The 144,179-nt window shown below is 43.3% G+C and overlaps 1 protein-coding gene across 1 annotated transcript; it reads left to right on the top strand.

Moving 5' to 3' along the window:
• The first annotated feature begins 26,429 nt into the window (after nt 1-26,429).
• ZNF516 (zinc finger protein 516) lies at nt 26,430-131,076 on the top strand. Its single transcript, XM_049830380.1, has 6 exons — nt 26,430-26,590; nt 70,479-72,509; nt 116,130-117,608; nt 122,590-122,694; nt 123,602-123,669; nt 130,910-131,076. Exons 2-6 carry the CDS (start codon nt 70,604-70,606, stop codon nt 130,967-130,969), a joined length of 3,618 nt encoding a protein of 1,205 aa, XP_049686337.1. The 5' UTR covers nt 26,430-26,590; nt 70,479-70,603; the 3' UTR covers nt 130,970-131,076.
• Nucleotides 131,077-144,179: the final 13,103 nt, after the last annotated feature.

The raw sequence follows: 144,179 nt of genomic DNA, 5'->3' as shown, positions 1-144,179 counted from the left end.
TCCAAAATGAGTGCAAAAAGGTGGGTCAGTGATTCTGTGCCTGGATATGGGCCTGACCCACCCTCTCTGCTGGTTCCTGTGAGCATCACGCTTCTTTGAGCTTTTCTACTGATTCTGTGTAGTTAATCTTAGCCCATCGTGCTTAATTCTCAGCAAGGACTTGTGGGTGCGGATCAAGTTGTTTGGTGGTAAAACTTGTAGAAAGGGACCGCCAACAAAAGAAATCTCCCCAGCAGTTCTTCCCTTTTTTACATAAATGGTCACGCAAACTTTAACCATCCTGGGGACCCGGAGGGAATACGGTCGGTGTTCTCCGTGACCCCAGTCACCCTTGCACACTGTAGTTTCAATGAAAAATCAACTTACACCAAGACGGCTGTTCCCAGGGTGAACTCCCGGGAGTGCAGACCGGAGTCCCGGAGGTATCGGCCCTTGAGTCATTTCTCCTGCCTGTCGTGCCAGGTGGATCCAGGGGGGTTCTGAGTTATCCCGGGAGGGTGGGCGGCTGGCCAGGGGAGCCTGACTGACAGAGGAGGGTGGAAAAGCCTACAGCATCCTTTCAGGTCAGGATCTGCTGCTACTCTCTGACCCTTTCCTGGAAATTGCATTAATATGTGAACACAATTAGACCTTCGTCTAGAGGTTTTGTATACGTGGCAGCCAGAAAAGGGTTGGGTGTCGGGTTTGAGTTTGATTTGAGGGAGGAGTGGGATCTGAAAGCTATAGATGCTGTTCTAAAGCTTTTCTCCAATAATGATGATAATGAATGACGTAAGCCATTCCTTAAGATTGATGATTAATCCTAATGAATATGTTGCATACATATGTTTCACAGCTGTCATTAAGGTTCCATTTTAACCGCTCTTCCCTTTCCCCACTCCCACCCATGCCTGCAATCTGCAAACTCTTATTCCCTGTAGGTATTTTGATAGAGAAACAGACAGGTAACGATCCCGATGTCAGACTCTAAGCCATGCAACTGTCAGTTCATATTGTGTCTGACAGTCATTGACAGCTTGCTTCTTCAATTTTACCAAGATTAATATTCTTCACATGTTTTATTTATATTTACTGATCCCGCTGCAGTGAATTTTTAAAGAGGCATTTTCATGTTAAAATTCCCTGTTAAAAATCAAATCTGCGTTTTCTTCAAAATTTAGATTTACATTTCATCAATATTGCTTGTGGAATTTTTGCACGTCGCTAACAGCCTGATCACATGCACGATGCTTTATTCATACAGTGATCAATAAGGCTTATGCTGATAAACCCCCGGGATCATCATCCTGGGAACCTCCTCATCCCTGGAAACCCATCCGCACATAGTTAACTTGACACAAGGCAGTAGTTTCACAGAAGAAGACTACTCAGATGCATACAATGATTCACGTGTGCAAGCGTTTGAAAGATTCAATTTCTGTAAGAGTGACATTGTCACCAGAGTAATGCTATTGAGCTTAAAAGTATTCACATGAGTAAATGATTGCAAGATTAGACTTTGAACTCTCTGGTGAAACTCTTGTACTGTTCTGTCCATTCGGGCTGGCTCACCATCTCTCCAGGTGCTCAAATTGAAATAATAACACATTGGGTTGTTGGAATTGTAAATCCAATGGGGGAAATTATACTTAAGCCAAAAGAATTTTAAACAGAAATGATAGAAATAGTTGGAAATTAAAAAAAAAAAAAAAAAAAATCTAATTTTATGACCATTTTTATATAAATAACAATAGGCTATTTAACTAATTTATATGAAAGCAATGTTTGAAAAATGTGAAATTATATATCTACGTGCATTTTTTTTTTTTTTTTACGTTGTTTAAATACAAAGACAAAAGCTGAATCTTAATTTCTATGCTATGTCTGCTTTAAAAAGTGCTAGCCAAATCCCCCACTCCTTAGTCAAGGATTTTTATTGGGTGTCCTATCTGAGTTCAGGCTGACTTATTTAACCCAATTTGGGGAAATCCAGATCCTCATGTTGAACATCTTTGTATGTTTATGAATTGGAAATTTTCCACTTCAGGACTCCTTTTAACCTCTCTGATCTTTCAAACTGCATGTCTCTCAACTTCACAGATAAATTAGCCAATTCTGACCTCATCTAGCCTTGAGATGACAGTGGTGTTTTATCTCTTTCCCTTCCTTTCTCCCCAAAATCTGCATCATCATGTTTTTCTTATTGCCATGGCAATACAGCTAAGTACAGAGTGGAGTGCAACAAGCCAATTGCATGTAAAAAGTTTGCACAAAGGCAGAATTCCTATCTAAACAAGGGACATTGCTGATACATGGCTCCTGCAGGGATACTGGGGGGGGGGGGGGGGGGATGTGTGTGCCTCTTTTTATCTTGTCTCCTTACCAAGCGATTACAGGTGAAAACGCCAACAGGGAGATGAAAACCGACACATCAGGATTTCTAAAACAGTTATAGAAGGGGAAATCGGCACTAAGTAAGACTGCAGCAACATGGAAGTGTGACGTTTCATTCAGTTCATATGGAGCTCTGGCAGCCTTTAATGAAAATATGGGTTATTTAGTACTTCTTTGTTGAAAATAACCCTGCCCTGGACCTCAGAGAGGGGGCGTATTGTTAATGAAGAAACGGTGGCACAAACAATCAAGGGCACAGAAAAACGAATGAATCGGTGAAAAGCCCCTCCATTTAGCCTAAGAATACTCTCCATATTCTTAGGTGTGAAATGAATAATAATTTGCCCTTCAGTGACACTTCAAGACAGCTTCTTTTTTTCCCCCAAATAATAGTAATAAAGTAGTTAAAACAGAGATCCCTTTGATTTTTCGTGAAGTAAGAGGAAACAGCAGATGAATGAGCTGTAGCTTTTTACTTTTCTGGCTTGGTTTCATTTACATTTAGTTCGTTAATTATTTTTTAGGGAGAAAAGATTTGTCTTATTTTCAGTGAAGGGAATGCCGATTGTTCTCCTAGAGATATTATAAGAACGTCAAAGAAAGCCATAAATATTTTATAAAGACTGATAATAGAGTTTTCTGTGCTAAGGAAAAGTCAATGATTTTTGAAAAGGGATACATAATGATTTTCTGACTAACTGCAAAAATGAGATGGCAGTCATTTTAATAATAGTTAATAAATATTGACATTAGTATTTCAATGAGTGTAATCAGGCTTTGGTTGGATATTGGAAAGTCATGATTTGTTCAGCAGTATTATTATAAAAGCTTGACTGTTTCCACTGAAGCTGTTAAACTATCTTTTCAGGAAACCTCAGTAACTTCTCAGAATAAATCCAGTAAGACTATGCAAGAATTAACACGTGCTCTGTGCATCCTATTGTGAGCTCATCTGTTTTTCTGTCGGACTTAAAAACAACATTGCGCAATAGGTTACGTGCTTATGGCATCCTCATACAAAATCAGCCTTTATGCAAAACGTGTTTGTTAAAATGACAGCATCAGGCATATAGGCAATCTGATGTCTTCAGCATACTTGACTTTGTTGTATCTTATAGTTATTCAGAAACTTACCGGTTAGGGAAAAAAAAAAGAGTTAGAAAATACCCAGGGGTCACCCAGAGTCTGAAATGTCAGCTGTTATTCATGGTGGTAGCCTTTTATTGCACAGATAGTCAGAAAGGCATTATTCCACGATGACTTTTGAGTTTGCAAAAGCTTTTACTCCCAAAGTTACCACCTTCCCACCAAAGCCAAAATCCAAAATTGGTTTCAGAACTGCTACATTTCTGGTGAGGGATACCCCTGGGATACCTGGTATTTGATGAATTAAAAATGACATCATTCTTGTTGGCTTTAGGGTTGATAATTACTGTCTGCTGAGAATACACAGCGGTGGGAGAGGAAATGGAGCGAGCTGAAACCCAGCTCTTTGGTTAGAAGCTCATTAACAGACATGTCTGCGACAAACAGGCCAATTTTAAAATTGACCTTTTTTTTTTTCAATACAGACCATTTGCAACAGAAAATTCCCAAGCAGTGATACCGGTTCCTCACAAAACAGCCCTGATTTCCAAGCAGTGTATTTTTCAGGGGGCAGCGCATCCCTGTCCCTGGTTGCCCATTCTTGCTTCTGCTCTTCAAAAGCCTCTGCTACGCTGGCACGGACGCCCAGTGAGCTGGACTGGGGAGCAGATATGGCTGAAAAATAGCCTCTTTTGGATAATCTTTAGCTGGATTAATTTCCTGATCCAGGTGAAAATGTTTGAAATAAATCGTGAGAGCAGGAGAAACTGAAGCTGGAGGTGTAAGAGACGTTGCTCGCTGATGGGGAGCGACGACCACGTCTCGGTGAGTGCTACCGCGCCACCCTCACCTTGGACTTGGTGACGTATTCCCAGACCCTGCCCTTTTGCTGGCCCTGGTGCTCCCCTGACCTCTCTGTGACTCAATTTAAAGTCTCAAACCAGCTGAACAGTAACCCAGGGAAAAAAAAAAAAAAAAAAAAACCAACAAAAAAAACCAAACCAAAAAACCCCAGCTATTTGTTTAAATTGGCTCAATAAGGGGTCAGATAAGCAGCGGTGCTAATGCACTTCTGTGTATCAGCAACATGTGGCATGGCCCAGGGAAGAGGGAGGACCCTCACTAGCTCGATCAGTTTAAACTGCCTTGAAACTGCTCCTTGGATGGCTTGCCAGGGGCTGCGTAATAGCAAGAGGAGCAGTTCCTGCATTGCAATGCTTAGTCCTGGCTAGTTTTAAAATGTAATGTAAAAGGGCTTCCTTTCTTTAAAAAATGGGATCTGTAACCCTTTCTTTTATAAGTACACATGCACGCACACAGTATAAATTCATCTGGAAAATGTGTTGCTTTATAAAGTAGGGGGAGCACAGGGGAGAGGAGAAGTAAACAATGTCTTTTAATCTTGGTAATATCAAGAATGCCAAGCCTGGTTTTCCCCTGCTTGGGGATGAGGAGGTTGGAGGCTTTTGAGGGAGGGACTGGGATTTTATTATGAGCTTTTTTCACAGTTTAGATTAACTGAAAGGGATACTAGAATTTTTAAAAAGGTGTTTTCTTTCTCCTATATGATTTTGCATGCTGAAGTTTAACAGCTGTTGCAAGCAAGAAGAAAACATATTTTTCCCACTACATCTCTTGCTTCCACCAGAAGAACCGAGTTTCTTTGGCATTACTTCTTTTTAAGGAAATTCAGAAAACTTTAGGCAGTTAAATTTAACCCAGGTATAATTCTGCTGATTTAAAATTACATTAAAGCAAAGGTCGGATTTGGCCAAACCTTTTAATTGCTCATGACCCTATTATTTTCTGTCCCCCCTTCCCCCCACCCCTTAACTAGTTGTCCCATTGTTTCACTCGGGATTGAAGTTAGATTTACTGGCTGGCAATTACAAGGATTGCTCTTTTGCCCCTTTGCCCCTTTCCCTATTTAAAAAATAACAAGAGAGGGGATGGGGGGAGAGGGAAGCCTCAGAGGGGTTTGTTTGTTTGTTTTTTTCCCAGTCTCGCTGTAGGTTGCTGGTGCTATACCACGACTTTTTAGGAAAAGTGAGAATACAAACCAATCGATTCCCTTCAGCTCCACAGGACCGCACTTTCCTGGGACAACACAAACATCGAACTGCCCTGAGAACCGTCCCATCTGATTTTATTAGATTTGTTCCCCCCCCGTGCTATTGTTTATCATCATTTTCATACATATTCGCCCTTACGTTATATTTTTGCTGTCGGCTAGACCAACAAATAGGCTTTTATTAGCGTGCTAGCCACATGCAGGCGTGGGCAGCGCCTGGCACAGTCTCCCCTCCTGCTTCACCACCAGCCCCCCCACGCCACAGTGGGATTCACTCCCTAAAGAGATAAAGCTCCCACCGGGTCCTCCTCCCCCTTCGGACTTTCCACTGGCGTGAGTGCAGGCATTTGCTTTAGTTTATGACCGTTACCAGAGTCTGCGGGGGACGTGCTGGGTCAGCACGTCCTGTAACTCCTCCGGCCGGCAGAACCCGCGTCGGGGGCTGCTGCCATCCCCAGGAGGTTCCCCTCCGCCACAGAGGGGTTACGGTTGGGTTTGGTCGGGGCAAATTCCTCTACCAAGAGACTTCCCACCTGAGGAGTCCCCTTTGGGGGTTTATATCATCACGAGGTAGCACCGACTGGGATTGAATCTGACCCCCTATTTATAGCCAAACAGCACATAAACCAGCGGTAAAACTGCAGACAAACGTAAATAACACATGCTTGCACATACGCTGCTGCGTTGTGATTCTTGTAACGCTGAAACTGGTGTCTGAGCGCTTCGAACCCTGGTTTTTGAGGATTTGAATGCATCTATTAAATTGCAGCCTTTGCTGAACCTGTCAAGAAGGGCTTCTGCCCCAAATGGAGGCTGTCCAAAAAATTATGCACGGCCATTTTAAAGTTATGCAAGGTCAGAAAATACAAACAAACCAAAACAAACCAAAACAAAAAAAAGGCTGGGTGATTGAATGGCCTCAGGACAAAACTGTGAGCTAGGAGAGACCTTTCCTTCAATCATGCGCACTGAGCCACGTGAAATGAGGGCAGCCGTGAGTTGCACAGGGCTGAGGTGGGGGCCATCCTCCCACCGCACCACAGAAGTTTAGATCCCAGTTTTCTAAGCGTTTTCCGTCCTGACTTCATTTTAGGTTAATAGCTGGGGTTAAAAAAAAAATGCTTCATTGAACAGGGTGGGTATGCGAAACTGTCTTTTTTTTTTTTTCCCTGCTACAGCAAGAGCAAGCTCTGGGGAAAAGGAGGGGACAGGTAGGGTTTCCAACCCATGGCTGGTTGGGATTCAGCGCTCCCATTAATCCATCCTTCTGCCTGTGTTAGCAGCCAGGTGTCCCAATATCAAAGGCCCATCCCTTTTTTGCCCCCAAACGGTAGTCACAATAACCGCGTTGAGGGCGAAGTGAAATATTAAGCGCCCTTTGCTTCATCGGTGCTTTTTCAGAGTTTGGTGCACTGATGAATTATGGAGGTGGCTGGGAGATGGTCGTGATTCCTAGTTTCGTTGGATCTGTTTTCTGGGATACTTCAAATGGATGACTCTCCAGAGCCATCAGCAGCTCCTCTTTCCTTGGAGCTGCCCTTTCCCCACCCCAGTCCCCAAACTGGCCCTCTAACTTATATTGCAGTTCCTGGTTTTCAGTGATTTTCCCCTTCGTTAGTTGAATTCTAAGCTCAGTTAATCTCTGCTCACTGAATTAGTAAAAACTTCTTTGTCTTGTTGCGAGCTGCACTTTTTGTGATCTGTATTTTTAAATTCCCAACAAGCAAGTCGCAGAGGAAATACTAAGGTTTACTGGCTATGACTGTGAAATCAAATCAACCACGAGTGACTTAAAGTTTTATCGATGAAACCTGATAAATGCAAGGTCTAATTTTTCATTTAATATTTTCATTTAAGTGAATTCTGAAAGGTTTTTGCAGAATATATAAAAAAACCCCATCTCTCTATCTAAAAACGTATCTCTAGAGAAAATTCTCTCAAAACACAGAAAACAGTCAAATAATTTAGAACCTGTGGGTTTATCTTCCACTGAGCATGACAACCATTTTGCAAGCTGAAGGCGTTTTGAAGCCAGTGTAAACCAAAACCACCGGGATGTTGAAAATTAAAACTCCAAGCCTGAGTACAAACTGCCTCTCTGTGTATGCATTGCAGCACAAACAATACCTCGTGTTGGGAAAACATCGCTCCCTCTCTGTCCAGGGAAGCCTAGAAGACATAACGGCAACAAGACAAGAAAAGGGTGGAGCTGGAGCCGTAGCTCTGTCGTTACCTCCCTGCCTCTCATGGAAGGCAGGGCCCTGGCCAGGATTTACAATATTCCAGTTTCTCCTGGTGTAATTTGATGAACAGCTTTTCAGGAAGGCTGCCAGCAACCTCCTCTCCCGCTTCCTCTGCCACTGCTTCATGTTGGGCTTGGCCTTGTACTGGTTTGCCCCACCATGCGGTGAAATGGGTGAGGGAGCTGAGTCCCTGGGAAAAATCACTATTTATTCTTATATTTCCTATTTATTTGTCTATTTCATCTTTTCTGGGTGGGTTTTTTTTTTTTCCAGGGGATCGGGTCCACCATCCAGCCCACTACACAAACAGGACGATACTGCAGGAGGGGCACAGGAGGAACAAGTTGCTGGCAAGGGCCAGAAATTGCACAGGGCAGCTAAAGCATCCTCTGGCCCATCGAGTGCCAGATCACAGCTTTAATCCATTTGGTGACCCGCTGCCTGCTATGGTTATATTTATCAGCATGTCTGCAACTACCGATTCTCTGCTGAACGGTCCCTAATTTACACCAAAGCAATGTGAATGCAGCATGTCTGCAGAACGCTTCTGCCTGACTGCTGTTTTGACTTGCTTTGCACAGCTATGAATACAAGGTAGTAGGCAGTGGAAAATCAGGAACAGAATAGCTAAGGATGTTATAAACAATGTCTGTGAGGTTAATTTAAATTTAGTTTATATTTCTCAAGAGCCATTAACGATACATCACTTTGCATTCTCAGAAACTGGGGCTGTCCAAGTAAATTGACACTTATCAAAACAACAAAAGAAATCCCTGGAGGCTGTTTAGAAGCTGTTTGAACCAGGTTTCCCAAATAATGTTAATTGTGTTCTTCCCTATTAGTGCGTTAAAGCATGTATGCAAGGATATAAGCGATAATCAGAGAAGACACAAAGTCGCGTGTATGTGATATGATGTGCTGTGTATTCTTCTTCCTCTTCTTCCTCTTCCTTCACCACTAAGGGTACTTATATCTCCCTGCCACACTGATGTTACTCCTTTCAAAGGAATAATTGCAGACAACAGACTTCGCTCTTTGGTTTATTGGCAGCTTAAGGCACTCAAGCACTGCAAGGATTAAGTCTTGTATCTTGAGGGACACCTTTCTGTTTCATATTCTTGGGAAAGCTAGTGGTTATTAGAGATGTATGGGCAGGTGTGTGACTGGCTTAAATATGAAAGATTTTTCTGAATGAGTCAGTGTTTATTTTATTTTTATATGTTTTGACTTTCTTTTAACTTACCCTCAAATCCTTTTTCATAGAATCACAGAATGGTTTGGGTGGAAGGGACCTTACAGATCATCTCGTTCCAATCCCCCTGCCATGGGCAGGGACACCTTCCACTAGACCAGGTTGCTCCAAGCCCCATCCAACCTGGCCTTGAACACTGCCAGGGATGGGCAGCCACAACGTCTCTGGGCAACCTCTCCCAGTGCCTCACCACCCTCCCAGTGAAGGATTTCTTCCTTCCGTCTAATCTAAATCTACCCTCTTTCAGTTTAAAGCCATCACCCCTTGTCCTATCACTACATGCCCTTGTAAGAAGTCCCTCTCCCGCTTTCCTGTAGGCCCCTTTTAGGTACTGGCAGGCTCCTATAAGGTCTCCCCGGAGCCTTCTCTTCTCCAGGCTGAACAACCCCAACTCCCTCAGCCTGTCTTCATAGGAGAGGTGCTCCAGCCCTCTGATCATCTTCGTGGGCCTCCCCTGGACTCACTCCAACAGGTCCGTGTCCTTCTTATGTTGGGGACCCGAGAGCTGAACACAGTACTCCAGGTGGGGTCTCAGCAGAGTGGAGTAGAGGGGGAGAATCCCCTCCCTCAACCTGCTGGTCACACCTCTTTTGATGCAGCCCAGGATTTGGTTGGCTTTCTGGACTGCGAGCGCACATTGTCAGGTCATGTTGAGCTTCTTGTCAACCAACACCCCCAAGTCCTTCTCTTCAGGGCTGCTCTCAATCCACTCATTGCCCAGTCTGTATTTGTGCTTGGGATTGCTCTGACCCATGGGCAGGACCTTGCACTTGGCCTTGTTGAACTTAACGAGTTGTGCACGGTCCCACCTCTCAAGCCTGTCAGGGTCCCTCTGAATGGCATCCCTGCCCTCCAGCATGTTGACCGCACCACACAGCTTGGTGTTGTCGGCAAACTTGCTGAGGGTGCGCTCAATCCCACTGTCAGTGTTGCTGACAAAGATGCTAAACAGCTCTGGTCCCAGTACTGACCCCTGAGGAGTGCCACTCGACACTGGTTCCCACTCAGACATCGAGCCGTTGACTCTTTGAGTGCGACCATCCAGCCAATTCCTTATCCAATTCAGAGACAAGGATGTCATGTGAGATAGTGTCAAACATTTTGCACAAGTCCAGGTAGGTGATGTCCGTTGCTCTTCCCTTATTCACCAACACTGTAACCCTGTCATAAAAGGCCACCAGACTTGTCGGGCTCAATTTGCCCTTAATGAAGCCATGTTGGCTGTTTCCAACCACCTCCTTATTTTCCATTTGCCTTAGCATAGTTTCCAGGAGGGTTCACTCCATGATCTTCCTGGGCACAGAGGTGAGACTGACTGTCCTGTGGTTCCCCGGGTCCTCCTTTTTTCCCTTTTTAAATCTGGGGGTTATGTTTCCCCTTTTCCAGTCAGTGGGAATTTCCCTGGACTGCCACGACTTCTCAAATATGATGGATAGTGGCTTAGCCACTTCATCTGCCAGATCCTTCAGGACCCGTGGATGCATCTCATCGGGTCCCATGGACTTGTGCACCTTCAGGTTCCTTAGATGGTCTCAAACCTGATCTTCTCCTTCAGTGGGTGGTTCTTCATTCTCCCAGTCCTTGCCTTTGCCTTCTGTGACTTGGGCGGTGTGGCTGGAACACTTGCTGGTGAAGACTGAGGCAAAAGTTGTTGAGTACCTCAGTCTTCTGCAGGTTTCGGGTAACCAGGTCTCCTGTTTCCTTCCAGAGAGGGCCCACATTTTTGCTGGTCTTCCTTTTATCACTGATGTACCTATAGAAGCATTTCTAGTTGCCTTTGACGTCCCCGGCAGGGCTTTGGCTCTCCTAACTGATCCCTGGCTGCTCAGACAGTTTCCCTGTATTCCTCCCAGGCTACCTGTCCTTGCTTCCACCCTCCGTAGGCTCCCTTTCTGTGTTTGAGTTTGTCCAGGAGCTCCTTGTTCATCCACGCAGATCTCCTGGTGGTTTTGCCTGGCTTCCTCTTTGCTGGGGTGCATCGCTCCTGAGCTTGGAGGAGGTGACCCTTGAACATTAACCGGCTTTCTTGGGCCCTTCTTCCCTCCAGGGCTGTATCCCATGGTACTCTACCAAGCAGAACCCTGAAGAGGCCAAAGTCTGCTCTCCTGAAGTCCAGGGTAGCGAGCTTGCTGTACACCTTCCTCCCTGCCCTAAGGATCTTGAACTCCACCATTTCATGGTCACTGCAGCCAAGGCTGCCCTTGAGCTTCACATTCCCCACCAGCCCCTCCTTGTTGGTGAGAACAAGGTCCAGCATAGGACCTCTCCTCGTTGGCTCCTCCATCACTTGGAGAAGGAAGTTATCCTCAACACATTCCAGGAACCTCCTGGGTTGCTTATGCCCTGCTGTTTTGTCCCTCTTCCAGATACTCTAAGAAAAGTGCAAGGTTCTCTAAATGTCACCCTAATCCTACGTCTCCTCCCCGTGCTCCATTCCTGGGACAGAGCTCTGCCTATCACTGCAGAACATAAAGGACAAATGCTTCTTATTATACCATCGTTTAAAATGTGATTTCCAATTACACAGGTATAGAACATTTTCTAAACAAATAGCCTACTTTTGTATATGTAGGCAGCTTTTTAATAGGGTGCCGCAATCGAAAATTACCATACAATTCTTAAGGCCCAGCATCGCAAACGTGTTATTAATCTCCTAATGAAAATGTGAACTGCTCCATGCTTCACTGTAGAAATCCCTTTCTTTTTTCTTTTTCACTTTTTACAAAGTGCAGGTAGCAGATTGTTTTGGCCTATTGGAAACAATTAAATCAAAGTCCATGGGGCTTTCTACAGCTGTATTTAATAGAGAAGGGCAGACTCCTTCCCGCTGGTTAAATTGGTTGCCGCGATGCACAGCTATTTTTATTTTTGTGTGAAAGTGAGGTTTTGAAACCTTAAAAATAAATGATGGACTTGGCAGAGGCAAAAATACTTTGTTATAAATCAGCAACTATGTAGTGCCCTGTATTTACTTTGTGGTGTGCATCTAAATTTCTATTTTGATTCAGGAATTTACCCTGATAGATTAATCTATGTTTAGTGAGAGAAGCAACTCATGCTACCTGTTTCAACAGTGAATTTGCATTAAATAAGATGGGTAAGAAGAAAGCTGAATACCCCATTTGCACATTAAAAGCTGATCATTAATCCTATATTTTAACTCTACAACTGTCAGGAGCTATTATTTCCCAGAGAGCCTGACAGTTCAAGGGATAAACTGGAGTGGGTCCCATTATAAAGGTCTATGAATAGACGTCAGAATAGTTTGCGCATCAAACCCCAAAGGCTATTAAATGTGATACTTTAAGAATCAATTTGTAGCTAAATTAAAGTGAAGGGATGTGAATCCTAGGACAGATTTTAATAAAGCAGAAAATGTAACATATAGAGAGACATTTTAAATACAATTAGACAGATGTAAAGATTTTAAAAAAATATCTATTATTAAGCATAAAAAAGCCCCCATTGATTTGCAGCTTAGTGCTTGGAAAACTGTGCCACTGTTCACCACAGCAAAGAAATCAAACAAGGAGAGGTGCTGAAATACTGCTTTCAAAATTATGTTTTCAAGTGACTCTAGAGCAGATCAATAAGAGAGCTGATAGCTTACGAGCCTCTGAGACAAGTCAACAAACGCAATGCAAGAAAAGAGGACCAAAGAGCTGTCTTTGTACAAAAAAATTAGTTTCTAACAGGACATCCTGCTGAGTTTTATCTGAGTTCATTAGGCTTGAAGACTGAGATCTGCTAATTCCACATGAAAAGTTCCAGACATTTGCAGAACCAAATCAAATGTGATGCTCTACTTAAGCTTGTTAAGAAGTTGAAGTTAACACTAAAACCTGCTTAAATGGGCTATCAGGAAAGAACGCTGCACAAGCGGTACCGTACTCACCCTTTCAGCAAGCCCAAATAAAACATGTAAGCTCTGTGCAGTTCTTGTGAGGCTTTTAAGCACCACACTAGTCTGGCCCTCCAAAAAATAAATGCTGGGAAAAGAACATGATTCTCCAGTATGTTACTTCTGTTTTCCCCCAAGGGGTCTCAAATGAAGTCAGGGAATCAGGCCCAACATACGTAATTACAAGGGCAGGAGTGCAGAAAGACTGACAACCTCACTGTACCGGGAACAATTTTGTTACCTCTCATTTATTTCTACAATTTCTTTCTCTTAAGTAGTTTATATCCCGGAGTCCTCGAAACAGGATGTGCCTTAAAAATTATACGTCTTCCTCTGTGCGCTGAAAGTTAATAGTTGTTTATTATTCAAAGTAGGCTACTGAAATAAGATCTCATAAAAATGAAATCACGGTTCATTTCCATAGCTGAAAATGGAGCTCCTCGCTTACTGCAGCTGGAAGAGGTGAAGACAAAGAGAAGTTTATTGTAGACAGTTCCCCCTGGTTGTTCTGTTTAGAGCTAGATGAGACATGAATGGCAACTCCAGAAAGCCCCTCACTGTGTACTTCACTGGTTATCATGGATTTTAATATTCCGGGGAGGATAGCTGAAAGCTCTGTGCTGTGGGTTGACCATAATGTCTAGTAAAACATTGTCTCTGATAACTTCAGATTAGCTATTCCTGCCTTTTTTATATTGTTAAATGCAATTAGCTATTAACCATTGCATGGTCCACCAATATTTGATTATTTTGAACTGGAGGCAAGCCATCGATAGGCATGTGCATATATGCGTGTATAAACACACATTAAAGGAACTAGGTTCTTTACTATGTTCTGAAGTCATGTAGAGAAAATAATATAGAAAGTGCCAATTCTGAGGACGTCTGTTTACTCAGTCCCTTATATGTGTGCTTTATGGTATCGTCTTTAATCGCACAGCCACATACTCATTTTATTGCAAAGCATCATTTAAGTTTCAGGAGTTAGCAGCAATTCCATATTTTGTTACCTTCAAAGCAGTTTGTTATCCCATGCCCTATTTACCGTATGCTATTCAAAGGCTTCTCTCAAAAAGGAATAATGAAATTCCTCATGAGATTTTCTGTGGTGACCAGCTCTGCAATATTTGAACGCTTCATGAACATGAATTAATTTACCTCCCTCTTAGCAGTTGCTGTTGGAACTCATCCCGACCTTACTGTTCTGAGTTCTTCGTATAGTGAAATTTTGGCTTTGCCCCTGTAGTCTATCCTGGAATAATATATTTGAGCACGGAATAGCGAGGACACTAGTCTATAACTGAGGACATGGCATATGTGGTTCAGTCAGCGCTACCAGCTGTGAGAAACCTGAGCATCCTCAGTTACAGCAGAATCTTCTTAGAATTTAGCGACTCCAATTGAAGAGGTAGTGACGGAGCATGTGCAAACTGTGATTTTTCACAGACTTATAACACAGCCAAATGTATAACGAGAATAGCAAAAGGCAAAGCCCTAGCACAGGGAGCCTCCTCAGATTTTTCAGACTCTGGCTTCAAATTATGGAGGTGCAAGAACAATTCCCAGAGAATATCCAGAATGTTTAATATTGGGCAAAACAACCTGGTTTCTGCTACCCTCACTCTCGGAGGCAGCTAAATAGCTTTGGCTGAAATTTTCAGTCGAATTTGAGCCTGAATCAGACACTGCATGCAAATGACAGCAGACATGACTAAACTCTGATAAAATTTAGCTGTCTGTGAAGACAGGCTTCTAAAGGTAAAGTGTCAGGCAATTTTTCCTTTTCACACTGTGCATATACACAAATGTAATAACCTCATTACACGTAATGGCGCGCATGTGATACAGACGTGTATGTGGCACGTGGGTGCAAATGTGCTTGTGCAAATACACCTGAAGACCAAACATTTTGTCATGTTCAAGATTATCACCTATAGATAGTCACCGTGGGTCATTCCGGATCAGGTCTGCAAGCATGCAAGCCTACTGCTCGTGAGCCACTCACCAGCAACGCTGCCTCTGACTTCAGTGAGAACAGGACAGTCAGGATTATATCTTATTAAAGGAGAATAGATTCAGAAATCATGTCCTACTTCTGTTAAATGCAGCACTGGTAGGTTACACGGATTGCTTATGGTTTGAAATGCTAGTTATGTATCTGGCTTGCAAAAAAAATGATTTGATTCGTTTGAGAAATTCTAAAGATTACCATTAACAGAACTTTCTTCCTTAGGCCCATAAATCCAGGTATATATAAAAAAAAGCTCGTGTTTATCACCTGTAAAGAAGTTCTTGTTGTCTTTTATTGCAGAGAGCCAAGTGTAATCGCCACGAGAGGAAACGATCCAGTTCAGCAGCAGCCTCAGCAGGAAAGCTGACTGCCAGGTGCACGAAGTGTAAGGATATCTGTGCTAGCTATGTACGCACCAAGGGTTTGATTTGCATTAAAACAGTGCTGAGTTGGAAGGAGAAGAATGAAAGAGAGGATAGGTAGGCACCTACCCCACCACCACGTCTCTGCCTGCTGAAAAGGTTTGGGTTTCACAGCAGAAACACAAATACAGTGTGAAGCTAAATAATTAAAGCCTGGCATTACAGGCCAAAGTAATTTCTTGTTATCGGGAGAGTATTTTTTTGTGCATAACAGACAAAGCTTATTTTGAAAGATTTTAAATGCGTACCTAAGAAAAAACATAATCTCTGCTAGCATTTGCAAAACTTATATTACCCCGGGAAAAAAAAAATACCCGACACCACCGAGCACATGGGCTTATCTGCAACCTAATACTGTTATTGTAAGGGTTTGTATAGCTCACTTCCTGCCTTTAGGCTTACACAACAGGATATTTAAATTACAAAGACAATGAAGAAATGAGGCAAAATGCTCTTGATATTAAAAATATCCTAGTCTCTTTACTGCTCTAATTCCCCATGAAGTGACTCGCAGAATTAATGAGTAAACACAAGGTCACTCCTAGAGTCACGCTGCCTAAACAAACTACAGGCAAATTAAAGGCAGCCAGCAGGCAGGTTCAGGGTTTATCAGCTGTCCCACTATGCCATGAAAAACGTATAACTTACTATTATAATGGCAGCCACTACCCCTGACTAACGTTAACAGTCTGTCACTGTTTCCATTGTTAACTGGGTCTTCGGGGTTTAATATCTCACCTGTATCAAATTGCATCAGATCGAAACTTGGCACACAGGTGTGTCTGGATGGTACTCTTCTTTTCTTTAAACAACAAAATTAAATCGTATCAATCAGGGCTGAGGAATATCTTTTTTTTTCTTCTTCTTTACTTTCAGGTGCTGTTTATTCACTTCCCAAATCTGGACAGAAACAAAAGTTTAACTTTTCACTGAAAGAGCCCCAAAGTATAATTCAATCGGTCCATTGAGTCTTTTGGTTCCTATTCGGTTTGTACTGACAGGGCTATTTTTATCCTAGAGGTCTTTATCTGAGTGGGCACTTCTCAGCTTACGCTTTCTACACCTACCACCTTGGAGTACTGAGACAAACCGAATTAACCCATACTGGATTGCCATTAGACCCTGTTTTTTTCTCTGGCTTGTCTTTGGGACAGACTTTCCATTCTATTCAAAGTCTATTTATTCTCTTTTAGCTGTGTGACAGCCTCTCTCTGATTGCACAGCCAACTCAAGGAAGGTGCAAAACCGCTTCAGCAGAGATTGCTGAATAGATATAACCCTCGCTACGCACTGTTTTAGGTAAAAATGCCAAAACACGATTCCAAGCACACGTACCGTGCAGAACTTGTGCCACGGTTTGCTCTGCCGGGGTCAGAAAAGGTCTCCGAGTATTTCATTACAGCAGCAGCGAGCGCAGCTCTCTGAAAGCACTGACCCATTTTGCAGCTACAAAAAATGAGGCTCTGAGAGAAAAACTGGCTTATGCAGCGAGCGAGTGAAGCGTCCCCCCCCCAAACCCACTATATACGGCTGCAACAGGGGGTCGGACCCAGCACAGCACCTTGCGAGCCGGGGAGAGATGCGCTATTCCTGCATCCCACGCTGCGGCAGGCGATGGATGCAGGGGCGAGAGGGGAACGTGGGGTATATTCGGTACCACTGCAGCCAGGCAGTAATCGCCTGGGATCTAGATCAGCCATGTCAACTCCTCTGGGAGGTTTAAGGTCTTTCCTCTCTCCTCGTTCATCTGCTCGGCAGCGGGGTCTTCAACCGGACCTGCCCCCGTGCTGGGACCCAAACTATGTGAGGCGAAAAGAGGTCAAGTCTTACAAACCCTCAGTAAAGACTTGAGTATCTACTCGTGAAGAGCTTGTGTGAAATGCAACTTGGATTAGTACTTGGAGTTCTAAACCCATTTTGCACTACTGATGAAAAAAATGTGCAAGTATGTGGATGAATGTAACTCATTCATGGGTTTATGGGCCCAAAGGTCAGGGAGCGGAGGACTCTACAATAGCTTTGATGGTTACATTCTTCTATTCATATCTCTGATTAAGTTTAAGTGTAAAACTCACGGAATTTCCCATTAACTGTACATCTAAGGAAGCTGATGAATGCACTTATGCGAGTCCAGATAAGCAGAAACTTTAGGTTATATAAACTAGTCACACATCCCCTTGCTTTTGAGCAGAAGGGCAGTAGGATTGTATGTGTGCTAAATAAACAGCATTAGATGAAGTAATGCCTTTTTTGGATATTTTCCACTTTGCATTTGGAAGTCAGGAGGATCTGGAAAACCACAATTTTTTGAAATATGGTGGAAAATGATTAAACAAGAAAGTTGCTGTCAGTCTCTCGCGTGCAAATCTTACAGGGTCCAGAAATCACCAGCGAACTTTGGGTAGAATTTTACCCTTAATACGGACTAAACTCATTTGGTAGTCAAAGAGAAAACACTTGGCTACCAACCAAGCAAATACTTCCTTTTAAAAACGTTCTAGTGAGCAAGTGAAAAGCGAGGTCATTCGTGCCAATATCCCATTCACCGGCACTTTTTTTATAACCAGATTATGGCTACTACGCCTGCCCTACAGCAGAGCGGTGTGGACTCGGAGTAGAAAACTCTTGAAAGTAAAGCTAATGTAGCTATCTACTCCTTGCAGAAGCACTTGTGAATGAAATGAGGAGCGTGCTGAGGTACTGCTCACGCTCTGCCAACGTTACCTCCTCCAAGAGGCAGAGGTGGGAACCCAGCAGGCTTCAGGAGCAGATGTTGAGCCAGGCGGTGGGCAGGGGTCTGCAAATCCAGCCAGCTTTGTCCCGGGTCCTGCGGCAGAGCAACTCCCCACCTCCCGGCCGAGATCTCCCCAGCCACCCATCTCTGGTTCTTACAGCTGCAGGCAGCGGAGGGGACCAGGGGTGCACGTTCAGCTGTTCAACACCAGCTTCCAGTCGCTGACCTCGCACGGACTCGGCACTGGGACCACCGTAACGGTGGTTGGGCTTACATGGCGAGAGAGAGCTGCCAGAAGGCTGACAGCCTCCCCTCACAGTCCCTTGTCCCCTTCTTCCCATTTATGCCTTACGCTGTCTTACGGACTGCAAGAAGTACGGACGCACGTGTTAGGTCAGTTCTACCTAGCGGAGCCTTCGGGGAGTTAAGCACCAAATGGTGAACGCCACTCCCTTTAATTCTGTAAAACAAGCAAACAAACAAACAGAAACTGTAGCTTCAGTGACTACGCAGGCACACCAAATGGAGTTGCCAGCACGCAGTCGTATGCATCCTTCTTTTCTGGAGAGACAAAACACTGGCTTGGACAGTACCGACATTCTGCGGGCGTTTTTGGCAGCGTTGTCACCACGCTTATGTTGCCGTGTCTTATTTTTATTACCCCAAGTTCCACCAAAATAAATAGGATCCTGGAGTCCTTAGTTGATGGAGGGACTTGGCATGAAATGTTCTGATGTCTTAGGGAAAATACACGGGATATTACACGGCAACATACTTCCTAGCAATAAAGGTATGACTAGTGGTACATCTTGTATTACGCGAACATTGTCGTACTAGTGATGTGAAGAGCAGATATACCGCATTTGACTTTATTAAGCGTAGCCCTTTTATTATATAAAGCCCCTAGGAGCGAACAGGATGCTTGCACCATTGATATTAATGGGATCCTTTGCAATAAAAACAGTACTTGGGAATCTCTGGCAGAGCAGAAGGAATCTAAGAGTTGCTGGCGTATGTGATAACTGCTTTATTGAGTGAGTACATCTCTGCTTTTGTCAGAGAAGCAAATGAAAATGTAAATAGAAGGGAAAAAAACAAATGAGGTACTGCTCCACAAGAACATTCAAAACGAAGAAATATCTCCCCAATAGCCCGTTCGTCTCTATAGCAAGCGAGGCAAGTGGTTTAGAACAGGAGTGCTGCTTATTCCTGAACAAGGCACCCACGTAGGGAGCTGCTTTAGTTTGGTTATTCCGCAAACAATCCCGATAGCAAAAGCTGTGCCAGGCGGCTTCCTCGGCGAGCAGGGGGGAGGAGGTCTTCACTACGTTAGGAGCCTTTTGTTGGTCTGATATGGCTATATTCCCCGCCACACGGGTGTTCAGCAGGGTTTCCGGGATAAAATGGAAATCCAAATACCCCCTTTCTGTCTGCTTGAAAGTTTGTTCTGATTTGAACAGAATTTGTGTAACTTACCAGACAATTGAATAGTGTAGTTTAACACTCGGCCTTTTCTGTGCTCGTTTTAAAACACAGGGGGGGGAAAGCAAAGGGGATTATACTGTAGGAAACAGAGAAGCAAAAGCGCACGTTCAAAGTACACTGCATATGACTAAAATATCTTCAAATCCTCGCCACAGAAGTTTCTCAAAACCTCGCCGTCTCTAAGTAAGGCCTTTGTTGACATGAGTGCCTCACTTGTTACTGAATGCTCCGGGTTTATTAGCTTTGGAGTTTAACAGGGGAAAAAGGCAAATGCCTTGCAAAGTCTGTAGCGGACCGATTTCCCTAACTCACTTCTGTCTTTCAAACCCAATGGCAGCAACAAACCAGCAGCCGCCTGCAATTTTTTGTCAAAAGTTAGGATCATTTTCTGCCGATAATTTAATGCTAATGATCCTGGGTGTTTGTTTCAGCCTTTTTCTCTCAGCAGAACGAGTTCACTCAGTTGATTTGTGGATCCAAATGTGGAAAAAGGAGTCACGAATTTTGTGTGATTTATGGGGAAATTAGAAAAGTAGCCAATCTGGCATAAAATTGTGCAGGGAAGAAAAACGGGCTATCAGCAATGAAAGAAATAGTGGGAAGGTTTTGGAAGAGTTCCCATTCTCAAAATAATTTCCCCCCAAATTTTACATCCTTGTTATGACTTACACTGTTGCAAACTACTGCATCCTCAGACGTAATCATTGTACTTATTTACTCATTTCTAATTTATGCTAGTTGAGAAATACAGGCTGGAATGCACAGTTTTAGGAGTAGCAGATACACAGCAACATCTTAGCTACCCACCCTAATCTAGTATTTCATGATTTGACCTTAAGAGGTGCGCAGTAGTATGCTAAAAATAGGCTAATGCCACACATTTCTGATTCGAACGGGATCCAGAAGGTGGAAAAAAGGCTTGGGAGCTTCTGAATCCTGAGTTTTTGTCTGGCTCACTGAAAGCTTAGAAAGCACTGGCAAACTTTTTCTCCAGCCGGTGAATGGATCTGTGTGGATGGACCTCAGTATAGGTCGCAGCATCCCCTGCAGTGAGGTAATAAAATCTGGATTTTAGACCGGAAAGTATCTCTATTTCTTATTTTCAAGTTCTCATGTGCTTTCAGCAAAATAAATATCTGACGCTGTTTCTTCTGCTGCTCATCATTGCAGATCCGCATCCTAGTGCTTACAGCAGATTATGTTACAGCCAACCAACTAACTTCCTCTTAAACATGTTACTTCTACTCTGTTGCTCGTGATATTGATGGCTATTTTGACCTTTGCAGTTCTCTAATTAGTGAAGCCTTAAAATAGTACACATCAGGTAAAATATTCTCTTTTTGAAGTTCCTTTTTCCTCGCATGCCTGAGCTGAAAGACCATATAAACCAAGATTATTCAAACACTTAGACCACTGCACAGAACGTCAAGGGAAATTTTGTTAGCGAGAACAAGTGACTGTTTTGTTCCACTTTTACTTTTGAGGCATTTTTTACTCAGCAGAAGATAGTAAGTACATCGATGTATTTGCCATGCCGTTACAGAAATCATCTAAAGCCTCGCCCTTACTACACTCCAGAAATTAACATTTGTGAAACTCTTTTTTTCTGTATTCCTTTATTTCAGGTTTGTGAAACATCACCGAATAACACGTTGTTTTACAGCTAGCAACCAGTTTCCCCAGTTTTATCAAGCGGCGCATTCGCTGTATCATCGGAGGTCATTTTTAGCCATTGTACCTCTTTGTCTGGTCCAGTTAGAAAAGCGCACAAGCACTCCAGTACTATCAGTTATGCTTGGAGGAACATAAGAAGGGCGAGGGGGAGGGGAAGGGAGGCGACACAAACTCAGAAATAGCCCGTTTCTTTGCTTTGAGAGAGCGCAGCCCACTAACAGCCCGGTCCAGCCTGCCAGAAAATCGGTGTACTGCAGTATTACGATCGGTAGGCAGCATAAAAAAAAAAAGCCAGGCCAGAGAAATACGCCCTCCCGAAGATCTCTTAAAAAAACCCCGCAAAACTCTTAAAAGTGCCATCCTTATTGAATTTGTCTTCCTTGAAATTAATTCTACGTTGTGGCCTAGTTCTTTTTTTATTTCTGAACCTATTATGGGCCACATCTGTGGAAGTCTGTATCAGCTATTCTGAAACCAGCTGCTGCTGAGACTCTTTCAGTTAAGCTGAAATTAAGAACAGGTTTGTGGGCTCCCTACCTGCTGTGAAGCCGTGATGTAGTTTATAAAATTACATATGGGTGAGAAAATGTGACTGCCAGGGCTGGAAAAGTTGGTACTATATACAGCATTTAGCATGAACCTAAAATAACCGTGTACACTGAGGCTGTACTTACTTTGCAGTATTAACTTTTCCTGCTCTCTTCTTCAGTGTCACTGTAAAAGCGATGTTGAATAACTCGATGTAAAAAAAATGTGGGTTTGAGAGGATCAAAGCACAAAAATCAAAATCAGGCTATATCCTAGCAACTGCGTTGATGGTAGGGGCAAGTATGAAAGAAATTAGAGTTAAAAATGTTGATTCTTCAAGAAAGGTCTCCGCATTATTTCTGCCACGAGGAAAAGCTCATTACATGTCATAAATGAGATCATGGAGACAAACACCGATCATCTTTTATCATTAAAGCAATTCCTTTAATAGCAAGGGGACAACTTGTATGAGTAGAAGCTAAAGAGGATATGACCACATCCTGACACCCCGTACAATTTGTCATCAGATATGCCCAAGTCGCTTATTGTGGTTACACGTTAATAGATTCTTCAGATCCCGAAATACGTGCGGCTCTCCGAATGGAAAATTATTTTCAAATCCGTTCGCTAGATTTATGCCTGACTAAATTAATGGGGAGCAAGAGCTTGACCTCAATCCGTGCAGACCCGAAGTACACCGGCGTGCAAAGCTTTGCTGGGTCGCGGTGCGTTTTCGTAGTACAAACTTTGGAAGCAGCCCGACACCGCGCAGCCACTGAGGCACGATGAAAGAAGAGAGAAGGATTTTTGTGGCGCACGTGGGAAGTCGATGTATTTTATCCAAGAGTGTACGCTTGTTATTGATTGAAACCATTTTGTTTTTCGAGTGAAGTTTGTGCCACCCACATAAACTCTGAAAGCACAGCAGTGTTAGAATGGCCCATTTTAATTGGAGTCAGAAATGTTAGTTTCTTGTTAAAAAGCATCACTGGGAATGTTTCTGTGCAGCGATCTGCAGATGTACATGGGTATTAGAGCCGCCTGTGCCTTCCGGTCTGTAACTTCTGCACATGCTCTTTGTATTTCCAAATACACCAAGAAAAAGCCTGGGTTAGAATGTAAGGACTAACACAAGATTATCTGTCGTCAGACTTCGCGCGCCCTTTTTTTCTGACCCAAGCGCACTTTGAAAGCGAAATCTCTGGTTTAGATTAAAATAGATTATTTATTGTTTTATCGGCAGAACAGAACTAACTATAAAGCTAATCGTTGAGAGACAGATGTGACGGGAGACCCCAAGGAAAATGCTAGTCAGAGTCTTAAGCTGGAGAGACAGATTTCTTAAGAAAATCAAGAGCCTTAAACCAGCATGGATCAGCATTATTTAGATACGTTCTCTAAATTTCAGATACATTTGTAACAATGGAAAATATTCATGGGCACAAAAGCTGAGCGAGCAAGCACACAGCGAAAGCTACGGCAACCGACCCCTCTAGATTACACTTCACTCCACGTATCTGCGCATGTGACGTATGCACGCACACACGTATACGTAAAACGTAATCCAAACTTGACTTGTTCGCCCGCCTTGAAGTATTTATATATGCTTTCAGCTTTGCTTTTAGAGAGACGGCCTTTTTTTCTCTGCTGTTCCACCACGGTGTTTCTCGGGAACCTTTTCTTATCTAAACTTCCACCAATCATTCCTAAGGCTAAGTTATGCAGACAAGTCATCGCACAGATTTTCATCAAACTGCCATTTTCCTTAACTTGAGTAAGCCTGGTCCCAAATGCTGAACGAATAATTTATTAGACCACAGCAAAAGTAAATAAATGTTTTCCTGCTCCAAGTATTTCATTAGCCAGAATTATTATACATGCGAGTCTATAAATAGCAAAACACGTATTGAGCCATTAATATCGGTGACATTCTCATACGAAATACTGTAATTTAAAGAATTTGAAACGGGAGGACATCTCCTGGAAGATTTCTGGCAAAGATAAAACGGGTAAACAGTGTCCGCAAACAGATTAATCACCCATGTAATGGTATGTTACCAATGATTTGAAAATTAAGAATATCTCCTCCACCTGAAATTTCTTAACGACATCGACGATATTATGTAAATACATTTTGCATATCTTTCAAGCCTGTACGTCCTTACACTCTTCCAATTTTGTTTTTAAAACCCAGAAGCGCTGGACTCAGCAGAAGAAATGTGAGAAAAAAATCTCCTATTTAAAATTACATGGACAGAGGAACTCTGCTAGTGACTTTCCGTGAAATTAATATACCGCTTGATTTTTTTTAAAGTCTCTGCAACTTCTGAATTTTTAATTGCCTTTCCATTAAAGCGGAATACCCCTCACTTACTAAGCTTGAGATGGGTTCGCCAGTCCTTTCGCCCCCGTAGCCTCAGTATCCTATTTTTTATGGGAACAAGGAGCGCAGGACTGGGGCCTGTGGAAGCAAATATAGAAAACATTAAGCATTTTAAGCATTACTCTATCAAGTAACAGAGCGAGCGCCGTGTTGTGTATTCTCATGTTTTACTCTCTGAGGAAAAGAATCTATACAGACTGAGAGAGAAAAGGAGTCGGTTGTAAAAAAAAAAAAAAAATCACATTTTTAGGTAGAGGAGTTGGGAAGTCTCATGCACCTTTCATTGCTCTGACTTGTCAATTTTCACCATATGGAAATTATTAGCTTAATACTGTAGTTCTAAATACTGCCCAGGAATGCTGATTTACAATGGATTTCTTACTCTTTGTGTAAAGAAATGCTAAACTACGATATCAACTGCGATTAGAGAATCTCCACTCTTGTGTTACAGGCGTGTGCCTGGGGTGAATTCTTCAAGCTCAGAGAGGTGACATCGGCTCCGGTCCGCACGCAGGTAAATCCGGCGGCATCGGTGAACTTGGAATTCCCACAAAACGCTGCGAGTCCGGAGTAACGGGGAACACAGTTTGGCCTGCGATTGATAAAGTGTGCAGGAAAGATGCTGATGCATAAGGAACAAAATCCAGACATTCCAGATACATTATTTACTATTGAGGCATTTAAAAACCTACTAAGGTAACGAAGCTGCCTTTGAAGGACAGGCAAAGTGCATTTTTTTAAAGCGCGTCCTCTCGCTATTCTGACCAGCTGCTCCACACGTCCGATAATTTATTTTTTTTTTTTTTCTGTGAATCGGAATCAAATTTGATTGTCCCAAATACATCCCACTCAGGCATTCATGCTGAAAGCAGCAACAATTGTCAATGACCTTTAACACGCCTGCTATTCAAATTAGTGCAGATCATTAATCACACATAGCTTACATTTTATGATTCGTGTATCCTTCATTACCAACTTTCCCTCTCGCTCGCTGCCCCCCACCCCCGCCCCTTTCCTTTATTCCGAGGGTTCTTGTAATCAGCACTGGGAAGGGCAGGATTTAAAGCCGACCCCCCCCCCCCCCCAAAAAAAAAAAAAAAAAAAAAAAGACCCTCCCGGTCCCAATTTTGTTTTCTTCTCTTTGCCGAAGTGCAAAGACGGAGCCGGAGGGAGGCAGGCGCGGGGGGGGGGGGGGGCACCGGCACCGGGACCGGCACCGGGACCGGGGGGGGGGGGTGGTGGTGTAGGGGGGTGCTCGGAGCAGGGGTGCCCCGGGGGGGGGGGGGGGGGGGTGTGTCTGCCGGCCCGGGGCGTCGAGATAACACCGACCCTTCGTCAAAAGTCCTCCGTGTCAATTCTACGTCATCGCACGTTACGAGACAAAGAAAGAAAGGGGGGGGGGGGGGGAAAAAAAAAAAAAGAGAAAAAAAAAAAAACAACCCTTCCACACCCTTGATGTCTAGTACGGAGCTTTAGCAGATTAAATTAGGCTTTCCAGCCATAGACTAAACATACTCCCCTCGCCTATGGCACACATATTTGGCGTGATTAAACCGAGCTTCGCAAACACGCAGGAAAACAAGAATTGGAACTTTTCAGACATCGGAGCGGTGGTGCTTTTTGGTCGGTTGTGTGTGTGGTTGTTTTTTTTTTTTTTTTTTTTCCCCCTAAAAAAGCCATATGGCAGATTGATTTGTTCGGAGGTCTTTCAACTTCCCCAGCGTGGCTGTTGAACAGTATTCCTCTTTGATCTTGATTGAGGACTTTAATGTTGTTGTTTCTGCGCATTTCAATAGATCCATAAATATTTTACCAGTGGAATTCGGCCCCCCCCCACACACCCCACCCCCCCAAAAAAAAAAAAAAAAAAAAAAAAGTTTCTAATAGAAATGCATCTGGGGCAACTCCAGCCCGCACCTTTCGCGGCCGGAGGTACGTGGGAACCGGGGGCGGCGGGCACAAGCGCGACTCCGCGCCCTCACAACGCGGTGCCCGGCACCCCCCCCCCCACACACACACAGCGCCCCAACTTTCCACCGCGGAGACAATAGTCGGTACCGGCCAGACCATTACGGCCGCCGGGGGGACTCGCGGCGGCGGTGGCGGTGGCGGCAGCGGTGGCGGCAGCGGTGGCGGGCGGGGCGGCGGCGGCGGCGGCGGCGGGCGCGGGCGCGGCGCGCGGGCGCGGCGGGGCGGGGGCGGCGCGCGGGCGCGGGGCGCGGCGGGGGCCGGCGGGCCGCCCCCGCCCGCGCCAAGTGGAGCCGCTCGGCGGATCATGTGCAGCTCGCCGCCGCCGCCGCCGCTGCTGCTGCTGCCGCCGTTGCCGCTGCTGCCGCTCGCATGCGGCGCGCGCGGTTTCACCTTCAGGGCGGCGGGCGGCTCGGCGCGCCCTTCCACAAACGTTGCCGCCGCCGGCCAGCGGAGGAGGTGAGGGGCGGCGCGGGCGGGGGGGGGGGGGGGGGTGGGGTGGGTGGGTGTCCTCGGGGCTGCGCCCCTGAGGGGAAAAAAAACCCCAAAACCCCAAACAACCCCAAAAAACACAACAACTTCGCGCGCACCCCCTCCTCCTTTTCTCCCTACCGGGAACTGTCCCCCCGGTCATCGGAGCGGCTCCAAAATGGTAACTTTGCGCTGTTTCGTGAGGAGAACGAGGAGGAGGGGGGGGTCGGTTTTACTGCAGCGGTGGTGCCGGGGGTTGGGGGGGTGGGGGGGGGGGGTCTTGCGGGCTCTTGGGAGCCTTTTGGCTTTGTACGCTCCGTCACGGGCGGGGGGGGAGGGAGGGAGGGAGGGGGGGGCGGACTGCGATATTAATCCATTAAGAAACAAAGAACAAATTACCTCACTTTAAAGTAAAATGCTCCGGCTAATGAAGGTGGGTGATGGGTCTTGGAGCCCCGCGTCGCCACTTAAATTATTAAGTGGTTCTTTTTATTTATTTATTTATTTATTTCTCCTTACCCCCCCCCCCCCCCCCCCCCCCCGCCCGATCGCATTGATTCACCAAGCGTGTGCGTGAAATGCCCGGTGTGCGGTTGTGTGTGTCCCCGTGTCCCGTTCCCCCCCCCAGTCCCGTTCTCTCCCTCCCCCCCCCCCGTGTTTTTTTGGCCACTCTCCGCTGCGAGTGGGTATCTGCGTGATCTCCGTTACAGAAGTACACAGTTTATCAAAGGAAGTTGGGGGTGGGCGGGCGGAGAAAACAATTCTTCACATATAGACAGCGAGGAGGGCTCGAAGGACAATGTCTCCGTAGCGATTACTTCCAGAAGAGGAAAACAGCCCGTTGGATGCGGGTGGGGTGGGGAGAGAGGCACGGAGTTTAATGTATATGTTATAAAAAGGAAAGGGGGGGGGGGACGGGGACGACACGACGACCGACGGGAGAGAGGGAAGGGAGAGAGAGAAAGAAAAGAAGAATAGAAATAATGCAGTTCCAGACATTTTGTGCTATAAAAGCTTTCCTCCTCCTCGTCCCTCCCTCCCCCCCCCCCCCCCCGCTACTATCTTCGGTGATAATTAGCATAGCGCCTAGTCGCGATCCTAATGCGAATTAAGTACTTGGGCAAGTTGAGGAAAGTTTGGCTGGGTAAACTTTGCTATAAGGGAACAAGGTGGGGTGTTAAAAGAGGCAGTACGTGTGGGGAGGCGTGCGGAGCATGACAGCCGGCCGTTGTTTTTCCCCTCAAACCTGCTAACCTCTGCAATTAACTGCTGGAGACAAACCCTGTGTTTTAAGCCGAAAAGTGTCGGTTTGGAGTCAGCACCATTTATTAGGAGCGTTAATAAGCTCCCAGCAGCAGACGGGGATCTTCTGGGGAATGCGCATTGTGTGTGCCCACAGCTTATCCTTTACATTACCCCTATAGATACGGAGGCGCTCGGGCACTGGGCGTGCAAATATAGTTTTGCTCGGACTGCTTCTTAAACATTAATTCTGGTCTTTATTTAATCCAGATGCAGGGTTCCCCTCCCCCCCCTTCCCCCCCCCCCCCATTTGCTGCCTTATTGTTGGTTTACATTTTCTGAAAAGGCGACTGGTGTAACCTGTGGAATTTGAAATGCAAATAAAAGCCTGTGGGAGTTGAGGCAGAACAAATCAGCATTTATAAAGTGAAAAAGATTTAATGTCTTTGAAACCATTGCGAGAATTTTATTTTTTTTTTTTTAATAAGGACTGAATCGTGACGTCAGGTCGTTTGGGAAAGATTTTTTTTTTTTTTTTTAATGTCTGAAACGCGGGTATGCGAAGTGCTTACAGGAAAAACAGATTACAAGATTAACATCTGTTAACATGATCGTTTATCTCCAGCCAAAAATAGGTCAGTCCTTTCTTAAGGAAACACGATTGCTGGGCGCATGATTAAATAATGAAATTAGGCTGATGAGTTCATAAATTAGACGCTGTGCCGACGTGCGTTAGGACCCGACCTGTGACAAAAATAGGTAATTCGGGGGTCCGCCCGAGAGTGGTGCGGGGTCAAAGTCCCTTTTTGGGGAGAGGCTCAACTCTCGCCACCTCCTCCTCCTCCTCCTCTTCTCCCCCCCCCCGCCCCCCCCCCCCCCGCCGTCGCCGTCGCACCCAGGCCGCCGGCAGCGTCTCCCCGGCCGGAGAGCCGAACTCTTTCCCTGCCAGCGGAGAAGTTTCCTCGGCGGCGGAGGGGGGGCTAGTGGGGTGGTGGGTGGGCCGGCCGACCGACCGACCGACCGGACGGACGGACGCGCCGCGGAGCCCACGCCCGCGTTCCCCGCCCCGCCGGGGCGGCCCCAGCCCACGGACCCGCCTCCCGCCACCGCCCGGCCCCGCTTGGCTCCGCTCGGCCCCGGGGGTGTCGGGGCGCGGCGCGGTGGGACGGGGACCGCGACCCCCGGCCCCGGCGCTGCGCGCCTCCTCCGCCCGGCCGCCTTGCTTCTGCCCCCCTCGCAGTTCCCCTCGCAGCGGTGGGGTTGGATGCGGTGGGCTGGGTGGGTGGTTTTGTTTTTGGAAGTGGATGCAAAAGTGCCCTTATGAAAAAATCTCCTCGGGCCTGGCGATGCCATCGGTACGCCTTCTTTTTTTTTTTTTTTTTTTTTTTTTAAATTTTATTCTTTTTTTGTCTTGGAGGCGGATTCACTGATTTCTAGAGGAAAATCGCAGCTCTTCTAAATTGTGAGCTGGCTGGCTCCTCGGCGGTCGGGGAGAGGTCCCAGAAGCCTGCCCGGCAGAGGGCCGCTGCGCTTTGGCCCGGTGCCATGGACTTTATTTCATGCTTGCTGCACTAAATGAGTTAACAGCCAAAGGGTTTTTCATTAACTCGACTTGGCAACCGTGTATTTGGTTGGCTTCCCCCCCTCCCTTCCCCCCCCGCCCCCCCCCCCCAAAAAAAAGAGCATAATTTTAAGCAGAAGCTGAATGGCATAACACGGGTTGATTGGGGGGGGGGGGTCTGTTTTACAAGCTCTTCTGCCAGATTTCCCTTGTGCCCCCCCTCCTTGTGCGTGGCGTGTGGGTGAGTTGATAGCTGAGAGTTTTATTTCGTGGGGTGTGCATGTCTTGATTTTTGACCATGGCTTTCCTACAGTGCATTAAGGCCCTGCTTGTCCTGGAGGGGACCGAGCGAGAGGATGCTGACCCTGAGGGAGGGCAGCGACCTGCAGCTGCTTCCCCTTCATCTCCCCCTCAACCCCACTGGGGGTGTGTGGATGGGACCGGGGGGGGGGTGTGTGTGTGTGTGTGTGTACGTGTTGGGGGGCCATGCGATTGCATGCAGGGCAGGTACACGTGGGGCCGGGAGGGGTGTTGTTGCGAGTGGGACGGGGGTATGTGTGTGCACGCACACATGCAGGGCCGGGATGAGGTATGTGGCATCGCTGCACATGGGCCAGATGCATGTGCCCGCAGGTCCATGTGTGCACACCAGGGTGGGAATCGCATGGGTGCAGCTGTGTGTGTGCACGCATGCAGTGGTGGTGGTGGGGTGCTGCACTGAGGCAGGTGCATGTGTGCACTCGTGCATGGGTGCATGTGGTGCTGGGGATGTGCCCCACGGGTGGGTGTGGGTGGCAGTGGGTGCCGGCAGCACCCTCCAGGAGGGCTCCCTACTCTCGCCCCTCAGGCTGGCTGCTGCTCACGGGCCAAAAATAACTGCGTTGCAAGAGGTGTTGGGTGTTTTGGGGGGAGAGCAACGCCAGGGAGGAGTAGTGGTGATAAGAGCAAAGGTCTTACCAAGGCGGGGAGTATCTGGGGGAGTTTTGCTCCCGTAGTGTTGTCTATGGCCATGGGATGAGTCGCCTCTCAGTGAGCGCCGCTGCTTTGTTTTCGGCCAGCGTGTCCTTCAGCTCTGTCACAGCAGACCCACGGCTGCCTGGCCTGGTCATGCACTGCTCTGCACGCCCCATCTTGTCCCGCCGGGCGGTGAGGAGGGGTGGGCTGCGGTGGTTTTCGGAGCCTTTCCCCTGGTAAAACTGGAAGCTGAAGTTGTGTAGGAGCACCTGTGGTGTAATTAGTATTACAGCGCAGTTATTCCAGGAGACATCTTTAGTTTCACAAGAGTAGCTGTCATAGCCATCTTGGATGAGCTCTGTACAATAAAGTGATTTGTGTGGAGCTTTGTGTTACTGGCATGGTGCGCAGCACCTTTACTAGCTCCTGGTGTAAAATAGTTTTTAGGTATCTCTAAAAATTCTGGCCTGGGATTTGTTTTCAAGCCTTTAGTTCCTATAAAACTGAGTGATGTTGAAGAGACATCTAGTTAGTGGTAAGTACTATGTGGTCTGTGTGAACAATAGGGCATTATAACACCACTCTAAACTGTTAGTTTAATATGCAAAGATAATGCTTACAAAAGAAAAAAAGAGAAGAATATCAGTGAGAATAACATTGTCTTAAGGAATGACCCAAAACACATTTAGAGAGAGGAGTGGTATTTGTTAGCACAGCTCCTATGTAAGCTCAGCGTGACCTTCTGCATTGCTGTATGTGACTGAAATATGCATCGAGAACTGCATACAGTCCCTCTGTGGATGTGAACGACTACCTCTCTGTGCATCATAGAAAACAGTTTACATCACTAAGGCAAAGGCTACCTGTTGTTATTTGCAAGTGACCTCGATAACAGTATAGCTGGCTGGAATGGAGCAACAGCAGTGACATTCAGCTTTTGTAGATTAAAGTTTTCCTGTGACAGTGACTAATGTCTTTGCTTTAAAAATCGGGTTCATTGTATGTTTTTATAGTTGGTCATAGTATCACGCTGTCACCAAGATTTAATAATAGCAATTATGAGTACAGAAGTACTCATTGAAGGGGTGAAAGCGATTGTGCCATCATTCCGAATCTCTGCCTGTTGAACTGCCCGTAAGCGCAGCCATCCCTCATTTTGGCTAAGGAAGATGTTTATGTCTTAACACTTGACAGATCTGCTTCAGAAGCAGGGACGTTGGCTTCAATTGACTGAAAAATGAGTAGCCTTTAAAATGCAGCTTGCCGTGAATGCTTGTGTAGCTGGTACCAGGGAGGGCAGCCTGGAAGAGTATCATCAGAAGAGTGATGTAGTTACTAACTCTTGCGAACTTTGGGCAGTCTTTTTGTTTGGATTTTTTTTAAGGTCTTCGTGTGCAGGTGACTTCAACAGAGTTATCTATAGTTATCTGTGGTCTTAACTGGTGAGTTGTAGGCTGAAGTCCTGTCTGATGGAGGGCATCTATATTTAGAATGATCCAAAACCTGTCAACTTTGAAAGATCTCACTTCTGTGAAGATTTAAATTCATGCCAAATACTTCCAGGGTTTCTCTGGGATTACATACAGTATGCAAAATGAGCCAATGCAGAAGCTTTTGTGAGACCAGTGATGAAGTCTGCATATGTGTACTCAAGCTGGGTTTGACTGTATTGTTTCTTAAAGTCATCAAAATAGAAAGCTGAAATACAAAGTTGATTGCGTTTTGCAGGAAGCAACTTGTCCGAGCTTGCAGATTTTGCAAGTAAAATGTGCCTGTTTAAGTTTTTGAGACACAAGTATGAATTTGTAGATACGTACCTTTTAAGCCTGAATGGGCATTAAATTTCTGCGCAGGATGGGGAAATGGACTACTACTGTTTTTCACAGCTGTGTGATGTTCCTCAGTTGGGTAAAAGTGTGTACAACTGTCGTGTAAATTGACTTGTTGCTTGTGAGCCCAGCGCTGTCCCCTAATAAGTATGCTTGCCACTGCCATTGACTACTAGGAGTTGCGTGAGGGTGTCTCTGGGTGGAATTGCAGTTTCTGTATGTGCGTCTGAAATCCTTAACAATATCAGCAATTAATCAGCTAAAACTTACTACAGTGATTTTTTCTTTCTCTCTTTTTTTTTTCATGTATCCATACACTTAATCCAGATAATTAATCACCACATGGCAAAAAAACAGAAAAAAAAAAAGACACATTTATTTGATTAGATATCTGCAATATAAATATTTGAACCTTGGAGCAACATTGCTTTTTCAAAGCAGACATCTTACATGCTGCAAATGTTTATACACTTCAGTGCTAGGATAAAGCTGTTCTGACTCAGTCACTGAAGGCGAAATTCTGTTTTTCAGTTACCCAGCGTAACTGCACGGTAACTCTCTGGGACTCATCAGTACAATACTTGGGAGTTACAAAGACTTAACAAATAGCAATATTTCTTGATTGTCACTTCTATGTTAAAAGTAAATGAGACTTTCTGTCCTTTTCCAGCAGGAGCGATTCTAGTAAATATTATGTTAGTGAGCCCGCATTAAAACATGCTAGTGGATTATGGTCCAGGTAGTTAACATTGCCGTGGCTTTCATTAGGATGATGACTTCATTCCAAATGTTTACGTTCATTACCTAACTGTTAGTCAGCAAATGTTCAGTCTCTTGATCTGCTGAACCTGCTTTGCTATTTGAAGCCAATGAGCTCTGTTTTTTTGATGCGATGATTACTCAATGTCGGTTGTTCGTTTTTTGATGTTGTTTACATCTTGGTTATCTGCAGAGGCCCATCAGCGTTGTTAACACACTTCATGTTAGCAGTTTCTCCTTGCGTTCCTGAAACTGTTATTACGGCAACAGCTCTTATGCAAACGGACTCCAGGCATTAAGCATATGCTCTGAGATTAAATTAGTGCGCGGATGGACAATACTTGCATCTCTTAAGTTGCTGCCAAACTATTTATTGCCTAATAAGTTCTAGCAGGTATTTTATAGCAGTAGCACTGGGCTGCTGTAAGATAATTTGTTTGTTTGCCGCTCCCGAGTTGTGAGCTAACACTGCAAATAGTGCCTGTTGCAGGGACACTGGGACAGTGGCTGTTTACATGGTGACAGAGTCAGGTGTTAGCGAAGACACTGGTCTAAACTGTTTTAAGTCATATGTCGCAGAGGAACAGAGGGTTTTTACTCGGGATTCAAACCCACTTATGTTCTGATGGCCACTTAAAATCCATTTTTGCTAACCTTTCATTAAAATGATTGCTTATGGAAAAGAATTTAGTTCGTATCAGCAGGATATTGCGTAGCTTAACACTTGTTCAATGAAACCCACGTTTCATTACGGGCTGTTACAGAAGCCAAAGGCCAGGTGTTGCTGTTGTACAGTTGTCGTAAACCCACGGTAACTTTAGTAGAGTGACTCTGAATTTACAGGGCTGTGTGTGGGGATGAATTTAGCACACAGCACTTAGCTCCTAATTAAAGCTTATAGTATTACATCCGTAATCAGGGCACTCTTAGAATCTCTAAGAAATTACTTTTTTCTTTGTCTACTCTTCTCCCTTTTCTTTCTCGCCATCTTGCTGCATGGCGTTGGGAGCTTGCTTCTCCCTGTTGGGGCCGTCATATTTATGTCCCAAAGGAAATGTTTTCCAGCAGTGTACTCCAAATTGCAAAGTAGAATAATTTTGTGGCTCCCCAAATCTTTAAGGCCAGTTTCTAAAACGATCTAGCTTTTAATCTCATTTTCAAAGTAAAACAGAAACTACAAAGCATATATAATTACAATTTGTAGCTATTTTTAGACTTCTGACATGTTTCACTTATAGTATAATGATAAAAACAAATAGTCGGCACAGAGGCTAGACAGACAATTTTCAAACCAACACCATCCACTCCAGCTACCCTGTGTGTATTTCATACATGTTTGCTTTGGTCCTTTTTTTTTTTTTTTCTTTTTGGTTGGGAGCGTACCAAAACTGTGTTTCAGTACATGACTAGGGGGGGTGCAGAGAAAACGAGAGCTCAGTCTATCGGGCAGGTCCTGTTGGGAGTGTTTGCTGAAAATCGGATCGTATGTCAGTTAGTTTTAACGTATTGCACACACACGGATGCATGCTTGGCTTTTGTGGCAGGTAAAATGAAGGAAGAACGGTGAGTTGGCTTGTCACTATTTTTTCACTGCATGGAAATGCTCATGTTGTCTTATTGCAGGGATAAAGCTGACTTTAATAGTAATTTTTCCCTGTCTTTCTTAAAAAGATGGTGAGCAGTGAAGTGGCATTAGTTCTCAGTAAAGAGAGTGTGGTGGAAATTGAGGTGTGTAAGTCACAATTGGAGCCTTGTTTTAAAATAATCATGTTTGTTTATTTAAAAATAGATTTGGGAAAGAAATTAGCCATGTTCTTTGTTTTTAAAAGGGTAACGTGTGTGCACTCACCATATGGTAGCATTTAACCCATATTGTATGAGCTGACAACAAGTCACATTTATGCTCTGATTTATTTTAGTGTTTCAGAATGTTCTTTTTCTGAAATCTAGTACAATAAATGATGTATTTAGGATTGTGCAATGTAACTGTGTCTTTAGCTGTTTTGCCTCATTGTTATAATGATACCAGGTTCATGAGTAAGCAATTCCCCCCCCCCCCCATCCCCCTCCCCCCCGCTTCTGAAATAATTTCCGTAAGAAATAGCCGGGCTCTGAATGTTGAAATGATTTGCAGGAAGAGTTATGAACAATAGCCAGTGACACAGTGTGTTGTAAAAGGATCGCGGGGCGAGGTGTTACGGTCTCTGCTGGCTGAAACTAGAGCTGCTCCTTTGATGGTTGAGGATGTGCTTGGAAAGAGTTTCTCGCCCCCCCCCCATGCTCCAGTCGTTGCACAGAGGTTGCTTAGTTGTCTGTTTTAATGGATGCATTCTGGCTTCCCGTGTGGTAGACTGAGGCACCTATATTGGTGAGCTGGTACCAGTATTGGCAGCCAAGTATGATAAAACCATGAATAGGGTGGCTTAAGGATTGACTTAAACTATGCAATTAGGGAAATAAGGTCTCTTATTTTCCCTTTGGATTTGGAGCCCCTGGGAGTTGTATTTTTAGGCTTGCTTTCCCCTGTGCCCTCCTAGCTATCCATATCTGCAGGGTTTCAGGGTACAGGGCTCTACTTGGAAGTCCCAAGGTGTGCAGTAAATAGGAGTTAGCCCCATACCGTGCGTCGGGTGAGAACTTCCAAAAGTCAGTGGCATTCCTTGGTGAGGTACCAGTTGCTCGCCATCTGTCTCTTAAAGTCATTTCTTTTAACCTTGGAATAAAAAAATATTTCAACAAGGTTATTCACGTGTTTGTGTGAAGTGCCTATGAGCGTACTGAAAAACTGCTAAGCTTCTAATTTCAACGTGGTGTTTGAATACTAATGTATACCAATTAGGAATGGCTGACACTGTAATTTATAGAAGTTGAAAGGAGCATTAAACATCACCCTTCCAATACTAAATACAGCTTTTCCTCCTGTGTGTAGCTGCTTACATGAAACCAAGGGTCTACTTTGCAGATTGTTGTGCTAGCACATTGATACATCCTTGGATAAACTACCAGTCTTGTGGGTTATCATGTCAGCCCCTTTGCAACATACTGTGTATAACTATACCTTTAGCTGATTAACACAATACTTTCTTGGTATTTGTTTTTAATGACTCCGTGAATGCTTATTTTTAGAGAAGTGTTTTCATCACGGGTGAGAAAAGCTGTACGAAATCTATAAATACTTACTTTAATTAGATTTGCTCTGTTTGTCTCTGTCTTTTTTTCTTTCCCACCAGATAAATTTTACCTCTGTAATGAATGCTGTGATCTTCAATGCATAATTTATATTGACATTAATAATGATACTTGGAGAATGTTTTAGTGCCAGTTTGAGAAAATGTGACAATTTATGTTGATAACCCCAATCCCATTAAATTTGGACAGATTTTAGTAGAGAGAGCTGTGTCTATCCGTCGTATGATGAAATAACCCACTTCTTCTGGTTGTGGCAAGCATATTGGAGAGTTCATCTTATCATGAATGGTACTTACCAGGTGTCAAGTGACATGCCAGACACACAGCTTTGCTTCTGAATGACTCCTTCCAATTAGAAAGTAATGGCTTTAACGGGATCAACTGAGTAATCGGAGTCTCTCAGTTCTCCAGTGCCAGGAGGTATATATTTGCAAATGTTATTTATTTATCTGCTCTTTAATGAGTTGTGAATTTGTTGGTAACTTTGGGTGAATTTAGGGACGGGGGAATAGTATGTGGAAATTGTGGGATTAATGGTTTAGCAGTTGGGATTAAAAATAGTCACAGCAAATTACCCTGTTGATACTGAAGCCAGAATCTGTTAATGGGGTTAAAAGAAGATTGGTTTATCAGTCATTTATTTTCTAGGTTGATTAGGGATTATAGGTTGCTATGTATTTGTGTTACAAAAGTAAGCAGTGCAAAAGGCGAGGATTGCTAATATTTCACTTTAAAGTTTCATGCAATTAAAAGGAGGGTGTCTGGAGCTCAAAAGTATCTTCTGGACTGTGGGCAGCCTTTCCCCCCAGATTTTGATGCTTTGAAGTGGATGTCTAAGGAGCCTGGGTATTGTAAAGGGTGGCTTGGCCTGTTAAGAGTCCGAAAAGCAGAGCAAAAGCTGTAAGGTAATCTGTGAAATTTGTGCAGGCCACTAAGCACGGAATTTTAAATGCCTGTTACTGAATTGTCTGCTGTTACGTCTCCTACTGTTTCAGTGCAGAACCTGGGGCAGTTCTAGTCACGATGATGTATATGATGTTCAGTCTGTGCAATAGACGGATGACTTCTGTGTGTCCTGATCTAACTTGCAAACCAACCGTCTTCGTGTGTACCCCTGCATAACAAAGTCTGTTAACTGCCACCTGTATATTGCAGGCCACGCGTTCGTCTCTGAGCTAGGCACAGAATTGCAAACAAGGGCATCCCCTCTGAGTCTTCATAAAAAGGTGAGAGCCACGATGGAGTCGTTCAGATATTACTCTTATCTTCTGCTATCTAGCTCAGGAGACGCTGTGGCTTTCACAGTCTTCGCTACCTTGTTCTGGTGCACAGCTTGAGATAACCTAGTGACATTTATTGGCTTTTCAGTACTTGCCAAGTGAAATGCAATGAAATGGTAGGTGAAGATTTCTGCAACGTTTTAGCTAGATTTGAAGCACTGGAGAAGATTGGTGGAGAGACTTGTAACTGTTTTCCCTTCCTTGGCTCTGACAGAAAATAAGGGGGAGAACTTGAAGTTTAAGAAGAGAAATGCTGACCTGGTTTGAAGGAGAAATGGAAGATACTAGCTAAAGAGGAATCTGCTGGGGACTGGCCAGTCTGGCAGGCTGAGGAAATGGAAGGAAATGGGGTCCTTGAAGTGTAAGGAATCAGGCTAATTCCTTACCCTTCTAAACCTTAAGTCCTCTTCTCCCCTTGCAAAAAGCTTGTCCAAACCTCCTGCAGGCTCTGGGACTGGTGTCCAGGGGTCAAGGCTTGTATCACCAGGCTGGAGAGGAAGACAGATGGTTATCCCCTTAACATGGCTCATCTGTGCGTGAGTTTTGTGCTCCCAGAAGATGAGAGAGAGAGTGTAATGGACATAGTGAAGGATGAGCAGCCCCGGGCAGTGGCAGGATCAAGAAGTTTGAAGTTTGGTTCGACTCCTTTCTCTTGCAAGTCGTTGTGCAGACCAGCGCAGGTTACTCTGCAGCGTGTAGGGACCCTTCAGTGGTCCTGCTGGCTCAGCAGGGTCGGGAACACTGCCCTCCGAGTTGGTGCTTCCTCTGCACAGGAAAAAAAATAACCCCAAACCATCACTCAGGAGTCTCTGTCCTCTGTTGTCCTGATGGAATGGGACGCACTCTCTCTTAAACTAAACTCTCTTCAACATTTAAGAAAAAGGACAAGATGTTCAGAAGTGTGAGTCTGACAGCTAAGAAGATGCTAGACTTGAAACAGATTTTTGTTGTTCTTACAAACCCAGTTTATTCTGCTTTGTTCAGTGTATTTTACACTTTGGAGAAAAGAACAGTATTTGAAGAGCTGAAATCTCAGTTTCTAATTCTAATATGTAAAATGAAGTTTTCAATTTGAATTATCTCAGTAATCTTTCAAAAAGAAAATACCAAAGTAGGTATAGGGGTATGTGAATAGGGAAAAAATACATGAAAAATAATTTTGTAGAGGAGCAATAAAAATGCTCTTCACACAATCATCCCAACTTTACTTCCGTGCTGTTAGGGTCCAGTGGATTTTGACTAGCGTAACTGGTGAGTTTTCTTGTGGAGTCTTACAGCAGCTCTGCGAAGTTTATTGAAGACCAGATACCCAGAAGGTGTAATTCCACCCACAGGGTTACACCTTGCACTTGGGATAGCGGACCTGTGCCAAGATGAGCTGGTTGACTTGTAAAGATCTCTCAGCCGTTTCACGGCTGGCATCAGCATTGGTCTCTGCAGAGGCAGTGAAGAGCTGGTGCGAGGAGCAGCTGCGGCAAAAGCTGGAGGAGAGGAAAACGCAGGGCGTGAGGAACAGCCTTAAAGGAAAGGAAAATCTAACAAGACCATACAGAACTAAGGGCGGGAGAAAACGTGTGTTTGGAGGAGCCATAGTTTCCCCTGTACCTAGGGACACTGGTTTTCTGTAGGTGGGTTTTTTTTCTTTGTTTCGTTGGAAATAACCGTGGCAGGAATCTGCGGTTATCTGTGTTAAGGTAGTAAAAGGATCATTGCCCCTTGGTGATGCTTTTTGTCATGAGCGGCGAGGCTGAGGTGGCAGCTGGAGCTCCCCCGGTCATCGTGTCCCGGTACAGAGTCCCTGGATATTGCTGTCTGGGATGGGTTAATGCAGTCTAACTGAGATCTTGTTTGATTTCTTGTGGCACCGGCCTGCCGGGTGGTCTCTGCCATCCTTCAGCAGCACAAGGAGGAGACAGGGAGTGTGCAGAGCTCTGTAAGAGCAGGATATGGAGATACCTGGTGTTTGAGTGCCTAGCGTGTGTGGTCCTGATCCATCACGAGGGGTCCTGGGAAAAATTACAGTGCGAATAATGGTAGTTGGGGGGGGTTACGGAGAGGCAATGCTAAGCAGAAGGAGAAGAGGAGGTTGGCCAAGCACATGTGTTTGCACGTGTGTGAAGTAACTGAATTTTTCTTCTGTGTAGTTACTTTAAGGGACTTAAGACTTGGTTCCCACTGCACAAATCACTGTTTATCTTAGACCCTTTTCCTGCCTCGTCCCCCAGATCTGCTTTGCTCTGCCATCCCGTTTCCCGGCTGCTGTGCACTTCTGAACTTGAGCTGGTGTCAGCATTCCAAACTTAAGAGTGGTGGAGACTGGGGATGAGCGGGTGGATGTGGCATGTTGAGCGTGAGAGTTTTTGGAGGAGGAATACGAAGTGGAGCAGTTTCCCGTTCATGATGAAAATGGGAGCAATCTGAGTGTTGCAAGGGGCCTGCGAGAAGGATGAGGCTATGCTGAGAAACAGGGCTGTTGGCACATGAGGGCTCAGAGGATGGCAGGTGGGATGCTGGCAGCCACCTAAGGCTGATTAATTTTTAGCACTGGCAGCAAACTTCCTTAAAAATGGAAACAAAGAAATTGCTGCGAATGAATAGAATTTGTTAGGACTAGCTAGGTTTGTGAAAGATGCATGTCAGCAAAACCAGCCATTAAAAAAAAAGCACTTGGGAAGTCTGTTGTTCATCCCCCGTCTTTTCTGTGAATACTCATGAATCTGTCCTGAAAGCACATTTTCTAGGCGTGACTTTTACTGCTACGACCTTAAGTCTGATTACTTTTACAAAGAATATGCTGGGTATAATGTTTCTGGTCTCTTAAAAAGAAGTAATAACTTAATGTTTCAAGCATTATAAGGGAGATAAAATGAGGACATGCAGCAGTTCCTTTTTCCAAGCTTCTGTAGTTCTGAGCTGTTCCTTTTGCTAACAGTCATCCTCTAAATCAAACCACAATGTGATGATCAGGTAAAGGTGTGTGGGAACACGGCAGGCATCTGTTTTTACCTGACACAAAGTCAGTGGTTTAGGCTTACAGAAGATTATGATTTATCAGGACAGTATAATTATAGCTGTTGTCATACGGTGGCACCCAGTAGCAATGATGATCTGTTGCTGCTGTTCTGGGATGTGTACAAACACATAGTAAGAATCAGTCCCAGGACTTGATTGTATCTTCTCTGTGTACATGTGGTTGTATGGATCCATTAATGGGTCATTAAAATTCTTCAAAGCATATCAGCTGTCAAATTAAATGCTAATAAATGTCTGTTAATTATCACAGCCCTCTTCACAATAAGAAGTTACTAGAATTGAATTTACTGTGCATTTTACTAGAGCAGGGGGGAAGCCAACTTCAGTGTTTGATCCTCAGCTGGCATTTGAATGTGTATCCACAATATGAAATTTGGCAAGAGTCTTCCTGGTACTGAAGGCTGCTTCTAAGTGCTTTCTGCTCTCCTCCAAACTTGGGTGATTTCTGTGCGGGGACCAGTCCTGCCTCAGGCTTGCAGGAGAGTAGCACCGTGGGGCTCCAGTTCCGCATCGCTCTGGGCGTTCCTAGAAATGTGGTCAATGCCAACGTACCCAGGTCATCCCAGAAATTAACCTGCCAGCTGCCTGGAAGAATGAGGGTGGTTCATCTGTATGTTAGCCCTCTTTGTATCTTTTACAGAGAGGTAGTAGTGAAAAGGTGACAGTGAAAAGTCACAGAATAGATGAGAGCAACCAAGGAGGAGAAAGTTTGGCATGCCATGTAGCATGGGTGTATTCATATGAGTACAGTGCTCGCCCGTGGGGTAAAGTATTGTTTATGCAGTTTTCCTTCACTGCAAAGATATTCTGCTTCTGCAAACAGCAGTAGCAACTTTTTGGTAATTCAGCTTGTTAGTCAGAGCTGTGTGGCACAGTAAATATGCACAGATACAAAGCTCACTTTTATGTATTTTCTGAGCAGTGCAGCTGGGAGTAAAGTGGTGCTGTATCCCACGGACATGTAAATGGCTTTGTAATTTCTTCTAGACACTGGTCAGAAAATGATACAAATTCCATCGCTTTAGGACCTTGTATCAACTTCACCCCAGAGACTAAGCCTTGCTCAGTTACTCTGCATTTCATTGGTGTTTCTCCACTGACTTCAGTCATGTTAATTTAAATTTACATCAGCGTACATGAGACTAGAGGTAAGCATTCGGTGTGCCAAATATGCACTGTGGCATAGAAAGCGTAGCAGGATGGCAGGGGACTGAGCCCACAGAAGGAGAGATGCTAATGGCATATACCTTGTGCCTCTGCTTGCATTACTTCAGCCCTGTACTCCGAGTCATGTCTAGTCCTGGTCTAGGTAGGTACAGCCTATGCTGAGGTTATTCCTGCCTCGAGGTCATGGCACAGGGTCATTTATCTCACTTCCTGACTGCTTTTCTCTGTAACCCATACTGCCTTGTGAGTTGATATGAATTCATGGCTTTTAGGTAGTCGTGTCTGCTCCTGTGTGTGTGCGCGCGCGCACACACACACTACTACAAAATAAAACCTTCAAAGCCCTCACTGAATAATCTTTACTGACATCAGTGAGCACTTCTTACTCATCTGAGGAGTCTCGCTGACTTCAGAGGCGCTTTCTTGTGAGTAAGAGTCTGCCAGTGTTAGCAATGGTTACCCAGCCTGGCCCCACAGGGTGGTGTTATGACTCAGTCATCCTAAGCTTGGCATTGCCTGGGCGCACACACACACACGCAGAAAGTCTTGCTATTATCAGGCCAGGACATGAAAAATGTGAAATGGTTGGTTTCACTTCTGTTATTGATGCTGGCCATCTGTTTAAAACCACACAAACAGAATACCTGCAGCCGTGTAGGTAAAAGTGCCTCCTTGGCCACTCATGATGATGTAGAACACTTTGTGTTCGTGACAGCGCGCCGTGATGCGCTTCTGTCCCCTTGCCTCCTCTTTGGCACCACGGGCTGGATTCTTCTTGACTCTGTGCCATCACTGTGCTGAATGTGGAGATTCTAGGGGTGCAGGTCAGGCCAAGTTGGTCCTCTGTATGCAGGACATACACCTGCACACTCTGTGAATATATCTGTTTAAAGTACAGATCAGTTGGTAAGAGAAAACGGTACGTGACTTGTTAGGTAATGGGAAAACAAAGGCAATACTGTCATGATGACGACTTTAGAAACAGATTGTTTTCTGTAGTTCCTCTAATACAACAGAAGACGCCTCGCTAAGTATTGTTAAAAAACATACTTGTTCACTAGAATAGCAGTAAGTGTATGATAAAGTTAATGCCAAAGGTAAGAATGCTATTCGAGTGACTTCAGAATCCTGTAGTCATTCAGTATTTCTGCTTCTCTTACCTTAAAGAGCAAGATTTCCTTTTTTTTTCTTTTGTTTTTTTTTTCCTTCCCCTACTTCCAGTTTTGCAGAAGTAGGTTATCTGTAGTCCTCTATAGTTTTGAGGTTATACATTAGCAAGCATCGAGTTATTAACCCGTGCAAGTCAGTGTTAATTTTTTCATAATGTAAGCATAGTATATGCCTATACATGTGGAAACAAAAGTACAGATTTATTTTAAAGCTATAAAGGTGGATATGTGGTGTTGGCAAGAACCAGAGTTTACCCTAAGGCATCCTTACATTGCCAGTTGGGATTTGAGCTTTTATACAAGGAAATTTTATTGTCTAGGTTAAAAGCCAAATTCATTGAACCAAATTAATCTCTGGTTCATTTCCAGTGTTGGCAGAGTTTAACCAGGGATGAATGTAGCTGTTTGGTTAAACATTAAAGAAAGTTATTGATTTGATACTTTTAAACTAATATTAGAATGAGCTCAAAATTAAATAGGTTTTGAAGTTTTTGAATGGGGTTGCCATGCTGCCAATAATAAAATGGATCTATATTTATTTATTTATTTAATCAACACGCTTCCCATGAGTACAAAGCTTGTAATGTAACACTCGTCCTTGGTCTGGCAAGCTGATCCTGTAGGCAGATGTAGTGGCCACTTGGAAACTCATTGAACTGGCAGGAAAGATTTGCTCATGTGGGTCAGTCTGTACAACCAGGGGTTTAGTTTCAGAGGCAATTAACGATTCACTGTTGCCTCATTTTAGAGCTCAAATAATTGCTTTGCTTATTCAAGAGAAGAAACAGTGCTTCTCTTGGAAACCTTCCTAACTAGGGTGTAAAAACAGGCAATTTATGTTAAATGTCAGGGAAGTTAGTTTGCCTACTGCATGAAACCCCTGTGTTTATGTATCAGCGTAATCCATCCGTTAGTTTATGGATTCAGAGTCCTCCTGGAAGTGTCACAAATCCGCAGTGCCCCCGAGCGCTAGAGTTAGCACTTGATGCTCAGATGTAGTTTTCAGCTCTGTGAAGTGTCTGGATCTTTACAACTCCCCACTGGCTGTGTTTTTCAAGATGTTCAGGCACTCAGTACCCTTCCCAAATCAGCTGTAATTTATGCTCAGCCAGAGGGGTCTCAGGCAGCCCAAACGATAGCATTGCAGTTGTCCTACGGGATGCCGTCATCATCTTCAAGGTGACTTGAAGGCATAGTTAGGTGTATATAATGCAGTAGCAGCGTGCAGGGTAGATCTGCTGCTGCTGCTGCTGCAGGTCAGGGGCTGGGGTCCCGGCTGACTCTTCCACCCAAATCTCTGCAGGACGGCAGAGGGCATCTGCTGCAGGTGCCCAGCCGGGAACTGAAGGAGCAGGCAGGAGTGCTTGTTGCAATGGATTTTTCTAAAAGCAATGAGGAAAAGGTGAAAAAAGGTTTAGGAAAGCTAAAATGCCGACTTGGGTAAATTAAACACTTTAATAAATGCACTGCTGATGTAGCGTAGGTGAGATCTTCTTGCCCCATTGCTCCGCATGCCCCATGGTGACAGCAGGAGCGGTTCAGCAGGGAAGCGCGTCACCGATCCCCTCCCTGAGTTTTTGTGCTTCAACCCCTATACGGGTGTCTTTTGGCCAAAAATTTCTCTCTGGCATCTCTTTAGGAAGCGTGTTTTGACACTGCCTGTTTGCATATGTGCTTAGAAGGAGTCACTGCAGGTGTCACTGCAAAAAAGACTCTTCTCTGGTATGCGGTTGGAAGACTCCAGGGCAAAGAAGTCAATGAGAATTACTTGTTCTTCTTAAAAAAGTAACTAACTCATTCTCCTGAAAACAGCATAAATGTTAGAAAATGATGTATCAACATGGGGTTTATCAGGGGAGAGGCAATTTGTTTTAATATGACAGGTTTGTTTTAGGAAGTTCCAGGTGAAGGACATCATATTAGCAAGTTTAAAAAGTTTAGGCTAATCCAAAATGGCATCTTAATATTTTTAAGGAAGTGCTTGCTGCACTGTCAGGTACACCTGTTTTACTTAAGACTCGCTGCTTTTTCATAGGTGAGCGGTTCTACTTAGTTGTGTGGTCTCAGTAGGAACGTGCAGGTATTAAGCTTGTAAGCAAGATGATGTATTCACTAGATCCTGTTGGCATTATCTGGAGACACATATGGACATGGAATCTTCCCTGTTGTGTGAAAGGAGGAAAAACTTTCAGGCTTTGAAAGCAAAGTTCAAAATTCAAGGTCATCTTCAGAGAGCGAAAAATAGACCCTCTTGCCCAGCCAAAAGTAGAGGTGTGGGGTTTTTTTTGTTCTTTGTTTAAGCACAACAGTGTATGCACTGGAGCATGAGGATGACACTGTGACTCTGTGACAACTGTGACTGTTGGTGGAGAGGTGACCTTAACAGAGGTCCTGAGTCGGTTCCTCAGCCTGCTGTACCCCTTCTTTCAGTAAAGGGTTGCTATGAAATGGCTGAGTTGATATTGAGAGAGGCGTGGGGTTTTGTTCGTTTGCTTCTTTTTGTGTGGTGTTTTTTGTTTTTTTTTTTTAATCCATGCTCATTGTTTCTTTTGTGGTTGTGACACTGATACCTGTTAAGACCAGGTCTTCTGAGAGACATCATTAACAACCTCCATGTCCTATGCAACTTTGCAAGGGTGAGGAGGAAGGGATTTGGTTAGGATGTAGCAATTGGCAAGTATGCTCAAATGTCGTAAGGCCAAGTTGATGCTATCACCAGGGTGCAGTCAGATCTGGTTGTCCTGTGCTTAGTTACTCTTCCTGTGGTTGCTGGCAGGTGAGCCATCCTGTAGCGTAGCAGGCGTCTGCATGTTTGAGCTAGGTCATACAGTACCTGATCTTACTGATTTAATAATCTGGAGAGGTTTTACAGCATAACAAAAAGAGTTTGCATACTTCTTCAGATTAATGAGATCTGTCTCTTAAAGCAGGGGATTAAGATATAATTATTCTTGTATTTATATAACAGTCACTTGTAGTGGTGTACGTTAGGTAGCTTATGTAAACTTTTCTTTAGGATTGTTTCTTGCTACTTCATTTTTAAAAATTATTAGGTGGCTGAGAAGTTGGTCTTATTTTTTTTAAAATAAAGCTTGGAAGATACGATCAAGCTTTTTTTTTTTTTTTTTCCCTCTGTGCATAGGATGTGACCATTGCAGTGGTGCACACTGAAATGAAAGCATATGAAAGCTGATGCAACAACATGGAAGTTGTGTCTGTTGCTGGAGTGCCTCGTGCCGTGTGGGTCTCTTACCCATCCTTTCAAGCCCAACGGGCTAGGCGTCTTGAGCAACCTAATCCCTTTAAAAATGAGCCCCTGTCCCTCGTGGCGTGGTGTCTTCGCTTGTCGCAGCGGTCGTGCAGTGGAAGGCAGAGCCCAGGTGGAGAGACAGAGGAGGGAGAGGTGAAGATGTCATTACTGTGAGGAGGTGGGGAGGGCAAGAACGTGGCATGGAGGTGGTGGCTTACCTCTGCTGGAAGTCTTGAGACGTTTTTGTTTGAGTTGGGGAGTGCTTTGAAGTCCTCTGGTGGAAAGACTGCCTCCTTGCCCTCGCCCCCATCTTCAATTTCAGGTGGGTAGATTTTCCTACCTACACTTTACCAGAAATGTAGGTTTAGCTGCCGTGCTTTACCAAAAGAAAATGTTTCCTGTGGCAAACAGAAGTTGCATACAGAAACCCGTGTTGATTTCTCAATTCTGAGTCTCTCTCTTTTTTCAGAAGAAGAGGTTTGATGCACTTCGTTTTGTTCCACTTGTTAAGTTTTAAAGGAAAAGATTCAAATTGTACTATTGAAGACCATCTAATATACTTAACTAATTATCTTGGCCAGCATAGAAGACCTGAGGGAGTTGGGAGGTGGAAAGGAAGAGGAGACAAAGATGCCTGTCCAGTTAAAAATAGTGGTGCAGTGAACTTAAGGACCCTTTAACATTTTTATGCCAAAACTTAGATAGCAATTTCTTTTCAACTGTTGATTGACACGATCATTGCCCCTGTTGCAGCACCTGACTAACTGTGAGGAAATACATGAGTATCTCCTGATCGCTGACGACATCTTGGTGACCTTGTGCAGTGATGTACCTGTTTTCTTCCACTGGGGCCCAAATGCCTGCAGCTGCCTCTGCTTACCTCCATCCACGGGTGGAGAGGAGCAAGTGCCAGGCTTAATTTCTGTGCTGATGCCCATCCTCGAGTAAAACTGTTATTGCCCCCTCTCAGTGGATGGAAGTACATCTCTGGACATCAAACACTAGCATCTTAGTCTTCAGTTAGAAGCGTAGGCAGCCCTACCTACCTCAGGCTTGTAAAAATCGCTCCCCCAGTGGGTTTTATTGGGTTTCCATCTTCTGTTTCTGTTCATTCTTCAGCACTTGAAACTTGCTGCTATTTGAATTTTGAGCGTGAAATTTTAGTTGCTAAATAAAACTTCAGTTATTCATATAAATTATGAGGGAAGCACTAACAGCTTCGTGTTTCTTACTGTTCTGGTTATGCCTGCTAGGAAACTTTAAGGAAATATATGGAGCTGTCAAGGATGTAAAAGCAAGAGAGTCTTGTTCTTGAAGAGAAGAGACTTGGATAGCTGATGAAATCGCAGCCTTTGGGTGCTGTGGAGAAGTAAATTGAAGTCATTATGACATTATGGCAGAGAGCGCCTGATCTGCCAAACTGTCAGTGTTTGATGGACATGGTATCTACTGACATGATGTTGCACTACCGCCAAACAGTTTTTCTTTCTGTCAGTGCAGTGTTGATACTGCCAAGTGCTTGTTATTCCCTTGAACTATTGCACGTGTTTAAAAAAAAAAAAAAAAAAAAAGCTGCTGATCAATACTACAAATGGGCAATTTAAGTTTGGTGATTATCAAATGTGTATTGATCTGTCTTTCAGTTGTGGGTGTGTTATGTTAGGAAATCAGTGATTGAGAGGATTGAAGTATTGATAAGAGGTAATTTTTCTGAATTAAAACATAAACATTTGCAACACTTAATAGCTTGCAAGATATAAATAGTTTCCTGACAGCTTTCCAGTATCAGTTTCATTTAGGAGCTGACTCACTAACACCCTAAAATTGAGGAGAAGAAAAATCAATGGAAGTATCAGGAAGTGAGGTTTTTTTTTTTTAAATGTTTGGTGTGCTTTTCTTGTTTGTTTGTTTAACATAGCACAAAGTGAGCATACCAAGGAAGTGATTTTACCACCCTGCTATGACTAAATGCCTCCAAAATGAGTCTGGAAGCAGGTTCTGAAAGTGGAGATGCAGCAGAAACAAAGGCAAAAGTTGAAAGAGCGAACGCCGACGTTATGCAAGATAGCAGATGAGAAATGATTCAATAATGGTTACAAGCACTCATACAAGGGGGAAAAAAAACCAACCCAGATTCCCACTTAACAGTATTGATTCTACATTTGAAAGATGAACTACAGCTTATTGCATCCAAGTTGTAGAGAATGCTATCCACAGATCCAGGGAGAGGTACGACAGGGAGGTTTTTTGCTATGTGCTTAGACAACAAAGTAATACAGGAAGGATTAAAGGACTTCTCAGGTGAAGTCATCCTCTGTTTAATGCTTGTTGAGAAAGCCCTGGCATCTTGTAGTGTTGGCTGAATATATTTTGGAGGGTTAAGGATATTTCTGCCACTGTATGAGTGATTGTTAAAAAGAAGGTCAAAGCTCCAGTCTTCTGTTGGCATCCTCTCATACAGTTCTTTGAAAGGGAGTGTGCTTTTCCTTTTACTGCGTCATAATTTCTTGAGTTTTGGGTAAGGTTGTTTTTTTGTACGTGTGATAGTTTATCAGCTCTAGAACAATGCACAAGTCAGTTATTCAAACAAAAATTGTAAAATCTGGATGACCTAATTATAGATTTCTAAATTTGCACTCCTGTGTCCTGGTATTAAGTATTCCCTTACTCAGAAGAACTGAGTACTTAGAAATCCCATTGCAGTCAATGGGAATTGCAGTAATAAGCACTTCGAAAAGCAAGCTCTCCTTGTTAAGCACTTAAACGTGATGGTTTACAGAGATACCTGAGACTTGAGAAGTGTTTGCCTAAATTAGTAACCTAGTTAATATCTCCAGAGCCAATTAACTCTTTGAAAAATATTTGCCCATCATTTAGGAAATTTCTGGTTTAATTTTACATAATTTTAAATATTGTGGGTTTTTTTTCTTAGAGCAGATGAGTAGACTTCCATCAAGTGTTTTAAATACCACCTTTTTGGAAGAAATTTTGAAATTTCACACTGAAATCTCTGATTTCACTTTTTGTTAAATCTACTGTGACGTGATTCTGTTCACACTTGATAGGTATGAGTAGCTTAGAAAAATTTGAGTAGCCCCACTGGACTTAATCAGATTATTTATGTGTGTGAAGTTACTCGGTTGCGTAAGTGTTTGCGGAATTGGGGCTTGTGTAAAGTTTCAGTTAATGACTTAAGTTTCTTTTTGTTCTGTTCTTAATAACTTTTTTTTTTTTTAAGATGTCTGAAAAGCCTGTATTTGCAGCACAGCCCACCCTGTGCATTTGGTTTTAGAATGGAAATTCATTTTAGGTCAACTTTTGTTCCTATAGAAGGAAAAAAAGTAATGTGGATAGATTTTGGCTTTATGCATGTTTTGTCAGTGATACAATGGATTAATTCATAAACCTTTAGTAAGATGTATTTTGATTTTTTTTTTTTTCTCTCATTGTAAAGCGTAGGTGCAAGTATTCCTGGAGAATAACAACACAAAAGCCTTAATTTAGAGTTATAATTATGAAATGCTGACTTCACCATTTGGAGCAGTTTAATGGTTTTATGTGGAATGAGGAGATGGATGAGGCTTTCTCTAATGCAGGCTACTTTAGGACACTAATTTATGCGCATCAGATATTTTTATTCAGGCAGTATACAACAAAACATGGAAATGCTAAGACTACATATTTTAGGAAAGTATATTTATAAAATAGCAGTTTTAAATACATCTTCTAATACTGCCATACAGTTTGGACAAGCTGTGAGGCCCAGAACATCATAGATTTCCTCAGACAATATAAAATACTTCTTGTTATTAAATTTTAAAACAGGACTCACTATGTGTCCTTTTAAATAGCCATTCTGGGTAATACCTGGAAGTTTAATGCTTTCAGACACTTTTTGGCTTGCTCTGCAGATAAAATAGGGCATTTTCAAAGTAGCAATTAAAGCATAATGAACACCCATGTACTAAAGGGTAGACCAAAAAGTACTTCCTTCAAAAACTCACTCTGTAACCTCTCTCCCTCACTCCCTCTCTCCTTCCTTTTTTTTTCCCTTTCCTCTTCTGTGCAAGAGGGGTTTTTTTGTTTTGTTTTTTTCTCCTTTCTGGGTATGCATTCTTGAGTACTTACCACTGATTTATCTGATTAACCCTTCTACAAAAAAGCAAATGAGGAGATTTGCAAAAAGCATAGCTGAAGTTTTCAAAGGAACCTCCAAAATAACATGCCTAAGTCTCTTTGGCTACTTTGAAAATCTCAATTTACCCCTCTTTCTTTGTCTGTCTGTCTGACTGCTGTGCGTCTGTGCGCATGCAAGTATGTAAAATTTACTGTACTGTAAAACTGTCTTAACATCTCTTTCAAGATAAATGTAGGCATTGAAGAAAGGTTGCTTTAGGCTCAGGTTATTTTACCAATACTCTACACTGAACTTACATTCAAAACCAATACTGGGTGTAACAGTTTGTGGAGTTGGAGCGATGCTTGAGTAAGAAGAGATGCCTTCATGTGGCTGGGTGCAAGAGTAAGCTGACCTCTCAAAGACATTTCATCTGTGGAACTCACTATACCAAGGCACCAGAGTAAAACTTTGCAGCTCAGGCTAACTAATGGAGAAGTTATGACATACGGCTTACGGCATAAGAGAGCTGCTCAAAGCATGAAGTCAAGAAGACACCTTTTTGAACAAGGATGCTGTTGCCTGCTTCAGAATTACTTTGCACCTTCTAAAGTTGGGGATATTTGGTCTCATCTTTTATGGCTGTTCTTATGATGAACTGATGGTGCTTGTTTTAGAAAAAGTCTCTTCCTATGAATCACTGCTACAGTACCTCAGATTTTAAGGAAATGTTCTTGTGGTTGTGCATGCTCTGTTATCTTAGTACCAAATATGAACAGTATACATCATAAAATGACTTTTTACTCCATTAAAATGTATTTTTAAAACCTAGTGCAGCAGTTAAGCTCTAGGTCAGCCAAAGTAAAGCCAGAGTGCTTGCAACGTCACTGAAACTACACTAGCTTACATGACAATAGGTGGTGACCTGGAGGCACTTGCACTTGATTATCTTCAGAAATTTTTTTGTACAAGAGACTCCAGTTCATATTGGAAACTAACACTGTAGTATTAAGAAAGCAACACACTGCTTTGCAGTTTACATCTCATGTGCTTCATTGAAGAACAGCTTTATTAAACCAGCCACTGCTTGCAGATCTCCAGCAAGACCAAATATGAGGCTTTTTTTAAAAAGTGGTTGTTTTTTTTTCTCCCCGCCCCCCCCCCCCAATAATGAAACAAGCAGAAGCAGGCAGACTCGCTGCATGTTGCTTCTCCATTCATGGAAAAAGATGAATTCAGAACTATCAAGCCAGTTTCCTGTTTAAATTGCTGGGGCTTTTTGTTGCCCAGAACTGGAATTCAGATGAAGCAAGAACCAACTGTTTCTCTCTGACCTTGACACGTGTTTGCTTTTCTTGGCCAGCTGAAAAATGTTAGAACAAACTTCATGGCAAGACACTACGAATAATTAAAACCTTGCATGTAGTTTTTCAGGTGTTGGTTGCATTTCTTTAGATAAGTGATACAAATAATTATAAATAAAAATAATTGTTACAGTCCCAGGAAATCTTCCAGCGGGTGCTAGAATTGAGGGGTGAAGAACTGTGATTTTGTGCACGTTTGATGATTGATATTTGATCATTGTGGAGACTCTCCCTGGAAAGATTTCATTGTGCTGAATGAATGAGACCAACTTTTGGCTGCAGCCTTTGTTCTGTAAGGTACTTTAAATGAGGAGCGCCTTCAGTGCTTGCCAGCTGCATTTCTTCCTTTAGGGCTTTCACCAGTGGAGAACAAGAACAATAACGTGGAGATAACTTAATTATAAAATGCATAGAAGTTGTTTCACTTATTTGCTCAATAGGCCAGAGACATGGGAATATGAACCAGTGAAGCAATAAGCATTCTTCTAATAAAGAAGCGTTTACAAATGAAACTGCTTTTAAATTTGGTATTTCTGCACTGTGCTGAAGATATGTTGTGGTTTTATGCCTTGGAGTTTAGTATGTTTATGTCAAAGGGCTATCGGAGTAGTTTAAATATTTTTGGGTTGCAAATCCCTTATAAGGAAATGTAAGGTGATACAAGCTGTTCGTTCAGTTGTGCTTTCCAGTTACTTAATGTATACGGAAACATCGTTCACTTCAGCTTTGTGAAAAATATCAATCTAATAATATCAGTATGAAATGTGAGTCTTTTCTCAAAGCCCCACACTGTGCAGTTAAAACTAAGCTGGACTATAAATCGCCGTTTTTGCAGTACAAGTAGCTATAATGTAGTATCTCACAGCCTAGCAACAGCTCTGTATCGGCATAGCTCACTGCCTTAATTAGCTGCTACCGCACAGGCGTGGCAGCAAAGGGTACAAACTATTGCAAGCAAATCCCCGAATTTGCATGCGTTGTTTTCATTTACAATGTTAATGTAGATGACAAACATTATTAACGTAGGGTAATTAAAGTGCGCATCTATAACTTTCTGACATCTCTGCAGTTTGTTTTATTTTAGATTGCAAGAAGCATTACGAACTCTGAAAAAGCTGTAAAGAGAGGTTAATAAGAGTTACTGAAAACAATTTCAGATTTAAATGGGAAAGCCTTTAAAATTGTTGCTCTTCTCCTTAATCAGATATTTACATATATTTCATGGTTTCTAAAGTACTTCTTTGAGGGTTTATATAGGTTCTGGGTTAGGAGAAATACTTTAAAATGGCTGTTGGGATGAATGTTGATGATGGATGGGTTTGACTCTTTTTAGTGATTTGAAGTTGTTATTCAGTTAAATTAGACCTTGCTGCACTGATACACATCTGGTCATTGCTTTCTTTTGGCAGGATTTCCCTAACAGTTTGCCTTCATTAACAGCTACCAAGTGACTCTTAGAAAATAATTAAAATTTCATTTGACGGTATTTGTAATACGATGGTTGTGTTGTTGCTGGAAAGTGAAATCAAATGCTTGTTAGCCACAAAAACTCTACAGATGAGTTTCACTTTTTCAAACAGAGAAACTATTAGTTGTACAGTGAAAGCTGTGAAGGCTGGGGTGTGTGCGCGCAAATACACTGATAATGTCCTCTCTTTCTTCATGGTAGCATGCCATTCACTGAAGAAATCTAATGGCGTTTGGGTACTGAAGGCACTTTAAATCTTACAACATCTTTTTAAATGACATTGCTTAAGAAAACAAAATCCTTACGATTAATTATGTATGGTTTTTTTCCTTAATTTCTGCTCCTTCCCTTCGGGTGCAAGGCACTTGGCTTGAGTTGGCCTCTCGAGTCCATTCGATGGATGCACAAGGAGGATGTCTCTGAAGCTCCTTGTAGGCAGTTGTGGTCATGTCTGGTTTGCAGTAAGGCAGGTGTCCGTGTTCCTGACAGCCTGCACGGTGGGAAGCTGTGACACAGAACAGAGCAGGTAGCAGAGTGGGAGGAGATGTGTGTGTTTTTAGAGCTTTTTCTTTTTTTCTTTTTTTCTTTTTTTTTTTTTTTTTTTTTAAATGTCCTGGGGAACCAGCACTATTTGCCTTCCCAGCTTGAAAGTTGTGTTGTCAGCTTTTCTCGATGCTGTTGACCTCTCGCATATGTTCATAAAAAGGCAGGGAAGGGAGTCAGCTTTACCTTGGCGAGGCGTGTTCCCACCGTTCTGCCGGCGATGCTGGCTGCGTGCTGGGCGGTTGCAGCGCCGGCTGTTTTGCAGCTCGCCATGAAAGATAAGGCTTGCCCTGAAATTCTGCGGTCACATAAAAGTGACTCCCCACCCTTCAACTAGAGGTGGCTGGGCTGTAAGATCTGAACGTGGGGAGGTCCTTTGGCCTTTTCTTGTAGAGCAGCAGATGGCTTGAGATTTGTTATTAATAGTCATGGGAACATAAGAGGGTCTGAACTGGGTCAGGCTGAAGGTTCGTGTGCTCCGGTATCCTCCCTCTGACAGCGCTTGGTGACAGCTGTTTGGAGAAGGAGCATGAGAAGTGGGACCAGCCTTTGGTGGTAACTCCTCCTGGGGTACTCTCTGACTAGTTTGCAGCTCAATGACTTACTAAGCTAGCGGTCATGTCTGTGTCTTTTTGGTTTCTTAGCCCTGGATGGGCTTTTCTTTCATGAGTCTGTCCATTTGCAAATGTTGAGCCTCATTTGAATCAGGTAGGTAGTGGTGAGGCACTAGGCAAATTGGGAGCTTCCTTATAATTTTGGGTGCCTTGGTTTCCAGCAGGTCTGTACCTCATAGGCTCGGGCAGGTTTTAAAAAGAAGTCTGGTGCAAAAGGAAATACTTCCAAATGTATAAGGAAGATAAACCTCAGCCTTGCAGTTAAAAATGAAAACTGAAGGGCTGGTGTCTCCCTTCTCATGTAGGTATAAGCGTGCAGTCGCTCTGCTCAAGTCACTGTGGTAAGTTGGGATGGACACCTGTCTGACTCAGGTTAGAATTTGACTCACAGTTTGTAATCAAAAAAGCCTTGAGTGTGCCTAAACCTCCTGTGAGCCGGCGATCTCTCTGCTAGCCCCGAGATGAGAGATCCTTGTGGAATAAGAGAGCTATATAAATCTTCTGTGATGGGGTTCCCAAAGAGCAGTTGCCTTGTGCAAGAGGTAACATGTTGCACAATGGTGGGGTCCCGTGGTGGCCAAACACTGCTGCAGAGGCTGGACCAGCCTTGGTTGGTCCAGCCATCCTGAAGGCAGCATGGGGAAACATCTCGGTAGCAGCATGAGACCACCCTTTGTACCTTTGGTTTATAGACTGCAGCATATATAAGAACATTGTCCTCACGTGTTTGAGGGTGATAATGTGCTAGTGAGTAAGATGGTGAAACAGGTGCCAATTTGGACCTTTAGTTTCCAGCACTATTGGTGTGTCCCAGAGGGTTGGCCTGTTGACTTCTCTTTTACAGGATACCTGACAATTTAGGTCAAAACAACCCAATCCTTTCCTCTTACTCCTTTCAGTGCTAGCAGCTGCTGCAGCTGCCTTTAGTTGTACCCAAGACAGACCCAATTTTGCAAACAAACCCAGTGAGGCACAGTGGGGTTTGTCTGCTCCCTCAGAGCTGTCTTGGCTCACAATAGGATTATCACCATCTATCCTACTTATATTCAGAGTTATGGGTTACTAGAAACATTCTGGCAGAAGATCAAGGTATTTTTATTACCATTCAAGGTTTTGCATTGTTTGTGCCACATTTGCACCACAAGGCACCTGGCAGATACAATAAAGGACTTGTGTCCTGCAGGAGAAGTAGCTGGGGCCAAGGAGTATATGGCACTGGAAATCTGTCAGCGGGTACCTTGATTTTTTTTATTTTTTTTTTTTTTTATGGTTGTACAGGCTCATCAAAATTAAGATGATTTTTAACACTGTATTTTAGCATTCTTAGTTTTCTTAAGTCTGGTCGAAAGCATTAAGGAAAATATTTTTGAATCTGGATCTCAAATGTTATGTACCCAAATCAAGTTGTTTTTTTTTTCTAAATGCAATAAAACAGCTTGTTTTCTTTTGCCTAATTTTTTTCGTTACATTGGAATCCCATGGAGTAAGTGGAGGCTATGTATGCTCTGTACATCTGACTGTCCACTGAATGAGTATGTGGAGGGATTATTCTGTCCGCCAGCATTAGATGTTTATAGGTAAGCTGCTGTAGCCTTCTGAGGAGTGTTTTATAGGTGAAGCAGAGGAGGAAAGGAATACCACATGTGTTTGCTTTAGTTATGGTGTTCCCACTTAAGATTTTGTCAGTGGAGAAGATAGGGTTCATTTCCCAAAGCCCCTTTTTCTGCAGTCCGGTGTTTGCAAAGCAGAAGATGTCAGCCTCTGAAAACAGAAAGTTCCTCGGCTTCGCTGTTGTTGGAAGAACCTTGAGACATGACTGAGTGTGCTGTAAAAGCTCAGAAGGTAAATAAGAGAATCCACAGCTAAGTTATGTTCAAAACCTCCTTAGTCTTTGGATGTATCCATGATATTTGAGTGCTTGACCCATGAGGTTTAGTGCTCTGAGTTGGCAGTACTATAATCATCATTTTTCTTGTGCTTCCTGTGCAAGTTTTGACCATACCTGGTTTTGGATAGTGTTCTTAAGTAACACCTTGACTTTATGTGTTAATTGAATTAATCACACGTAGGAAGTTCAGGAGGTACTTGAAAGCCTGTCAGTAGAGAAGTGCGATAGAATGAAAAATGACAACTTAGCATTTAGTAGTAAAGCTGTGTTTTAAGAGTTGTGATGTTGAAAGGAGTTGTCCTACTTGCTTACAAGCCTGATATGTGGGTTTTATGAAAAAAAGTTTCCTTATGTTTAGAAAACATATGATTATAGATAAGGTGCTGTACTTGTGACCCCATATACAGTAGTAATAATGCTATGTGTGTTTTTCTTTCAAGAGTGTGTGTTTTACTGTTAGTCAAGTTGTGAGGCTGGGATTTTTTTTTAAATTTTTTTTTTTTGTATGGCAAGTTTTTTCTTCTGAGGAAATATTCTCTTCAGATTATAAACAGTGACTTTGACAAATGTACCCATTGCCTAAGGAAGTAAATACGGGTGTGCATATCTAAACCTTTTTTAAAAAAACCCAAAATCCTCTAAAGTATCAGCAAACATTGTAGCTGACTATTGTAAACCTGCCAAAATTAGATTACATCTGCCTGAAAATGTGTTTTTGGTTGTGCATTTTCGATGAGTCTTGCTTGATATTTTTACTGAAATAAAAACCTCCTCAGCGTAGATTGCTGCTTTTTTTTTTGGTATGCTCTGAGTTTAGTGCTGCAGGTGGAGTAGCCATGGAGTACTAAAGATAATATATAGTTATAAATGGTTTGTTTTGATAGTAAGAAGTGTCAAGTAACTGTAGTGCAAGCAGTTGTTTATATACAGAACAAGTATAATACTGTGCTGTTACATCACGATTATTTAGCACTCTACGGTGTAAAAGTATATTAAATAGGGAGTAGGTGAATAATAAATGGGTGAGATGCAGAAAAGTGAAAGTGATAAAGATGTGTAACGAAAAATAGGAAACTGGTCTTTCTGTATGTGCGTAAGACAAACGGTGTTTGTGTGTTAGGAATAGCATCACAAAACATCCCATAATGAACCAGCCACGCCGTAATCCATGCTTATTTGTTGTGTAACAGGTTTAAGGACTTAGCAGTGTGGCTCAAATTCTGCTCTCGGAGTTAAAGAGTCACAGTTATGTTGTGCTTCTCTGGTGGAAAATCTACTTGCTTCAGCATCGCCCTGGAGAGTGAAGGAGTGTATTTGTATTTGCAGAACAGTAAAATGTGTGATATAAAGCAGCGTGCATGTGCTGGAGGAAAGTGAGTTTGGAAAGATTTTTAAATCAGACATATAGTCCCAGGTGTAGAAAGAGACTAACTCCTGTAAGAAGAATACCTCGCTTAAGTGAGACTCGCCAATAGGGATCTTATACTTAGATGTGATGTTCCGCATAGCCCACTTTTTTCTAGTGGCTTGTGAATTGAAGAAATGGAGAGAGAGAAGTGTTTCCTTTGGTGGCATGTGGCACTAGAAATTTATTTGTTGTTATGCTTCTTGCTTGTTGTTCTTAATATCCTGTAAATGGATAAAATTGGCTGGAAACCTGTTTTTCAGAAGGGCAAAGAGACAAGAAGTTGGTGACGTGATTTGTGCTTTGTTCCTTTCTTTACTGTCTGATGGTCCTTTTGGTTCACTAAGAGATGAACTCTGGGTAGGCAGAAGAGGGGATTAGTTTACTTTTGGGACTCATGGGAAAGAATCTTGGTTTCTCAACTTCTGGCTGTGCCTCTGATGAAAAGAAGGACTTTGACTCTTTGAAAAGGTGAAGCTTGACTTTATAATGATAATTTGCTCTTAGAAATTATTTGAAGTCAGAGCATTTGGCACTATATAAAAGTATATAAAAGAGCACGTATAAAAGATCTCAAGTCCCTGCCTTGAGGAATATACATACCAATTAGAACATAGCAATAATATGTACTACACATATTATGCATTAGGGGGAAAAAACCCAACAAAACCGAGTGATGGATTTCATTTTGGAAAATAGTTTTGAGTCATTTGTGGAAAATATGCTTTTAAGAATGAATAAAAAAATAATGGAAAACCAGTTCTAAATGCAGTGTCGAAACGCAAGGTTGCAAGTGGGAAACTGATACAAAAGATGCATTAGGGAGTGTGAATCACTGCCCGCACAAAAGCGAGTAGGGTGGAACTGTGGAGGTCCTTGAAGAAGAAGAATGGCACTTGAACCTAACGCGAGGCATTTGACCTGGGTGTTGACATCCTTTGATTTTTTGGGAGAGCACTATGCTGTTAGCAGCAGTTACTTCAATAGACCAGAGGGGAACAAATTATGAGCTTGGTGTCTGGAGATGACTCTGTAGGAGCCGAAGATAGAAAAGACTGAAGAATGGGCATCTTCTAGGGAAGAGGACAGGAGGGGCAAGGAGGAAGGCACTTGAGCTCCTGCTGAAACGTCCAGGAAAATGAGCCAGTGAGCGAGGACTGAAGCCGTGCAAGCGAGGGAGAGCCCAAATGGAAGAATTAGTCACGAAGGGCCCAAACAGGTTTGAGAGAGAGAGAAGGAGGCGAACGTGCTTCTGGGAAGAAGCAGAAGCGTTGGGGAGCGCTGAGAAGGCAGGGCTGAAGAGCGAGCAGACGGAAAGGGAGGCGTGGGGAAAAGAAGTGGCCTTTAAACTGCGACCGCGGGGTGGTGATGGCCAGGGAAAGGGACCCAGCGCCTGGCAGCTGCCTGCAGGTGATCCAGAAGGGACCTGACAGGCCGGCGGTGTGCACGGATAGCTGGGGCTCGGAGGCATGGCGGTGACGGAGGCGGGTGGGAGAGTGGAAGTAAGGAGGTCAGTGCCGCGGGAGCGGGGCGGCCGGGCAGGGACGTGCGCTGCGGACGAAGGTGGAGTGACGTGGATGTAGCAGCGACGGCGTGTCGAGCGCTCTGTCGCATGTCGAGCGCTCTATCGCGAGGAGCGTGTGAGAGGGGAGGGTGTTGGTGGCTATAGGGTACGTAGCCGCATCCCTCTGAAGGGAGAAGTGAAGTTTACCTGCTGTAGTATTTGGTGATGCAAACAGGTGCACGTTCTTGGTCTGTGTAATTCGCATTTGTCTTACCGGTTGATAGATCTGTTTTGCAAGTTGTAGCGTATGGAAAACAAACAAACCGGCAATAGCCCTGCAGCAGAGTTTTCTTCCTTGCAGGCTTGTTTGCTTGCTATCCTGTGAGTGATGATTTCAGAGAGCTTGTTTTTGTTTTGTTTTGAAGTAGTTGCTCAGCGTTTGTGTGCTGATGCTGTAGACGAGTTTCTAAGCAGGGGGTGGGTTTTGTTCCTTTGCTGTTTTTCCACATTTAGCTCTACCTTCCTTTTCCCAAGGCCAGCAATGAGCTCAGGCATGGTTCTGGGGATGGATGTCCGTCCAGGCTCTTCTTTTTCATGGTGGGTGTAACACAGAATAATCTTCTGCACTGGGGTGAACTTCTGTCTTTGGATTTCTGGGGAAACAACTTGTACGCTGTAGGTGAGGGACTGGCCCAAAGACTTAAAGTCTTTGGTTAAATGGCAAGGGCAGGGGTTGCACATGTATGTACATTCCCTATTTATATAAGGGGGGTATTTCTGAACAGAGTTGTCAGTGTTTATCATGTGATACCCACAATGTCCTGACCTGCCAAAATCTGAAGCATGCATTGTGCAGTAAGGAGAGCAAAGTTAACAGTGTTGGTAAAATGTGCCTTGAAATCATATTTATAAGCAGTGGATGGAATCTGTTTGTCTCTGTGGATGATACATTGCAGTGATGTTCCACAGAGATAGTTCAGCACTTCATACCAAAATAAGGTGGACCAACTCTGACAGCTGAAAAATTTGATTTTGGGTTTAGTATCTCTTCTCTTGGCTAGGAGCTTTGAAATCCAGAAAAAGACATCTTGTGCTTTGTATTCATTCAGTACACAGGACTATTGTTTAAAAAGTGTTCAAAAAAGTAAATAAATAAAAAGAGGAAAAAGTAGTTACCCTACTATGTAGGTCAACTCATGCTTTATGGTGACGTCACTTTTGTTGTACTGGCTGTATCTGTTTGCTTTTCTGTGCTGACAGTGATGGGGCAGTGCAAGATTGAGTACATTTCACAGTTGGATTTGTCACATACGTAGTGGAAGTAGCTTTTAATGATGAGAACTACAGAAAACTCTAAAACCAATTAATGGAGTAGTGAAGCAACAGCAGACATCTCATCTTTAAAACTTCTGGTGAACTGAGAAAGTTGGGAACCCCTCTTTTAAACTGCTAGCAATCACCTGTCTTGTTACCAAGTGTAAGATAAGCTCATCATCACAAATTACACTTGTGGATAAAGTGATCTTCAGAGGTGCTGTGTACCTTAGCAAAAGAAGGTGAAATGAAGGTATTTCTGAGACACTGGCTCTCCACAGATTGGCCTTCAGCACTGTCCTCTGCTGGTTTGGGGCTGGTGTCACTGAGACAAAGCTGTGTGAGGTTTAAGCAGCGCATCGAGCGCTGAGTCTCAGCTGGTGCAGAGCGAGCTTCAGCTTGGCTGGTTTGGGATCTCTGAAGGGCAGAGTGTCTGCGCTCAGGCCTGGGCATAGTCTGCATGCTTGACATTCAGAAATGTTGCAGAGAATGGAAAAACTGCGATTGAAAGTCTTAATTACCTGCTTAAGTTCTTAAACATTTAAGAAAGCTTCCTAAAATAGAGCTTGTCCATGTTGTTTTGTGCTTTGCAAGAGCTTCCAGTGAAATAATTTGTGTGCATGTGTGTTTGTGTGTGTGTGTGTGTGCGTGTGTATAAAAGTAACTCAACAACTGAAAATGAGGTTTTGGTGGTAAATGTTTCATGAGTTTTGTGTTGCTTCTCAGTGTTAAACAGTGCTACCTCAGAAGGTAAATTTTTAACAGAATGCTTTTATGGCTTATTGCATATGATTATCCCTCCTTCTATATCAGGGCACCGTTCCTCTCCCTTTCCCCTCTACCCTTTCTCTCTCCCTGTGTCTCCCCCCCCTCCCCCCCCCCGCTTTTTTTAATACAATTTTTTTACTCTCTTAAAATGGGAGTTTGAAAAGAGATAAGGAAGTATAGCCTAAAAGCTTGTTTCAGTGCTTTACAGTTCCCTTATAATACTGTGGTGGGGAAAAAGTAAGCAAACGACTTGCTGGTGTTCCTTCAGAAATAATTTTTTATTACAGTAAGGCTTTAATAGTTAATCAAACAACAGTGCTGTAATTCTAAATCTGTTAACAGGTTAACGCTTGGCAACACTTGCATTTATAAGGTAATGATTTTACTGTACCAATTTGAGAAGTAGAATATATTAGGTATAAGAGAAGCGAATTTATTACCTTGAATTTCTTAATTCTCCACACAGCTTATTTCATAGCAATGAACGGTAGAAATAATCTTTACCTTCCATTGACCTGCTGAACACATAGCTGTAGCTAGTAATATTGCTTGATATTAAACATACAACTTTTTATATTTGAGGTCTGCTATGGGCAAGCCATTACAGTGCTGTGTGTATGTACTAAAGCACTGAAGTTTGTTCCTCACTGGTGTAATTGTTAGTTGTGACAGGGAGGAATTTGGGCACTTAGGACAATGTTGCTTCATGTAACTTTTGCTGGTGTAGGAAATCAACAGTTCAAAATATTTACTTTTAATTATGCTCATGTTTTTCTTGCATTCAGGTCTTGATGGACACAGCACAAAGGCATTCCGGTTTTAGCTAGCGGTATAGCTTCTCATTTGATACACATTGATCTCATGGCACTGTGTGCATTTACGGCAGCTGAGGAAGTGGTTTGTGCGTAGCTTGCATTGACGGGGCAGATGAAAGAGGCAGCAAGAAGGGGTGGGTGTATATGTGTGCGATGTACTGCGCTCCAGTATTTTATATCAGCTGACGATTCAGTCCTGATTCTGCTGCAGATAATGTAAAAATAATAAAACTAAATATTTCCTTGTCATGACACTGCAAATGAAAACATACACCTTTTTCCCCCATTTTAAAATGCAAACTGAGCAGAACATAATAGTGTATTAGCAGGAAAATACCCTGCCCATACAGTTTGAAATCAGCCCCCACGCTACAGATTTAAAATGGCCATGTTACAACTCTGTATAAATTGGTTTGCAGTGGAAGCCCTAACAAGATCATTAAATGTAAAAGCACCATTGGATGCTGGGAAAATACTGTGCTGCGCATGTATATGTGCAGCTCCATAGACATGCATGAATAGACAACATCAATGCCTTCGATTTGAATAAGGAGGTAATATACAGTATTGAGGTGACTTTGCTTGTATTTGTAAATGAGTTATTTTTGGTATGATACTATCAGAACTGTGGATGTTTCTTCAACTTTTCTTTTTAGTACTCGAGAATATGAAGAAACTAAAGTAACTCATGTGATGGGTGTGGCCAAATAGGAAAACATTATTGTTAAATTGAAGTTAAATGGATGGCTTTTTTTGTTTGTTTTTTAAAGATTTTTTTTTTTGAACCTGAGATCATACTTCTGTTCAGAATTAGTGACACTATTACAGCATGCCAAAATAAGAGCTTTTGACTTTGCAACATATATCATTAATGACCCTAGGAAAAAAAAATCACATCTGCACTAGTGCAGTTCTTGGCTTTTCTAGGTCTGATCAATAATCACATTGTGTATTCATTCCCCCAGCCCCCCACCCCGTGAGGTCAACTTTAACTACTAGCCTTTATATTTCAGGAAAAGGACATAGACTGCCTTATGCATTAATAATATTGGTCTTAGTGTTTCCTTTGGATCTAATTTACTGTTACCCATCAAAAAATCAGTGACTTTTTTTTTTTTTTTTAAATTTAAATACTTTATCGGTAGTTTTTGAGGAGAGCTTTTCTCCTACCTTCTGATGCTGTGTTAAGAGGTCTAGGTAGGAACTGGACTGAGGATGCTGAGGTTTGCTATGGTTTTGCTATTTAAGTGGATCCTCTCTTGATTGTATTGTAGCATGTGACAGTGACAATAGGAGAACAACAATTTCAGGGCCTCGTGTCTGGGTAGAAACACAGCTGCTGCAATAAAGTCTTGTTATGGTTGACCAGTCATATTTGGACAGTTATTTCTAATTGGAAGTTCTTATTTACGTTACGTTAGAAAATAGTTTGAAGCAAACTGGTAGATACTTGGATGAAGTTAGTTCATTTTCTCCTCCTTACCTTGAAGGATTAATGTTGTTTTTTTTGTTTTGTCCTGCAGCCAGAATAAGTAGTTTTGAAAGAATCTTGCCTTTAAAATAAGCTTTTTCTTTTTTTTTTTTAAACTATAATGTAGTGGTCTCCAGCAACTGCTGTAAAATAAAGGGTTATTGTGGGTAGTTCTGTCAGTGTTAGACATCACCACTAGTTTTAAGTCTTGTGATGGCATTTTGTGATTTCTGCATTGTTGTTTTTTTCCATGAAAGTACTAGTGATACTGGTTCCCTTTTATTCATTTCTCCATATTAGAGGGGAAATGTAGTTTGTTCATAATGGATTATTGATTGGTCTGCGAATAGCAGAAGCCCCAAGGCCTTGTCATCAATGGTACTTACTCTCCCAATAGTGAATGCATCGCTTCATGCAGCTATTCGCAACCCCAGTCTGTAGAATATAAGCCCGTAATTGTTACTCTCGTGCAGCGCAGTTTTTAGGGAGAGGAACTCTTCATTGTCATTATGGGATTTTCCCCCTCAATTTGTTCAAAGAATAGTCCCTTTGTTTCAGTAGCAAGATAAAGCTTGTCCTGGATGTTAATGATATATTGCAATTCATTGCTTAGAATACTACAGTGTAACTAATAAAGTACATTTCTTTGTCTCCCAGAAGACAAACACGCACAGTATACTAAAACACAAAGTATGTACTGAGTGGGTGACAGCTCTGTGTTTCTCAACATACCCTGTAGCAGCGCAAAAGCAAACTCCCCCCGCCCCCCCTCCGTGCTCCTGAACTGCTTCTTGAGGAGCCACAAACAAATCTGGGTTACAGAGGTTTTGCTGACTTTGTTTTGAGAGAGATCACCTTGCTGCAACTGCCTTCCTCCAGCTTTTTCAGCATTAGTGTTTTTATCTTTATTTCAGTGTATTCTTTCCCCTGCTAAGGGTGTGGCATCGCTCGAGGAAGGCCTGACGCTGCTTTCGCAGCCCTGGCTGCTGCTCTGGAGCCTGCTGCAAAATGTCATTAGCTCATGGAGGGAGAAAGACACAGAAACACGTGATGTATTTGGAGAAGCTCAAACTAATATCTCGGGGTTCAGACAGAAAACTCTTCAAATGGGAAGGGCTTCCCCAGCTGCAGGGGAAGGCTGATGTAAAATAATTAAACAAGAAAGTATTGCAAAATGTTGCCGAAGGATTTTATAAAGCCTAAGCGGAAATAGACTAATAGAAATTCCTTGTTTGTTTTTCCAGGAGTTTTTTATTTTTCCTTTCCAGTCCTGTGTCAGTTTTGGCAGGATTAAACAAACTTCAGGAGGTCTGTTGTCAAGATTGCTGCTTTTAATAACTGAATAAATTTGAAAATTTGACAGTCTTCTACAACTGGCTTAGGGTTTTTGAATAGGTTTTTACTGGGTTGGTTTGGATTACTCTCAGAAAACCAATTCAGAGCTCTGCTGCCTTTACCTAATGGCAGGTTTAGTCTGTAGGTTGCAGAATGCCAGGATTTCCTGCAAATTTAAGTATGGGCATGCTGTTTAAAGGTACGCTTGCTCTTCTACCCTCTGGTGCAGTCTGAAGGATGCTATCAGCTCAAGGCAGTAAAGGGTCTGTAGGCTAGGGGCATGGTCCATAAGAGGCATTTCAGTAGGACTGGTGCCTAAATGAGGATGACAGTATTGAGCCTTTAGTCAGGACAGTGGACCCCCATGGGATCCAGGTTTTCGGAAAAAGCCACGTCCTCTCACAACGGGAGGAGGAAGGTGCGCAGGTAGAGCGAGGCTGGCGTGTGCGGAGGACGGTGTCTCTGCAGCCTGGGGAGAAGACAAGGAGGGAGAGAAAGGTCTCTGCGGTGCAGGGAGCATGAAGGCTGGCAAGGCAGTTGTAAAACATTCTCTGTCTTTTGTCCACTCTTTTCCTGCACTTCACTTTCTTCTGGCCTCTTTACTCTGAACAGCAAAGTCTGGTTTGGCTCTGGGCAACCTGAGCCTTCTCAAACCAGGAGAAAGAGCTCTCCAGGTTGCCGTTCTTTGAAAGATACAACTTTCTCAAATTCACCTAGATGTTTATGTGCTATATCCTATCATTTAATCATCTAGAAGGAATTTCAGTACGATATTTTTTCCACAAGATCACGCCTCACAGTGTTGTTTTTTGTTTTTTTTTTTCTTTAAAGTCATTGTTGCTTTTGGCAGAGGAACACGGTAGAGCGATTGCAGTGTACATTCAAACCTCTTGGAGATTAGAAAAGCGGTATTTCTCCAGCGTGTCTATCTTTCAGATGGAACTTGAAATACACCCAGACTGAAAGCAGTTTGTTTTAAAATATGCAGTGTGCTATTTGAATAGGTCTGTGTAGCTTCTGAGATTGTATGTTCTTGTTTATCACTTACTGAAGAGTTTTCGCTTCTTGCCACTACAGCCCATGCAATATGATTTTTAAAGTCAGGTTTAATTGAAGAGAAGTTAAAAAAGAATGTATGTTGGAACAGGAACAATTTTCTTGTATGTTTTCTTCTCAGTCTGCACTGCACAGGATGTTTGTATGTAAGAAATGAATTTGCAATTACTTTTTCAATGTGGTATCTCTTGCATGATATTTTTCAATTTTCTTGTGTTGTTTATTTTCAATTTTTCTTTTATTAATTGTTTTCCAAGAGGCACAAAAGGTCCTTAAGAGGGTCTGTCTTGCCCTACAGGGAGTCCTCGCAGCATACCTGATCCTCTTTCAGAACGTGCAGGTGACATGAAGAGAAGAGTAATACATACTTAAAGAGTGCTCCTGTTTTATTTTAAGTGCTGTTCTCCTGTGTTTTTATGCATGCTTCCCTTCAAGACTACATGAGGGTCTTGCAGAAGTTGTGAGGATGATGCAGCCATGCACCGGCGTACCTGCCGCGCTGCCGGCAAGGACTGGCTACCACGGCCTCGCTGAGGAAGCCACGGCTGATGCTGGGAAAGGGGCTGGGGCTCTGTGGTGAGAGCCGGTCGCTTTGGCCAAATGTGTTTTCTCTCAAGCCAAGATTTCTGTTTGAGTTAGTTTTTAAAACCAGAAAAGTTTTGATGCTTAAATGGTTGAAATGGAGTTGATTCTGACAAATACTTGGTTTAAGCTTGTAGGAAAGCTTATGTTCCCTTTGGGGGTGTGGTGGGGATAGAAAAAAGTTTATTTGTATTTATTCCCATGTGAGTCAAGGCAAAGACTCTGTGAGGCAATGGGTGCAGCAGCAAGCCTTATAACTAAAATAGTTGGCTGAGCAAAGGCATTTCTTGGCACACCACCCCTCCTGTTTTTGGGTCTTAGTTCATGTTTCTCTTCCACCTTGCATTATATACGAAACCTGCATGTAAACAGTGGTGATGTTAAGTGCCCCCGTATATTTTAAAGGGGCTGAAAATGCCTCCTGAATACTGGCCAGCAGCTGCTTATGTGAACTGCTGATCCCCAGTTCAACAAAATGAAGTGAATCTAGTTCATACGCCCCTTACAGCAGAATATCAGCCCCCCCCCCAAGGAGTTGTATGGCATTTGGCATAGGCTGCAATGCCATTAAAACACACGAAATATTTTTAAAGACTACATATCAATTTACAGTTTACATTCACTTGCCTTTCCTTATGGCTTGCCTCTGTGCTAGTGGGGATCTCCGTGCTGTGACAGTCTGGAAGAAATCTGCACACTGGATGTGACTGCTATGGATTCTGTGTGACAAGCTGGTGCGAAGGAACTGTAGGGTGAACTTGGACTAAAGCGATGAAAGGTTACTGCTTACCACCTCAAATTATGGAGAGTTGAAACTTTTTTTAGTAGCCTTAGGGTGGCTGGAGGTAGCTGCATTCCATGTGTGATGAAAGAGAATTATTTCAGAATACTTTCAAATTTGTAATTATTTCAAAATAGATGTATTTTTATTATTGCAATCAGCCAGAAAGAAACAAAAATAGCTATGGCAAAATTTTAGTCACAGCAGAACAGTAATTGGTGTAGTTTGATTTACCAGTTGACATCTTCCATCCCTTGTGCCATCTTTGATGTTGAAATAATTGTTTAATAATTAATGCTAAGGTGGAAATTATTAAGCCAAAATGTTATTTTCTCTTCATAGGATTCTTTACAAGTGGTGTTTCCCTCATTTTGTAAGTTTAGTCTTCTGAATTAAAGCTTGTTTCAAAGTTACCATTTTTGTTTTGTTTTTGTTGCTTCTTTCCAATGAACACTGTCTTTGCTGTTCTGCAAAGAGCCCCTCTGAAAGAGTTACTTCTAAGTGGCACTAAAATGATTTGAGGAGGGAGTTCTAAGTTTCTTGTATATGTTTGTGTCAGTTGATTTACCAAAGCCTAAGAGAGACCTCCACATACCTTTACACTGTGTAAAACAAACTCAGATTGGGTGAACACCCTTCCTCCCCCTGGAATTTCTGTCTGTGGAAAATCGGACTTTCAATTTGGTGAGTCTTAAATGTGTATGAATTCAAATCTAGGAGTACGTTATTTCAACTTTTAAAGTTATAAATTGCAGTGCATTGGCCAAGCTAAAGTAATGAAGATGAAACAATTTTCTCAGAACATTTTGGTGAAGATGATAACACTTCCATTAAATATTTTAGAGTAATGAAATAATTTGGTAATTTTTTATCTCTGACTTCCCCCTCTCAGGCCTAATTTAACACGGGGCTAGGGGGATCTCCTTTGAGTGGCTAACCCATCTTAGAAGTAGTGCTTTCTTCATATCCTCATTTTCATAACTAAGTTTCATTAATGAAAATGTTATAAATAATTAAATTGAAATATGTCAAGACTAAGCACAAGGAAGCTGTGGCCATGTAAACAGAGGGACTCTGAAGCTTTGGATATATATGTGCCTGAACTGCTACAGACAGCATTCTTGTCCAAGTTTGGCTGTTAAAGCTCTTTTGAACTTTCAGGCAGGAAACGCTGTAGAAAGTTGAGTTACAATGAGACCTACATCGGAAAAAAAAAAAAGAAAAAAAAAAAGTCGCTAGTCTAAAAGTCAGCCTACCAATAAGCAGTGTTCTCACTGGTATAAACTGTAGAAAATGCAGGATGTAGAAAACATTGTATAAAATACCTGGAAAAATCTGTCCCCAAAGCTTGCTATCCTTTTTTCTACAATAGTGGAGAACATTTCAGAAGAAGCTGTTGCTTGTTCAAGTATGCTATCATGTTAAATGCAAGAAGTTACCCTGGTGTTTCTTTTTATGATTTAATGAGTTTTAGGTTAAGTCTTTGATTATAAGGCGATATGGGTTGTAACTTGGCAGATTTAGATTATGGGTCACATAAATGAGATGTTACTCTGAAGTGTTTCATCCATCAATATGCAGTGGAAACTGCATTTGTATTTGTTGTTTGGCATGTTTGTACCTTCTGGTACAGCCACAACTTCAAGTGGCTGCCATTCTTTATATACCCAGGGATTTTCTTCTGAGGCTGCCCCTCAGTTTGGTTTTAAATGGCTAATTTTAGAGATTAATTTAGATACTCTTGTTTGTAAAGTTCCTACTCTTCTGAAGTTTGTGATCTGATGTGATATTTTTTTTTGTCATAATAAATTAGTCATAATATAAAAATGCTTCATTCAAGAAATGAAATTGCATTTATAGTGCGTCCCTTAGATATTACTGTCAGCTCTCTGAGGAAAAGGTAGTTTGGGTAGATGCTGTGGATAACTCTTGACATGCTGAATGGATACTAAATATGCAGAAAATCAAACCCAGAAATGAACGGTCTTGTAGCAAATAAGTGGGCTAGATTAACTTAAACATAATGAAGTTATTCTGTAGTGTGTAACTGAGATGAGCGTTGCATCAGTTTTACCTCGCTTTTTGCTAGGCTCATGCTGGTGATGTGGTTACACTATTGATTTATTTACATATTGAAGAGACTCAGAGGTGAATACAATGAGAAATCTTAAAATTTGCAACTGTAGATCTGTAGCTCTTTATTTAGTGAGTCATAGATATCAAGTGATGGATGTGTGAATATATAGTCTTGTTATTGCTCTGCATATTTTTAGCTAAATTTTAAGAAGCTGATGTTTTCTCAATGTAGTAATAGATTGGTTCTCTTTATTAGAGAATACAGTATGCTTTGATCTTAGTCACGTGGTGTTTGTAGTACTTAATGAGGTAGGAAGAGGGAAGATTTTTGTTTTACAGTGTGGTAATTGGAAAAGAAACAATCTATGGAGATCTTAACCATTGGTTTATGCTGTATACAAGGTGGAGAACTGCTGGTGTGTTGCATCTTGCATTGCTGGGGCAGCTATTGACCCATGTATTTAGTCATGACAAGATAGAAAAGCTTTTAAACTTTTATTAGTCTGTGTTGTTACTCAAAGTAGTTTCTTGTTTTGTTTGTTTGTTAATGGTTAATATTCTGTTTCATTGAGTTGGGTGGTACTGTGGTTTTCTGTATGTCTTGTTGACATAGATCAGTCACTTTTAAAATAATTTGACACCTACTCACATTATCAGTTTACTTTGTTAGACTGAGACTAAATATTACACTTTAAGGTTTTTTTTTTCTTCATTGCCAATCAGGAAATAACTTCTAGTTTTCCTGAATGCTTTGTCAGGCTCTGGATTCTTGTTTTCTCTCTAATCAAAGTACTGAGCGTCCTCAGCCTCTGCGCCTGCTCTGTACATGCCACATCAAGCACAGCAGAGCTGTCTGAGACGCGAAGTAATGCAGTTGCCAGCAGGAATATGGTATTTGCTAAAGTCTCTAAGAAAGCCTTTTATCTTTGGCAAGTAAGTATTTTACATGAAATTACACATGATGGTAAAGCCACAGATTTAAAGTGTAATAACCCCCTCAAGAAATGTTTTCCTCATTTAAGGTGTATTTTTAGCCACTTCTGCCTGGTTTTAAAGCAAAAAATATTTTTAAAGTTTGCACTGTGATGTCAGTGTATGGGAATGAATGTTTGCTCTTCTTTGGATTTTACTTGTTTATTAATGATGCTTGCCACTGAAGCCTAAAATATCAGCAAAAGGAAAAGCTGCTGCTTTTCGGTGCAATAAATTGTAGTGCAGTACGTTTCTGAATGCGGGGTGAGTGATGGAAACTGTTGAATTAAAAATAGGAGTGGGTTTAAATATATTTAAGAATCTACTTACACAATTTCTTTACATTTTTGTGATTTTGTTCTTGTTTCAGGTGATCTATGCCATCTGCTTACAGAGCACACGGAAATAAATCGGTGCTTCGGACTCTCTTGAGCAGCTGAAAGGAGAAACATTACCCTGAGAATGAAGCAATAAAACATCTCTCTGCAGAACCGTATGATTGAAAACGCGGTCCAGCCCTCCTCTGCTGCCGGACATGCTTTTGTCCTCCTGCCCCGCTCACCCGATGTTGCAGTAATGCAGATGGATCGTAGTAGAGAGGCAGAAATGGAGTTACGGAGATCCTCCAGCCCAGGCAAGCTAAGCAAGAATGACGTGGATGCTGACAAGACCATGTGCCACAGCTGCTGCATCTGCGGTAAAAGTTTCCCTTTTCAGAGCTCCTTGTCGCAGCACATGAGGAAGCACACGGGCGAGAAGCCCTACAAGTGCCCTTACTGTGACCACAGAGCTTCCCAAAAGGGCAACCTGAAGATCCACATCCGTAGTCACAGAACAGGCACTTTAAGTCAGGGGCACGAGGCGGAGATGGGAGAGGTGCAGCTGGGGGAGATGGGCGTTTCAGAGGGCCTCGGCGGGTGCACCAGCCCCACTAAAAGTACGTCCGCCTGCAACAGGATCCTGAACGGTACGGCTCAGGTAGATAGCAGTAAGATCTTGTTGAGAAGCAGCAAGAAGGAGGTCATGGAGGCGGCGCCAGCCGAGGAGGATGGCAAGCTGACCTCTTACCAGTGCACCTTCTGCAAAAACAAATTTGAAAGGAAGAAGGACTTGGAGCAGCACCTGCATCAGGTCCACAAACCGTTCAAGTGCAGGTTGTGTAGCTACATGACCCTGAGGGAGGAGACGCTGTTAAACCACATAGAGAAGGACCATATAACAGCTCAGGTCCCAAATGGGGAGGCCTACACCGAGAACTGCAAGAGCGAACTGAGCGCGGGCGAGTTTCCATGTGAAGTCTGCGGCCAGGCCTTTAGTCAAACCTGGTTCCTGAAAGCTCACATGAAAAAGCACAGGGGGTCATTTGATCACGGGTGCCACATTTGTGGCAGGAGATTCAAAGAGCCCTGGTTTCTCAAAAACCACATGAAGTCGCACGGCCCCAAGACCGGGAGCAAAAACAAACCAAAAAATGATTTGGAGCTCATAGCCACTATCAATGACGTGATACAGGAGGAGACGATTGTGACGGGCCTCTCTCTGTACGAAGTTTGCACCAAGTGTGGAAATCTGTTTACAAATATGGAAAGCCTGAAAGCGCATAACGCTGTTCACTACCGGGCGCAGCGGGGCAGCGCCGGGGATAAAGCCGAGGGCTTAATTGATGGGAGCCTAAGCTCCTCGGTAACAAAGCAGTTTTTCTTGCAGTGTCTCAATCTAAGGCCATCTGTAGGGCTGGATAGAGTTACAAGAGGACAGCCTGGGAAAAGAGTAGCCGAGCTGGATCCGGTCAGTAGCTACCAAGCTTGGCAGCTGGCCACCAAAGGAAAAGTAGTAGAGCCCTCAGAGTATGTGAAGTATGTGGGATGGGACGAGGCCCTGGCGGATGCAGACGTGACTTACGACAAGGATAAGAGAGAGTATATCCTTGTCAACCAGGAGAAGCGCAAGCGAGACCAGGACTCGCCCAGCTCTTCCAGCAACCCCAAGAAGAAGAGCTGCACCGGTGGGCGCCTGGAGAAAACCGGCAGTGCCCCGCCAGGGGACAGCTGCCCGCTCACCCAGGGGGACGTGGACTACCGCCCTGCCTCACGGCAGAGCCGGCGGGCCGCCCAGAACAAGTCCACCGAGTGCTTTGAGTGCGGGAAGATCTTCCGCACCTACCACCAAATGGTGCTGCACTCCCGGGTGCACCGCAAGGAGCGGAGGAGCTGCGGCGAGAGCGGGACGGCTGCCCAGCCCGACCGCTACGGCTCTAGCAGCGAGGAAGGGGACTCGGGGTCTGTCAGCGGGCCCAGCACCCCCGGCTCTGCATCCGCCCAGGAGGACTCGGTCACCTCCGGCCTGGGGGAGGAGGGGGCCGAGGAAAGCTCGGAGGAGGGAGCGGCCAACCCCTCGCTAGGTAAGATGGCTCCCAGCCTTGCCTTGCTCAATGTCGCCGGTCCCTGCGTCTCCCGGTGCGGGACACGGCGATGAGCGGAGGGAGAGATGCGTGAAAGCACCTGAGAGGTTTAAAGTCGGTGTGGATGGGGTCCCGTGCCTGCTGAGCGCTGCTGCTTCTCTCGGCGTGGCAACTCATGTTATGGGTCCCATGTTAGGAGACTCTTGGCATGGTTTCTGGCGCAGGTAGTAAAAGTGAGATCAGAGGACGTCTTCATAAGGTGCAGGCAAACTTGTATTTCGGTGGAGGACACCTGAGAAGTATCTTAGTTGCCTACAGGAATGCTATAGGGGAGGGTAGTGTCTTCCCTGGATGTCTTGGGGGCTGTTTTTCCCCGATTGATGGGTGTCCTGTGCACCGCTCTGCCTGTAGCGTGCAGGTGTAGCAGGGGCACAGCCTGTGTGGCGTAGCCCTGAAGCGCGTAGACTTGTTAATCGCCAGCGTGAGAGGCGTCTCTCTCCTCTTCTCTGCTTTGCTTCCCAAATTGTGTTTATAACTCCAAAGGCTATAATTAATCTCTCTGGATTAAAGCGGTCCTTTGAGCCCAACACTAGTAAATGGAACAAATTATTCTCCAAATAGCAGCAAAGTAAATATTTAAAAGAACACCATTAAGCGCTTTTGTATTTTTTTTTTAATATTTTTGTTGTTCACCATTCTTTGTTTATAATGCTGTTTTAGAAATGTGAGATTAACCATTCTTTCCTTACTAGCCTTGTGCTGTTTGTTTGTTTTCTTTTTGGCGAACAATAACGTTTTCCTCTCATTTTCATTCCTTTTTGTTGTGAAGGCCATAGTTATCTGTAGAGTTAAACTCATTTTCAAGACCATCACGGATGAAGTAGTCTGCACCATTGTGAAAGAGGGTGGGTTTATTCAATTAGCTGTATTCTGTCAGGATTTTATATAATGTTGCTCTTTCTCCTGGCTACAGACCCTGCAGCAGCAAAGCTACATTTTCCAGAATTGTATATTAATAGTTCCATGTTTTTCATAAAGTTTTGAAGCAATGTTGGATTTTTTTTTTTCATTAAGCTTCTTTCGTGAGAGTCTCATGGTTTTAGGACAAGTAAAGATGAGGCCGATGCTGCTTGGCAATATAACTTTCAAAATGTAAGGCGTAGAGGGAAGAGAGCTCCAAAGGACTGAAACTGTAAAAAATTAAACCCATCTGTTTGTCCTTAAACTTACAAGAATGGTCCTAAACTTGATTTTGCTACAACTGGATCAAGTCCCCTGTGGACAAATGGGGTGCACACTAGAACAGAAATGTAAATTAAACCAAGAACTCCACTTTTTTTTTTTTAATGCTTTCTTGCCCTTTCCATAAACCACAACTCCAAAAAGTCCTAGCGACAAGCTGACTTTAAATATTTTCACTATGATTACTTGACCATTTAAAAGACTCAAAATTTAACTTTCCCATCTGTTGTTGGATTTTGGACACTTAAACAAAGTTCCTTATGGGAGCTTACGTACTTACTTTGTGTGAAAATCCATCAGCTGCTGCCTGAAACACCTAGTTGACACAAGATGCAGTGATAAAACTGCAGGTTTGTCTGGAGTTAAATGGGGCTGCCATGTTTTACCAGTGTAATGTACAGTGCTCTTATGGAAACTGCTGTGATGGAAAACCATCTCTCCGGAGACAGGCTGAAAACACCGAAATACTTTTTCACATGATGTTCAAATAGGAAAGCTGCTGTTATGTGTTCTCCATATTCAGCACTTTATTTCTAACAAGAGGAGCTGTCTCATCTCTGCCTGTCCTGCTTCTTGCCTCCACTCAAGCTTTGAGCCCTTGTTGCAGGAGTGAAAGGTGAGAGTTAAAGTCACACAGCAGTTTCTCTCACAGGAATTAAGGTTACTGGCTTAACCAATGTCACTAGCCAGCACCTGGAAGCTCTTTTCTTTGGGTGCCAAACTGGTCCTTATCTTCTTTAACTGTAAAGCAGCAGCAAACTGATGGGCCTAAATAAAGGGACATCTTGGAAGAGGGATGTGTTTGCATTGATGGGCCAGGAGAGTGGCTGCTGCTGCGTTTTATATTTGCTAACGTCACATCTGAGGAGCTAATCAAGTATTTAATTGGCTAATAAGAAATGTTTTAATCTTATGACCAAGAGAAATGTTACCCTTGCTTCTTAATAGAGTTTCCTTAAATAAAATCACTTTGTCAGTGAAGTGACAAAGATTTTTTGGATTCAAAAGAAAGTTGTTTGGGTTTTTTTTAAAGGAGTTTTCATAGGTCAATGTTCAAGACTTAAGTTTCTCAATTTTCTCTTTTTGTTATGCAGGTTTACTGACACTGCCCCTACATTGTTTTCTAAGGAACGGGGGTTCTTCTGTCCAGCTGGCTGTAGCATTAGTTTTACTCTTCTGCAGATTGCTGCTTTAACTCAAGAGGCTTTCTTTCCCTCCTCTGCGAACAGAAACTTAAGGTGTACAGAATAAAGGCCAAATACCACCCTCATGTACACTCCTGCTAAAATCAGGTGTGCCCTTGAAACACATCTTGTCCTACAAGTGCTGCGATTTGCTGTCCTCTACTGCGGCTTTTTGTAGTTACTCTTGCAGGTGAAGCTTTTCTGTTGAGGGCCGTGCTCCAGCCCCATGGACCGCATCCCTCCCCAGTGGAGGCAGGCAAGCAGCACTCTCTGTTCCTGTTCCTGACCTGCTTCCTACGGTATTATTTTTACTCAGGCTGTGGTCAGGAAAATCTTCTGCTATTCATAAGATTATTTTATATGGTATCTGTATTTTTTATTACTATCATATCTTTATCTCCCCCCCCGCCCCCCCCTTTGACGCATTACTGTGTTATCCAGGGTCAGAAAAGGGCCTTGAGACTGCCAAGTATTGAATGTTGTGGCCTTGACTCAGCTGAAAGTATTTCTTTCTGCATTTAATTCTTAATAATCTGAGTAGTCCTCTTGACACACAGTGTCTTGCAGCAGGGAAGCTGGCAATGTACCTCCATGGTCACTTAGGGCCAACAGATGTTGGGGCTGAGGGTGACGGGCTGGGAAGTACTGATAGGGCTTATTGGGAGAAGAGCAAGAATTGCACCTTGCATATGAAATGGGGTTGAGAGCCTCCAGGGTAGGCACTTCTTTGTTCTTAACATATCAGTAATTTGTCTCTGCTGTCTACGTAGAGTAACATAATGATTTATCAGGCACAGGGGTAGTGTTTGCAAACCCAGCTTATCAGCTGCCAGGGGGTAAGCCAGCTGGTTACAAAGTGCTTTCCATCTTGTTGGAAGGAGGGTAAAAATTAGTTTTCTAGAGTTACACACAGTGTACGTGGGATACCCGTCATACAAAGATATATGCATGAGGTATATGTGCTTTGTGTGACAGCCATGTGCAAAGAGGTGGCCCAGAGCACATTCACTCTGTTAAGAGCAGACTTTGAATATTTTTTGAGGTCTTCCTGCCCCAGATGAGTCTTTGTTTTTATTTGGCATTCAAGCCACTAGCAAACTGTACCTGAATTTCCACTGAGTTGCATGCAGAGCGGTTTGAACCACCTGTGAGTTGTTGCTCAGCACTTCCCCAACTTGAGGCTTTTTTTTTTTTTTTTTTTTTTATTTTTTATTTTTAATGAAAAAGAGCCCCAGAGCTATGACTAAGAGAGCAGAGGGGGTTTATGCATGTGTTGATGAAAGTGGAAGGGAAAATACTCTATTTTTTTAATCTCTAAGCTTCTCAGCTGAAATGTAGTTTTAGGTATGCCAAAGAAATAATTCAGCCTGTGTGCATTCGGTGGTTAGTATTTTTCAGGCTCAATGTGGGCCCCCTCATTGTCATGGTGTGTTTAGCAGTGAAGGTGTTAGTTTGTTACGTTAGGCACTATGAACTATTTCAGTCCTGAAAGGAAGGGGAAAGTATAGTTTTTGAGGCTGTGACTGCTGCTGGCAGGTGGGAAGATGAAGAAGAGAAGTGAAAACTATTTAAATACCACTTGGCGCTCAGCAAACACATAGTAAAAGCACAGGCCTGTGTTGCCCCAGTCAGTAATGGAGTGCCATAAAGGTACTTCTTTTTGGATCTAAGCACCAGATGGGGCAGGAAGTAAATGTTAAAAGTAATCGGGGGGGGGGGGGGGGGGGGGGCGGAGAAAAGTAAAAGAAAAAGAGCGTTTTATAGGAATAAAGGAGAGGAATGCTGCTTCTAGCCTGACCTTGTCAGGAAGGACGGCAGGGAAAGGAGAGGGTGTTGCACCTTGGAATGGTGCTTCCAGTGTCAGCCATCTTGTCCATTTTGTTTCCTTTATCTCCTGCCTCTTCTTTCCCTTTTCTTTTTTTCCTTCTGTCAGACTCCTCTGGATTTTTGAAATGCTTTAAGGAGAGACTGATTCACTCTTACTCAACACATGCTGTTTTTATTAGGCTGGCTAATTCGGGAAGGGGCTGACTATGAGAACTGTTGTGCTGGGCCCTGTACGAGCACAGCTTTAGGCCCAAGGAGCTCGTACTCTGACTAGATGAGGTGGACACAAGTTGCTAGACTGCACAGAATATTTAAAAAAACCCAAACCAGCCAGACAATAAACACAAAACGGTGGTGCGTGGCTGCATTTGGTTTGTGTCGGGAATTCCCGGTGGTATGGTGGGAGTTGCTCAGATGAGCTCCGTGAAGGGGCGAGAGGAGATGGGAGTAGGATGCAGGGAGGAGAGCAAGGGGGATGGGGGAAGGCAGGGAGGAGCAGGACCTGGGTGAAGGGAGCTGTGCCGTGCCATGAGGCTTCGAAGAGGAGGGCAGGCTGAAAAGAGGCGTGGGATGGCGTTGGGGTTCAAACCCCACAAGGCAGTGCCAGGGTGCTGGGTGCCTTGCACTGAAGCCGTGAGGGCTCACGACACCCCGCACTGAGAGGTGGATAACTGCAAGAGGATTTCCATGTGAAAACCAGAAGGTCTGGAGCAGCCGCACGAGTGGGAGACAGCAGCAGGAGCTCGCCTTGTCCCTACCTGCTAGTGGGCTCACCCCCTTGTTGTTATCAGTCTGCTAACAGAACTGAACGCTCCGCTCCTTCCTAGGTTTTAGCTTTAAAAAAAAAAAAGAGCTGCAGCACCTGGTTTTGGAGCTCTTTGTGTTTGTTATGTTGTAAAAACTCTTAGAAATCCATGGCCAGATACTGATTTAGTAATTGGTAAATTGAAGGAGAAGAGATAGCTGCTTCTGAATTGCTTACAGGTTATACAAACTGGGGGATGTAACACGTTTTTCGCAGGCATGTTATAAGACGATCCTGTATGTAAATTGGAATGCTTGAATAGAAACATAACGACCTTAGTAAGCTCTGTGAAAGAAGAAGAGTAGGAGAGATTTATGAAGCATAAATTTGGACTTTGTTTTGCTCAGATATAACAACTCCAAGAGCTGAAACTTTAATGAAAAGTGCCTTATTTCATAAGGCTTTTGACTTAAATCAAAAGTAAAATTTGTCCAGAGTTGCTTTAATTTTCCAGTAGAATGGCAAGGCTGTAATTTGAGAGAGGAGAGGAACAGTAAGAATAAAACAGCTAAGCAAGTGAAAATAGAAAATAGAAATCTATAGTAACTCCAAAGAAGAGAGAGAGATAGTCCTATTAAAAGTTTTCTGTTGCCAAGTGAGTGCATGAAACACAGCTGCCAGTGTCCAGTACCAGGACTTCATTGTTCTGCTTATATGAAAAAATGTTCCTGTGTGTTCAAGGGAATTCCTCTCCACTATTTAAAAATCAAACATTTTTACTATATATCTTAATCAAATAATTACCCTTTAGATACTTCTCATGCCACACTCTCACTGTAAATCCCACAGTATCATGCCACTGAAGGCAGTGCTTTTGGGGCATTTTACACCAAATGAAGATCTTGTTCTATATGTACAATCTGAAGTGTGTTGAAAGCATATTGATTCTGCAGAATAAGTGTACAACAAATTGGAGAATGTCTCAGTGGTGGACAATTGGTAACTACTGCTCCAGGCTTCCCAGAAATGAGGTAGTTTCAGGGAAGAACAGTGTCTCGGTGGCTTCTGTTAGATCCCTACCACAAAGATAAAAACATTACACTGTGATTATGCGCTTCACCAGTTAATTTTGGCATTGCCAGGGAGTGGTTGTTGGAATATAAAACCCCCTCAACTTTACAACCCAAACTAATTGTTTTTATTGTTAACACCAGTGGGATTAATGCCAGAACTTTCAAATACAGCAAGTTGATGATTCAAATCATAGGGGAAGTTGGGCAGAGGCAAGGACCCTGTGCTTGCAGAAGGAAGAGCATCTGTTAGGCATTGTTTGGGACTCTGCAAAGTTCAAACTGTTCCTCAAAGCAAATTTGGTGGATCAGGACTAGATCAGTTACCTAATTTGAACGTGTCTAATAATACCATCCAGAAATTTCGCTTTTATATCTGCCTTGCTGTAATGCACATAGTCTAATCCTGATTTGTGTAGCAAAGCCACATGTGGTTTGGTATTTTCTCATGATCTGAGGTTTCTCTGCAAAGCACTGCAGGTTGAAGCATCATTTTTGACCAGTACAGGCCTGTGTGTATCTCCACAGCAGCATTCTGTTATCTCTTCCCTCCCCTTTGGACTCTTGTATGCTCCTCAGGACTGCAGAGGATATCTCCTATGGGTGAGTATATATATTCCTGTGGTGCTGCCATCAGCAATAGCTTTTTGCTTTCATTTATCTTTAACTGTGGGTTGACGTGAATGGGAAGAAGAACTGAGGGAACAGAACAAAGTAGAAATTATGCTGATCATCCCAAGGAAGTGGATAACAAGAAAAATTCTGGCAGCCAGAATCACTGAAGTGTGTATTGAGGGGAGAGGAAGAGAGAAAGCCATAGGACATCTATGGGGTGGTTAAAACCTCCCTTGGCACATGCACCTCACACTGTGAAGTTGCTTGGCCCTTCATTAGTTTAGGCTGGTGGTGGGAGCTGTGCTTCAAGAAGCTCATGCAAAAAGCGTTAGACTGGAACAGGGCAGCAATGCTTTCGGATAATGCACTGTACCCTTTAATGGTATATATTACCCTGACATCATACCAACTAAGGAGCGTTTAACGATTGCCCTGTAGGCATCTTGGGTAATTTCCACTGTGTTCCTGATTACCACGCTCGGTGTTACTAGGTCCTGTTTTACCCAGTCTCATGTAATGTGGGTGGCCAGCAAGAGTATTAAACAGTAATTCAAGTTCCTCTCACAACGGGGCAGGGTGATGAGGAACAGATAACACACAGTCAGCTCAAGTCAGAACTAAGGCTTGCTGGCTGAGCTTGAGATACTTCAATAGATGAATGACTTCTCACGCCAGATATTGCCTTTGTTATTGCTCAGAGACAGCTTCTTTTGCAGCATTTTGAAGGTTTTAATCCAACTGTTGCACTGCTTTTATTCCTTCCAAACATTTCAGTGGGGGTCTTATTTAAGTACCAAAGAATTTTGTGCAGGGTGTTTTGCTACAGCATGTCAAAGATATCTACTGTATTTAGGTTTAATGGTTAGTGTTCCTTTTTTGCAGGTTACCATATACAATAACACAATTAGACAGAAGTGTTGTTTAGACCATTTATTGTAGCTGTAGGTCTGTGATATGAGCAGCATAGCTCAGCTTGGAAGAAAGTTTGTACCAAGATGCTAAGGGAGAGGGAGATTTATCCACCCTTTATTTTATCTGTTACAAAGCAAGGAAGTGAGTATGGTTTCTTAAAGGTAGGTGATAGTAGGATAAACTTTGCCCTGAAGCTTATGTAAGATGCCCAAAGTAAGATTAGTTCTTCATACTTCTTCTGCAGCTTTTGGAAATGTCACAAGAGCTGCTTCTAAGGATTGCTTTATGTCTATGTTTAGTCCTTCCTGAATTGCCAATCTTCATTCCATGCTTACCAAATACTAGCATTTAAAAAAATTTAAATATTTCCAAGGGTGTGGAAAGCTATTTGCCATCTTTGTTTCAGTTTGCACATTCAAAAATACACTTTTATGTTTAACTCAGTTGCACAGGGGGTCCAGTTTTCATAGTGGGCTTTTAGCTCTTCTTCAGCAAGTATTACAAACATCTGCATATAGGGATGTGCACTTGGGAATCCAGCTGCACAGTAACTCAGTGTATTGGTTTTGTGTGGAAAGGTTTGGGGGGGGGGGGGGGGGGGTGTTACAGGGGTGGCTTCTGTAAGAAGCTGCTGGAAGCTTCCCCTGTGTTCGAGAGAGCCCATACCAGCCGGCTCTGAGACGGACCTGCCACCGGCCAAGGCCGAGCCAATCAGTGATAGTGGTAACGCCTCTGTGATAACATTTTTAAGAAGGGGAAAAAAAAGTTGGGACAGGGAGAAACAGCCACCAGAGTGAGGAGTGAGAACATGTAAGAGAAAGAAGCCTGCAGACACCAAGGTCAGTGAAGAAGGAGGGGGAGGAGACGCTCCAGGCACTGGAGCGAAGATTCCCCTGCAGCCCGTGGGGAAGACCCTGGTGAGGCAGGCTGTCCCCTTCCAGTCCAGGGAGGTCCACGGTGGAGCAGATCTCCACCTGCAGCCTGGGGAGGACCCCACGCTGGAGCAGGTGGGTTCCCAAAGGAGGCTGTGACCCCATGGGAAGCCTGCGCTGGAGCAGGCTCCTGGCAGGACCTGCAGATCTGTGGAGAGAGGAGCCCACGGAGCAGGTTTTCTGGCAGGACTTGTGACCCCGTGGGGGACTAACGCTGGAGCAGTCTGTGCTCCTGAAGGACTGCACACCATGGAAAGGACCCATGCTGGAGCAGTTTGTGAAGAACTGCAGCCCGTGGGAATGGCCCACGTTGGAGGAGTTCGTGGAGGACTGTCTCCCGTGGGTGGGACCCCATGCTGGAGCAGGGGAAGAGTGTGATGAGTCCTCGCCCTGAGGAGGTGAAGCAGCAGAAAATAACGTGTGATGACCATAAACCCCATCCCTGTCCCCCTGTGCCACTGAGGGGGGCTTGGTGGTGAAATCCAGGAGTGAAGTTGTGCCCGGGAAGAAGGGAGGGGTGGTGGGAAGGTGTTCCGAGATTTCGTTTTATTTCTCATTACCTTGCTCTGGTTGATTTGTAATAAATTGAGTTAATTTTCCCAAATTTGAGTCTGTTTTGCCCGTGACGGTAATTAGTGAATGATCTCTCCTGTCCTTATCTCGACCCGCAAGCTTTTTGTTATATTTTTTGTCTCTCCTGTCCAGCTGAGGATGGGGGAGTGATAGAACGGCTTTGGTGGGCACCTGGTGTTCGGCCAGGGTCAACCCATCTCACTCAGCTTTCTCAAAACCCTCACTTCTTGACACCTACTCTGCCCTTGCTGCCTTGTAAAAGCCAGTTTAGCAATTCTGGTATTTCTTAGTACTGGATGTTTCTATTACATCAAGCTATAGCATGTGAAATACCGCTTTGTGACATTTATAGTCATAAGATCACATTGTGTAGTGCTTTTATTTTCTAGCAGTTTCTGGTTAGTGAGCGAGGACTCCCTTCCCCCCAGCTAGTAAAACAAGATTCAGGCAATGAAAATTGCAATGGTAGTGTTTTTAATGTGATTTCCAAATATTTCAGTAGTGCTAGGCTGTGTTTAGTGGGGTTCTACTGATCTGTAAACGACTGCTAACGAGGGACTTGTGTAGATGTCTTTGATGTTAAATCTTTTTGCTGCTCTTAACATTATGGTTCACAGTTTGCCCTTCATCCATCTTAAGCCAGGTTTTCTTTGTTAACGCGTTAGGTTTGGCAGTAGATGCTCTCGGTGGATATAGTGGGCTAAATTCTGGGGGAGCTGAAACTTAGGGGAGTCCCAGGGCTGCACAGGGTATAAAAGTAATGCATGGTTTGGCCTAGTGTTGGTAGATAATTTGTTTTCTGCAGGTGCATTTTACAAATACAAGTTTTACTAGGTCTCACTTGACTTCACTTTATTACTTTTTAACCCAGTAGTCTCATTCAAGCACTGGATTGCTTTAAGTTGAATGGGCCTGACTGTAGTACCAGTCATACCAGTAAAAGTCAAGAGCAACTTAGCTGCAGTCAAGGGGACCCTTTGCAGGGGGAGCATCAATGACTTTTTCTTTTATTCTCAGTTTTCTTTTGATTGCCCACAAGATTTATCAGCAGCAAACCTGGATTTTTTAGGGAGATTAAAAGCGCATAGTGAATTTTATGGGAACTGTGGAGGAAAACTGAGTTTTTCATTATAATTTTCAGTTCCCTAGTCCTTTAATGAAACTTTTGGATCCTTGTTATACTTGGTGTGTGACTGCTACTGTGCCATATTTTGTGACCAATTTCTAGACATTATTTCAATGCCTGGAATGGATTTGTAAATGTGTAGGGAACTTCTTTTCATGGTGAATTTGTTTTCCTTGTTTATAGACAGCATGGGTTTGAACTGGCAAATTGCTGAACGCTTTGGCCCTGATCCAGTAAAACTCCTAACTGCTGGCTTGATTTTAAGCATATGAGCTGTCAGGTTGGAATCATTGTTAACTGCTTTGTTGAACCACTTGGCACCTAATGGCTTGAGGTTAGAGAAGAATAGAGAAATCTTTCTTTTCTGTAATCGATGCCAGTGTAAATTGCATATCCTGAAACGTACTGTAGCATGCAGACTTTACAGAGGATAAGACTAGGGGAGGAGCAAGTCTCAGAATTGTCTTTTGTGGATACTCTGTTAATGGATTCAGTTACGCTTCAGTGATGCTAAGGGCAAAAATCCAACACTTCGTCCTTTTAAAGTGCAGAATCTCTATTGAGAAAGTGTCCACGTGAAAGACAAAAGTGCTCTCTCAATTGATGCTTATTGTAGCTTGGATATGGGTGCTTACTTAACATGGATTTAGAGCATGAGATACCCCTCCTCATACAGGACCCATGGGGGAAGATTTGCCCTCCTGCTTTTTAGAACTTTGTTTTCCAGGTTGGTGATCTCAAATCTCAGATATTAGTTCATTATCTCTGTTACTTCAAATAACAGAAAAATAAATAGCCATTAAAATGATTTTTTTTTTTTTGTCATATCACAGCTGTAATTTTGGTCTTGTTTTGGAGCTGTAAGTTAGGGGTAGTTACTCCAAGTCGGATACCCGCACACCTCTCCTCCTTTGAAAGGATACAAAATCACTGATTTATTTCTTTTTTTTTCTTCTTTTTTTCTAAAGACTAAATTTGGGGTTGGTTTGTAATATAAGACACTCCCAAACCTCGTGTTTCTTTGAGATAACAAATTCATCAGGCAGTTGAAGGCATCAGCTACACCTACCAGCACTTCAGAGGTGTGTGTTATCTCAAAATAGCATATGTCTTGTGATGTCTTACTGCCTAAATAGCATTTGAGGCAAGCTGCTGTCAGCAAAAACTAAATATTGGGGGGGCAAGCACAAGCACATGGGTTCTTTTGGAAATGCGAACCTCGGGTCTAAACAGGTTTCCCCCTCCCTCCCCCCCCCATGAAACATTTTCTGTGTGTTTTAACAATAGGGGTTGCACACCAGCGTCATTATGGTGAAAGACTTGAGAGCAGTGAATTGGGATGATAATGGGATGTAAAAGACTTAGTTTCTTCCCATCCCCACTGTACCCCAAGGTAGTGGAGCAGATGCTGCATTTGCTGTTTGCCTTTTGCATGTTTTGCTAGGTGGGTAGCACCATTGAACCAAAGGTGTATTCAGTTTTCTGTGATTTTGCCTTTATTCAGTAGGTAGTAAAGCCTTTTTTAGTAGATAATGAAGCAAATAGATCCTTCTCTTCCCTTAAAAGAGAATTCAGGAAGTACAGCTTAAACTGCACATGGAACACATTAATCCTAAACCCCTTATAATACTTTGCAGAAGTTTCTTGTCCTTGCACATGCCTGTATCCACATGCACAGCAATTTCCCAGAAACATCTTAACCTTAAGTACTGTTGAAGCCTGGAGAAGCCCTAAAAAAAAAAATAGTCAAACACAGAATGGCAAGGAAAGTTGTAATAGGAAAAAAATTAATCTTCACTTGGATAGTTCTGGGACAACAAAATGGGTGCATGTAAGTGAGGATCACTTACTTGCTACTGTAGTGCTAAATATGTTTGCCAAGGAGGTCTCAATGCTGTTACTTGTGTGGAAATATGGAGTGTTGTTTTTTTCATTAGTTTATACACACAGACATGATGCATTAGTTATAATTCAAACATAATCACTTTATTTTGCAAGTGAAGTTGTTAGGGTTTTTTATCTCTGGTATTATCAGCATGCAAGTGCCTAATATTAAGGCCTGTAATGGAAATGAAGTGTTATTAATGCATAATGAAATTTTTATGTGCTAGTAAAATTTTCTGCTACACTGACCTTTCTTGGTCAGTTATATTAGAGCAAGAAATTTAAAAAAAAAAATCTCTTGGGATATATTCAGTAACTTGAAATACCGAGTTCACTCAACCAAGGCATCATGGAAAGTACTCTTCATACAGTATTTACTCAAATTCCAGTTTTGCAACTTTCTTTGAGGCTTTCAGAAGCCAAAAGGAAAGAAACATGATACCTAGGGGAGGTGAAGGTTGGAGTGGGCCAAAAACGTAATGTAATTAAAAACTCTGTCAAGCTGAAAAAGGTTTGAGAAAGGCAAGGCAAAAATTCAGAAAGTGTGTGAGCGTATGTAGCAACTGTAGATTAATATATATAAATGGGAAGGGGCTGATGTGTTACTATTAGACATGCATCCAAAGTATGCAAACAACTTCTTCTGGAAGCTCATTGATACTTCCAAGCACACCCCTGATGCTGACAGCCCTCTAGAGATCCCTGTCGTAGCGGGGAGCGGATGGCATACAAAAGCGCAAGTCAGAAATGTGGTCTTCTGCAAGAACTACCTTATCTGTGAATTTCCTTGCTAATGTGAATATGTTTGGACTGATGCACAGTATTGAAAGTATCATGCAGCACATACATTGCAAGATAACTAATCTGCATTTCTTTTGTTGAGGATCTGAATTTAGAGTGAGGCAAAGTGCCATTTCCCGACATATCTCAGTGGTGGTGCGGGCGAAGTGGGCGCTCAGGCTGGCGCTCGCTGCGGAGAGCAGGGTGCCGTGGGGCAGTGGACGGGACCTCGCTGGGGGCATTTCCCTTTGATCCAGCTCGTTGCGATGATGGCGCGGTTGTGAACCGAAGGAGGTGGCAGAAGAGTTTGTCTTGAAGGGGTTGGTCTGGATTCAGGCTCTTGTCGGCTGCAAACCGTAGGTGGTTTATGTAGGAATGGTAGCAAATGGGAGCCTTAGGAGCAGCCTTGGGAAAAAGCTGAATCAATGGCATGAGGAAGCAAGCTGGAGGTAAGCATGCTATGTTTGCGTAAGCGGTGCCACGGCGTTAGCTTACTGATGGGAGAAGGGCCGCGAGGATGGCTGAGGCCTGGAGCAGGACGTGCCAGGGAGGCTGGCATGCTGCGGGGCAGCCTGTACAGGCACAGTTGGTGCTTGAAAAATGAGTGTTGCTTAAACGAAGGAAACGAGTGACTGCAGAGTGCCCGTGGAGAGACAGTGGAGAACCAAGGAAGGAGGCACTGTAGCTGAGCATCATCCCGTTCACATTAGGGTGTGGGAGTGCATCAGAGCAGGAGGTTACACAAGTGCCCCTGCCACAACCCTGCGTGAGCAGTCCCAGCGCTCGAAGCCATGCACGGCAGTAGAACAGGTGAAAGAAAAACAGGTTAAAAGTTTCTTTCAGGTCCTGAGAATGGTGGAAACTGAAAGGGGAAGGAGAAGTGATAACAGCGAAGCGTACAAATGAGGGATTCCGTTTTGATACGTTGCGTGTCTTAGCGTTTCACCTGGTAAATCACAAGGATGGCTATATTCCTTTGTACTTTTTCATCTGAGTGCTTGAGTGTCGGGAGATAATCATTATATTTGGAGAAATACTTTGAAAGAAGACATTTCCAGTTCTTCTCTATCTGTTTCACTTTCCTGGTGTGCGGGGAAAAGGAATAAATATATTTTTATTGAAAGTGTCATTGAATGGGAAGATTCAAAATGATGAAGTGCTGGACTTTGAAAACATGACTGTTAAAACTGGTGTGGCTGGACCTCTTGGCTTAAACGTAGCATGTCATTTCAAAGGCACTAAAGCCAGATGCATAACTTGCCCCAGATGTTTAGATTCAGTGAAGCAATCACACATGGTGTTATGAACAAAGTTGCCTATACCCTAGTAATGGATATTTTATGAATAACACTGTAATTCCAGACACCTTTCTTTGCCTATGTTTTCACAGAAATATATTAGCACCCATGGCAAGCACTGTGTTTGTCAAACCAGCTTCAATGTATTGTTTTCTTGTTATAGATACTTGAAAGTACTTGCTATGTTTCTTTCCTTTAATGAAATTAACAGCTTATTGAGAGCTAAGGTTGCACATTGGATTCATAATCAGTTTTGCTTATACGGAATATTTTATTTTCTGCCTTTCTTTCATTTCGGGGTCATTTATATAGTAACAGAACTTCCATTAACTCCTGCTGTTTATTCTTTACCCTTAAGCTATAGCCCTTTGTTGCAGCATCACAGTGTTGACCCTGGAACCAATTACTGTGCATAACAACCAGAAGATGATGAGGCTTATTCTGTAGCCCTTGTTTTCCAGTAGTCTTGGTGTACGTAAGTCTCTTGTAGTACATGAAGCAGTAGGATAAATCTGTTTAAGAACTTTGTAACACTACCTGGCCAAAAACAACAGTAAAAGCATACGGGAGAAAATAGGCTCCTTTGCTGATCTCTTGTTTTACAGTCCCGAGAGTGCAGCTGGGAAGGCTACAACATTCTTCCTGCATTCAGAGAGTTGGGATGTTCTCCATTAGTTTTGATGTCTGTCTCTTCCCTGGAAGTGAGTGCATGTGCAAATGTGATACAGATGTTGTATGAAAGCTTAATTACTCCTCTCTTTACTTTAAGCTGTGGTACTGTTCTGTTTTGACCCCCGCCCCCCACCCCAAAAGTCTTTTCCTGAGAAGAGAAGGGAAACCATTTTCCCATTCTTCCCTTACTCAGGGGTTAATTATATTCTGCACTGCGACTATACCTCAGCAAAAGCTGAATGGAAAAACAAGACTCTATTGACAAAAAAGCGGAAGTTTTTAGGCTAGCTTAGATTTTTCTGTTCTTTTCTAGGACTTGGAAGTCCTTACCAATTTCAGCCAAAAGAAGAAATCCCACCCTGAGGTTACGTTTCATCCATGCGCTTTGCTTCTGAGAGAGCTTAAATCTCTCTGCTATTTCCTCATGTTTGGTTGCTGGTCGTTGACAGCCAGCTCCGTTAAATTGTCACAGGTGCAACTGTAAGCAGCTAGCAGGAACTGAAGAAACGCGGGTAATCCCACTTAGGAAATCCCCTAGTAGCTTGGTGCTCACTCGAAGCAGAAGACCAGAAATACAGTTAGTGGCAGTTAGAAAAAAGGAAGAAAAAAAATAGTAGCTCATGAATCAAAATTAAAGGGATATTCTCTGCTCTAACTTCTGGGGTCAACATGCATTATCACAGCTCTTCTCATGGAGGCTTCTGTATCTGGACTTCTGAAACAATTAAGGAATTGCTTAGTTATGCTCTGAAACTGTACTCTGGTTCTGGGATGCCAGATATGCGGTCAGATTGGATAAACACATTTATTTTTATTTTGCTGTATATTTATTTCTATGTATGCCTTTGTGCCCGTTGACTTTTCATGCTTTCACAATCCCCAGTGTAATCTTTTCCCCCTTTATTTTTAAACACCCCCTCCAATACAACGAAATGAAACAAGCCATTCTTTCAAGATGTCTGAGACCTGACTTGTTTATATTTTCAGATGAGAAATAACAAGAATAGTCTCATAGTGTTTATGAACAAATGTAACATGGAATTTTTTCTTAGTCACATGAATCATCAGGTAATGAGATTGTCAAAATCGGCTTCTAAGATAACATGTCTTGTAACTTAAGTTTGTGGAAGAGGATTAATTGAGCAGATCTGAGACAATTTTGGTGTGTGTTTGGGTTTTTGTTTGTTGGGGTTTTTTTCCCCAGAAGTGGAGTTTCCTGTCTGTTTCTGGAAAAATTATCAGCTTTTATTGGGAGTATGTGAAATGCATTATTTCACATGCCATTTGACAGAAAAAATTAACAACCCCTTCTTGTCTATCAGCTCTGTTGGTTAAAAATACTTTTTTTTTTTTCTTTTCCCTTAGTTCTTTTAAGGAAGCAGCTTCCATTTTCGTGGGATTATAGTTACGACTTTTTCTATTAGAAAGAAGCTGAGTGACAATGTCGCAGAATCATTTTCAAGTGGAATGCTTGGCAAAGTCCCCAAGGGAAAAGTAAAAGAAAACTTTAAACAGGGATCAAAACAGAGAGTTGAGTAGATAGTAGTATATCTAAGAACTATGGAAGTGTTTATGACCAGAATCTTCCAGCAGGATTTCCCACTGTATGTTACTATTTTCAAACATACAGCTGTGTCTAATTATCTAAAGCTGATGTACAATGCAATTAATTATATGCATCTGAAGAGCCAGGTAAAAGGGCAGCTGACCGTGTATGCAAACAGATAACCCAATGTGTGTGCAATGAGTGCGCACAAATGCATGAGGAGCATATTCAGATGTTCACAAACCTTTGCGAGCCTGGCTTGTGGGCCAGTATCATCCACTGCACTCAGTGTGGACACAGATATGTGAATGTTGAGTAAGGAAAATAGAAGAGAGACAGCCAGTCAGTTGGGAGCATAGTGTTTAAAGTTCAGGGAAAGCATTTCTAAATTCGGTTTCAAGCCATAAATAAAAACAGTCCGGTGAATAGTTACTGCACAATTAGAGGCATTGTGACTTTTAAAATTTCTGAACAGCTGGTATCATGACCCTGTATTCTTTGTTATTTATGGAAATGTGTTACTTGCCAGACTGTGAAAATGGCTGCCTCCTTGTATATATGTTATTTTCAAATCGCTTGTAAGTCAGCAGCTGCATTTTCACTAAAAGCTTAATAAAAATATAAAAGATGGAAAAGACAACATCTCTTTATTAATACCTAGATACGAAATTCTTTAAACATGCAAATCATTTGTGTGAAACAAAAAGGCTGGAAAAGCTTTCCCAAATAAATGACTGTCATCAAAGCTTCTATCCATATAAGGCTCATATTTCAGATCTAAGCCTAACTAAAAAGAACAGAAATACACAATCATCACATATTAAGAAGTGACTGCTTTCTGATTGTGGAGTAATTTTACTAGGCTTTCTTTAAAGTGCAATTATTTTTTTCCTACATTATGGAGTTCATTTGAGCTTTAGATGGTGTATTTTGCTCAGATGTTGTAAGGCAAAGTTAATCTTTATAATTGATTTAATAATGTTGCTATTAGTATTTGCCTGTCCCTGTCAAATGTTGCACAGGCCTTTTGACTTTGCAACTAGTTGGGGAGTTGTGCGGAAGTGGCAGAGGTTAGTGATAAATTATTTGTGTGCAATCAAATATGTTTCCCTCTCTGTCTTCCCTTTCCCCCACCCTGCCACCATACCAAGGGCTTAGCCAATTCAGCTGTACCTTTCTTAGTGAAAACTGTTCAGTCTCTTCAGCTGTCCTGTTGCTAGAATGGTGTTTCAAACCTGGTTCATCCACTTGCCTGGAAGTCTATATCCATTAAACTCAGGAGTGGAATAGCTGAGAATCTGATCCATCAAAAGCAGCCACGGACTGTACATGTGCAAGGTGTCTACAGCCTGACTGCTACACGCAAGTCATTGTAAAAGAGCTTGGTGTAAGAAAAATATTTTAAAGTGAAGATGGGTGCAGGACTGGGTTTTGCCGCTTCGAAGAAGCGTGAGAGAAGGGGTGCTGCTGTTTTGTTCAGGCAAGATGTTAATTAGTTTCTGGTCAAGAAGTGGCACCATGGAGTTCGTGGAAATGATGAGTGGGAGGTGGTAAGAAGTTAAGTACAAAACCAGTATTACTGACCTTGGAGTCCACAAGACCAGAGTATGCAGGCTCCAAAACTCAGTCAAAATAGACAACATTTATGTCCTGGCAGGAAAAAGTGAAGACTTGAACACAACCTTCTTCAGGCCGGTTTCCTAACAGGCTGAGTTGGAGAGAGGATGGCTTTTGGAAAGGAAAGTTTGAGTTTGTCAAAAAGACTATAGTGTTTTTTTGCTTCTGTCAGACATAAGCCTAAGAACTGTGCTGTCTACAAAATATATAATGCTAATTTGCCAAAGCCCAAACAGGTTTTTTGACAATCCTTATGCTTCCAGTATACCCTGGCCTGCCTTGTATGCAAAGAGAGTGCCTTAAGGCTAGTGTGTCTAGACAGGGCCTTGTGTTTCAGCAACGGGAATTAAAAGCAGGCTCTGATGTCCTTAAATTTGCAGAGAGATCTTTCTTTCGACTACCTGCCTCTCATAGGTAATGGAACAAATGTTACATCTGTGTTGTGTCCTGGGATGTGTGACGATAAGGAAGGTGTTTCAGGTGTTGCTCGTCAAAGGATGTACTATATCGTGGCTTGTTTGAATGCTGCTGCTGTAAGGAGTAAATAGCGGGGCTGCTGTTCTTTGACAATCCCATTCAATGTCTCAGGCTGTCATTGTAGTAAAGGATTATTCTGACATTATAAACCATACAAAGGCAGCTCAGGGAGCTTGACCTTCTTAAATCTAAGATGAAATTACGATCTGTTTTGCACCCTGCAGTATAGACTTAGAGAGTCCAAGATGGTGATTCTTCAGTTCAGTCATGGTGAACTGTAAATAAATTGCCCTATCTTACAAGACGGTAGTTAACAGGCCTGTTAGTAGTTAACAGATTCTTACCTTGCTCCGAGTTTCAAAGGTGTGCTGCCATTTGCTACCGTTGGATTAATGCCATCAGTGGAGTAAGTTACTTGGGTAACAGCTGTGTCAGGATTAATACAGTGTAGGTCGTGTTGCAAGTCTTAGTTCCTCAGGCGTCCAGTGTAGTTTGTAAATATAGCTACTCCTGGTTTATTATTCACTTATTTTAAAAGTAACATCAAAACCTTGGTCCATAATGGCAAGGCTCTTTATTCTTTGATTGTAGGTCAAAGTCATTTTATCAGGAAGACACATACTAGATGCTCAATGCAAAGTATGTAAAGGAATGCAAGGCAAATGCACTTTTCAGCCTTCAACTCAAACAACCAAGCTTTTAAGAGATTTAAGACTGAAACCTCAAGTTCAGATTTAGCTGGTGTATTTTATTCTTGACAGTAAATTGTGCAAAATAGGCAGACATGAAATGCTGTTTTGCTGCTTCACAAAGGGTAGTGTCTTGGGTCTCAGAAAAATTCAGCTTTTGTTTTCAGGTAATCATTCCCTCATCACTGCTGGCATCATTGAAAAAATTTCCCTGTAGTGCCCCTCCATCCTTCATCTGCAGTGCTCTTTGCTGTTGGTGAACGGCAGGTTTAGAGTTTTGAATAATAGGCTGGGACTCAAATGGATAACCTCTATCAATTATTCATGATAGATCTCAGAGTAGCCAGTGTACAGCACTGACAACATTCATACCTTTCTACTGTAGTATGAACTGTAAACGATATAGTGATTGATAGACTACAGATGACCTTTGGTCATTTTTATTAATTCCTGCTGCTGAGTTCTGTAACCTGTTTTTCATTGCTTAAGCCATGGAGCCACTGGGTTTTTAAAAACTCTAGCTGTCCAGAGCTGGGAGAGGCTCTGAATTTACTGCTTATTATCTGTTTATGTTCTTTGGACCATTTCTCCTTCCTTTGAGGTTAATAGTTGTATCGTCGGTGACTTCAGTGGGATCATAACAGGTGGGTTGTACATATTTAGAATAATATTAAGTGAATGAAATAAAATGTGGTTGGGGGTTTTATACCGTGGCTGATGGTGAGTAGATGTGAGTAGAGCTGTGGGGAGTTCTCCTCAACAAAAGCAGAGAAGAGAAAGGATGCTTGCCCTTTGCTCATGGCCTGGTTCTGTTTGCCTGGTAAGTTAATACAAAAAACCAGACTGAAACAATACAAGGATTGAGGTGTTTTGCTTCCTAACTGTATGCATAAGGGTGTTCCATTGCCATACATTACATATACTGTGCTGTGAAGAGCCTCGGTTGCAAATTTAGTGTTACAGAATAAGCTGAAGTTTTAAGAGCATTTAAATGGGTTTACTCACTGTCCTACTGGAGAAGTGTTTCCTGAAGTCCAAAATGAGAAAAAGGCTCTTTAATTTTACATTTGTTTTGCTTATGGACTACATTGCTTATAAGCACAGTAATTTGTGTTTTTGCTAATTTGTTTGAGAACATGCTGTAGGGACATATCTACAGAAATATAGTTCTGCATTTGAACATGTGCCTCACCAGGAGTTCACATGAAAGGCGTATTTAGAAGATAAGAATAAAATTCAGCCAGACTTGGGAGAAATCAACACTGGCCCCTGTGCTGGAAGACAGAAGGGGATAGGAGGAAGTCCTAGTCTGTGACCATAGCCAAAAGTAACCCACGGTTGGAGATGAGCAAGAAACATCTCTTTCGCAGGGGACCTACATGCACTCTGTTGCAGGCTCTGCCAGCAGAATTGTCCGTGTTAGGCTTTATAAGCGATGTCAGCCCCTGACCAGTATAGGTCTTGTGGAAGGGACCCCTGGTGCAGATGCAACGGTGTCAGCCAAGTGGCACTTTTAACTGGTTTTCGTGTAGAGGAAGGGGGTTTTGGCTATAACAACACAAGTATAGCAGCCTTGCCGGGATATCTGCATCCATGCTGACAGCCCTGTGCGTGTCCAGTTTTGGCTCCTGGCAGGGACGTAGCCTTGGGGTTCTTGGCGTGGGGATCCTCACAGTGACACCCCGGCCGCTCTCGCCATCAGACCTGTGAGGCAGGGCTTCTTGGTGTGGGGTGACGTGGATGGCGGTGGCTTGTGTTGCAGTAACAGCTACGCCGTGACTCCATTGTGGGTGAGGGTGCTGTTGTACTTGGCGTTTGCGCAAGCAGGGAACAAAAAGCGTTTGGAAACCCTGCCACCTGTGCTCACAAGGTCTCTTCAGTCACAGGCATTAAAGGAGGCAGTCTCTTCCCTTCAGCTTCATTCCAGGGAAAGAGCTGTGGCAGGCTTTTGCTGGACGCGCTGCAGGCGCTCAGGAGACTGAACGTGATGTGTTAGGTTACCAAGCAGTCCTGCCAGCACACCTGAATCCTGATCCGGCTGCCGTGCCTCCCCTGGCAGCCCTGGAGCACCAGGCTCCTCTCCCCAGGGACTGCTGGTCCTTGTGCTCTGCTCCTTTTTATTAGCAGGAGGTCTTCGGTGTAGCTGAAAGCAGGGCTGTTCTCCACTCACCAGTCCACCTTAACAGAGCGTTAGTGGCCAACATATTTTGTTGATCAGTGTGATTCCAACTCTGCAATAATATGTAGACTAACCAGATGGAGGCTTGTACCTCTTGTGATTGTAAAATTAACCAGAATCATTGATAGTTACGAGAGTGATGACGGAGACCCAGGCGCTGTCAGAACAATGTGCTTTGAGGCATGCTTAAATCTGTTAGGACAATATTTCGTGTTGGTGCATGCTCAGTACACAATTCAACCACACAGCAAAGCGCGTCTGCCTCGCTCTCAGCTGTGAGGGTGGGTAAGGCATGAAGACTAATCACTACTGAATTTGACTCAGAAAAGAAGGGGTAGGTCCTGCTTCATTTAGAGGCACATCCAAGAAATTTTACTCACAGGTCCAGGTGTCTGTATTTTTAGGTTTTGTTTGTTTTGGTTTTTTAATAGGTCAAAATAGGATTTTCTAACTTTCTGAATAAAAGAAAGTTTTTTTAAAATTGGAACCTAGTGTGAGAACTTATAGGGAATCAGTGAGAAATTTGTAAGAAACAGCTGGAAATAACAGCGGAGAAGGCAGTGCCATCTCTATTCTCTTCCTGCCACACAGCCCACAGATATCCTGTTCATTTACATCAGTGACTAAAGGACCTATTTAAATGAATGAACTTCATGAATTAATAAGTGCGGGGGGGGGGGGGGAGTGGTGGTGGTGGTGGGCAGAAACCTGCATTACAAAAGGTACTTTGTTCTTAGATGTTGAGAGTAAGAGTTTGGTTTGATGTTTCATAACATAGCACTGACTGCCGTTTGCTGTATTTTGTAATAACACCCCTAGTAACATGAGATCGCACCACAGATTCCTGCTATTAAATGGTTATTCAGACGTGTTGCACTACCAGCAGCTTTTTGCTTGCATTTGAATTATTAGGTGTTTGAATTAGCAAAATGTGGATTAGCAAAGTTTTTGCTTCACTACTGGTACAGCAGACACTTTAGCCATTTGGTCGTCAGCTATAGTCATTCTGTGTTTGACCTTCTCAAAATAATGCCTGCTAGTGCCTCTGTAATTAAACATCTGTCAGGGTTTTCAAAATGCCCTACAAGTTCTCTTTTTTGTGGGGCAGGGAACAAGCCTCTGCTTTTAGGGGGAAAAATGGTGTGTGTAACAGCAAAATGTACTTTGGCTGTTTTTGCAGGAGGGCAAACTTAGGAGATCAGCAGCTTTCTTCTCCATTTTGGCTGATGTAAATAAGCAGTAAATTTATTGAGACATCCGGCACAAAACTGGTGTGAGAACAGAACTTTGGGCCTCGTGTGGCAGCTTGAGCAGATGGGTGCTTCTTACTATTTCTTAAAAACTGAAATGACAGGGAGATTAGGGTTTAAAAATCACAGCTTCTGTCGCATGCATTAATTAAAGGGTTTTAGTAATTTTATCTTATTGTTCTAAAGCATACGGTCAGCTACTTTCAATTTTTAAAAGTACTCAGCCCTTCTCTGGGAGCCACGGCTGTTTGTTCAGTTAAATTCCTTCTGATTAAAGCTCCCTGAATAGTCATTGCCTTCATATACCAAGACCAGCTCTGTTTTCTCTATGCTACGCTGATAATGGGGTCACTGGGAGATTTCTGAATTACAAGTTCTAACCGAAATTATAGCGCTTCAGGGATGCTTCACTGCTCAGCACTGTCTGATGTGCCTCAAAGTACCACTGGAGCACTTGGGGCAGTGGCTCATACGTTTCTATTCCTGACTCGTTTTGCTCACAGGGGAAGCACTGTAGCAATTTTGGTTATTTCCTATCAGGTCCAAAATATCATATTTTTTAATATGGAGAGAAGTTGGAACCCAACCTCTGCAGTGATCTAGCAATACTAGCATTTTTCTTTTTTTTTCTTTTCTTTTCTTTTTAAGATATGCCTGCAATAGTTTGTCCTTTATTACTTTTTCCCTGCAAAATATAAACCTGCAGATTTTCCAAATCTGCAAATGGCATGCATCAAGATTGCCAATTTAGCAGCCTTGGATAGGAGAGGTAGGCCTCCTCTGGGGTCTCAAACTGATGGGTTGTGACAAGGTCGCTTAAAGAAAAAGGCCCTTACAGTAACTGTCATGCAAATTTTATTTAAAAATGTCAGTCTTATGGATACTGTGGATTTGTTACTGGTTTTGCTTCTTCCAACAAAACTTGACATTCCCTGGAAGAGCAGATGTTCATGGAATGAAGCCCTTCTGGGGAATTAACTAATTAAGAAGGTCGAGCTTCTGTGTTCTTCCAAACTGTGTATCCCCAGGCTGCAGTGTGGTGTCAGGGCTCTTCCTTGGCAATGCTTGATAGACATGTAGGTTAAGACTGGGTGAAGACCTATAACCATCTGCCCAGCTGGTGGTCTGATGCTGGAGTTCAGCAAGCAAAAGGGGAAGGGCTGCCAGTCCAACAGCTTTCCTGTTTTCCCTTTAAACTGATCAGGAGGTGTGGTGGAAATGGCATCCATTTCCACCAATTTGCTGGAGATTCTGTCCTGGTACCAGTTCAGTGAGTGAGGAGGCAGAGGTGATTTATCCTTTCTATCTCTGTCCAGCATCACCTGGTAAACCTGGGCTTTGCATCTGGGGTATACAGATATTATCATCAGCTCTGAGATTGACTTAGCGATGAGTAGTAAAATGATGATGAACACAAGTTGTGTGTCTCTCTTTCTATTTTTTTTTTTTTTTTAAAATTTATTTTTTGGCCAAGCTGGGAAGTGCTACTCCCAGCAGTTGGGAGCAGCACCTTGCAGGGGCAAGGTTGTTCTTTGCCTTATTAAGCACTACAGCTCCCTGTAACAAGCTATTAAGCTGTTAGGGCAGGCTGATCTATCTTTAGACTGTATTGACCTATTATCACCCTGAGTCTTCATGTCTTAGAGGACAGGCCACATCAAATAAGGGATTTCTTAGATCCTCTTAGATGCAGGAAGGAGCTTGGTAGTAGAGATAGGTTGGCACCCACCCTCAACAAGACAGTCGCAGTAAAAGGGGCTGTTGATGGTGCGTTTCTGGCTTTGGGGAAGTGGAAAACCTCCCCAGAGGGTGTTTCAAAGAGAGGCGAGGCTTGTTCAGTGGTGGATCTCCATTTTGAGGGTGCAGCCATCTCTGGCAGAGAGGGTGTGCAGGATGGGAGAAAACTAAATCGGCAAAGATTTGGATTTGAGAAGACTGGTAGGGGGATAGAGAAACTCTTCACAACCCCTCCTGGTGCCTTTCAACTTGGATTATAGAACCCGCCGGCCTAGAATTTGGAAACTACTTCAGCTGAGCTTATGCCGATACATTAAATTTCTCATACTTAACTCTAAAATAAGGCTAGAAAGATTTCACGAAAGCTACTGAAATGAGTCTTGATACAAGTATGCGTATTTTGAAAGTATTGTTTGTAGCAGTTGATATTGTAATGTTTAAATCACTGCTTTCCACAGAAAATAATTCATTTCTTGTGATTCAGTAATGTAGTTAGACAAAGTATTGCTTTGTTTTTTGTGGTTTTTTTCAGCCTAGTAACAAGATGACTCAGATAGTAACCTGGATAATTAGGTTACATAGAAACAATTTCTATTAAAAATTTAGTTTTATGTTCTTAACATTACAGCTTAAATTCACTACCAATAGTAGTGGATCAATTTTGAACCAAAATAGGGTATGCATAAAGAATTCAGCTCCATTTTAAAGGCACTTCTCATTGTAAATGCAGGAGTATAACGCTGCAGTAACGATGCATTTTTTAGCCAAACAGCATGAAGAGTTTTTTAGCAGACCTGCTGTGGTACTTGCACTTTTGATCTGTTTGAAAACAAGGATTGTATTTTACCACGATATTGAAATTAGTCCATAGTCTTAAATGTTTTGTTTCTGTTGAGAAGATTTCCAGGGTAAAACTCTACTTAACTTTGAAGTCCAACACTAAGCAGCAAGAAGACATCTAGCACAATGCAAGTGCCAGTAATACTCAGCCATATGAAATTCCTTGTAGTTTAACTGAGGTCTGAATTTTATGTTTAGGTTGAGGGAGCATGAATTTCTTGGGCAAAAGTTACTGCCTGAAGGAATTTTTTCAGCTTTCCACAAGCACAAATATAATGCACTGAAAGTATAAAGAAAGTTGGGAAAAACTGAAGAGTGGGGTTCAGAGATGTTGGAGGAAGGAGAAAGGCAAAGAGAATGTAAAGTGCTCATTGTTTATTTTAAATTTACCTTTTTTCATAATAACTGGGACTTTTCTTGCCTTATATAATTACTTAGAGTTTCACTGCAGCTGGTTAACTTGAGTGGAAAGAAGGAATAACCAGGCTACAAACTGATCTAAATATGTGGTTGTAGTAAATGATGAAGACTGGATATGACGAGGAGTTACTGTCAGTATGGCTGTTCTCAGTGCATTACATCTTCAAAAACTGATGGTGCATCAGCTAATTCAGTTCCCTGTCCTGGCCAGGGCAGGTCGTCAAGGAACCACAACTGAACTTAAGGCAGAGACTTTTACATGGAGGGCTGAGTTGGGGAGAGGAAAAATCTCAGTTAGTTGGAGCTAAGAGATGCTCTTACTTCTGAGTAACAGTGCTCTTCTTCCAGAGGATAGACAACTTTAATCTCAGAGGGATTGAACATCTTTCTCATGGTTGTTTATAGGACTAAAGTATGTGGTAAAACCGAAAACTGTAATTTGGAATGTCTTTGGATGCTTTTAACAACAAAATCACCCACCCTCTGAGAAACTTTTTTTTTTTTCGTTCTTGTGAAGCAGAGAATGGAGGAAGACAAAAGGACAGAGTAAGTACTGGTGAGCAGCAAGAAGCATGTGTTCTGGAGATAACTGAAAGGGTGTGGGGGAAAGGGCTCCAGAAGGCATCTTTACGGTTTTGACTATGGCAAAACTAGGTGTAATGAGCTTTTCCACAGGCTGGATAATGCAGACCGATAGGTAAGAAGATTCAAACAGGAAGGGCAAAGGAGAAAAGCGTTAGGGTTAAGTCCTTTTGTGGGAACTCAGTGGAGACTGAAAGGATGACTCAGCTTCGTAGTCGGTGGAAGGTGCTTCCTGCTGAATTCTGCATGCTGCCGTGGAGGGCGACTTTCACACCTGTGGCCTTAAACACAGACCACTGCAGTCTAGAAACTGTGCTAAGGATTCCCTTCTCATGGGAAGCCTGCTTGCAAACACCAAACAAGATGACAAGAGTTACCTCATAGTGTAGAATTTCTTAATTATAGACAAAAGAAAACTGTAAAGGCTCTTTTTTTAAAAAAAAAAAAAAGTGGGGGAGGGGGGAAGGAGGGGAGGGGAATTGTGAACTGTGAGCTTGGGAAAGCCAGTATTTCATCAACAAATACACAAAATTAAGACCGAGCCTTGGAAAGTCCCTGGTAAGCTCTGTGCTTGCTCATTTATGCTCTGATATTTTGCAGAGAGCTTTCATTCTGAAATAATGAAAGAATTATTATGTGAATTAAACCTAAATCTAAACCAGGCAGTTTTCTGAGAATTTACTTTGAAAGTGCTGCTTTTTGTTAAACTTTCATAAAACATCCTTAAACTGCATGTTCTGACTTTGCTACTGTTGCTTTCCATTCCCAAATAATCAAGTGGAATAGTGCAGCATCAGGGAAGCGTCATTGGTTTTCTCTCGTTCCTCAATAGGCTGAAAAGGAAAACAGATGCCGATCAGAGTACCAAGTGCACTTGGGTGCCTAGTAATAGGTAGCATTTCCATGTTTTGCAGAACATGGTGAAATATACTTGTCTTCTGAAAGCCATGCCCTGTGAATGAAAGCATATGAAATATGTTTTAATGCTAAAAAATGAGAGTACCCCAAATCCTTTATTGCTTTAACAAACCTAGGCCTTTGTATCAGAGACTCCTCCCCCCAATTCCTTATTTTTTTGTGGAGAATAAAGAGTTGGCTCTATTTATCTTACTCCTGGTCTTTGTCTTTGGCTTGAAGTTGAATTCAGAACATAAAAATGTACTTTTTTCTTTTCCTCACTACCTTTGGCAAAATCTGAAGTTTTTTATTCACGTGCACTCTCCAGATATTTAAAACTTAATAACGTGTCATTGCAGAATCTTAGCTTGTCATCCTCTGACCATAAACCAGCAGTCCAGAGTAGTTTAAAACTGACCTGGTTGCAGATGTTGGATACCATCTGCATAGATACCTGTTTCTTCGTGTACGTTGCCGCTCATTCATTTCCTTTCCTGTTAGTTGTATGTAAGTGAAGCTTCTCCCACTCCTAGAGCGCTTTTTTTTTTAATCTGCAGGAATGTTCTCTCAATTAGCACTCAGCAGGCAAAGTTTTTTGCATTTGTGAGGTCTTTGTATTTTCTTCTCCCACGTTTCTGTATTTTCCCCAGTGGCTGCACTAGGAAAGTTCAAGCGATCCTTTCCTGCAGGGAGATGCATGTGGGCTAACTGATTACCATGCGTCAAGAAGGATTCTCTGAAAAGAAAGATGGAGATTGGCATTACCTCATCCTACTGCTGACTGCCCAAACTCTGGCTGGCCTGTTTTGTCGGAGATCTTTCTACATAGCAGGAGCCCTGAACAAAAGTCAAACCCTCTGTGTTGGAGGTTTGTTTCCCCTAAAATGGATGCTTTTCTACCATCTGCGAACATGGTGCTTCCTGTAAAGTAACCTATAGTAGCCTATTGGGGGCTATTTATTTCAAGGGAGTTTTGGTTTGAAAAAAAGAAAGAAGAAAAGTATAATACAGCACACTATGTAGAAAACCCCATCAAAATACTGTACTTTCTGTCTCTGTTCCTGGTGTTTCTGTAATTACACGCCAAATCACTGGACCAGACACAGCTTCAGCTGTGAGAAGGTTTTTATTCTCTTCATTTTCTCATAGGTCGCAAACACTTTGACCTACGGTGAGTTGCTCGCCGTCGTCAAACGCGTCGGCACACCTCAGTCCCGCGGGAAGCGCCTGCCGTTTGAGAGGCTGGGGTCCCCCTCCGCCCCGCGGCGCTGGCAGGTGCCCCGCACTTGGTCGCTGGATGACCTCCGTCCCCATCACGCGGAGCCGTGCACGTATGGTTTTGGTTACGGATGGCAGGGGAGCTCAGCTCGGAGGCTTCCCCGCAGGGGGGGACCACGTTTCGCAGATTCACAGCTGGTGAAAGGTGCAATGGGAAGGTCTGTGGGATGCTGGCTGCCCCTTCCTGGTCCTGTGCCTAGTTCTCTTTCGGTGCTGGGAGGAGGTTCGATCTCTGCCCTTTGGAAGCGTGGTGTAGGTGCCCACACGTACGCCAGTCACTCGACTGGCACGGTCGGTGTAATCGGCTCACGTGCGGTGTAGGAAGGGGGCTGCCCGAGCGGGTGGTGAAGCAGGGAGGAATCCCACCGAGGACTGCCTCTCCAGGGAACCGTGTCCCGCATGGCATTGCTGTCGCCCGGGGATGCTCCTGTGGGGTAAGCCTTTTGTTTGTTTGGTTGGTTTTCTTGGTGGCTTTTTGGTTTGTTTTAATGTATTTTTTTCTTTTTCCCCCAAACTTGGTGGCGTTCCCTGGTGCAGAGGACCCAACTGAGGCCATGGGTGCACATGGAGGGGAGGTTTCCACCTGCGCTGGGTTAGCCATGTTTAGGGCTGGTGGACCTGAGCAGCAGCTGCGGGAGGCCCCATCACCTGTGGGGCTTTTTTTGGTGGGGATTTCTTGATCTTTTGGTTTGTTTTTTTGTTTCTTTGGGCACGTTTCTGCGCCGTGGGGTAGGCTTTTGGAGCAGGAGGGCCAGGCAGCAGCCAGCCTAGCCCAACGCAAAGACGACAAGCCGCTTTTGCAAGTGGGTGGCTGTGGAAGGGGTGGAGGGTGGGTTGGGTGGGTTTGGAAAGCAGCTCCCGGCCGCGGCGGCCCGGCCCCTGCAGCAGCAGCAGCAGCAGCGCCGGGGGGAGCGGGCGGCGGCGGCGGCGGCGGCGGCGGCGGGGGGCTCATCCGCTGGGCGGCGGCGCCACCTGGCGGCGACGGGCGGAGCGGCCGGCGGCGAGTCCTCCCCATTCCCCTTCCCCTTCCCCTTCCCCTTCCTCCTCCTCCTCCTCCTCGCCAGCTCTGCGATCCGCGGCTGCCCGGTGCCCGTTTGCCGCTGAGCCAGGGGCTGACATCGGCACGCGGGGAAAATAGCAGCGCCTTTAACGACGGTGTAAATAGCAGAGGTTTGGTGCAGGCAGCGTACTGTAAAAACCTGATTTAACGGTGCTCTTCGGGGGCACGGGAGCTACGACGGTGTGTTCGTGGCAGGGAAAGGTCAAACATGCTGCACGTAGGGTGGGATTTTAACTGAGAGCGTTACCTGTATGCAGAGGAAGGTGCCAAGGTGAAGTACACCCTAGTAGAGCTGAGAGCGTATTACTTGATTCACAGTAGGTCCGTTAGCTACGTAACCTCTCTCCTAACTGCTTTGAATCACTTTGGAAGCTATGTGTTTCTTTAGTCAGAAGAACTAAACCTGAAATTTGTCTGATGCAATGTCTGTGCAGTAAAGACTAGTTATCACTTGGACCTTGTGTGTAGTCAGGTGTGCGGGTGGATTAGGTCATGGATTAAATGCGTCTTAGTGAATAGATTTAAAATGACTCTGACTTGGAGGAGGATTTTCAAACCGCTTTATTTTCCTGCCGCTGGCCTAATCTTTGCCAGAGTAGTTGTGGTAGTAAGTACTTCTTTCTGTGACGCTACCGGGGACACGCACATACACGCACGCCATGCAATTGTTTATGTCTCTCTTTTTAGAAATATCTGGGCAAACATCTGTTTTTTTGTATTATTTTCTGCTGTTTAAGAATCTGAATTAACCAGATTAATTTCTTAAGCCCATTCTTTTTTAGGCAAGTTTTATTTCTGTCTGGAAGCAGTCTTAAGGAGTCAGCTGTGGTTGGGATGGGGGGGTGTCCTGCCTTTTATAACAGGAGGGTGTGGACAAATGGCAAGTAAGTGATGTAGGCGATCTGAGGAGCTCTGTCTTTATGGGTAACTTAATCCTTCATTATTTTTTTTTCTGTGGCGTTTTATGTGCATAACGACAGACCCTGCAACTGATACGTGGCTCCGGCGGTGGGGTGGGGAGGTGGTTTAGTTACCTCAGTTCCCCTCGTCCCTCCCCAGTGCGTTGTTTAACCCTGCTGGAGTTGCTCTGACCAGACCCGTCGTGCACTGCTGGGAGAGCAGATGGCCTTCCTGAGTTTCCAAAAAATCAGGTCCCTGTAAGACCTAAATGCTGGGGAATAATTAACACTTAAGCTCCTCAGGAGGAGAGATGTCAGTACTGCTTCTTGCAAAAATACGCCAGGCCACCTAGCCCTTGCCCAAGAACCGATGCAGCTTGTCCCTTGTTCCCAGCGGGGTGCTCCTCCATCCATGCCAGTTAGCATGTCTGAGGAGAAAAGATTTGCACCGAAGTGGCAGGCATCTTCCTTTTTAAGGACACCTCGTTATAGATAACAGATCATCGACATCTTAAAATCATCCTTTGTTAATCCCATGGCGGGCACAGGACTTTTTCTTTCTGGTTTCTAGGGGCTTGCTCTCAATATGCAGGCAAGAGACGTCGGTGAGGTTAACTGAGCATCTCACCCAAAATGATGTTTGCAGGCTGCTGCAAGTACATGTGTAGAAGCTCTTTTCTATCAAACCAAGTTTGTAAGTTGACCTTAAACATACTTTCCTATTCGCTTGTAAGGTACCTAACGGAATGAGGGCTGGGGAAAGGAAAAAAAATCTGAAGTACTTTCCAGCCCTTTTGGGTGTGTGTATTTGGTTTCTTGCTTTTGGTTTGTTTCTTTTTTTTTTTTTTTTTTTTTTTTTTTTTGAATCTTTTTGAGAAGTAGAAATTCCAAATTAAGCCAGCCTGTGGCAGTGTTTTTCAGCGTTTCTTTTGCTTCTGCTGCATTTAAAGCTTAAGCCTTGGTGCTAATTGGTAAAGTTGGGAAGCTTCTTATGTGTTATATGCAATAGTTAGTTTCAGTATTTAATAACGTTTTAACATTTTAACACAGCTCTTATTAAAATGAGTGATACAAAGAATCATGACTCACAGGTGCAGAATTACCATTTCGTTCTTCGAAGCTTATTTTAGAAGTGATGTGTTGCTATTGCTATTTTTCAAATGGATTTGATTTCTCCTCACCATCCTCCTTTAGCATAACAATGTTTCTATTCTTTGAAAGATTTTTTAAAATACATTTACAGCTGGTTCTTTTTTCAATACATCTTTGAGATATCCCCTTGTTTCCTGACCTTTCTGAGCTACATCATGCACCGTGGGATGATTCTCATCTGACTTCCTTCCCAAACAGAAGGCTTCATCTTTTTTTGAAATGGGAAGCCTATACACCAGAGATGAATAGATGCTGGAATTTTTTAATTTTATCTTTTAAATTACATCTTAAAAGTTATTTTTTTTCCCTAACTCTTTTTCCTGATTAGTGAGACTTTAAAAAGTAGGAATTTAAGGGAGCCCAGAACTTTGGTGCTCTCGTGAGCTCTCAAATTTACCTCTCGGTATAAAAGGAAAAGTGTCAGGAAACATGCTAAAACTCCAAATCCCTTTTAGAGTGCATTTCGCCTGCAGGCAGCTGCCCTTTCTGCTGCCGTGCTGGTGGTGGTAGGTTCCAGCCTGCTTTGTCTATTAGCTCTTCAAGGGGATTATGGAAGTTGCCAGTAAATGGCTGATGTCTTTAGTGATCTTCGTAAGGCTGTCACAGAGTTGTTTCAAGCCAGGTCTGAAAGGCCATTTACTTTGCTGGAAGTGCCTCCCATAGTTATTGTTACCGTTTCCTCTGTTCCTACACAAAGGAGCAAGGGAGGACACTGGCAAGAAAGGGAAGGGGAAAGGAAAGGCTACTTACCTAGCAATTAGCCAACCTGCAAATACCCCTGCCCTGCGCGGTCAATAAGAGCGAACGCCACCGATGGTGAGCCGGGGGCTGGAAGCTGGCTCTGGCAGGCAGGACCTCGAGCCTCTTCTCTTGAGGCCCTTGGCTCAGGGCTGCAGGTCGGGTGGCCCCCGCACAGCGCGTTGGGTGCAGTTCAGCTGCGGTTGGTACGGAGTCGGCGACCTCGGCCGAGCGGGCAGAGGCAGCCCTCGTGCCTGCGGCCACATCCTCCCCAGGAGCTCTGGTTCCCTTGGGTCCATCCAGAGCAGAGCTGTTCAAATCAGCTTTCGATCTCTGAGTAGCTTAGAGTCTTCCTGTACCTTGAGAAAACTCTGCACCGTCCACACCCTTCTGGGCTCAGTCCCTCGTCTGTCCTGCCGCATCCTTGTGGCACCACGTAACGGTGAGAATTATGGTCCAGCAATGTCACCCCTCACCAAGGGCATCCAGTTTCCAGTGATGATAGCTCGGTCTGTCCAGCCTATGTCTTGGATTTCTTCTGACTTGCTTCTTTTCCTATTGCAGCCCTATTTCTTCCATTCTTTTTCCAAAGTCCTCTTTCCGCTGAAAGCCTGAAAAAAGTTATTAACACAAGGAAGCAGATTTTCTGTCCAAGTACTGTAAACTAGTGAATCTTTAAATACTTGTAGTACTTACAATCTAAGTTCATCTTTCTGTGATGTGCCACTGTATTTGATGTGACTGGCATGCACAGTAGCGGTCCTTGACTACCTTAAGTCTGTGAACAGAGCCACCAGCCATGGTAGTGTGGCCTTCAGCAGGAGAAGCAAGGTAAATTAGGTCATGCAGAGCTCCTTATTTCCATAACTGTGCTACCTCTGTCACCACGCTGGGCTTGCTGGCTGCAGCTTAGGTATTTCTGCAGAATGCTAGCCTACAGCACAGCTGTACCCTCTTTTTTTAGACTGAGCAGTTCTAGTAAAGGGCTTTGTGATGTATGGCAATACGCTACCCACGCTTAACAAATGATAGGAGAAATGAAATATTGGATGAGGAATATTAAGCTGTGTGGGGTGACTGCCAGTCCACAGTCCTGGCCTGGAAAGCCTTTCTCCTTAATGCACTTGAAAGAAGAGGAACAGGTGGTGGTCAAGAAGACGCTCTGGAGCAGACATTGCGGCAAGTCTGACTGTTGGAACGAAAGGGAAAATCTCCAGGAAGATTTACAACTGTTTGGGTCTATGTTTGGAGTGGATGTACAGGCAGGCTGCCACTTCGTTATTAAAAAAAAAAAAAAAAAAAAAAAAAAAAAAAAAAAAAAAAAAAAGAAAAAATCTGAGTCATAATTTTCCGTCTCCTCTGCAAGTAGTTTTGATGCATCAAAACCAATTGCAATTCTCTTTCTGTGCCTTAAACAAAAAAAAAAACAAACCACAAACAAAAACCAACCAAACAAAACAAAAAACCACAACAGCCCCTACCCAAATCCAATCCTCTCAAATTTAATTACGTATCCTGCTGTGTTAATGGTCTTACGCTCTTTCTTTTTCCTCCTTCTACCTGCACCAAACTTCACAGGCAGGGCCACACACGGAGAAATGCCTAGCAGCTACAGACTGTACTGGAAGTACTCTGCTTAGGTTTTGGACCAGTTCATACTGTATTGCTATTAACTCTGGAATTACGACAGAGCTGTGTTAGAGTCAAACTGGTATCATCTGGCCTAATCACTTCCTAATTTTGCAGAGCATTCCAGGGGTTTTATATCCCATAATTTTCTTTAAGTATATTATGAGCAGCAACATTTAAGGCAATGCCAAATTGTACAGTTTTCATTTTGGCAAGCAGTCCCTGCAAGTGTTTTTGTGTTGGTCCTGTGTACATATTCATCTCTTCCTTTATTTTACCCCTAATTTATAGATAAGTACTTACTGTTCCCTCACCACTTTTCAGGATCCAGAGGGTGATGTGGAACTGCGAAGTTGCCTGTACATTTTAAGTCAATGTAGTGCCTTCGGTCCAGTTCAGTCCATAAGTGGGACTGATGGACCCTTTCTTCTTCATCCACTTATGCGCTTTGGCGTTATGTTTCCTCAAGGAAGAAAAGCGGGTTTGAAGTTTTGTGAGCTTGGGACAGAGTTGTAAAAGCTATGCGTAACGTGGACAACTCACTTTGGTTTCTGGGCACCGTGCTTTGCCTGGCTGTAGCTGGAGCAGCCCTGTGTGAGACGGGAAGACATTGGGATGCTCCTGAAGCTCAGAGGGCAAAAGAGGGGCTGTGGGGCATGACCAGAAAGTCCAGTCCCGAGTCCCAGAAGGGGCCGTGCTGGGGTGCAAGCAGGATGCGGCAACAGCATGGGGATTGGATGCATTAATTGCAGCCTTGCTGTATGAGGCTGGACACACTGGTGTCACCTCCCCTCAGCTCTTTATTTAAAGGACAAGCTTTCTTCTCAACTGGCAAAAGCCCCACTGAAGTCTTAAATACCCTTGGGTCAAGCTAGTGTGGATGAAGGGTGAAAAAGTCACTTAGAAATACTCTGATAACAGGAGCTACAGCTTCACCTGCAAATAAGTACATATCATTTCGTGGGGCTTTTCCCCTGCTGCTGGGCAGAGATTACCCTCACAGACCTCTGTGAGAAGTACAGAGGTGAAAGCATTGGTAAGTCATCACTAGCTCTGCTGCTGCCCAGAATTCCTATGCGCAGTGTATATAAGGGCTTACAAAAAAGCCCGCTGAGGAGGTGCAGAGAGATGTGAACACTGGAAGTATCGTCTCTGTGGCGCGCTGCCAGCAGCAGCCATTTTACCCACACGTGCACTTTCACTTCATTATGTGCTCTGCCGTGGATGCTTTCCTTGCTTCACCTTCAAATAAAGTCTGTGTTGACCCTGGAAGGGCTGATACCTGGGAGACAGATCCCAGGGTACCCAGAGCTGGAAGAGGGTTTGTGTTTGGGCTTCAGCACAAAGCTTTTCTGCACTTGATGTGCACCTGTGCGAAGCTGAGGGTGATGAAAAGATACTACGCGAGGGGAGAGTGGAGTAATTTGTACGTGGAGCTGCTCTTGCAGCCAGTTGGCCTTTGGGAAGCTTGTAGTGTCGGTACCCCAGATGACAACAAAGCCAAATATTCTTCAAGGAAAAATTGTATGCAAGTAGCTGGAGAGGAAAAAGTTCACTGTGAACTTTCAGGCTTATTTTTCATTATGCCTCCGGTACCTAACAATGTGCGCTTCAGCCTGACAGATTTTGGACCCGATACCCTTTCCCACCTAGTTCCTCAGATACTTTGTTGGTGCCTCTCCTATGATTGTGCTTGAAATTCCAGTAACCTTACTGGCATTTGCATGTGTGGCTGCGTGGCTGAGGGATGGTTTCAGGCCTCCCTCTTTTTTTTTCCTTTCTTTTTTTTTTTTTTTTTTTTTTTTTAAAAAAAGTGATCCTTGAAGTGTGACATAACTCCAAAGCATTTCTGCTGTGCAAAGGAATTTGTAATTTTACTGAGCTAGGGAATACCTTGTCGAAAGGGGTCTTTTGTGTGCTATACCGTAACTGTTCTCAGACTCAGATTTCACTCATCTTAAAGGTTAAGTTTCAAATTTAATCAACTAAAAGTTTTGTGCTTTTTTTTCCCCAATCACTTTGGTGACCTTTCAGATTCTTTCCAAAATGCAAAACTAATGCAATCGGTATCTCTGATCATAATAACAATAATAATCTAAAATAATTCAAAAACCTCAACATGTGCAGTCCAGAACTGAACAAACTTTATTGAATTAGTTTGATGGTTGCCTATTCATGTTTTTTGCTGCCCGGATTGTAAGAGCTCAGTGGGTTTTGTTTTCACAAGCAGCAGGTGTTCTCCTGGACAATGCCAGAGAGATTAGTCAAATGGAGACCAGGGAACGTTAGAAGTGGTGGGCTCGGATGGCCTGTCCCCTGCAATGTCCCCCAGTTCTGCAGAGGGAAGGAGAGGAACAATTTAATGGGGTCCTTCAGCTGTTTGTGTGCTGGGGGCATGGCAGTACGCTGTTCTAAGCATTCAACAGAAAGGGTAGAAAGTAACTTGCAGGTAAAGTTAGAAAATTGCAGAGGGTAAAGTTAGTGAAATGAAGCAAACGGGACTTTGGAATAAATCCATGTGTTGTTGTACAAGGACGAGAGGGAAGCCTGAAACCAAATGTGCAAGAAAAACAGCTGAAAAATAGCATGATCATAAAAAAAGTTGAATTTAGGGCTCCAAGCATTAGTCATTTAATCATCGTGGCAACAGCGGTTGTACAGTTTGGGAAGAAAAGAGTGGAAGGAAAAAAGCTAAATTTTGTTACTGGTGCCTAAAAGGATTAAAATTGCTTTGGTCAGATAATAATTTCCCCTCCCTGGGCCCACTCCCAAAAAGCAAGGACACAAAACTGTAGTTCTTCTCTCTCTACTTGTGAGATCATGCTTTTTCGGAGTTGGCATCCTTTCCCAAGAAATACTTGTTTGAAAGCTGACAGTTGCCATCATGCATCCTTGTCCTGAAATTGTCACCTGCGAGATTAAAAAGGCAATGAAAAGTCATTTTAGGAGCTGTAAGGTTTAGACTCAGAAAAGGAGAATAGAGACCATGAATGCAAACTATACCAAAGGGTTGCTAGTTCTGACTGGTAAACCCATGATCTGGGTTTATTTGCTAGCAATGGAGGTAGAGTGGTGTTAGAAACGTATAGCTGATTGCGTGGAAGTGAAAGGGTAACTCCCCGCCCGACATCTAGCCACAACAAAAATAGGAGGAAAAAAATAATGCTGAAGAGTAATAAGGAAAAGCAGCGCGGTATAAGCCAGAAACACCTCGCTCACGACCAGATGAAGGCAGGACTTCTTGGGGCACCTGGGACTCGTTTTCGGTGCACTCCCGGGCTGTGGTGCAGGACTTCATTACTTCTCTTTCCCCCTCGCATAGCCGAAGTGAAACCTCTGCGGGGCAGGGTGAGCTTGCTGTCTGATAAACCATCTGTATCAGCCAGCATCTCAATCTCAAGAGCTGTGTTGGGTTTCTGGCCTGTTAAAAACCTCAGACCTCAGCCAAAAACACTTACCGTCAATTCTAAAATTAGTCCAAGAGGAAGCAGGGATATTAGTTGACTGTGTGCTTTCTACCCTTCCTTATCACCCTCTTACCTGCTAGCCTGCCCCATCCTGCAGTACTGAGTATTCCAGTCTAATCCTTGTTCATGTCTTTCTGAATTGATGTAGCTGCATCTGAAAACATCTAACAACGTGTAAAGCAAGGTGAGCTTGGCAGTTGAGAAGCTGGATCTTGTACCAAAACAGCATAACTTTTTCTTCCCAGTTCTCATTGCGGCATCTGGCCTTGTGCTGTAAGAAAACCCAAGAGGGTTTGTAGGAGTTGTCTTTCACCTCGTGCCCGCATTGCCGCCACGTTGGGGATCTGCCGAGTGACGCAGCTGGAGCAGAAGGCAGGCGAGGTGCCGGAGAGCATGCGGAGTATAAAAACTCGACGTGCAGGCAGCTAGAACAGGGAGCATGGCTGGTGTAAGACAAACCATCCCTGCAAAACAGATACCAGCTCTCTTTGAACAGCAGAACCTACTCTCAGATGATAAACCTGCTGCTAAGGAGCGTCACAGGCTCACTGTTGAATGCTCCGGGAGTCCTTTCCTTAGCTAACCACATAGGGAATTAGGATGAAAGGAAGGCTGGTTTTGGCATAAGTCTACAATGCAGTTGTAGCGTGTGGCTTTTGGCTTACGAAGGGTTTTGGTTTGCTGTGCTGGTAGAGTGAAGGGAAGGAGTAAGTCATGCTTTCTGCCTCCCTGTGAAAAGGATGGATTTTTATCACGCATTGATAATCCATGTTTTGTCCATCTAGGTTTTACAGTCCAAGCGGTGTTCCACCTCTTCCCTTTGCATTTCTTCTGTAAGCTGCAAATACACATAATTGGGGTTTTAATTCTGTTCATCGTGAGTTTTTCTGTGGGCAATTATATCTGATTGTTGTGATAGACTCCAGTGCTCAGGATGATATAATTCTGTCTTTTGGAGCTTGGCGCTCCTGGAGAGGCTGCAGGCGTTGGCCTGTCGCCCTCCCATCTTCCCTCAGCCATGTGAGGGACACTTAACTCTTCATCTTTATTTTCTGGTCGGTTACATTTCAGTTGAAGTTCTCTGAACTCCTCCTGACTTCTCCGTATTTGCAGATCTGCACAGATAGTCAGGGGGCATGGAGTATTTTTGTTGGACCTTTCTTTCACAGGATAAAAGACCTTGATTTTCGGCTGCAAATCTGCTTTTTGCCTTTTTTCACCTGCCATGTCCCAGTGTATTGTGGTTACTGTGGGCTTTTACATAGTGCACATTACTACGGTATATATATTTTGGTTTATATATATATAAAAATAATGCAACCAGCATGGCCATCATGTAAGTGTCATCTTCAGAGGGGTAGTTTTATTTCTATTTTTAAAATGTGTGCTTTTATTTGTGAAAGCTAAGCTGAAGAACCTCACCTACTACACTCATATTTAACTTGCCATCTACTGTAACATCTGTTATTTTCAACATTGCTGCTTCCCAGATTTTACCCTCTCACTGCATGGGTTTTTTGGATCGTTTCCCTTCACTTGTCTTAGCCTGCTTTTTTTTCCAGAATGAATCTCATTTGATTATTTTCAGACTGCATTTCTATTCTCTCTAAGTCCCTATGCATTATTTCCTTGTCCCCATTATTTTTGCAGCTCCTCCAAACGCGATATTTCCTGGAGATTTGAGTTAGCATGCTGTCTAGAGACTCTTCTGGATCTTTAAAGAAAATACCAAGTGAAATAGGACCTAATACAGGTCTTTGCAATATTGCACCTTCTTCCAATGTTATCCTTTGCTTTTATCATGATTTATTTGCAGCCACTTTTTGAATCGAGCCACAGCATTCATCTCAAAGTGCAAATCACTATCAAATGTTTACTAAAAATCAAACACATCACATCTGCTCCTTTCCCTTCTACTCCTAGTGCTGTAATGCTAGCCAGAAAAGGGGCCAATTTCTAGCCTGTTCTGCTCTTCTGAATAGAAATCACGGTTTCATTGTCCTCAGGCTTGTAGCCTGGTTTACTTTATAGGAAGCCTCATGAATTAAAACAGCTGTGCGGCCCGTTCTGAAATTCGGTTGTGTGGAGAAACAGAGCTGGGGAGGAAAACAAGTGGAGTTTATGCGTGTGAGGGGGAGAAAGAGAGAAGAGGGATGGGGGTTGGGGGGAGAAGGGGAGTCACTTTTATCTGCCTGTGTAAGATATGTAACTAAGTGATGACAATTAGATATATTTCTGAAGAACTGGTTGAATCCCTGAATGTTCCTGTGTTTCTAGACCATGGCTTTGCATATAGTTGTGTTTCAAGCCGTCCTGCTTTGCTCTCCTGTGGCCTGCAATGCCATCAATATTTGCAGCTATGGCCAAACTGAAGGCACGAGATGGCATCAGCAGCCACCTCCTAGCTGGGCATCTTGTAAAATTCCTTGTCCTGGTTTCAGCTGGGATAGAGCTAACTGTCTTCCTAGTAGCTGGTACAGTGCTGTGTTTTGAGTTCAGCATGCGAAGAATGTTGATAACACTGATGTTTTCAGTTGTTGCTCAGTAGTATTTAGACTATAGTCAAGGATTTTTCAGCTTCTCATGGCCAGCCAGGGCACAAGAAGTTGGCACAGGACACAACCAAGGCACCTGACCCAAACTGGCCAACGGTGTATTCCATACCATGGGACGTCCCATCTAGTTTAGGAACTGGGAAGTGGGGGCAGGGAATCGCCACTCGGGGACTGGTGGCGTGTCGGTCGGCGGGTGGTGAGCTATTGCCCTGCGCATCATTTGTACATTCCAATCCTTTTTTACTACTGTTGTCATTTTATTAGTGTTATCATTGTCATTATTAGTTTCTTCTCTTCTGTTCTATTAAACCATTCTTATCTCAACCCACAAGTTTTACTTTTTTTCCCCGATTTCCTCCCCCATCCCACTGGATGGGGGAGTGAGCGAGCGGCTGCGTGGTACTTAGTTGCTGGCTGGGGTTAAACCATGACATTCCTCCTCTTCAGCTGTTGGCCAGGTATCCGTGACACAGAAAAACTTTTAAGACTTCAGGGATGTGGTAAAAGGACCTTTCTCGTTCTTAAGTACAACAGGTAAATTACTGTTTTGGGTAAGAAACAGAGGAATTGAGACAAACATGAGGACATGACAGGGACTGTAGGATAAAAAGTGAGAGCTTGCTTAGCCAAGAACCCCTTCAATGGGGAATGTGAGTTATAGTCCCTGGAGATCATGCAAAAGGCATCCCATTCATGGCTTTTTGCTTTGACCTGGCTGTAATAAAATCTTGAAAGTTTCTGGTGACAGTAATGCCTGCACTGCACTGGTTAGAGCAATATTTCATACCAGTGATTTAAAAGGATTGTTGGTACCCCTTTTCAGCTGGGGCAAGCGGCTGGGAACAGGCAGAAATAAATTTCATCTATTTTTCTAAAAAAGCTCTGCCTATATTATTGCGTTGCTTACTGTCTCCTCTTGCCTGCATCCTCTCTTCTGTCCTGGCTTTTGCTACCTGCTCGTAGCCCAGCCTGGACCACCACCCACGATGGGGAGGATGGTGTGTGGCAGCGTTTCTGCCTGGCTGTTGATATGTGGAGGCTCGGGTCCCCGGTGGAGAGCAGCAGGATGGGGCTAGGGAAAAGCTTAGGCTGTGCTTTGTGCTGGTGAAGAAGAATGAGTTGGCCTGCAGGTGAAACGCTTGTCCATCCAAATCTTGGGAAAGAGGGGTAGGGGTATGGTTTTGTTTTGTTTTGTTTTTTTTCCTGGAAGTGCAGCTTGAATAATTAACACAAATATTGCTACCAAGGCTCATGATCTAAGCTTTTAAAATTATTCCTAGTATGTTCAGTACTGTTTATGTGAGACATCAGAGGAATTGAATCTAGGGAGACTCTACGAAGAGGTGTTAGAAGCTATGTTTTGTAATAACCTTATGAATTTTCATATATTGTACTGACAGCGTATGCCTTCAGCATTGTGGCAACTGCGGGCCTAGATACACCTCAGAAATGTCTTTGTCACTTTCCTACTCTGTGCTACATTTTCCACGTGGAAGATCCCTTCTTTATTGATGGCTGTCCTAACGCAGTAGGGCTAAACGGACTGTAGCCACCTCGAGGTTTGCAGTCCTGGGCTTTATACCCGTGGATATTGGGGCACACAGGACTGTGGTCTGTCTTTCTGCTTCCCTCCTACCCCCCTCTCCCCAGGTAGAAACCTCAACTGAACAGTCCAGACCTAAAGACCAAGCCCAGACCTAACCCATGCCACCTCACAGTCTGCTCGAGTTTGTCCTCTTCGCTGAAACAGCACGGTATGCAGATTTTGACCCAAGTCAGAAAGCATCAAGAGGTGTCTGAGGTATACAGAGCAACCTGGGAGCCGCGGGTGTCTGCCGATGCGCCCCTTCCTCACGGCTGCCCAGGTGGACCACGGGGTGGCTGGAGCCCCCACCTCCCGCCTCTGCCCTCTCTGCTCAGCCTAGCCAGTAGGTCGGTTCAGTCTCTGCCGAGTACTGCTATGACCGAATGATTTGTTTTTTGCTTTGCTTTATTATTTACTACGATGATCAAAGGAGCCACTCCTTGTGATCACAAAGAGAAGCCTTAAAATCTTATTTAAGAGCACAAATATTTTGGGCTTTGACAGATGTGCTTTGAAAATAACACAGATGTGCAGTGTCAAGTTTCACCGCTGCATGCAGTGTCTTTGTTTCAAACTGTAAATTTGGCTAGTAGTGCTGGGCATGTGCTTTCCCAAAACCTTGCTCCCTGCAACACAGGAAAAACAAGTTTCTGGGTTGTGGGTTCCCCCCCCCCCCCCCGAATTTACCCCCTTAGAGAGTTTGAAAGGAAAATGATCTTAGCTGAGTGAGCACTCAGCCCTGCAAGGCTGCAAATCTATGGGTTATTTTTAACCTGATTACCTCCAATTAAACAAAAGCTTAAGAATTTTTTGCTTGAATGGAAGGCAAGGCTAAGTAGACTTTATTTGCAGTGAAACTCCAGACGAAGACATGCTTCTTCCATTGCTCCATGCAGAATAATGCCCGTGGCATTGCACTGCACTAACGCACAGCACTTGATTTTCTGAAGTGCTGGCTTTTATGAGCTGATGTGAGAGGATATGCAGCTCTAGAGCAGTTCACTCCTTTCCCATTCTCACCCCTCCTATGGATGCGGTGATCAGTTTGGATTGGTGACATTTTAGATGGAGCATGGTCTCCTTACACTTGCCTGGCAGTGGCTCATTAACTGCTTGTTAATTGAAACTGAAAGTTTGTCAGATGATTCAATTCAGTTACATGTTAAATGGATTCAGTGCAGTAAGCGTTACTGCTGTGACGAAAATCTCGGTGGAATTGATTTGTGAACTGATTTGGAGGGATTCAGTGGCTCTGAGAGATCTGCGTCGGGAGAGTGGGCAGAGGTAGTCATGCTCTGAGCCAAACAAATCCTACTCTTCTCTTTCACCCTAAATGGCTTTAATTACTGCCCAGTATGTTCTCTTTCCAGGACATGTGTTAGGTAGATAAATTTACTCTGGAGAGATGAGAAGCAAAGAAGAAAATGAGAAGAATTGGAAGTCTGGTTTGAATTCTGTAATCTAAATGGCTGAAAATGTGGAATTCTTTATCTCTCAGTGGATTGAGTGGTCATAAAATTTTCCTAAAGTTTGACTCAAATGTAAACTTATGTTAAAAAAAAAATGTATCTGCTTTAAACGAATGGATGGAAAATTCAAAATTTACATCCTCCATAACTCATTTTTTATGCTTGGCCACTGCAAAAGTCCCTCTTAAGTGAGCAATTTATTCTGTATGCTGTACCTGCTTATATGCTTCGTTTCCGTGTGGAGCCAATTTTTATTGCCAAGTTATAAACCCTTTGAAAATCAGGTCTTGTAATGGAAGCGCTGACAGACCTTTAACTAGGTCAGTCTTATCTGGTTCCATTATCTTTGCTTTTGTTAAAGCATTAAATGGTTGCATATTTGTTTATTTTTCTTGCAGTCCCAGAATTTTAACATGGGCATATTATTGAATTGTTCTTTCTTCAAAATGTCATGACCATGCAGCATTAGAGAGTTTATCCAGACTTCGCAGTCATCTTTGAAAGTAAATTGAACTGTTGTGTCTTCTTTCAAGATTTTCTTGCTTATACAGTACAGTCTGTAGCATGTCATTACGATACTAATACCAAAGTTTGATTTTTGTCCTGTCTTACTCTAATCTTGAATTCTGCTCTGTCTTTTGGGATCCTTTCTGCATAAAATGACAATGGTGTTTTTTTTGTTTGTCCCGTTCAGATGAAAAGCCATACCACTGCAACTTTTCTGAAGAGGAAACCCCGATGATAACATCTCAGTTGGATGAACTCCCGAAACTGGGAAGCTGCAACGCCAGAGAAAATGAGGCCAGAGAATCTAAACCAGAGAATCCTGCCCTGGTGTCAGCACTGGAGAGTGTCATCAAGGAGCCCTTTTCGAAATACCAAGATCCAAAAGGTTCTGCAGACATAAAGATGCCAGCATTTCACCACAGCCAAGGGCTTCCTTGCTCCAGTCGCATTGCTAGCTTTGCTTCGGGTGTGGGCCAGATATCTTCAAACATAGTCATGGACTTGAAAATGTCACTTGAAGTGCAGGCTAGTCGCTCTAGAGAAAATTTGCTAGACTTGCACAGGGAGCATCCTCTGATAGAAAAAGGTGCTGAAGCTCAAGAGGTAGCTCCACTCGATTTGAGTGAAAAATCAACAAGGGATAATTCATGCAATAAAAATCTGAATACATCCTTGCAGGCTGCTTTAATTGTCTACCCATGTCCTTTCTGCAGTCACAAGACCTACTACCCTGAAGTCCTGTGGATGCACAAAAGAATTTTGCACAAAATCAGCTGTAACTCGATGGTCCCCCCTTGGGTGCAACAGAATGGATTCAAGAGTATTAAAAACAACCTGGTCTTTCTGGCAAGGAGTGGGCGTACCGGCCCCCCTCCTGTTCTCGGCGGTAAGGAATGCCAGCCTTTGCCCATTGCCAGATTTACACGCACTCAAGTGCCAAGTGCATTGCCAGGATCCAAAAGCAGCTCTCTTTCTGTTGGGGTGGCTGCAAAGTCCGGGAGTACTCATCAGTCAAAGGACAGTCATGCCTTCGGCCACTGTGGTCCACGCTTATCAGGTCTGGATGGGTACAGACCGCCCAAGTTAAACCATTCCCAGGAGCAATACGGCATAGCAGCACAACAAAAAAGTAAATACGAAGCAAATTCCAAACTTATGCAAATGGGAGCCTACAGCAGAAGTGTAACGCCTACTCAGACGGTCATATCCAGGCCTAGCACACAGCCCACCAACAGTAAGCAAGTGGAAAAGTACATGGTTCCCCAAGGAAGTACAAGTTTTGCCCCTCCAGGTAAGCACTGTGCATCTGACTCCATGAAGGCCAAATTCAACCCACCACCCCAGTATCATCCTCTGTGTAAAAGCGAGCAGTACACTAAACACGAAGAGCCATCGGTGCCTCAGAGGGATTCTCACGTGAAGGCTGGGAATGAGATGAGGACGTTGGCAAACTGCACAGCGGGAGCACGAGCGAGTCCACTGCTGCAGCCCCAGCCTAGCGCCGCGGGAGTTTCTCCGGCTTTACACTCCAGCAAACAGGATCTGGGATCAGACGGGCATGAGAAACGTTTGGACGTTTTAAATATCTTTAAAACATACATTCCAAAGGACCTTGCTTCGTTGTACCAAACCTGCGGTGCCAACAGCCCTGTCCTGGATCACGCAGGTAAGATTTTCACAAGCCCTTCCATAGCTGAGGACGTGGCTTGCTTGTTCCTGCTTCGTTTGGAGCCACGACACGCTGTTTCACACTTTCTTCCTTCTCTCCCTTTAACGGTTGGGATTACAAGTTCATTGTTTTTATCATTTCTGGATAGGCTTGAATAGGTTTGTTTACCCATCTCTAACATTGCAGCATCCCCCCTCGTGCACTGTGTGACATTTCTGTCGCAGGTTAAATGTATCTGGTTCCACCTGGAGTATTACTGTTTCTTTGTCCCCTCGCTTCAAACAGGCTGAAGTTACACAGATGTGCTGTCACGCAAAGATCCCCCTGATATGCTGGTGCTGGCACACATCATCATCTTTTTGCTTCGGGCAAAATAAACATCCTCTGGGGCTTATCTGTGATGTTATTTTGGAGGTTTTGTTCAATTTCGTCTGCAAACAAGTCTTCAACAACAGAGAGAGATAATCGCTTGTCAGTGTCCTTTGTCTTTCTTGACAAAAGTCTTAAGATCTTCCTTGTCCATATCAAAGACTGCTATCGTATTTTTCAAATTATTCTTTTGATCTGTTTGTGTGTTTATAATTAAAAAGAGATATAGGGCCAAATATGTGCCTGCTAATTCACGTAAGCAGGAAAGGCAGTTGTGCAAACAGCCAGTTTAAAAGTTCAGGGACTAAAAAAAGTATCAGAGCTCTCCTTCTGGCTCTTGGCGTCAACTGCCACATAAAAAGGAAAAAAAAAAAAAAAAAAGAAAAAAAAAAGAAACCTATGTATTTGCATTTGAAACCATACTCTTCTGATCATCTGCCAGAATTAGTTTGTCTCAGTGGAAACTGAAAATCACACTGATTCGTTACTCTTGAGATGCGTCTGTGTGTGTAGGGGGGAGAATGTGAGACATAGTCCCAGCTCTCACCATTTGTAAACCACCCCATGTTTTTTTTTACACACTTCTTCTCTTTGTAGAAGTTGTGCAAGACCTGAACTCCACATGGAAAGAGCACGCGTTCCGGACCGGTGTTCTAGTGCCCTCACCTGACATAACGCTCTCTGTTTTGTCAAAAGCATGTGTGAAATGGAGCTTGTGACCCCATTTTTGCAAGTGGGACAAAACCCAGGGCATTTGGAAGCTGGTAGTCTAAGGACAGCTATGGTCTAGTGCGCAGAAGGTGTGTGCAAGTTGACTGCTCTTGCAGCTGTGAGGGAAGGAGGGAGCCAGAGTGTTTGGTGGAAGGCCTTTTGGAGGAGACAGGAATGCAAAATCTGTCTGAAATAGTCCATGAGGTGCACCTTTCAGCCACTCCATTGTCAGTTTTGCTCAATCATTTAAAAAGTAATGCTGCGTAGGAGCTGACTGTTATTTATTGAGTAGATCATTTCGCAGATGGTTAGAGGCTGTGTGATGGTTGTAACTAACATCAGGCTCCTGGTTTTTGTTAAGGAAGCAGAGGAGGACAGGCTTGGTTTCTGCAGGTTTCTGCAGGGTCATTGTTCCTGGTTTTGTCCAGCCAACTTTGCTTTTGCCATCCCAGTGCCTAGGAATGTTGTCTGAAGTTTCTCCCTGCCTCCTTCCAGCTCTAAATACCAATTAATTGTCCATCTAAATACCAATTAATTGTTCCAGCATCAACCTGGGGCACCGTCACATGGGTGCCCTCCTTGATGTTATTTAAAACTACATTGTGTCAACCTGCTCAGAGAAATCTTACTGATCCAGTGAGCTCCCAGCCATATTAAGAGGGATGGAGAGAAACAGTAAAAGCCAGGAAACAGGTGCTGGCTTAGTGAATCCAGGCACCAGAAAAGCCATGAGGACTGTTGGGGCAAAGTAAAGTAGGGGCAGGGTTTCCAAGGAGGTCTCTATTTACCTGCATTTTATAAGAGGGATTTTATTGCCAAAATGTTTTTGCTGGGCCGTGATTTCCAGAGACACTTTAACTAGAAGTTATTTAGTGCCCATCTCTGCTTTGAAATCTCTTCTTTCATTCCAAGTGTGTTACAGCAATCAAGTTTTCAGAATTTGAAACCTCTTTTTTTATGTATCTTGTCTTCATTTTATATACAACTTCCAGGTTGTTGATGGTTCTCCAAACCAATTGGCATGATGGCTGTTTTTCATAGCACTAAAATAAAAGCGGCTGCAGGCAAAAGGAATGAGATCCTACCAACTGTGAATAGAGGAGGGTAAATTAACTTTGTCTGAAATAACACATGGCCCTAGACTGAGCCCTCTGAGTCAGTACGCATCATACAATCTAGTCTTAATATGGCAATGTGAATATGGCAATCATGACATAAAGGACAACCAAAAATCCCACTTAGGTATGCTATTTGTCACAGAGGTTTTTTCCCAATTGAATGTTCCCCATAGACTTTACTTGGGTGTTTGGTATATAACCTCATCTTGGATCACACTAGAATGAATATTTTAGTGTGTGGTAGTGCAGTGTTCAACTTCCTTTAGAGTGACTAGATTTATTTCTGAGATCTTTTCTTTTACATTTGTGTTTGTTGCAGTGTGTCCCTGGAAAAGAGAGGAGTTGTACGTACTGTTGTGATACAGCTGCAAACACAAAGCTTGCTGCGCTTAGGCTAGGTTTGTTTCGCACTGCCCAGCCTTCCCAAATGCCTGTAGAGAGAATCTTACTGTTATATTTAATAGTGGTTATTTATTTTATTCATTGTATTTACATAAATCGCCATATTAGGAAAGGAAGGGTAATGGCAGCAGATGCGCTCTTTCCCTGCGGCTCCTTTGAGACCAGCTTTAAGCATCCATTTCGCAGGAGCTCCCATTCAGATAGTCACATTCATTTACCTTAATTTGCTAACACCTGTAGTCATCCACCCTCTTTTGTTCACATATAGGGTAACTCCAGTGATGACTCAAAGGGGTATTGCCTTGCGTCAATGATGCCCATGGCTCAAAGCTCTGAACTATCAAAAGCCTTATGGTGCTCCTTAGGAAATGCAACAATGGCAAAAATACCTGGAAGCAATCCATTTTTTCTACCTGCTTATTAAATAACTACCATAAAGTGAGTGCTAGGGAGGGGTTAGATGAAAGTCTGAACCCGCTCACCTTCGCATTTGTACAGGGTACGTTGGCTTGCAACAGCATCCTCAACCTTCCCTCACCCATGACTCGAGCGGGAGCAGTGCTTCCACGACGGCTGTTGGATCAGGCCCGTGATGACTGCCGAGACAACTGTATTAACCTTGCACAGAGGGAGACCTGGGCTATGGAGAGATTAAATGTCTTTACAGAGGTGGCAGAAAAACCACCCGAGGAACCCAGGTCTCGCAGGCTCCACGAGAGTTGCTCTGCCTGTCCCTGCCTGTCCAGCAGTCAGCCTGGCGGTCCGGCGAAGGCCACGTCTGGTCCCTCAACACGCTTTGCTCAGCTTTGCTTTCAAGCCTTCAGCTGTAGTTCTGGCGAGTGAGGGGAAAATTCTAGTAACGGACCACAAAGTCTGCTTTAATCTTGAATCCCTTACAAGGCAAATCTGTCTCATTGTAGTACAGTGAAGCTCTCATTAAAATTTATGTGATTTTGTGGGTTTTTTTGGTTTGGGGGGATTTTTGTGTGTGTGTGCGTGGGCATAGGCCGTCTGGATTTGCCCCTAAATCATGATCTTGTATTTGACTGCCAGCAACTTAATTGTTGGGAGTGTGTTTAGCTACATTATATAGACTGTGCTGCCATCTGCAGGAGGTGCTATTATAAAAAGAGAAAACAACTTGTGAGTGGGGTTTGTTGTTTTTTTGTTTTGTTGTTTGTTTTTTTTTCCCCAGCTGGGCATTTCTTTTCAGTATATGCTGTGGTGAAAACCGTAGCAGGACACTTGGTGCCATACCAGCGGAGTAAATGGCAGCTCGTCTTCTTTTCCATTCATTTTCAGGTACAGCATCTGTATTTCAGATGAGCCCTCTGGCATCCTGCAGTTGATTTTTCAATTGTGGGGAGTTTTTTTGTTGCTGCTTTTTTGTTCACAATTTTACTCTTTTTAAATGCGGTAACGAGGGGAAAAAAAAAAAACCCAGAAGAAAAGCTGAAACTTCACTTCCGCTGACAACCCCCTGAGAATTTCTTTAAAAGCCAAAGTATTCCAGTGGCAAATGGAAACATCAACTCTTTCCTTCCAAGGAGGGCGTTCTACCAAAATAGAAAAGATGATGTTCAAACATTTTTTTTTTTAATAATAAAAAAGCCCAATAAAAGTCAAATGTGTCTTTTTTGATCAGCAGCAAAAAGACAAAGACCAGCCCTTTGAGTCAGATGCTGTAAACTGACCTTTGGAGAAAAAGGAGAGGTTTGAGCGGTTTTCCACAAATGCTAATGGCCTAGAAAACATGTTTACCCAGGGCTGGGGGAAGGCTGCTGCGCTGCTACCAGCTCAAAATGTCCGGAATGACACTTTCATTCACAGATGTCTTTCGTCTGTGCCTCAGAGGTCCGGGGTCAAAGCAGCACCGGCAGGCAGGTAGGCAGGGGCGAAAGGTTTGATCAGTCTGTGATGGCTCCGCTCGCTCTGCATTTGTCTCTGAGGTATTGCCGCCCGGGGGGGACAGTCGGGCTCTGGTCCTACTCACTTCCTATTATCCATGTGACTTGTCTCCGCCACGCTGGAGTCACTTTGATTTGCCTGATGTACTGCTTGACAAAGCTGGGTGATGGCTGAGAAGTGGATCCAGCTGCTCTGAAAAGCGCACACCTGACATGCCAGTCCTGGTGCGGGCACATCATGGGGAGCATTTTTTAATTCAATGTAATTTATGCATTCTTGCAGTCCTGTGTGTGCCTGGCCTGTCAGCCAGTGCCTAGATGAAGGCTGACAGTTGTCATCCAGGGCCTGAAGGTAGCCTCACATAATGACACATTAGACATACTAATGATGTTTTCTTCTGGCATAATGTTTTCTTCTCAACTTTCCTCTCTCCTCCCTGCCCACCCCCCCGCCCCCCTCCCTGACTACAGGGATGCTCAGGACACAAACACGCCAAGGAGACTGCGTCTGCAGAGAATGTGGAAAATGCTTTACCCAGCCCAGTCACCTCAGGACTCATCAGAGGTCCCATGCAGGTACCTTTTCACACTCACTCTTGCTTTCTGCCTTTCCCACTTGCCTGCTTTCAGATCCGTTTAAAAAAATGCCAAGAACTACATTTCACATATTATGTTAACCTAAGTAATTCCAGTACCTAAATCTAATAGACAGGTTTTTTATTTTTACGACTATTGCTCTTGTTCTCTGGATATTGCTTACCTGATCCCCGCCCGAACTCCATAAAATTGCAATGCATTTAAGATAAGTCTGTTTGCAAATGTTTTATTTTAATTAGAGAGTAGGGTACTCAGAAATGAATATGCTAATGAATTCTGTTGCCACCAGCACAAATTGAAATCAAAGTACCCCTTTCAGCACAACATAAGGCTTTGTTTTGCCTCGTCGTTGCTGTTGACAGGAACATTTTTGTGGGAAACGAGATTTTTCCGCAGACCGGTCAGCCCTAAAATGGGAAATCCCTACCAGCCATTTTTAACCTGGCGCGGTCTGTGGTTGAGGCCGTAGGAGGCTAAAGGCACCCTTGTCGAGAGACCTCCTGAGCATTGCACGAGGCAGTGAGACTAGGGGGTTCCTCCTGAAAAGTGTGAATGATGCATACATAAGCCAATCTGATGCAAAATGACAGAGGCCAAATGGTAAGTAATGCAAGAAGAGGGTCCCTTTACACATACACTGATAATTAATGTTGTCAGTGATTGCTTTCTTCAGCGCTGAAGTCTGAATTAAAAAGGGCAGTGGCCCTAGGCTGCCATTAGCACACTCTCTTACAGTAAGTGTTACGGTAAATTGGTATTTTCCGGCCACAGGCTAGTAGCTGGTGTCTTTTTTTGAATGTGGTTAATCTGTAATGGTCTCAAATAATGTACACACACTAACGAAGCTTGAATGTTCATCTGTTAACAAGCCCCCTTGTTCCCACAGTGGTATTTGAGTCTAATGGACTCCGAGGTACTGAAGTTCACACCACCTCCGCAGATGCCCCAAAACAAGTATGTTTTACAATTAATTGGATGTTTGGTTTTTAATGTGGTAGCTGTGAAAAAGTTGCACAGTGATACTCATCACTAAAGTGCTGACTGTTTTATAACTTATAAATAGTGATGGTGTTGCTTGATTTTTAGCTCTTAAATTTTTTAAGCGTTTTATCAAAGTCTGTTAGATGGAGAGTCAGTTAACTGTAAAGCAGATATGTTACCAGCGTACTGGGGACTGGGTGGGATAGGTAACTGTAATGTGCAGTGATATGTAATAGTGAGAGAGCACATAAAGAATTCCTAGAAATAATTTGCTTTTACAACTAACATGTTTTCTGCTGCAACAATATAATTAACACTTAGTCTATATTTTTCTGAAGAGTATTCATACCCTGATACCCAGTATCTGGCCTTTGAAAGGCTCTTATCCTCCAGTTTCTGTGGACTCTGTGTGGCACTGTGCTTTCCTATGTCTAGTATACAGTTTCCTGTCTTAAACACTTCTCAGCACTCTGAATTATACATGACAAAGCCGTTACATAGAAAACCATTAAACTGAATTTGTTTTGTGTATCTTACATCTTTGGAGACCAGTGTCATAACCTGGACCTTCCCACTCATCTTCCAGCTTGGCAGGTGGGTTTCAGGGCACACCTTCTCATGGACAGTTTTCTTTTATTGTGAAACTGCCTCCAGCATCACTCGCTTTTCCTTTCATCCTCGTTTTTAGTTTAATTTTGGCTACAGCACTTTTCCTGTCCTCCTGTCTCTTACTAAACGATTGCAGATGGTTTTGGCCATGCTTAGAGAATGCATCTCTATGCTAGTCCTGCCTCCATGAAGTTTAGGAGTTGGTTTCTACTTGCTCAGTAAACATTCTCACTGGGCACCACCATGTCGCATAGTTCATATGCTGCACCCTTCTTGGAGACTCTTGGCACCTCCTTTGTTGCACTTGCATCTTTCTGGCCCAAAGGCTACACGGGAAACCCAGCTGCTGCCACAGGGGTATCTGAGTTACTGTTGGGCTGTAGGAGTGGCCAGCAACTCTCCTCATGAAGTCTTCAAGATGGCATAGCACTTCAGTAGTTGTTGTGGGCAACGTTTGCTTTGCTTTGTGGGACAGTAGCAGCAAAGTTATGCTATAGCTGGAGAACTAGATGAAAGTGCTCTCCTTATGATGCTTATCTAATAATATTGTGCAAGGATGTACCTCTCTGTAGAAATATGTGACAGAGTGGAACATTGCAGCTCTGCAAACTAGCTCAACTAGTCTTTGGTTCTCATCGGCTTAGGAATGTAGATTTAGTAAACCTAAGCATCTTTAAAATGCTGTTTCATCTTTTCATGCTCGTTTTTTCTCAAGTAGTTGAGATCAGATTCTGAAGGCATCTGGGCTTTTTTCCTCTAAAAGACAATGTAAGGTCAAAGTTGGAAATACATGTGGTGGGTTGACCTTGGCTGGACACCAGGTGCCCACCAAGCCGCTCTGTCACTCCCCCCCTCAGCAGGACAGGGGTGGGGAGAAAATAAGATGGAAAAAACCCTCATGGGTCAAGATAAAGGCCGTTTAATAAAGAAAAGCAAAGGCCATGCATGGAAACAAAGGATAACAAAAGATTTACTCTCTGCCTCCCATCAGCAGGTGATGTCTAGCCAATTCCCGGGAAGTAGGGCTTCAGTACACGTAGTGGTTGCTCCAGAAGAGAAACACCATAATAATGGATGGCCCCCTCCTCCTCCTTTCTCTCAGCTTTTATTGCTGAGCAGACATCATATGGTATGGAATATCCCTTTGGTCAGCTTGGGTCAGCTGTCCTGGCTGTGTCCCCTCCCAAGATCTTGCCCCCCCTCCAGCCTGCTGGTGAGGGGGCAATGTTGGATCGACAGCCTTGATGCTGTGCCAGCCCTGCTCAGCAGCAGCAAAAACACTGGTGTGTTACCGACACCTTTCTAGCTACCAGTACAGAGCACAGCACTGTGAGGGCTGCTATGGGGAGAATTAAATCCATCTCAGCCAGACCCAAAACAATACATTTCCAAAAAATTCTGAAATGGCTGTATCTATCAAAAAAGAGATGTGGCAGCTCAGTCCACTTCTGGACTGTTTTTGTAATTCGGGTTATATTACTGCACAATAAATTTACTCATAATCTTGTCTTTGTAAACTACTGCCGTGCCAGAATTTATTGACTAACTTCTTCCATGGCATATGTAGCTTGCTCTTGCAGTCTCAATCCGTGTCAATCTGTCTTCAAAGTATTTGATTAAATTACAGCATCTCTCAGTACAGCAGAATACTGGGTAGGGCTTAGCTTCGTGAATCGCTTCGTCTCTTGCCAGTCAGTATTTCTTCCACAGAAGCTGCGGTATGATCACTTCTCCAGGAGACAGTTCCCTTTCTTTTGTCTTGTTTGCTCCTCAGTATCAGCCTTTGTCTCAGTTTGTCAGCATCTGTGTCAGTTAGGATTATTCAGTTGTCTGCCGTTTTGCTTGTTCTCATCACGAGCAGGCTTTCCACTCCCCCAGAAGACTCCACCTGCACAGTCCCTGGGCGTTAGAGAGGGAATAAGCTCATTTCTACCTGCAGCTGTAGGGGCCTTTAGAAGCGCAGAAATGAGCTCGCACTGAGAATGATGCCTGCAGCATTCTAGTAACATTATGATTTCCCACTTTAAACATTGTCACTCTGTGTCTTCATTTCATTTCTTAATTGGGGACAGATCTATTCATGAGAGTTTATGGTGTAAAGTCAGTTCAAGTTACAGAAGTGCCATGCACATGCTCCAAGCAAGAAACAATAGTTAACCGCGTACGGTAGCTTGAGAATGAAAGGGGTTTTTTTAATGTTAGGTGGAAATGATTCACTTTACATAATGTTTCCTCCTCACAGGTAAAATATCTTCCCCCGAGTAGTCTGCTAAAGAGTAAAAATATTAACATTAGTATTTCACAGTTCCCCCATTCCCTTCAGTAGTCAACCAGAAGATCATCTCTAAAGGTTTCCTTTATGAAAGGATGTTAGGTAGGGCTTTTAAAATCCCCCAGCATAATAACTTACAACAGTGCTACATTATATAGCAGTTTTCTCGCAGAATAATTCTAATTCTGCATGTTAAAAATAGGGTCTACAGCCAGGCTTTTTCAAAAATGAGCCAGCTAAATCTATATTTAGGTGTCTAAATAGGAAGCGTACTTTAGGGTAGTGAACCACCAACAGGAGATGCAGGTGTTCAGCATCGCTGAAAAGTAGAGCTGCCTGTAGGGGTGTGTAAAGAAGATCCTACACACCCAGTTTTGGTAATGATAGCACTGGGCTGTGCTTCATGCTTTGTTATCAGCACCAAGGAAATATAAACAAAACGGAGGAAAGATGATGTTCATTTCCTTCATAACATTGTTTACTGTGGTTTCTTACTTCTACCTGAATGCTTTAGGGGGAAAAAAAAAAAAAAAAAAAGAGGAGGACATTTTTACATCAAATGAATTTCCCGTGAACTCTGGAATAGTTCCTATTCTCTCTAAAGGACAAAAAATTCTCATTACATACCCCGAGTCAATACAATCTGTGCAAAGTCATGTAGATTCTCTTGAAATGCTGCCATATTAAACATACTGAATATTCTGAATATTTTTATAAATGCTAACTGTCCCAATATATCCATAATTAAGCTTGCTTATCCACAATGAATATGTATCTTAATTTGGAATACACCAAGCACCGTCCAAAGACCTGATTTAGTAGGCATGAATTCGGGCAGCGCACTCCAGTTGCTTATACGTGGCAAGACAAAAGCTGGCTCCCCTTCGGAAGGGTCCCTGCGACCGCGTGTATCTCAAAGCCGCTGCAGCTCTCAAAGCAAAGCTTTCCTAAAGCATGGGGTCATTTCAGAGGACGCTGCCTGATGCTGCAACACTGCGGCCAGAAGCCCAATTCCCAAGTGCATTCAGTGGCACAGGAGTCAGTCTCTGGCCTGCTTTTGCAAAATGGTGACAGCAGTGGTAGCAATTTCTAGTACATATGCCTTGCATTTAACTTCTGCTGCTGCATTTTTAAACATAAAAAAACTTGGCCTGCTTTAGGAATGTAGTTTATCCTCTGTCAGGGCTGTGTCAAACAATATGCTGTAAGAATTTTAAGGACCAAGTAATTGGTTGTTCAAAAGGCATGATTTACTGGTTAGCAAAGAGGAAGAGTTCTATCTAATTGAGAGTATATATACGTGAAGCATATTTGCAGTGCTGGAGCCAGAAATACCAAGTTCTCTGCCTTTTGTGCAAGTGAAACAAGCAAAAACCCCAAAACTCCAACCTTTGCCCTCTCTGGAAAAACAGCCTTTTCTTCACAGAAAATCAATTAAAAGGTACAGCTCAGAGAAAAAATGAACTGTTGGTATCATGGGTACCTCTTGGCTGAAGCTTTCCCCCTGCCAGAAGGCAGTGATAGTCTTTTTCTGTGAAAGAGCTGTGGAAGCTGCAGTTCTTGGGCCTCATGCACTGAAGATAGAGGTGCGCAGTAGGTTCTGTGTGACAGGGGTAAACCACCTTCATTAAGGAGTCCATAAGCCTTAATTTTCTCCACTATAAGTACTTCAAAATATTTCTTGCAGTGTTCAACACGTGAGAGAGATAGCATAAATGTGAATAGTCAGAATTTGAGGGATAGACAGATTGGAAAGAACCATCAAGAAAACACTATATATATATACACACATATATTATAAAGGAGCCTGGGGGAAAGGCTGGTGGCGTGTTACCCTCTGATGTTTTTACAGTCCAGCAACGCTACAGCCCTGCTTGTTCTAAAGCAACTTTAGAGAGAAGGGGAGGAGCAAAAAAACCCAAAACCCAAACCAGATTAAAAAGTTATTTAAACCAATGGTTTCTGAGTTTTGTAGGGTTGTTTGGGGGGTTTTTTTTTGCATTTGAAATTTTAGCACTGTTTGTTAGAAGTCCTATTTATGACATTTGTTCATCTGAAATGTCTTGCCCCAGTTCCTTGCAGAGTTTCTTCTAAAGATCATGATTAATAGTTCAGTCCTCATTATTGCAAATGTTATTTTTAAATAGTTATTCTGAGAACAAGAATTCCATTAATCAAAATAATAGATAATGAACAAATAAATGGCAACCTAATTTGTCTCGTTCATACATATGGAGATTATAATGCAAACAATCAAGGAATCATGGAAGCTGCTGTACCGGCATCTGAGTAATATGCATGTACTGTATGTCTGTTAGTTTATAAGCATAATAGACAGGATCAGCAGCTGTAGTTCTTGTCCCAACGCTTTCCCCTTGCCAGCAAACTGGAGCGATATCTGTGCTCCAAACCGATCATTGCAATTTATTTCAATGTCATGCGATAATTTGTCTCCCATATATTAACGTGCACGCAAACTGATTTTTTCCTGTTAACTGGTGAAAAGCCCTAGAAGTCAGTATGAAAGCAGCCTTTGGCATGGAAGCTATAGGCTTCACTTAAAGGGGAAAAACAGCAGATCTTTTTTTTTTAAAAATGCTGAGAGTGAAGAAAGCCTACTTTTTAAGATGGTAAAAGTTTCACTTCAGGAAGAATTCAGTCCAGCGGTATATCAGCTGGTTCAAAATCTGACTGTCCCCTCGGGCCGGTGCGAGTACGAGGGGGTGAGCCACTGGCTGGGTTTTGGCACACGTGAAGCTCGGGTGCTGTTTCCCAGTGAAGCTGGGAGTGCAGCTGTGCATCAGAGGGGTCCAGCCACCCACCCACTCACCCACCCACCCACCCACCACCCTCAGCCCCTCTGGGCCTCCCTGCCAGGTGGGAGGAGGATAGATTAGCCTTTTCACGGGTCCCCAGCGCTGCGTGGTCCATGGGGTGCCCAGACCCGCAGGGAATGCCTCCGCCGCACAGCACCCCGCAGGCTATCCATCCCCAAAAAACACCCGTAATTACACCCCTTTTTTCAGTTCTTACCCAGGGAAACTGGGGCAAGGCGCTTGCCGTCCCCTCCCCTCTCCCCCTCCCTCACCCCCTGGCTCGGCGAAACCCTGCTGCACTCCCCCGCGTACGTAGAGCCGGTTTGATACGAGACGTTTTAATGATGAATGCCTCCTCCTGGAGCTGTGGCTCTGTCTCTCGGGCATGATGCAGCCGCGCAAAAATGTAAAGCATCTTTCTTGGTTTACTGCAAGAAATTCAGCATCCAACTAAGGAAGTTTTATCACATCTCTCATTCAGTTACTGTTTCCTACATTTCAAATATACTGCAGTCTGTACAGCAGCTTTTTTTTTCTTTAATTTTGTTGCAAATCTTTCCGACTTAAACCAAACTTTGACTGGTAAATGTCATGAATCTCGGGCCAGGTTTAATTAGGAATTTTCTAAATCTATTAACAAAAGAGATGCACTTAATACATTATGTCAACCAGAGCTGGGCTTTCTTTAGCTATTTCGAGGGCTGCCATAGGCACAGCTTGAAACTTGCTTGGATTTTACATGGGTGCCGTATTTTATGTTGCATTAATTTAAAATGGTCTGTTTCACTTCATCAAGACTTTAGCTTAAGGATAATGCATTTATGTAAGATTAATCTTGCCATGTTGTTTTAGGATCAGGATTGTAAACTGCATTGTTCCGACAGTGATGTTCTAAATGTCATTTTAAAGCTTTTCTTGGGAGCTGCAGGCTCCCACTTATTCATGATGTTATCTTTAATTTCACTTGATTTTAGAATATCCCTGCTATTTTTTTCAGCACGGTAATTATTCATGAAAATTGGCTAAAAAAAAAAAAGAAAAGGACGATGACAAGGCGGGGGGGTGGGGGGGGTGGGGAAGCCGCCTTAGCATTTGACAGACCCGCAGAAGAATTCAGTTTTTCTTCTTCTAGCTGCCTCGGTGACCTCCAACTTCAGCCTTTTTCAAACGCTGATCTAGTTCTGAATCCCTTTTGGCTAGCACAGAATTCCGCTTTTTGGAGGCCTCTTCTTCCCCTCCTTGTTCTCAACCTTTTCTGAACTGCTCCATCAGACGCTATTACTTGCTCTTCCAGTCCATCAGGGACTTCACACGGGCCCGACGCACTATGCTCTTGCCGGAGATGCTTTAAAAAAAAATAAAATAACCAAGCCCCAAACTTCCGACGCGGTGGGCCGAAACGAACGTCCGCGACGCTCGCGAGAGGGTAACGAACGCCAGCAGGGCTGGCCGGAGGGTTGCGCGTGGGAGCGGAGGCGAGAATGAGCATTTTTCCCCTGTGTCCTCCTTCTTGCAGGGGAGAGACCACGGCGGCGCGGAGGTCGCCCACACGCTGCCTCTCCGGAAGGGAACCTAGAGCCCCGGCGGAGGAACCCCCCGTGCCAGCGGCCCCCACCCCGACGGGCAGCCCCCCGCGCAGCCGCCCCGTGCCCCGGCGGCTGCGGATCAGCCTCTCCGCCAGCCATCGCCTCGCCCGGAGCCGCTGCGCCAGAGTGAGACCAGCGCTCTGCGAGGAGGGGGGTGCCTCTGCGCTGTTAATCATTTTTAAATAAATGAAGATGCTACACGAGATATATATAAATTGACGTACTAATCAGTCCCATGGTTCCTTATTTCCTTTATAATAAACAGTGGAGTTGGCAAGCGCTGTGGCAGCACAAGGCATCTGTATTAATCAAGAGAAGTTTGAGACACTGGAAAAATTAAACTTTATGTGATTTGGACAGCATGAAGAAGTTAAGCACTGTAACAAAAACCTCCCTGATGCTCACAATGACTATTTGATACATTTGAAAAACAGCAGTGGATTCCAGGGCTGGAGAAGTATTAATTAATGAAACTGCCACTGCCTGTCATGCTGAAAAGCAAATTAAAAAAAAAAAAAAACACAAAAAAACAAAAAACAGAGAGAGGAAGAATGGGGGGTGCGGGGAAAAGGTGGCATTCGGTGCTGAGAAAGCAATGCTTGATGAAGGATTAAAGGGACTAAAGAGAAAGACCGTCATTCTGCAATGGTTTGTTTCATTACAGTTTGGGGACCACTTGCATTTCTAGTGCTCTTGCTCTTGACTGCGCACCATTAATAGTATGTGAATATGGAAATTGAAACACTTCCAGAGAAAAGCTTCTATTCTGCTTTGGGAAAGAAAAGCTAGTCGAACACTAAGAAAAAAAAAACAACAGGCTTCTGTGTTTTACTCTCAGGACCTTTTTTTGTAACAGGGCTACTTTCTTCAACCTGATCACAAAGGAAGTCTTTACGTTTTAAAAAAAAATAATAATAATAAAACAAAACACTCAGCTGTCTAACGCCGCTGATCTGTATGTTTAGAAGAGAAAAGGTGTCACTGAACAAGTTCAGGCAGCTCTGGGCCCGCCCGTAAGGTACTTTCTGCTCCTGCGTTTGGTTCAGCAGGCCAGCTACCGCTCCTCCTTGGGCCCGGTGACGTTTTTGAAAGACGAGGAACTTCTTTTGTGGTGGCAGGTTAAAATGTTCATATAAATGTGTCATGTCTTGTACTTGGTGATCACTGGTGGTGTTAGGAAAGAAAAAAAAAAAAGGCAAAAAAAAAAAAGCTTTATATACCTCTTCTACAGTAACTCTTTAACTGCAAGTTTTCAAGGTGGGGTTGTGGCACATAACAGGTTGTTAAACCATGCAGTGTAAGCAATTAAAAATGTATTCCACAGATATAAATATTTTCTTTTCTTATTGCTGTGACACTATGTGTGATGGTAATATTTCTGAGAGTTTCAGATTTTGCACATATAATTTTATGCATTATCAAAAGTTACTGCTGCCTTGAAAGAAAATGTTCTGTGAAAATTTTTGCAAAAGCTTTACTAGTTTTTTTTTAAATTGTAACATTTTGTAAAGGCAGGAAATGGATTAAAAAAAAAAAACCCTAGCATGCTAAATATATTTTTCAAAAAAGCAATAATTTTACATGTACAGAAATGATGCTAACCTTTAATACAGGTGAGAGCAACAGTTTACTTAATACAATAACGGAATAGTGCTGGTTTTCTAGAAATGGGCTTCTGACGCAAAGATTTGTTTAAAAAAAAATCAAAAAGCAGAAAAAAACCTTAAAGCGTGATCTTTCTGTTCTAACAGTTTTGGTGGGCGGGGGGTTTCTTTTTTTAAAAAATCTAGTCAGTAATTGGTTCTGGATACTACTTGTTACTTGTTTTAAATTACTTGACAGTTTTTGTTACTTCGCAACTCTTGCAACAATGCAAATTAACTTTCTTATGTATTTTTTTTAAACTAGTTTTTCCTTATGCTATTACACCAGATGTATACCAGAATTCTCTGTAAGTCTCGGTGTAGTTAGGAATGTCTGTGCAAATACTTAAAAGTGACTGTAATTAACTGTTCTGTGAAGTTATTTTGAGGGAGGTCGCATAGACACATTCCATTGTACACCAAAAAAAAAAAAAAAAAAGAAAAAAAGGAGGAAAAAAAAAAAGAAAAAATGAAATATTTTGCTGTGTTGCTTAATTTTGGGTTTGCACTAGCTTTCTCGGTTTGTTTTGGGGTTTTTTTGTTTGTTTGTTTGTTTCACTTTTGTTTCGTTGCTTTTCTGAGTCATATTTTCCATGAGTGAAAGTAATGGTCAGAGTTCAGGAGTGCAGAAAAGCTAGTTGCTTAGCCTATTTGTTTGTGTTTTAGTTATTAAAAACTCTTCTGTACCCAAAATGGCATGAAAGTGTAGTGTACATGTGTAATTTCTCTTTTTTTCAATTGTATTTTTTTGGCAAGCTGATCTAGAAAATCTCAGTTTATATTTAGAGCCAAAAGCTTCTTTCTGGAGCTTTTCTTCCAGAATCTGACAGAGAAGCTAGTGCTGTCACTGCCATTACCAGGGTACTAATCAGCAAAGTTTACAATCATAATTTAGCTCCATGAAGAACAACAGTAGGGGAAATCAGTTTAAATAATTATATGCTGTGTATAGCACAGAGATGAGATTTTCACTTAATTAAACAAGAAATAAGAGTGGGTGGGGGAAAGCCAACCTTAAAGACCATCTGTTTTCAGAAGCGAATCCCACGATTTCTATTTTCTTCTTTATCGTTGTATTGTATTGATTTGTTATTTTAGTTAGGCCATAGTATTTAAAATGAGTTGTGTTCCTTATTTATTTAGTCAATGGGCTTTGATCAGCTCTTTTAAGCAACGTGATAACTTTTTTTGGCATGACACGCTCCTGTAAAGCCCTTTGTGACTGTTACAGGGACTTTCTACTACCTCTACCAATCTACTGTTTCTTCTTCTTAACAGGTTTTTATGGTGTTGCAAGTCTAATGTAACTTAGACAATAAAGGGTTTGATTATCTACGCTGCAGATTCTCAGTGTATCTGCCATCTCTCTCTCTCCCTCTCCCTCTCTCTCCCTTTCTCTGGTTTTTGTGCGGTTTATTATAGCTACAGTGTAGAAGATCTTTTATTATGGCTAAAGTGAAAGAAAGACCTTCCTTGCCAGAGGACTTTTGTATCCTGAATGTTGTGCACTGACCAGAAGTCGGAACTTGAAGAAACTTTTTCCACGGAGCTAATCAGCTACTACATTGCCATCATGCTGTTTGCATTCTTGAAATTCCTTCTGTCAGAAACGCTATGAATAAATTGGTACATACTGCAAAACAGAAAGCAAATTAGAAAGCCAAAACAGCTTTTAGTTTTGTATTTCAAAGCCACTTAAAGCACTTAGTGAAAAGTCTTCGCGTAAATCGCCGCCCCCATCCTATGGAAGACTCTGCTTATATGAAAACAACTAGTTAAGAAAATTACCCTTTGGAAAATAGCATCTTCTTGTTGGTGCAAAAAAATGTTCCGCTATTAACTGACTGTCAGATAAGAATCTGTCACTGGAGAGATTTCCAGGTGTTTACATCATGCACATTTCATGGTAGTCCCTGTAAACATGTTGCCACCTTCTAGTACTTTGGGGTGCTGTGTGCGGTGGAGCGCGCACATACATTTGTCGTGCTCGACGCTTTGGAGCATGCGTGATGTTTTGAGCTGTTTTACAAAATTGTGTCATTCTAGCGGGAGTGCATCCCACTGTTTGCTTGTTTTCACGGTCAAAAGGTTCATGACCAGACCTGTGTTTGGTTTTGTTCTCCTTCCTTGCTGTATTCCTATGCTGGGCTACTTAAAGCATATTACAGCAGCTCCAAGAGGAGTGCTAGAATTCACTGATGCATTTGGGGATTTCTCCTTGAAAAACCAATCTGTCGAAGAAGGCCTGGAACAAGGCAAGAGGTAACTTCTTTATTAGGTTCTTGCTACATAAAATGTGTTGGGTTAAAAGTAGGAAAGGTTGCGGTTTATGTCAAGTCAAATTTCCCGCTTCTCCTGGAAACCAGTGTTTTTAAGCCAGCGGTTCTGTGCAAAGCAGTGAATTGCAGAGAGTCCTCTTCCCTTGTGCTCTGTCCTTTCTCTTTTGCTGTGTTTGACAGCCCCATACTTCAGGGCAATCCAATGTTCGGAGGCAAAGCTCACGTGGACTCACTGGGAGCTTGTAGGTCAGGAGTGCCTGCTTGATCCCAGTATTTAGAGGGTAAGTCAAATGAAATGGAGTACGCTAATATATATAAAAGTTCCTTCCACTTTAGTTTTCCATTATAAATTATGAAATTATTGTTTCTGGAGCAGCTAGGGATGTAAACCAGTTGAAGATCAATGAAAGCATAGACACACTCCCCTATTAACTGCTTTCTGTGGGGCCGCATGTATGCCAGCATTCCTGCAAGGGATTATAACCACGTGTTGACATCCTATAGCTTGTCTCAAGGTAGACAGTAGCTGTTACAAATGTATTATGCCTATAGTTTTTTCCTTCAGGTTCATTAGTGCTGCTTTTGGGAGAGAGAAGGAAAAACAAACAAACAAAAATACCCTAAACCCCAGAAAAAATTGCCTTTCGTTCGACACTGGTGGACAAAGGGCAAACCGTAGATGGACAAAAATAAATCCATGTGTGTGGGTATAACCAAGTATTTCCAAACTGATCACCTGTTACTAGTCAAAATGAGGGACACTTTTGCTATTGAGAGAGAAAAGGATGTTGTGTTGGGAGTAGGAAGTGGGCACAGAATGGGATCGTTTTGTTGTGGCTTCGGTGAAGAGATCAAAAGTGTTAACGTGACCCAGCTCTATGGGTTTGAATACTGAGGTGGATGTTGCCCATAGGGCCATAAGAAAAAGAGATGGAGAAAGCACGTGAGAGATCAGTAAGGGGCTAAGTTTTGACCTTGTGAAATTCAGGTAAGTAGATGGAAGGCAGTGTCTGAGAAAGGCCAAAGCTGAGAACAGGACCAAGGAGAAGCTGGGAGTGGAGCAAAAGGTTTAGAGGAGAATCGCCAAAGACCGGAAGAGTTGCCAAAAAAGGCAAAGTCAACTGTGAGAGAGAGCAAAAGAATGTGGAGATGGAGCAGAAACTCTGAAACCTAACCAGAAGAGGTCTGTGCCCATTGCAAAGGATTTCCATTTGGATGAAAGGGAGGAGGGATGTGCAGGCAGCTTCTGGGGAGATGGATTGGAAACTTCAGAAAATAAGCACATATTTTAAACTGTGAATCATCTTACTCTGCAAAAATGTTCTTTTGTGGTATGAGCCTGAATGATGTTCTGACAGAAAATAAGGGAATGCCTTTTTGGATCTTTACTCTCTTGACTGATGGGTGAACTAGAGTTAGGACTATAATTATGAGTAGTTGAGGCTGGACTGAAGGGTCTCTCCAATACCCAAGGGGTTTTCAGAAGCATATTGCTCTTTTCAAGAAACAAGCAGACTCTGATTAGCCCCAAGCAGGAGGGGAAAAAAACCCAAGGCAGGCAAGAAGGCATAGTGTTTTAAGCAGATGCTGAACTGGAGCAATGCTTTGAGGATGCTAGAGGGTACATTCAGATAGCATTCTCTAATACAGAATATTTTAAGATGCCTCGTAGTATGTTGGATAAAAGAGCTGGGGATGCTCAAAGCCATTAAGAAAAAATGTCCGATACTAAAATGGCTTCAGACACTTGGCTATCTCCTTTGTGAAATCCTTCGTATGTCAAATTTAAGTTGTGGTTCATGTAAGATTGTTACAGATGGTTTGATTTGTTTGTTCCTGTGTCATCAGCGTTACCTACAAAGGTGAGTTACTTGTCAAGAGTTTAGAAAATGTGAGGTACCCATGTTCCCTTTCTGTAAGTGAAAAACTCTGCATGTCATATTTCATCATCATCAACCCAAGTACCACAGGAATGTTAGAAGATCTTTCTAAGCAGAGAAAAATGATTTATTTACCTTCTAAATATTTGTTGTTCTGGTATGGCATAAAAGGGACATTGGCCCTCCACTTCATCTTACTCCCAGAATTCAACTTACTTTTCTGGGACAAGGCAGTGTTGTGCCTTGCCTGGGACAATTGACAGTCCTCAGTTTCTGAGGCCTACGGCTTGCCGCAGAGCACTGGAGCGATGCTCTGATAAACACGTTTCTGCTAGGGTTCTCCCTTGGCGAAGGTAGGTCACGAACAGAACCATTTCTTGCTTTTTTCATAAGTTTTCACAAGAGTCATGCTGATGCTGCAGAGACACTGGGTCTGTTCTTCGAGATGGGAGCCAGCGGTGGGAGGTCAATGCCATCAGCTCACCCACGGAGGACCATGCGCTTAAATGGTAACTGGTTTGCTGGCTACTGCCTTCCCAAACTTTTCATCTTCATGTGTTCCTCTCCTTCTGCCTCAGAGAGCACAGATACAGGTGGTTGCTTGCACCATGGAGGAAGTGACATCTCCAGAGCAGTGGTGGGAACAGGCAACTGGGAAGAGTTTCTGTCAGCAAGAAGTCCACGTCAGGGGCTTGCTGAGAGTCCCGTCCCCTCTGCTGAGGTTTCCTCCCCACGTCTCCTGTCAAATGGCAAATCGGTTGTTGTGTGGCCATGCTCCCAATAATGTGCAAAAGCCTGCTGTGGATATAAGAATGATTGTTTTTTCCCCAGTCTTTTTTCTTTTCAAACACTGACAGAGTAGAGAGCATCCCTGGACTGCATTGTTAGAGAGACAGTCTGGAGGAAGCCTAGTGCAGATGCAATATTAAGCGCACTTTACATCTGTAGGAATGGTAGGTCTACTGGCAGGCTCTAGGGGCTCTATGCAGTGGCGGATTTGCGGAAACTTGCTAACTAGAAGGTGGAATTGTGTGGAAATTTGTTCAGGCGCTCGGTCTCTGGTTGCTTACCATCCCTGCTCACTTATGTCCCATCAGCCACATCCACTAGGGCAGAGCCATGAAGGGAATCGGGACCGATCTGAGCCCTGACATTGAGGAGGGTGTCTCTGCTTTGGCACAGCTGTATTTGGGGCTTTTTTGTTTTGCACTAACCATGCAATGTGAGCCACCCAGGAGCCAGCAGCCCAGAGCTGCTTTAGCTGGGGAGATGTTCCTGGCCTGTGCGTGATGAGTGACTGAGACTCTGGGCAGTGAATTCTGGAAAGGCTCACTGCAACTCTGTTCACCCTTCGCAAGTAAGGGCTCCCTAGCATTTGGCCACGGGTCATTTATGGGCAGAAGTGACCTGCAAGAAGTGTGTGGGAGCTTCCTGAGCTAGGTTGAGTGCAGCGCTAGGGTTAAATCCAAGCAGACGCAAGCAAAATTCCAGTGAATTCACCATTTTTTATTGCTGAAGATAATCTGATGGGCGATTTTATAGATCTGGTTCTTTGCTCAGTGTTGTACGTGATGTTTGACAAAGCGATTTGCCAGTTACAGCGTTGAGGGTAGGGGGAAGGACAGGTAGCGAGCAAGTGTCAAAAATGACATTAGGCTTTTCACTTGCTGCTGGAGAGGCTGATGATTTACTTCACAGCACACTGTTTAGGGGCTACTCCATTTCCTACGCTGCCCCTGGAAGTTTTAGCGCTTTCAGGGTTAGAAACATCTAAGGTAAATTCCCTGCAAACTTACTTAAGTTATTTTCATTTTGTCATCTCCGACAGCACACGATATGAGAAATCACATGGCTTTTAAGGTGAGGAAAGTAGAAGGGGAGTAGTCCAAGTGGCAGCAGTGTTGCTGTCCTAAACTGCTACTTTTTCAGAGCATGACATTAGATTATTTGGTAACCGAGTTCATTCTTCTTTGTATTGGTCCTGTTAAATAAACAGTGACTTTAAAATGAGGCACAGCTGGAGGCACCATTAAACCCACCTGAATTTTGCTTCTCAAGTTGTATTTTCTGAGTGTTTTGCAGAAAAGGAGTCTTTGAGAGTTTTTAGAAAAAGAAAAACAAGCTCCTAAGTTTAGAGAAACTATTTTGACAGTAGCCAGAATTACAGTGCTTCAGGAATTTGAACTTGCAAGAAACAGGTGAGCACTGAGGTGGCATGGGAAGAAGCACTAAGGCTGTAAACCTAGCTACATGTTGACTTGGCCACGTTATTACAGGGGCTGGTTTAGTAAATGTGACTCCAGGGAGGACAGGTACCTTCTAGGGCCTCCTCTGATCATTTATCATGCTAGTTCTGGCAGAATAATTTTCTCTGTAAGATTGCAGTTTCCTTTATTATTATATATCTTAGGTAGGTGTCTGTCTGTGCTGGTCACAGTATGGTAAGAGACATTCCCCGTTGTGAAAGCTGCATGTGGGTTGCCATGCAGAAGTGACTTTCAGCTGGGCTTGAGGGCAAATTCACCCTCTGCCCACCTCACTTACCTGCTTGAATGCCTTTAAGCTGCCTGTGAGGCAAACTAGTTGCTGCTTGGAGAAGAGAGGTACAATGCACAGGGGCCACAGGCAGTGCTCTAAAGGCATTACCTGCCATGGGGATGGGCCCCGGCACTCTTGGTTGCAGTCAATCTGCCCAGAACTGCTGCTCTTACTGCAACCAAGATATGAAACAAATAATGCTGGCTGGATGGTGGACATTGCTTGCCACAAGGGCAGGCGGTCTGGCTTTGGACTGAGCCCAGGCTGCCTGCTGGGGCAAGTTAGATGGGAAAGGGCAGGATTTCACAGCTCAGGTAAATGCACAGGTGTGTAGGAAGGCTGTGGAGGAGCCTCACCCCGCACAGCTCCTTGTGTGGTATGGTATGGTAATGGTATGGTATGGTATGGTGAGCTATGGGCAGCAGAGAGCGCGTAAAGGACGCGATGACAATCACTCCGCTGGGCCGCTACAAAGGAAGAGTAGTTGCTCGCTGCCCTACAGCCATCTGGAAAGAAAGATGTCGTGTCCTTTTTATGCTTCCAAAAGATGCTCTAGCGGGAGGACGTTGAGCTGGGGGTCTGGGGAGGCCCAAGAACTTGACAGTCTTCACCTGCCCAGGTAATGATGTGGAAAGTTTGATACTTTGCTGTTTCTATAGAGCCTTTAATTGTTGTTTTTAATTATTCCGTCTATCCGTGAGTCCATGTCACTTTTGTACCGTTGGAAGGTACAAGCTGTTTCTGAGAAGAGACTGGAAGCCTTTGGAGTTCTCTCCATTATTTCCAACATGGAAAAAGGGCAAACCAGCTTCTCCTCCCCACCTGCGTGTATTTGAAACAACTGCATTAACATCAGTGGGATTTTTGCATAGTTGCATGGCTGACTGTGAGTTCAAATTTGACCTCCAGTCAATGATGCATAAGAACTTGATATATGCCTATTTGCATAGTTACTTTGTGAAGGGAAGGGGTTAGAACAGGGATTGCAGGATGATGGCAAAATGGTCCTGCTCTCTACACACATCTGGGGGAACTGTGACACCAGTCCTAAAGCCAAGCTCTAGTTAAATCAAGAGATTAGTGTGCAGCTGACGTTATACATTAGCACATCATGTTTTAACTGAAGTTTCTTCTTTTGGCAAGAAATCCATCTTTCTTTTTTTTTTTTTAAATAAAAACCAACAAAAAACTTGCGATAAAATAGTCTCAGAAGATGGAGGTAAACAGGTGTAGTTGTCCCAGTGAATCAATTGCAAAGAAGCAATGAAAATGATACTTAATATACTTTAAAAGATTAGGCTTTAGTATGGAAATGATACCAGTTGAAGTGAAAGCAATACTATCTACGTGGGAAAGTGGCATTGAAATACTCTTTCTTTCTGCCGCCTTTTGTCAATAAGAGAGGCTTGAATTATGCATTAGTGAGCTATAGAGTTATGGAAGATAATACAGCAAGGTTATGAACCCAGAACAAAAGAAGGGGAAACTAGGTTCAACTCAGTAATATATCACTTGGAACATATATAAATGGTTATAATGCTTTGCACATTCTAAAGACAGTAGTCACGTATTTAAATGAGAACAGAGCCATTGCTTCAAGATTTTCTTCAAATATTAATTTGGGCATTGTAATTAGTTCTTCTTGGGAAGCCTTGCAATGTTCAGTATGTTTAGAGTTCTGTGGAATATTCTAGAAAATGACTCTTAAGTAGATGTACTTGAGATGTAGGATTTTACATAGATATCAATTTGTATTCACATAAATGAAATTTTGAATCGCTGGCTGAGAATAGTCATCTGTTGAAATGGGAGCGATCTTTGGACAGAGATGGCCAAAGCAATGCTAGTTCTAAATACCAAATATTTGGAGGAGAAACCATAAGCGAAGAATTATTCACAGCATTTTTTTTTTTCACATCATTAATTTTTTTGTAATGTGCTTTGCTCCCTAAATTGACAAAGAGAAAGGGAAGCAAAATCCGTCAGCTAATCGATTTGCTTATCTGCTGGTAGTTCCGAAACGGCACATTCCTGCAAAGCCCTTCCCTGAGTGACGCCCAGCCGCTGTCACCCGCCGGGTGCTGGTGCTTCTCCCGACCTTGGCGTCCACCCCAGCCCATGCAGGGTACTCGTCTGCAGCAGCGGGGGAAACAGAGAAGCTCACACTTAAACCTGACCTCAGCAGCCCCAGGTTTATTCGTTATGTTGCTCTGTCTATACATGAGGCACACCCGTTCCCAGGTGGGTTTTGTTTGGAGACAGAGCGCTTTCCTCCCAGTTCCCAAAGACGGAGCAGCATGGGGTGGGGAATATATGGGAGGACAGAGAGCTGCTATTGAAACATCGCATGTCGTGGTGCTTCTGTGCGCCCGGGATGACCCTGAGAGCTTCTGCGACGTTGGCTTTGAGGCCCTCAGGCCGCCCCACCACGAGTGGCACTTGGGCTTGGGCAGATGTTGGAGCCGGGTCTGCTCAACTCCTCCTTCTTAACCCACATGGAGCAGATTCACTTTGTAGTCGACGTGGAGCAGGCAGGCTGCTGTAAGCCTGTTGACATACGGCCTTTCCCTTTCTTGCTCAGCTTTGGAGGCAGATTGGAGCCCAGCTCCTTCGGTCCTCCGTGCTGGCCTACGGCCGCTGCCAGTCCTCGCCGCGCCGCTGCCTGCAGGTGCAGGCACGGCCACCTCCTGCTCCCAAAAGTGCTCCGCTGTGGAGGTTGTCTGCCCTCCGCCTGCAGCGTAGGGAAAAATGATGGTCTGGGTTTTGTTGCTCTTGCTAAAAATGTAGCTAAAATTTAATTTTTTTTTTTTTTTTCTTAATGGGATTTTGGGTGGAGATCAGGTAGAGAAAAGTTAACCACAACAGATTTTGGTAGTGGTTGTTATTGTTGTTGTTGCTGTTTTTTTAAAAAGAATTATGGACTTTGAAAACAAGGTCTTCCGGTGGCTGAAGCTGTTTACTACATCAGTGAGAGACATCTGATGTGCACTCACAGTTCCCCGAGCTGTATCATTAAACAAGTATAAGTTAACCAACCTTCAGTCCACTGTTATTTGCTTTTAATCACAGCTGAGGAGCTGCTTAAGAAAACGCTTGGGAAAAGCAAACCATTTCTTGAAGAGGGGACTAGGGAGTCCAAGGTAAGCATTTACCAGTTGCCAAGAATCTTTAGATCCATTTAGTGTCTCATTATTTGGTGAATAAACCACCTGGCATTGCTTAGAAAAACATCAGTATAGTTCCTCTCCAAGACAGACCTAATTGTATAGCAGTGTGTGGCCATTATTTTCTTCCACACCCAATCTGAGACTGGGAGCACATGCCATATATTTTCATTCTCTTTTTGTTTCAAAACCAATGTCCTTAAAAAATGAATAATTGTGGGGAAATGGTACTATGTTTGGCTACTCATGCTAACTGCCTTGCTTAAGGAAGGTGCCAGCGGAACCCTTACAAAAGAAGTAAAAATACACACGCCTGCCCCAGCATTATTGTGCTCTATAATGGATGGTTATGATGAGGAAAACAGAGAGGACTTCAGTTTTGTCCTTTGTGAGGTTTCTTTCTGGGCTTGTAGATGAGGGGTCCATCATCTTGAATTACTCATCAAGAAGCCCCTTGTTTTTTTCCACCTCGTTGCAAGTTTATAGACTCCTGTGCACGTAATCATGAAGATTGCGGCTCTTGGTTATGAGAGAAGGGGTAATTCCTGACATTTGATTGTTCTCACTACCTGCAAATTTTGGAAACCGATTCTGAAGAGCGCTCGGTGGGAGCTGGTTGGGATGTTGCAGGGATATACGTCCAGTTCATTAATTTTATTTAATCCAGGGACTGCTGCATATTGCACTAGGCATGGAGGCTTTTTGAATTTGGGTTTCACTCCTGAGCATATGGTGTACTGCCAGTAATTAAGCCTGACAGTCATGGATGCACAGATCACTTCGAGTAAGCGATTTCCAGTTGGAAGAACCAACGTCTCGGGGCCACCTAGGGAAAGAGTTAGATGCATCCTTACCCTTATCGTATAGCCAATACTAGTGAAGAGCATAGCAGGACTGAGTTCTCGGGTACTGATGTCCTGCAGCTGTGAAGGTCACAACTTCATCCAGCTGTTTGCTTCTGCTTGTGCCTATCTCCTTGTTGCTGAGGTGTAGCTCCCACCAGTTGCTTTTTAGTGAGGTTTCTGGTTTCAGGCAGGCGCTGGGAGAATTGGGAAACTATGACCTGTGGAGGGGTGATGGCTTTTTCCTGACTATTGCTTGCTGCTGCGGTACGCAACGTCCTCTGGAGCGTGGAATGATGGATGTGGAACAGAAAGCCTGAGAACACGCACCCTGTGTGACCTCAGGGTGCACTGTCTTTGGTGCCAGTGTCCATCCATGAGAGGCTGGTGCTAATTTTCTTGCTACATAGCCTGAATCATGTTACAATTTTCATAAAGTTTTTCAAATTTTCAAACTCTTGGAAAATTCAACAATTTAACAGAAGTAATATTTGGTCTAACATAACAGCTTAAAAAACAAAACAAAACAAACAAAAAAACCCAAAACCCAAACAGGCGGTGAGGATACAGACAGTTTCTGTGTAGAAAGTAATTCGTAACTTGGGTAGTTTTAGACCAGTGTTGGGTCTCCTGTAGGCTGAGGAAAAAAGCTGCTGCTGCTGCTTTCCATAAAAGCAGGAGCCTGTCCTTGCTCTTCATTTCCAGTACTTATTATTTTTACCACATTCATATTTTTATATTTTGCTTTTGGAAGACACAGGGACAGAATGATACTCCCTTCCCCCGATCTCACTGTGATTATCTAGCATAAATCTCCCTTTATAATCTTATCACTGGGCAATTTGGTTATTTTA

This window comes from Accipiter gentilis, chromosome 27 (assembly GCF_929443795.1).
Source record: "Accipiter gentilis chromosome 27, bAccGen1.1, whole genome shotgun sequence".
In the NCBI taxonomy this organism is placed as follows: domain Eukaryota; kingdom Metazoa; phylum Chordata; class Aves; order Accipitriformes; family Accipitridae; genus Astur; species Astur gentilis.
Note: the sequence above shows the minus strand (reverse complement) of the source record. Positions and strands in the feature narration are given on the sequence as shown.

Coding starts and splice junctions, on each gene's coding strand:
- ZNF516 (XM_049830380.1), top strand. CDS start 70,604: ATGATTGAAAACGCGGTCCAGCCCTCCTCTGCTGCCGGACATGCTTTT. Junction 117,609..122,589: donor CCCTGTCCTGGATCACGCAG/GTAAGATTTTCA, acceptor CCCTGACTACAG/GGATGCTCAGGACACAAACA. Junction 122,695..123,601: donor TCATCAGAGGTCCCATGCAG/GTACCTTTTCAC, acceptor TTGTTCCCACAG/TGGTATTTGAGTCTAATGGA.